The 122,621-nt window shown below is 41.3% G+C and overlaps 7 protein-coding genes across 19 annotated transcripts in view; 4 read left to right on the top strand and 3 right to left on the bottom strand.

The window, feature by feature from the left end:
- Positions 1–36,625: 36,625 nt before the first annotated feature.
- On the bottom strand, positions 36,626–62,865 carry LOC308391201 (alpha-1,6-mannosylglycoprotein 6-beta-N-acetylglucosaminyltransferase B-like). 5 transcript variants are annotated; one of them, XM_080873698.1, is made up of 19 exons: positions 62,716–62,865; positions 62,236–62,291; positions 58,514–58,629; positions 53,130–53,259; positions 52,891–53,039; positions 48,944–49,008; positions 47,345–47,518; positions 47,099–47,266; positions 46,830–46,999; positions 46,444–46,575; positions 45,871–46,004; positions 43,564–43,668; positions 42,843–42,976; positions 41,475–41,630; positions 41,251–41,397; positions 40,994–41,110; positions 40,803–40,877; positions 39,253–39,413; positions 36,630–38,940 (listed from the first exon to the last, which is right to left on the bottom strand). In XM_080873698.1, the coding sequence occupies exons 2-19, from the start codon at positions 62,259–62,261 to the stop codon at positions 38,769–38,771; spliced, it is 2,331 nt and encodes a 776-aa protein (XP_080729824.1). In that variant the 5' UTR covers positions 62,262–62,291; positions 62,716–62,865; the 3' UTR covers positions 36,630–38,768. The 5 variants fall into 5 exon arrangements, with proteins under 5 accessions (XP_080729827.1, XP_080729824.1, XP_080729825.1 ...); XM_080873699.1 differs by having other exon boundaries at positions 58,514–58,658; positions 62,716–62,863; XM_080873700.1 differs by lacking the exon at positions 43,564–43,668 and having other exon boundaries at positions 36,636–38,940.
- A 3,691-nt stretch (positions 62,866–66,556) lies between these two features.
- Positions 66,557–80,660, top strand: tbc1d24 (TBC1 domain family, member 24). 2 transcript variants are annotated; one of them, XM_080872971.1, is made up of 8 exons: positions 66,564–66,618; positions 68,735–68,824; positions 71,237–72,346; positions 73,298–73,456; positions 73,756–73,819; positions 74,946–75,041; positions 78,056–78,302; positions 79,635–80,660. In XM_080872971.1, the coding sequence occupies exons 3-8, from the start codon at positions 71,358–71,360 to the stop codon at positions 79,787–79,789; spliced, it is 1,710 nt and encodes a 569-aa protein (XP_080729097.1). In that variant the 5' UTR covers positions 66,564–66,618; positions 68,735–68,824; positions 71,237–71,357; the 3' UTR covers positions 79,790–80,660. The 2 variants fall into 2 exon arrangements, with proteins under 2 accessions (XP_080729098.1, XP_080729097.1); XM_080872972.1 differs by lacking the exon at positions 68,735–68,824 and having other exon boundaries at positions 66,557–66,618.
- A 2,797-nt stretch (positions 80,661–83,457) lies between these two features.
- atp6v0cb (ATPase H+ transporting V0 subunit cb) lies at positions 83,458–91,008 on the top strand. Its single transcript, XM_080872528.1, has 3 exons — positions 83,458–83,745; positions 88,326–88,509; positions 90,016–91,008. The coding sequence occupies exons 1-3, from the start codon at positions 83,670–83,672 to the stop codon at positions 90,221–90,223; spliced, it is 468 nt and encodes a 155-aa protein (XP_080728654.1). The 5' UTR covers positions 83,458–83,669; the 3' UTR covers positions 90,224–91,008.
- Positions 91,009–91,107: 99 nt separating this feature from the next.
- Positions 91,108–95,222, bottom strand: nubp2 (nucleotide binding protein 2 (MinD homolog, E. coli)). Its single transcript, XM_080872527.1, has 7 exons — positions 95,092–95,222; positions 94,546–94,661; positions 93,462–93,660; positions 93,033–93,187; positions 92,680–92,790; positions 92,404–92,473; positions 91,108–91,973 (listed from the first exon to the last, which is right to left on the bottom strand). The coding sequence occupies exons 1-7, from the start codon at positions 95,105–95,107 to the stop codon at positions 91,834–91,836; spliced, it is 807 nt and encodes a 268-aa protein (XP_080728653.1). The 5' UTR covers positions 95,108–95,222; the 3' UTR covers positions 91,108–91,833.
- A 1,364-nt stretch (positions 95,223–96,586) lies between these two features.
- On the top strand, positions 96,587–102,499 carry spsb3b (splA/ryanodine receptor domain and SOCS box containing 3b). 4 transcript variants are annotated; one of them, XM_080872362.1, is made up of 7 exons: positions 96,587–96,694; positions 98,742–98,877; positions 99,281–99,548; positions 100,082–100,269; positions 100,368–100,470; positions 100,549–100,674; positions 101,495–102,496. In XM_080872362.1, exons 1-7 carry the CDS (start codon positions 96,654–96,656, stop codon positions 101,995–101,997), a joined length of 1,365 nt encoding a protein of 454 aa, XP_080728488.1. In that variant the 5' UTR covers positions 96,587–96,653; the 3' UTR covers positions 101,998–102,496. The 4 variants fall into 4 exon arrangements, with proteins under 4 accessions (XP_080728488.1, XP_080728487.1, XP_080728490.1 ...); XM_080872361.1 differs by having other exon boundaries at positions 96,630–96,694; positions 98,709–98,877; positions 101,495–102,499; XM_080872364.1 differs by having other exon boundaries at positions 96,630–96,694; positions 98,709–98,877; positions 99,368–99,548; positions 101,495–102,493.
- A 76-nt stretch (positions 102,500–102,575) lies between these two features.
- On the bottom strand, positions 102,576–105,802 carry eme2 (essential meiotic structure-specific endonuclease subunit 2). Of its 2 annotated transcripts, none has more exons than XM_080872368.1 (8): positions 105,253–105,802; positions 104,539–104,660; positions 104,356–104,454; positions 104,138–104,262; positions 103,955–104,018; positions 103,378–103,493; positions 103,105–103,294; positions 102,576–103,028 (listed from the first exon to the last, which is right to left on the bottom strand). In XM_080872368.1, the coding sequence occupies exons 1-8, from the start codon at positions 105,671–105,673 to the stop codon at positions 102,873–102,875; spliced, it is 1,293 nt and encodes a 430-aa protein (XP_080728494.1). In that variant the 5' UTR covers positions 105,674–105,802; the 3' UTR covers positions 102,576–102,872. The 2 variants fall into 2 exon arrangements, with proteins under 2 accessions (XP_080728494.1, XP_080728493.1); XM_080872367.1 differs by having other exon boundaries at positions 102,579–103,028; positions 104,356–104,457.
- A 5,921-nt stretch (positions 105,803–111,723) lies between these two features.
- Positions 111,724–122,621, top strand: part of mfsd1l (major facilitator superfamily domain containing 1-like) — a 13,897-nt gene continuing 2,999 nt past the window's right edge. For 2 of the 4 annotated variants that reach the window (XR_013970558.1, XM_080873473.1), the window contains exons 1-14: positions 111,728–112,042; positions 117,739–117,876; positions 118,194–118,294; positions 118,390–118,499; positions 118,583–118,638; positions 118,741–118,884; positions 119,313–119,471; positions 119,553–119,668; positions 119,805–119,905; positions 120,088–120,199; positions 120,430–120,567; positions 120,706–120,845; positions 121,664–121,775; positions 121,872–122,621. The exon at positions 121,872–122,621 is cut by the window's right edge. Coding sequence is in view for 3 of the 4 variants with exons in the window: in XM_080873473.1 (XP_080729599.1) it covers positions 117,822–117,876; positions 118,194–118,294; positions 118,390–118,499; positions 118,583–118,638; positions 118,741–118,884; positions 119,313–119,471; positions 119,553–119,668; positions 119,805–119,905; positions 120,088–120,199; positions 120,430–120,567; positions 120,706–120,845; positions 121,664–121,775; positions 121,872–122,027 (1,500 nt within the window). In the remaining variant the exon portion in view is untranslated. Of the gene's footprint in view, positions 112,043–117,738; positions 117,877–118,193; positions 118,295–118,389; positions 118,500–118,582; positions 118,639–118,740; positions 118,885–119,312; positions 119,472–119,552; positions 119,669–119,804; positions 119,906–120,087; positions 120,200–120,429; positions 120,568–120,705; positions 120,846–121,663; positions 121,776–121,871 lie in introns of all 4 variants that reach the window. The other 2 variants (XM_080873474.1, XM_080873475.1) reach the window with 2 other exon arrangements.

Here is a 122,621-nt window from a genome sequence, read left to right as displayed (position 1 = left end):
GTCTGCAGGTCTCTTTCCTAAGACTTTTCTTTTCCCCTCATGCTCTTCTTTTATTTTCACCCCAACTTACCATCCTAATGGTCTAATGGGACTTATTTCTCTTTTTCACGCCGCCCTCCCCCAGCCCCTATCTCTTTTCCATCATCTGTATATCTGTGAACACTCGTGTGTGTGTGTGTGTGTGTGTGTGTGTGTGTGTGTGTGTGTGTGTGTGTGTGTGTGTGTGTGTGTGTGGGTCAGCAAGTACTAACCCCCCGAAAACCGCAACAAAAATGTGGCAAGAAATCTGTGTGGACCGAGATCATAAATATTCAGTGGTGAAGGTCTGATCTCTTTCTCTCTCCTCTCTGCTGTGTGTCTGTTTTTTTTCCTTTTCTGAGTGAAACCAGCTGTCGTCTGAAGAGACGCCACTCCCTCTGGATCTGACAACATGCGTGACAATGACCACACCTCTGCTCGCACATCTGTCATCCTTCGGTCTCTTCGTATTTCCAACTTTCCGTTTTTCCATTTTGCCTTCATCTTTCCAAGGGAAACATCGTCTTCTCGCTTTCAAAACGTTAAACCTTTCTAGGCTGCAAATGGGCTAATCACATCTCTTTTGCTGGCCAGCGATTTTCCAGACACAAACAGAGAGCGTCGGGAATTGTAGGGGACTGCCGCCGCACAAAACTGGAATTCAGTGCTCTCTTTTTTCCCATTTTATTGCAGAAACAAACTTTATTGGGCTAGTGAGTGATTGAAAATGAGTGAGGAATAGGGGGGTAATTTAAAACCAGTGTGGTCCCTGATAGGAGCATTGTGGACCACAAGCCTGTTCCTAATCCGCCCCTCAGCTTTGTGTTTGATTGGGTACTGTTGAAAATGGGGATGAGTCTGCCTCTTCAAAGCCTGTAACATAAGAGGAATGTGTGTGTGAGTCAAAGTGTGTGTGTGTCTGTATTAAGGTGATCACAAAAAGCGGATTGTGTGCAGATGGACAAATAGAAATTACACTGGTAAATTTTGCATAAGCCCTTTATGAGCTGTTTCACTTATTACTGAGCATTTTGAAGCCATTGCTTAAGCAATTACAGTCCTGGCTTCAGCATTTCAGTAATTATTAAACTTTCATGCCCGTGCCAAATTATTCATGTATTTAAAAAAGAAAAACAACAATAACCAGACACTCAATATTGTGCTTGGCTAAGAATGCCGTGTCTGATTGCGATGGGATACTTCAGCATCGAGATCAGGCCTTGGGTGAACATTTAGGTTTGGGAAAAGGGCTGAATACAAAAATTAGGGCGCGCCTGGGAATCTGAGGAAATACCAAAAAGAAAATATAGCTTTTTTATTAGTGTTTCTGAAGTTATGGTGACTGTAACGATAAGTCTTGGCATTAATATGAGCTGGCCACACTAGAATCTCAATTATTACTTGCCCTGTGGGCTAAATCGGGGGTTTCCAAAGTGGACACACACTTAACTCCCAAATATGTGAGAATATGAGGAAAAAATATGTGTGTAGCGGCACCCACTTTTTAGAGGGATAATCTATTCGGGATAAATCAAATTCAGAGAGCGTTGTCCATTCATAATTTAGAAGTGATGACAGAAAATGTGCCATTTGAGGAGTATCCTTATGCATTATTGGCTTTGCGATGCATGCAAACGTCACGGCCAAAGATTTGATGAAATATGCAAAAATTCAGGGGTGAACTGGAAGAGAAGTTGCTTTTTAGATGAATATGACTCATTTTTTTGGAGTTCATACAGTATAAACAGTTCCTGGGTGGTGGTGGAGGAATGATCATGACAATAAGTTTTTTAATCACAAAGAAACAAAACAAAACAAAAAAATCTGATTTGAGACACCACCATGGATCACAGGTAGGTCCCAGGTTCAATAGTTTTTCCAAAGTTGCCAATCTTTCTCTCTACATTCCTCGCTTCCAAGTCTTCTATTACTCACTTATAAATTTAGGAAGAACGCTCCTCTTTCCTCCAGGCTCAAGCCCTTTTAAGCTCTACACCTCAGGCTATACTGTAACAGACTGTGTCAGGCTGGGCCGATCCACTTCAGGCCCCATCTGTTGGCATTTAGCACCAGCTTCCCCGCCTCTGCACAGATCTCCGGTCGACATTAACTGCCCTAATTTGTCTGCCAAAGCCCACTCTGATTGCTACCATGTGACGTTATGCGAAAGGTGAGGGATTCCTACTTATCTGTGAGGACAGGCAGAGAGCAGAGCAGGGGGGGATGGGTGAAAACAAGAAGGGGGTAAGCAGGGTTAGGAGGAAAAAAGTTAAGTAAAGAAAGTGATCAGGGAAGGCATACTATGTGAAAAAAGTGGGAATAAGATTGATTGTCAACCAGTGTTGATTAAATAGTTGTGAGATGTCCCAGATGGGACATGCTGTCATTCTCTACAGTCTGCAACCCAACATGATCAAAAATGTAAAAGACAAGTTTTGAAGTCTATTTTGTAAAGTTTTTCCATGTGGGATTTGTGTTGTAACAGTTGGACAAGCAGGGATATGTGGGAAGAACATGAAGGCATGCCATGCCTTGTATAGCTTAACCCCTTCATTCAAATGATGATTTTATGTATAGAATCATTTTCTTAAAACTGCCCTAAATATAAATTCCACATGTACTTCCAGAGACTGTAAAGCACATCCAGAAAGCATTCACAGTGCTTCACTTGTTCCACATTTTGTCATACAACAACAACAACAACAACAACAACAACAACAACAGCAAAGCTTGATATTCTAGTATAGCCTGCTTAGCTTTTGCGCAATACTTTGTTAAAGCATCTTTGGCAGCAATTACAGCCTCAAGTCATAAGCATGGTGGCAGCTGCATCATGTTGTTGGTTTGAGGGACAGATATATCCAAGACAACAACAACAACCTTGAGCACGCAGCCAAAATAACAAAGGAGTGAATTCAGTACCACTCTGTAAATGTCCTTGAGTGGCCCAGCCAGAGCCCAGAGTTTAACCCAATTGAACAGATGTGAAAATGGCTGCGCACTGACCCTCCCCATCCAACCTGATGAGAGGTTCTGTAAAGAAGAATGGGAGAAATTGATGTGCCAAGCTTGTAGCATCAAACTCAAAAAGACTTGAGGCTGCAATTGCTGCCGAGGTGCTTCAATATTAAGCAAAGGCTGTGAATATTTATTTACATGTCATAATTTACAATTTATTTTTCATGAATTTGCACAAATTTCAAGCATACTTTTAATCATTTTGTCAGTTTTGTCATTAATTGTAATAATTTTTAGTTGAAAAATGAATTTAATCCATTTTGTAACAAGAAGCTAATTTATTAGCTATTGCTTGGTTAGCGAGGCATATCTATGGACTCAATGAGTGTGTCACACATGGGATAACTGCTACCACAAATGTTGTACTAGGTCCAGCTGACTGTTCAGAATTAGATGAGGATGGCAGCCCTCATTCAGAACGGCCACACTCCTAATAATCCACACACTTCTAATACAATTCAAGTACATTAATAACAAGTCGCCCCCTACTGGCCATTAGAAGGAATGCCAGTCTTAATGAATATCCACATGCATGTGTACTCCTTAGAACAGGATTTTTGGTGATTTTCATTTTCAGAAATTTCTCAGTCCACATGAAATCAATTAATTAATATTCTGCCAATAAAAAATAAAGTACAACTTAGTTACAGGAATATTTCAGGAAACTGTCTGAATCTTTCTCATTCCTCGTGCAAAGTACTTCCAGCTTTTAAGCAGGGTCCTGACCTGCACTATTTCCTCTTTTAGAGGGTAAGTAGATGAAGTGGATGTTCATTCAGCCACAGATTAGCATCACTGGTAGAATCACTTTTCTCTAGTTCACTGGACATTATGTAAGCTGTAGTCAAATATTTCAGGGAGGAAGGTTGCCCTGGTTGGTCTGCATGTCAAAGATTGATATATAACTCTTCAAACCTGTTCATATGTTGTTGTCTGAAAAAGCTGACTAAACAGGAATCAGCTAAATAATTTAAGTGCAGGTAAGCTTTTTACATCCATTGCCCCAGCTGCGTTGCCTGTTGCAGTTAATTCTTCTCTTTCTGCTACAGTAAACATGCAGGTGTGTAACTCTGTGGGGTTATTTGGCAAAAGCTTTTGCACTGTTATACTGTCCAATGGGCCAGCGATCCTTTTTTGTCATATTTTTACTGCATGCTTTATGGCCTGTGTATCTGTGCATATGGTTTTACTTTAATTCTTTTGCAGTCATGCCTGCTGTGTGCGGTAGGGTTTGAGCACCATGACAGTTATCAGGCAGCGCAAGGCTGTTAATGTGCCCACCATCAGGTGTGATTATTTAATTTTCCATTTGTCGCAGGTGTCTGTATCGTTGACTTACTGGGAAATAATATTATGGTTAGAGTTTCAAGTTGCACAGAAAAAAAGAAAAGAAAAAAATTGAGGAGCTTCAAGGTAAACCCACATAAACTATCCTTTAAGAAAAAAAGCTGCTTTCAGCTGCTCCCTTATTCACAAGGGGCCACCACAGCGGGTAGCTTCGCAAGTATGATTTCTCAGACTTTCTATCCCGGATGCCTTTCCTGATGCAACCCCGAAGAAATAAACGGTAAACTAAGGCAGACACACGGCTTTTCCTCCTTTCTTTATGCCTCCTTTCACCTCAGACCTACTGCCTTTAACCTGAAAATTTATCTCAGCAAGCCATGTTGAAGGCAGCCCATCTAACACTCCTTTTAGGTGGGTCATTTTGTGTTCATGGTTCACCTCTCTGTCCCTTATTCTGTATAAACGCTGCTATGTGTTTAGAGACTAAATACAGCAAAAGGCTGGAAAAAAAACAATGACCCGATCACGCTTTTGTCTTCATGTCTCTTCCACAGTGTCTCCCTCCCTTTTCCTTTCTCCCTCCCCTCACCCCCAACCTGTCGTGGTAGATGGCTGCTCCTCCCTGAGCCTGGTTCTACCTAAGGTTTCTTCCTGTTTAGAGGGAGTTTTTCCTTTCCACTGTCACCAAGTACCTGCTCGTACATGGTGCCCCAACTGTTGGGATTTTCTTTCTATTATTGCAGGCTCTTTACCTTACAATATAGAACATCCCGAGTCAACTGTAATTGTGATTTGGTGCTATACTGAGTCTATTTTCAATGTATTTTTTATTTTTTTGGATCTCAGTGTTTCACTATCTTTGTATTATCTTCCTGGCTTCTACTTCCTGTTATTTTGGTCTTTTCTTTTACCTCTGTGTACTTCTATACTGTCTGTCTTTTTCTCCCCTTTTTTGTGGTACTTTATCCTTCTCCCCTCGAATCAAGTGTATTGTAAATACTTGATTCCTCTGCTCACGTCATGGTCCCTCCCAACAAAGAGGGCACCACATGAGACAAGGAGGAGACACGACATGATCTCAGATGTGTTTTATTTTTAGGGCCAATTTCAATTAAATTCACACCATGGCACAGTGGGAGTAGAGATATACCTGTTTGTAATCACACAATCAAGGGCTGAAGATTTGATCATTTCTCTATACAAAATGACATGAATAAAGAGGACTAGTTGTTTAAAGAGTACACCTGTGTCTATCTCCACTGTTGTCCAGGTACATTTTTGAACCTGAGACATCCTTGAACATGACATACACAGCCAGGAGGACGGACTAGAGAGCACAAATAAGAGAAATTAGGAAAAAGCCTTCTGGTTTGCCTGTTCCCATCAGCCCCCTCTCTGTATACAGTCTTCTCTTTCCCTTTGCCAGTTCATCTGTTGTCCTGTATGTGTGTCAGCCCCTTGTTCCTTAAGCTTCTACCTCTTCAGTTCTGGGTTTCTGCTTTGAAATGTTCCTCTATGTCCTGTGTTTGGGTCAAATCACAGAAATGATCAAAAACTATGAGCTAAAAAACTGAAATGCTTAACAAAAATCACCACTTATCACTAGTGACACTAAGCGGATGCTACAACATTAAAGCATCTGGTACTATAGAGCAAGTTCACCATATGCAGGCTGTCTTTCTGTTGGTCATCAACTGGCTAAGTTAACTCAGTGATTCATATGAGTCACTCTCATTAAAGGGTTGGTGCTTGCAGCATCTGACCAATATACCAAGATTACTATTTTAGACCTACTACATTAACAAGGTTTAGTCTATTTGAAACCAGTATTAATAAGACAAAAGAGAATCTGATGGATTATAACTGAGCATTTTCAAATTCATATTTAAAAGAGAGCTTTAATTTTTATTTTGAATCTTAATCTGGAGCTCTGAGCTCTACAGCATAAGTCACCATGGCAATATACCTGGTAAAATACGGTCTGCCTTCATAGCACTAATAACCCAAGGTTAAACCCAAAGCTAACTGGATAAGACAAAGTCCTGGCTCATAGTACTAGCCTCTGGCGGGATATGCCATCTGCTGTGTTAGCAGAATGAGAGTTCACCTGGAAGACTCTAGCCAGAGACCCATCCAAGCTAATGACAACTCTTGACCTATATCCAATCAAAATCTGCCATGCATATGTGCCTTTAAATGCGCTGATGTAATAAGAAATGTGAATTGATCCATGGTGCTTTTGCTATTGCTTTTCAACAGCCCTGCCAGTAAATCACTCACTTGCCCAATAAAGTAGTACCACTTACTGGTTTGGAAACAATAAAAAAGTGTCAAACTGCAGAGATCAGCATCAATCTGTCTTAAATTATCCTTCCAAATAATACTTAATATTTTTCATTTATAGATACACAAACTCTAATTATTAAGAAGTTCTCAGATCTGAAAGAGCAGAGGTGCACTCGTCCTCCCCCATCCACTAGAGGAGGAAGTTCTGGACAACCAGACGCTTGTGTTTGCCAGGCAAAGCAGGAATCGGGCTCTTGGTTCAACAGCACAGGCACCTGTGAAAATATGGGTAGCACATCACGTATCAAACCAAATAAAGTCACACCGGTGTAAAGTATGGGCATACTCTGATGAAAGATGCCATTCGGCAGGCACACTCATGGGCCAATAAAACACCCTGCTAGCACGATGCTGGAGCTCGGGGCTAGATCTGGTTTTCAAGGCATAGAGGGTTAAGTTGTGTGGTCGCTCTTGTATTCACATTCTGGTTAAAGCAACTGATCATAAAAAAAGTTGGCTGTTAAACTGTATGAAGTGTTCTGGACTGCAAAAATAAAAGTATACAGTGACATAAGGTGTTGTAAAACACAAACAGACATACAATGAAGGCTTGGCACTGCAGTCGTTTTTAATAAAAGTGAATTCCAGTGAGTGTATATGTAATAGTTCAGTGGCTAGCAGGGCCATGCAGGGTCCAAGGTCTGACATGGTGCTGTAAAACCAGAGGAAACCACGCTTCCTGTCCCCTACTCCTGTTTCTTGAGCGCTAATAGTTGAAGCTAAGCTACGGCCAGGAGAACACAAGCAGTGTGGTAGAACCAGGCCGCAGAATAAGGAAGCCATCGCCGTTTTTTTTGGCACAACAACCTCAGGCCAGCATTACCAACTCATTGAGACTGCCAGCTGCTCATAAGCTCATAACATGCTGGACGGGCATTCAGGCACAGGCAGGAACCATCCTGGCATTATGCACTCCCGTTTCCTTTTCCTCCTGTCAGGAAAGAGTCATGCTCGGCAAAATGTTTATGGGCTTTCGGAGGGGCGTTGCGTGTTGGTAAATCATTACTTAGAAGAAGAAAAGGTGCCTCATTTTGCTAAATCGAGGGAATGGAAAAACAATCCACGCAAGCACCATAGGCCAGAAACTCATAACCGCTGGCTGTGTTTTTCCTCTTTTGAGCATGGGAAACTTCAGCCTTGCATTTGGGAAGTTTAAAGCAATAAATTATCCAAAATACTTTCACCATAATGTTCCATTAACATGCTTACATCACTTTTTGTACTGAATTTGGTTGACAATCATGTTTACTTTATGATTTTCACAGTGAAAACAACTAATTTACTGTAATCTTATTAAGAGGTGTATTTTGGAACTTTAAAATTTGCAACATGCATTCCAAAATCTAATTGGTAGGTAAAATATCTAGTGCATGTTTGAAGTTACTGGACAAAAAATCACCACTTCACATTTGAATAAAGATAAAGTGCAGGTGTACAGGCCATCCAGCAAATGACAGGGGGAACGATATTTTGAGATAGTGGACTGTCAGTGAGGCGCAATACAGAGGATCTTTGGCCAGTGCACCTGTCTGAGGTATCCCTGAAACCAGAGATGAGGCGGGGGCAGGGAAAACCCCTCTGAAGTCATTGCGACAGATACTCCACTTGTTATTTTTCAAGAATGTTATGACTTAGTGTCCTGTAAGTATGCAGAAGGAGACCTGTTATAGATTAAATGATGTATTCTGCAAAATAAAGCAGCTTCTTTTGTTGCCCTTACATGGAGACGCTTTGCAAAGTCTAAGTTGATGTTCATATGTGAAGGTAAAATCAGACCATTTCCTCAGAGATGACGCAGCTTTGCATGTAATAAAAAACACTACATCATGGAGAAGCACTTAACTTCACAATCTAATGTTATCCCCTCTGCTAAAGGGAGAAAACAGCCTACAAATGACAGTTATCTTCAGGGTCCAACTTATCAGGGTGTAGCTGTACCACACAAAAAGCATACATAATAACAACCAGGTGGGGACACTTTGCAAGCTCACTGGAATGTAAAAACCCCTGAATCTCTGTCTTGCTATTAAAAGAAACCATTGAAGATCATAGTAGAAATGATAGAAATGGCAAAACAGGAAGAAGAAAGAAGGAATTTGTACATCTTCTTCTTTAGAAAACCCTGAATGTTCATAAACAAAACAAATAAAAGCAAAAAATAAACCAAATTTGATTTCATAATTTAAAATTCACCGTACATCTCTGGCAGCAAGTCTTTTTTCATCCTTATATTTCCAGCCTCTTAGTCAGTTAAGGCCAGCTTTCAGTGGAAATCAATTACAAAGCACCTTTTGAAAAGTCCCTCAAGACCTGTTTGGTTTGTGGTGTGAACAGCGGTATCACATTACACATCTAAAGTGGGCTTCAATAGGCTACCAGTCATTAGAAGGTGCTGAGCTACAACACGGCTAACACCAGCCCTACAATAACCGCTGTGGTTATGACTTTTCAGCGGTGGTTACCACAGCACTGCTGCAGAGTTAGACTAGCTCGAGCACTTTGGAGTGAATTAATGCCGACTTGTAACCATTAGTGCTTTCCCTCACAAATCTGTGGACCTGAATAGTTATTTGTGAGTGGTTAATTTGAAGCAGACTTGTGACACGTGTCATCTGAAAAATTGCCTGTAACGTGATGTAAGGTTTGAATTTGACAAAAGTCCCCTGAAAACATTCAACCTTAGAATGAAACATTTATTTGCTACTGACTACAATCTGCAATTTAATATTTGAATCTTCTCTGTTTCGTTTAAATGTGTTTTTGCGCTTGTGACTGAAGAGTTTTTGTATATTCCTGCTGTCACTCAGGTGACTGTCTATATATTTCTCTGTGTGATGCAGGCTTTCATTCCTCCTATTCATTTTTTTTTCTTTTTTTTAATCAGCCAACATCTGGTTTTAATTAAGGGGCCATATGGAAGCCCCCAACTCATGCACTCCTCCTCCACAGAAGATGGAAAGTTACGCATATGTGCAGTCACATTTATACCTGAGAGGTGAAAGACTGTGAGTGATGAACACTGTGACAGACAGATCCAGACAGCGAGAAGAGAGATGTTTTGGGGGAAGCGTTTCCTTAATTTGGATTAAGACTGCTCAGGCACAGGAATACGAATCGCTGAAGTTGAATTTTTGATGATACAGTAATCAATATGAATGAAAAAAGACTTCAGAACGTGATACTGTATGTAAATTGCTGTTGTCGACGCTCTTTAAAGTCTAGCTTTTGCGCGTCATGCCTTCATCCAGTGAAGCCATGCTGTTGGTTTGAATTGCTGGCAAGCAACAAAGTAACATATAAAGCTTCTCATTTGAAACCGTCGGTTATTAAGTTACTTTTCAAACAAGCAATCTGCAAAGAATACTTCACACAACAGCAACCGCAGGATTTTAGCCCTCCTACAGCTATCACTCTGAGTGAATCTGATGAGCTTGTTGCTGGGCAAATGGTGGAGGAGAAACCCTGAGTATTACTGTGCTGTGCGCTAAGGTGGAGTCAGTGGCAACAGCAATTTTATCTACAGTATATAGCACGTTTCATTACACATAAAAACAATGTGCTTAAGTCTATGTTGGCCAATGATGCCTTAAAGCAAAAACAACAAAAATAACCTTTACAAAAATAAAATAGAAGTTAACACACGCATTAAGTAAGTCTCAAACTATGGCTGCTGCATTGTGAATAAGATGAGGTCTCCTTACTAATAATGGTAAATGGTCTGCATTTGTATAGCGCTTTACACAACCAGTCATCCACCCATTCACACACACATTCACACACTAATAATCTGGATTATCCTGCATAATAGAGTGTTGCAAGAGTCTAACCTGCTTGATATGAATGCATGCACCACTTTCTCAGAGTCAGTATAAGATTACAATTTTCTGATATTTCATACATTTTTAGTGTTAGAAAAAGTTCTCGTACACTGTCATAGCTAAGAGTGATGTCATACTAGTCCTCTGGCAAGTTTTTGACTAATATAGTTTTATTTAATGGAGGTTGTGCTAATCGGTGTTATAATCTATATTGGCAGACCAATCACAGTTGTTACATTGTTACAGAACCTCTATAACATTAATATAAAACAAGCTAATCTGTCTACTTTTCTCAGTAGTTGTAGTGCTGTAACCTCACTAATTATTTGTTAATGTTACTGTTAAAATGTACCATTGCCCAGCTTTCATGTTGACCTGGACACACTATGCGCAGTGCTTTTAACCTTGCTGTGCACTGTGTGATTTAAAATGCTGTACTCTCCTCAGTACAGCATTTTGCCCAACTCTGGTTTGGACCCAGGAACTGCCAAACCAGTCTAAGTCCTGAGGAGACCAAGTGCCAAGTGAGGTGTGAAGGAAAGGGAACGTGTCTGATGTTTGAAGGATGTGCTGATTTTAAGCAGTTAGAGAGCAGTGACATTCTCCTAATATAACTACATCTGTTTTCCCAATGTAGATGTATTACAATTTTCTGAACACAGCTATGGGAGTGAGAGGAACTGCTGCCTCTACGAGCAGAGGTATTGTGTGTCAAGTCATGCCGGCGAGCTGGCCACTGCGAGGGGGCCTCTGCTGAAATTGGGTATATCCTGGTACAGAATTGTTTCCTCAGCTGTTATATTTAGCTTTGTTTAGCTTTATTTTTCTTTCTGTTTTATCTATTTTAATTCTTTTTCTTGGCCCGACCTTTTTTTCGGTTTGGGCAACAGTGGATATGGCACACCGATCCACTACTTTGAGGAAAAGGGTGAATAAAAGCAGATGGGACTGTTTAACTGTTTGCCCATCCCTCACAGCTCTTAATAGAGATTCATTATGTTTGTTTGTTTTGTTTGGTTGAGTTCTTCACCACCCAATTTAAGTGAATATGTGACTTTTCCTCAGTTTGAAATGTTGCATGTGTTACGTTACAGTCATTACCAAAAGTCGTTAAAATTCTATTGAATCTCAGTCAACCCTTAAAGCTAGCCTAAATTCCTAACAGCTGCCTCCTCGCCTCTGCGTCTTCAGCCCTGTTCTAGCACAAGGGTTTTACTCACTGTCTATTTATCTTGATGTCTTTCTTTGCTCTAGCTGCTGTCTGTCCTTCAGCTTTTTTCCCACGGTGGAGCGTACAGACAGGCTGCAGATGGCACAGACCTCCACCCTTTCTGAGTATTACACCTCACAGCCCCGTGCATAACTGTGGCAAAGCCGAGCTGCAGCAGTACAAACATACAGAAAGCCTGCATTCCTATACACCCTGTCGGACTGCTTAGCATCAACCCCTGACTGTTGAATTTTTTAGTATAATGTTGTGGATATGTTAGCATAATGTTAGCTGAGGTTAAATGTGAAGACAGCACAGCTGGTGCAGTCCAAGGATGAGAGAATCAGATCAACCACAATAACATTTTTTACTTTGAACTTAGATAGATCATCAGTTCCCAATAATATGGCAACCTGCCAACGAACAATTTAAACGATTTTATACGTTGGTGTTTTTCATACATGCGGTGCAACATATTTTAAAGCTGCAAAGTAAATGTTCTACACAGTCAAGAAAATGCCTCTTTCTGAGGAAGAACAGAGAAACTGAAATTGTGGCTTTTGTAACTTGTGTTTCCAGGGCTAAAAATGCTCATTATTAGTCTTTTAAAGTTGATCTTAAAGTTTTATTTATGGGCGGCTAAACTCATTTCAGTCATCTGGTTTTGGTGATGGTTCTATTTTCTATGCCTGATTAAAATTTCCTGCATGTGTAGACATCATCAGCTGCAGCGGTGTTGAGATTTTGGAGTATTACCAACAACACTGTCATCACTGTAGCAGTTCCCATTTTAATGACCTTGCCTTTCATTGCCTTAGTCAGACAAAAACAAAAAGCTTTTAAGATGTATATCCAACTTTGTTCCACTTTTACACTGGTGTTTTAATTCTGCAGATTTGGGAGGGTTATAATGTATCTTATAACCCTGCAAATAAAAACAAATAGTAATTGTTGCCTGAGTTATCTTACGTAATCTACATATTCTGATGTTATGGGCACCAAATGTCAAATATTAGCTGTGTGGCAGGCAGGTCGTGGGCCCAAATGCACGACCTGGGAAATGGGTATAAATCAAAGATATCATTGAGTCACACTTAATCATGGCACATGTTACTGGATGGGATTTATTAGGAAGCAGGTGAACACTTTGAATTTAGAAGCAGGATAAATAGGCAAAGGTAGGGATTTGAGCCAGTTTGATGAGGTCTGTATTGTGATGGCTAGATGACTGGGTCAGCATCTCCAAAACTGCAGCTCTTGTGGGGTGTTTCCAGTCTGCAGTGGTCAGCATCTATCAAAAATGGTCCAAGGAAGGAACAGTGGTGGACCAGTGACAGGGTCAAGGGCAGTCAAGGCTCACTGATGCTCATGGACAGTGAAGCCTGGCATGTGTGGATCGATCCAACAGATGAGTTAAACCTGGTTAGAAAGGTATCAGAATACACCGTACACAGAGTGCACGACAGTTTCTTTCATATTGGTCTGCATAGACTAAAAACATAAGGGAAGCATGAATACACAGGAACACAAGGAGTTAAATATAAACCCAACTATAACTATGAACAGAGCTAGATGAGAAACTAAAACCTGCTATTATAAATATAAAGAAACCAACCAGGAAATAGCATTATAAGAAAAATACAAAACTCAAAACAAATGATTCTCAAAACCAAAAGCAATAATAACTTACTGAAAACACAGGACCCTGGATCAAAAACGCAGGGATTGTTACAACCAAAACTATTTCTCCTTCAAATGTAATTCATCATAACTGTTACAAACTTGGAAAATATGTTTTGTTTTCTTGTTCTTGTTTTGTTTCTATCTTGAGAAAGGAGCCACAGCCTTCATGCCCGAATATGTCTGTACATGTGAATACAAGTTCGTAGCCAGAAACTAAATATGAGCTAAAGAAGTCCAACAATTCAAAATCACGCGATCCTTTCACTGGACTTAAATTCTCCTTTTTCGGAATAAAGAATAAATAAATTAGTTAAACTGTAATGCTGCAGGTTTTCAATACGTTTGTCAAGAATTTCATCCTTGGCAACAGATTCATCACTGAAATACAGGATTAACTGCAGACAGAAGTAACAAAGTACAAATCCCTTACTACTGTATTGTAGTAGAATGTACTACTTTACTTAAATATTTGTTTTGCTGACAGCTTTTTAATGTTACTCCCTGCATTCTAATACAAAAACACTTTCTACTTTCTTACATTTTAAGACATCCAAGGGCAGCTATCATTCCTCGTCATTCTTTAAAATCAACCTGATGCAACCCTAAATGGAAACAATGGAACAATAACACATAAAAGGTGTATCCATTACAAGTGCTTTTTGCACACAGCGAGATAAAAAAGGCAGAAAAATTCTACTTTAGGCATCATTCATAGCACCATACACTACACTATACTCAGGGATCACAGTGAGCTGGAATGATCCTGAATGGCATTTTTAGTGCAGATGTTCAAAGCAAAAATGTGTCAGGGCTCTGTGTGCGGGCAGGCAGAGATGAGGATCCAAATGCAGGACTCGAACACAGAATTGAAACTCAAAAAACCTCAGCTTTATTGCTGGCAGAAAAACAAACATGGAGTGAGGATGGAACACTGAGACCAAGGACACACAGGCATAATTCTGAGGGTACGACGCGACACTGAGCATGGGAAAACACAGGGCTTATATACACAGGGTAGTAACGGGGGAATCGGCAACAGGAGGGAGACACAGCTGGGAGAGATCAGGGCTAACGAGACGGGGGAGCTAAGCTGCACACACTAACATAAGACAAAGACTTTCACAATAAAACAGGAAACATGAATTACTAAACAAGCATGCAGACTTTACACTGAGAGACAGACAGAATGACACATGGAATCTGAACTAAACTAAACGTGAGATATAACTGAGAACAAATCCTTAAGCACGGATAAACAGAAACAAGAAATAATAATCATCATCATCACTACGAGAAGAAAACAATCCATGAAGCAGAAATAAACCAAAACATAATAAACTCAAAATACTGGGTCCAACGGACCCAGAACCGTGACAAAATGTTTTCTTAAATGGCACGTCATTTTGAATTTAACATGCAAACATTGAAACAAATATCAGCTGTTTATGTGCAGTTTGTCACACAGTGTGATTGCACAATGCTAATGCTAAAGGTACCTAAAGATTAAGGTACAGCTGGGATAACGTCACTCAGAAAGAAAGACAGGACAGTTTGACACCGGTTAGTGTCCAGCACTGTGGTAAAGTTTGCAGTAATACTCGCTATGTTGGACTGGTGCAGAGTTGCTGTTGTGCTCATGGTCAGTGTAGATCGAATTACATTTACGTTGATCCTGATTAGAGTCATTCACTGAATTCCACCTTTATACTAACTGTTTACTGTCTAGGGGTCAGAGATCAGCTCCAATAGCTCATTCTCACACACTTCCAACACTGCAGTGTGGTTCCCCCACTTATTGAATCTCACTGATCCCACCAAATCTATACTTTTATTCATTTATTTTAGGTATGGAGACAAAGTCAGTCATCTATAATGTAGGCAACAGTAGATAGAGCTAATTTTTTTAATTCCCTTTGATTTTTCAGCTTGTGTTCTACCAAACAGATGTTAGGTAATATTATTTTATCGTTGGCAAAAATAAAATAAAAAAATAGCTGGGAGAAATGTCCTCTAAGAACTGCTTTTTTACTTTTTGAATTTGCGCACAGGTACTTTTTCACTTTTACTTGGCTAATTTTTGACTCTATTTGAGCAACCACTGTGCGTACTTTTGCCACCTCTGATTAACTTTGAGTTAAATATTATTGTTTCTTTTAAGCAGACCCAGACAGCAGCCACAAACTTGTAAAGATTCCTTTAGAGATGCACACCTGAGCCGGTGTGACCTGTGCAGCTGTTTGCTTGTCTTGCTCGTTTCTTTTATAAGGGACAACAGTGAGTCAGTACTCACTGGGCTTTCACTTCAGTAATTCCTATCGGTGACTCCGACCCCGTCACCTTTTATCGCCTCACACACCTGCACATTCACTTAAATACCTGTTACGGCTGCAAACCCCTCATTTACTTTCCCTTAATGGCTTTTTCTCTAAATAACACTGGATAAGAGGATGTTTGTGAGCAGCTTAACATTCTGAGCAACTTAAACCTTACATAAATGTGCATTCGAGAACACACAGCCCGTTACCACATTAGGTTACACACACACGCTCACTTCCCCTGCATCCATCTGAATATCAGTGGAAGGTGAGCTCTTCCCATTGGGACCCATGCCAGTTTTCTTTTCATTACTCTACCTGGGAGCTGAACCCCCACTATCACAATAAGCTTTATTTTTATCGACGTGTCCAGACGGAAGCAGCATTCCAGGGAATTAGGCTCAGTTTCACTTGGCCTCCAGTGTTTTTAGGGAGTACTGTGCTCCAACAACTGCTGACCTCCCACCCCCCCTCACCTCAAATTGGAACACGGTGCTCACTAAATATCATATCTCCCCTGATATTGTATACTGTTGTTCCAGGACTGAGTAGAATGACTCCACTTGTCTGGCTTTCTGAAAGGCTTCACTGCAGCAGTTATTGGGCAATTAATTAAATTACTAAATGAGCGCTCACTATGTTTACACTCATCACACTGATAGCCATCTGAACTTGTCAAAAGCTACATGTCGCAGGCTTCTTTATCAGATGATAAGCAAAACCTCCTTGAATAGATGTATCAGGTGTTGCGTTTTAGCGCAGTGAGATGTGCCACCAGGCAGGGAAAACGCCAACTGCTATATGAACTGTAGCAAGCTATCATAGCGAGCATACTTCGGGGAGCTGTGTCACATATTTGTCTAGTATTATGTGTTGGTGTACTAGAGCATTTATCTTCTGAGGAATGGTTACAGTTGTCACAAAGTACTGCTGTTGTCTGTAAATCACAATTTAGCTGCTGCAGTTATAATACTATCACTTTGTGATACAAACTTTTTTTGTTCCTGGAGGTTTAACCATAGATGTTCCAATGTTTCCCATCAGCTATTCAAACTAATGCTTAAGTATGCACTTTGTGGAGAAGTAAGAAAGTCCATAGTCCATGTTAACTTGACTGGGAATCCCTAATTAGTTGTTGGTGTAAACATGTTAGCCCTGTGATAGATTTCCAACCTGTGCAAGGTGAACTTTGCCTTTTGCCCCAGGGTACATGGGTAAAAACTAAATTTTCCACCAATAACTGGAAATTTAGAGTTCGATATCTAAAGATTTTGAATTAATAAGTCAGAATTTAAAGAGATTATCTTGAAATTTTAAGTTAGCTCTGCTAATCAGGAAGCTGATTATCAGGAAGGACATCATTTCCTTGCTACCCAGAAGCAGAAGGTGGAAGGTTCCTAAAGGAGAGACACTCTAATTTAATTGTACGTACAATGACAAGAAACACATTCAATCATTCATACCAGTCACTACCTGAATTCAACTTACTAACTCAAAATTTCGAGAACATAAGTGGACATTCTGAGTTATTTTCTCAGTATTTTGACGTCTTAATTCAAAATCTCGAGTTATAGGATGACAATTTTTCAGTGGTGGAAACAATCTTTCATACTTCAAACATATGAGCAATGTTTTATGTGGCGTTTGGGCTATGATGCAGTGGTCGTGGTCAATAGTGAAATATATCTCAGGTCCAGTTGTATACATCTGTATACAGCCATTAAGTACTCTTAAACATTTTTTTACCTTTACTCTGCAGGGTTAGTGCTGCAAAGGGCTGCAATCATTTCTCAAACCTACCCAAGCAGTGTTTGAGTCTGAAATGATGAACTACCATGTGAAAGCAAAAGTTAAAAGTGAGTAAGCAGGACACAGATGTTGGGATCGCCTTCTTGATTGCAGACTTTCTTTCACTTCTTTTGTTTCTCATTGAATGAGGCCCATTTTGTTGCATCAAGGCACTGGCATCAAGGGACTTTTTGAACCTTCTAAACAAAACAGCACCATCTGAAGCCATGAAATGGGAACGATTGGGTGACTTTATTGTGTAATACTAAAAAAAAGCCCATAATCCTGATATGAGCTTAGCATCAAAATAATCCTTACTGTTCTTTGAAGCTCTCAGTCCAAAGGAAAAACTTCAAAATGCAAACAAAATCAAAACTTGATTCTTTGTAGGGCAGCTATAGAAGGTCAGTGCAGAGTACAGTCATGTACACAGGGGGCTTTTACCACATTGCTCACTGAAAAAATCCCTCTTTTGCCAACTGAGCACAACTCTAAAGGGAAAACCCAGTGTGGCAGGTATTTCCCAGGAACTCGGTTCTGCCAGGCTGTGGTGTTTTCATTAGAAAACGGAGCGTTTTTTCAGAATAAAGAGAAGAACTCAGTACTCAGCTTATGATAGGTCATTTACACAGAAAAACAACACAGTGTAGCAAACTCGGTATTTGAAAGTCTCACAATATTTCCAGGGAAGGCTGATTCTGGAGAAGCTTTTCATTATTAATAAAGAAACAGAGAGAGTTTTTATTTAAACCTGCTAACCACTGTGGACGTGTCACTTAAACTGACTTTTCCAAGTAAGAATGTGTGTAATTAATTATTTTTTCCACTAATTGCAAAGTAAATGTGTTGATTCATAAAAAAAGTTTGAATCATTTATTTAATTTAAATCCACACCATGATCCTTTCCCATCCTTGTAAAGCGTAAGTCAAAGAAGCAATACCATTAGTGGAAGGGTTAAACCGCCGCCATTGGTAACCACCTAATATCTACAACTTCTGGGTAAAACCACAATTTGCTTCTTAATGTCTTTGAAAAAGAAAATTAAAAAAAAACAGGTTTTTCTAAAGTGTCTCAAGATAATGTTAGTAAAAACATTGTCGGCCCACCTGTTAAGGCTCAGTTATTGCCACTTTTAAGGAAATAAACTTGTGGTAACAGCGTGCGCTAGCTAGAGCCTATTAGTGTTTTATCATCTAAGGCAGGCCTGGTTATGGAGGTTGAGGGGTTGACCTTGGGTACTGGGGCCTCCCCTCAGTGTGTATACAGATCCCCCCACTTTTAATTATGTGGGGATTACCCCTTTATATGAACAGGCTTTGTAGCATTAAAGAACCTCTTCCTCAAAAATCCTCCAATAAAAAAAACACTTCTGTAGCATCACAGCAGGGCACAAGCCAATCACTGTCTATCCCCAGAGTCACATGTTCATCAAGTGGACGTCTATGTTCAGATGGAGCCGTTCATTATGGAAAATACATCACAAAAAGTATAGTTTTACTCACTATGACTGCTATTGTGATAAGAATGTTTTCACAAGAGGTGTTCCCACACTTTAAGACTTTCCTGTGTTTGGATTGTGTAGCTCGTTTGCCACATGGACTGAATAAATTAATGGACTAACATGGCAACTCTTCAACCCCCCTTTAGTACTTTAAAAGTGGCACTCACGGTGGTTTTTACCTCCAATCTTTTACGTTAAGCCATGCCTCCTTGGCAAATGGAAGAAAGGAAAGGAAAGAACTGTAAAATCATACAGGAATTCTGTTTATGAGGCACCGCAACACAGTTTGTTGGAGCTGGCGATGGAAGTCCATGTCAAAGGACAAGCAGCTGGACCTATAGTGGCATTTACCAGATGTTTTACCAGAAGTCTTTTAATATACATAGACTGACATATTTAACAAGACTCCGACTTACTACAGGTGTATCCACTGTTTCGGTAACACAGTGCATGCACAGCTATCCACCTCGACGTCGTGCCAGCTGTGGTGTTGCTCCTGGACTTTGTTCCCCACAGCCTGTAGCAAAACCCTTGCACGCAACGTGCCAACTGAAAGCACCCCAAATCACACAAAGAGAGGAGAAGCCAAAGTGGGAGGGAAAGCCGGAGGAAGCCTGCAGAGGGTTTAGACACGGGGCAAAAAGGAAAAGCCCATTAAGTGACTTCTCTAGCTTAGCCAGAGAAAGTCATACGCAGCTTAAAAGGAACGACTAAATTTCGCCACTTCTCTGCTGCCAGCTGTGAAAAATTATGTTTGTGGATCATAATTGCAATCTTCATTAAAGTGGAGGAAATCCAAGAAATGGCTTTGTTGAAACTCTGTTAAGTTTGGAGAAACATTTGTTCAACTGTAAAGGTTACATTTACCAAAACTGAAACATTACAATAAAGCCAGTGTATACAGGTGGCTTGAGGAAAGAAAATGTAATGAACCCCCAGTTTTTTACAAGCCTCAAAACCCCTGTGTACACCTCATTCTGGGTTGTGCTTGGACTCTTTTCCTGGCACGTCAAGATGAAAAATAATAATAAAGACAAATATGTAAGCACTGAGAATTTTAAGCCACTGGGATGCTTTTGTAGATGAAACTCCCACTTATGAACGATGACCTTCAACAAAGGTGAGAAAAGGTGGTCCTGCTTGTTCTTTTTACAGGGAGTATTGCTGAGCTCTTGGATTGTGAAGAATAACACACAGTTTTCGCCAACAGAAATGAGTTGTAAGCACTGTTAGACATGTTCACCGACAGGAAGCCGAAAGCGTCTGTTAATTCAGTGGGTACGGACAGTCGCTTGGCTGATCACTGGTGACTCTGAGCTTTGCTTTGTTTTTCCAGCAGCTTTTCAACTGTTAAATGTGCTCACTAACCAGTTGTTTGCCATTTGGCACAGGCACACATTTGGAGTTTTTCACTTAGAGCAACTTCCTATTGTACTGTTAGTGAAAAGAGTGAGAAAGCATCCAGCATTTTAGTATAAGGAGGATTTTTGTGAAGTGACAAAAAACATACGAATTTAGATTTAAGACTTATAGTTTTTAAACACAAGTTTTAATTATCAAAGGAGCGAGATGACATGAGCATTTAAACCGGTTGCTTTACAGTGGACCCTCATTCTAAAAATAACCCGCGATAGGTGAAATCCACGAAGTAGCCAACTTTATATTTTAGAATTATTATAGATATTTTAAGGCTCTAACAACCCTCACTACACACTTTATACACTTTTCTCAGACAGGCATGAACATTTTCACACTTTTCTCTCTTGTTTAAACACTCTCAAAGTTCAAACCTTCGTAGAAAATAAGTCCAGTTTTATAGACGGAAACCAAAAATTAAACCCTGTTTTCAGGTCCAGAACATGGGACTAGAGCAGCTGCTAGAGAATTCAACATTATGAATCAATGGTACGGAAGTAGAAAAAGCAAGAAGAATGAGTTGAGTAAAGTTTGACGTATCTGACTGTTTTATTTCGCTTAATGCGCCTTATAATCCAGTGTGCCTTATGGTCCGAAAAATATGTTAACTTCTACCTTCCTTTAGCTTTAACTTTTTGTGCGATGGTTAGCGTCTTCCTTTGCCTTTTGGGTGCTACCGCAGATGCCTTTGACGGTGCAAAACGTTTCGTCGACATTGTTGTGTTTGTTGGGGAGAAAACTTACAACCATACAGTACAGCACTTCAGAGTTATACTGCTAGCGATCGAAGATTTATGTAAATTTGACAAGCTGAACGCATTCTGTACTGGACAGGAGACAGGTCTACAACCAATCAGGACGCAGAACACAATGCGCTGTAAAAAAAAAAAAAGAAAAAAAAAACATGCAAAATTGCACACAAAAAAATCCGCGAAACAACAGGGCCAGGAAAGGTGAACGAGGGGCCACTGTTTTGTGATGAGAAACATGTGGAAGAGTGACACCAAGAAAATTGCAAACTGAATTATTGTAGGGAATAATATAAATAATTTAGGATTGTTTTAGTTTCTTTTTTATATTTTAAAAATGAACAAAAAGCCTTTTAAGTTAGAAACTATGATTTTACAAGTGTAGTGTGTATTTGTCAACATATAGAAAGTACCGTGTACGAATTTAACATTTACCATAGTTCCTTCAGGGTCGATAAATTGATCTGAAGTTCAAAAGTGATAATAACGCTATATACGTATTGTTTGTATTGACAACATAGGGAATGCTACGTGATGATATATGGGGATTCTAAATATTACATTGGACCTCTGACCTTTTCTTCAAGATCAAATAAGGGCAAGATTTCATGAAATGTCTTTTGTCTTAAAGTTCTACTCTCTTTGTTTTATTGCGACTTTGTTACATACACTACAGTAACACGTTATAACCATTCAAATACAATACGTTCCTCTAAAAAAAATCAATCAAAAACTATTACGTGATATTTATGACAAATATTTTAAGAACTATTACTGCAAAATGACAACCAGATGCAAACGGGGTCTTGAGGTGTCATTCCTTTTTATTAAAGGATCTATTTAAAATAATACAGGGGGGTAACATTTTAAATAAATCCTTCATTCTTCGGCAGTTTTTTTCTTTTGTGGTAGAACCACCTCAACTTCCCTCCCAACTCATCTTATGCCAGTATTTGGTTACAAATCCTTCCTGTCACGTTTTTTTGTTTTTTTCAGTCATCACACAGTGTAAACACTTCATATGGGGTCTAAAATCTGTATAACAACCAAAACCACTTACATAAGCCTGGCCTGCTTTCTTATTAACATTTTCACAGACTCTGTATATCTTTACCGTTATTTTCCCATTTGTAAGGAACACTTAAATCAACAAGCTTCCTACTAACATTTGCTTTTCTGACACTGTTTAGGCTAGGCACCAAAGTTACATATATCCACAGCATTAACCACAGGCAAATATCTCCTATCTGATATTAGCTTTGCCACCATTTCCTTGGACATCATGGTTATCACAGTCAGCAATAAAACAATTTCCTGGTGGTCTCTCGGTATCTTTTTCAGTGCTGGCATACAGTGCTGTAACTGTATGCCAGGCGTTCTTTATTAGCAGCCAACATGAACCATTGTACACTCGTAACCGGAAGTACCCCCAAAAAAACTCTTTTTAGAGAGCCACAGCAACACCTGCTGGAACCCTCCGTAACAGCAGCAACGGCAGGCAGTATGGACAAACATAAAATTACTGTTATCTACATTTACTAAAAGGAAAAACTAACTAAGGAGAGATGAATAACTGTAAAGAAATTAAATAAGCAAAAGACAGGGTAGCTTGTGTGGTTGACACACTAAAATGCACAATCAAGCTAAAATGTGATAAAGCAGGCATAAACAAGAGACTGGCACATGAGACTGCCATTAAGCATTGGGCAACCAAACACGGTCACCAAGGCAAATAATCTGGGTTCTTCCACTAGCTAAAAACCAAGTAGAGTCGAGATGGTCAAGTCAAGTAGGTGCTAGTAGAAAAAAGTAGGACAAGAAAACACTAGGACAAAAAACAAGGGACTACAGGTCACCCCTCTAATCATGCTCTGATTGGAGCACTGGAGTCCAGGTTATGTTGCATTCACAGGCACAACTCAGGTAAGGAATGTTTTTCACTAGGAATTCCCCACATTGATACAAGTATCAAGCATTAGTATATGACCGGTTGGGAGTGAGAACAGGTTCATGGCACATGCAGTAACACCAGGTGCTGACTCACCTTCTTCTTCCCTCTATTTCATTCCTCTCGCTCCCTTTTGAATCTTTTTTCCCTCTTATTATTCTCTCTTTTTAATTGCAGATATTAAAAAAATTTCCAAATATTTCCCTTTGATGGGGAGGGATTCCTGACATCTCTTAGATGTCTGTGCTGCTTTGTGGTAACCCAACTCTGGTTGAAAGCATTTTCCTGGGAAAAAGAGGCGGCTCGCAATCGAAGGGGCACAGGGACACCTGTGGCTCTGGCGCGGCGGCGACTACAGATCATTCCTGGACGCGACTCAACACCGACCCAAGCACACAAATGCACGCACACACACGTACACAGACTTCCACTCACACAGAAGAAAGTCCTCTGGCCTTCAACCTGGCTCTCCCCACATTTCCAGTGGCCTCTCCAGTTCATTCAGTGATGTGCACGCTAATGAGAGTAATATGTGAAAATGAGGACAGCTGCGTCTATAAACCCTGTCATCAATTTGTCCCAGTCATTAAAACTGGCTTTGATTGGCCTAATTGTGGTCAGTCATGCTTGCCAATGGTGCGGAAAAGTACATGGTATCCCTTTACAAGGAGAGTGGATGATGAAGTCGGAGCGCGTTGCTCTGCTATGGAACAGTGATGGTGAAGTATATTCTTTATATATATATATATTCAACCCGAGGCCAGAAGTGACCCATCTGATGAAGAGGAGAACACATAATGCACAAATGGCTGACAAGTTTAGACAGTAAGGTTGTCTTTCTGAATGTTAACTGCAACTCCTGTGATCCCCCCTGAACAATGTTTTATTTTTCCCTCCATAAACCAACTCAAACCTGCAGACCGCTACTCAAAACCAGTATATTATCTGATCAGGCTCAGCACCGAGCCGCCGCAGGATTGCATTCTTCAGACCTACATCGTGAGGTCTGCTGAGACAAAAACTTTCAGGTACTGTGAAACAAGACTCCTCCCGCGGGGCCATCGACTGTCACTCTTCAGAGCGAGGTGATTGACTCCCCGAATACTTTGCTCTTCAAACATCACATTTCTTATGCACACAAACACGTGCGCATGAGGAGAATGTGTGGCGGGCGGCCATGAGTGACAGCTACGCATGCCGGAAAAGGTGGGTGAAGAGGTGGGGGGGCTCAGTTTCTAGGAAGGTGTGATGGGGCAGCATAGGTCCACCAGGGCAGATGGCTGTGCCGGTAGGAATTCGTATTAACCCCCCCAAATTGTTTCCATGCCGTGGCCATCAAAACGCTGTCAGGTCACCATCTCTTCTCTCGTTTTCATTCTGCTTCATCCCTCCTATTACAGACGCTCACAGGCTTTGTTCTCTTACTTACTGGGTGTTTAGGGGGGGCTGTGATGTGTGTGCAAGTAGGTGTGTGGCTTGCCTGTGTTATATGTGCAGACTTGTTTCTGAGCCATCAGCAAAGGTCTAACCTCTTAAAAAGCAGTACTTGGAATAATTTAGGTGTAACTGAAAATACGTCTCAGGATTTCATACATGCTCGGCAGCTGTAATCAATCTCTTTGAAGAAGTGGCCTGACTCATTTGGAAACCAAATAAATGGCCACTTTCGCTGAGCTGTTTGACATTAGTTTAACTGATTGTGGAAAATAGGACACTGATTTTAAGTACTTATGTCACTTCGGGTCTCTTTGTTATTTTTCAGCAGTTATCCAAACTAATATTCGCTGCACAAAAAAAAAAAATCCTACAAATTAGTATGGAAAAGGAAGTCCTTCAGCACATTTTATGAATGTCCAGTAAAGTATCTCAACCACCTCTGATGTTGCTGTAAAGGAAGCAAATCTGAGGAAGTTTACTCCAAGTTCTAGTCCAAGGTCATGGTTCTGGGTCCCAGCTGTGAGCTGTTTGATGGTCGGTTGAGCTCAGACAGAAAAAAACAACCTCTCCCCTGCCTGTCAGACTAAAGGTACAAGGCTATGTGTGTCTGCGAAAGGTGGGAGAGTGAGAGAGCTCCTATTCGCTATTTTGGGGATCTGAGGATGCTGCGCGGGGTTACTCGGGGCAACAGGCCACGCCTGAGCGGAGGGCTCTGTGAGGAGGGTGGGAGTTGATTACAAGCAAATGTCCTCCATCATGATCATTCCATTGCAGTACATCTCTTTCATGTTTTGTTGGACTTGACCTGACCTTGGACATATCACTCTCACTTCATATCACTCTCAACAACTGTCACCCATATAAAAAAAACAAACAAAGGGCCATAAAATTGGCTAAACCTTTTGGAAGAGCTTCTTACATCCCAGCACTTTGAGAATGCACTCTAGTCTCAATAATGCATTCCCGTGGTTGTTTCTGTGATATGGGGAGCCCAGTCCTGCTGCCGTGTGATTTATGAGAAGCATCCAGGAGACGAGGCAGGAACAGAAACTTTGGGATCTGATTTTTCATTGTTTTCCTTCAGAGGTGTGGAAACATTCAGCAAAAAAATCCCCTGACTTCTCCTGGTCTCCTGTCACTGGTCTACTTTTATCATGCTATAACGCTCAGTACCAGGAACCCATGTGTCCTTTTCTTTTTATGCACACACATGTTTTTAAAACTGTCTCGTGGAAAGGATACACCAACACGCACTACACACACACATACACACACACACACACACACACACACACACAGGAATACATTTACACCTCAAAGACTTAGGGCTTATGAAGCAAATCCATCCACTGATACACACATCGCATTTCTCTAGAGAGGAGGAAGATGTTTTTTTGACGTAAGCCTCTCAAAGCAGTGGGATGTGAGAGGTAAATCAAACATCCTGCAGTGACACAGATGCAGCCTCCCTGTAGGAATACCGTTCAAAGATTTCCAAGTAGACTGGATGACAAGTACACAGACCGCTGATGTCTTCAGGAGAGAGAAAGCGGCAGGGAAAGGGGACGGCTAGAAAGAAGAAGATGGGGAAAAAAAGGTGAAACGATGCAGAAAAGATGTTGGCAAAGGATATGAGAAATGTAAAAGGAAACGATGTATTGTGAAAGAAAGGAAGGTGGCTGTCAGAGCAGCAGGAACAACAGCACAGACGAGACTGATGGGATGAACGAAGAGACACAAGCGGGGCTTTGGGGGGGAGGAAAAGATGCAGACGCAGAGTGAAGGAGTGGGTCCATATACAGCTGATTAAAACCACATGTGTCTGCCTGAGGTGAGGACACCGCAGCGCTGCGCACACATGCGAGGAACGAATGCCGTCACTCGCACCCATCAGGGGTACCGCACGCTTGTTTTCACAATTTATTTTCTCCTGCCAACTTTCTGTGCTCGCAAAAACTTTTAACATGTCATCTCCGCTGCGTCTGTCTCCCCAAACGGATAAATAAATACACACAATTGTTCTTGGGCCATCTTTCCTCTTACTTACTCTGCTAATGGAACAATACTTTGGTAAGCGTTGCCATGACAAGAAGCTCCCTAGAGAAACCTATGCGGTCAGAGGAGTCATGGGAAGAGGGCAGTGGGGGAAACCGGATGCCCAGGACACGTCGGAGGGCCCGGTACTATGAAATGTATCACGAGTCAGAATTTCAGGTGTCTGTTTTTAAAATCAGTTACATTATATATTCATCATCTCGCTATCCTCCTTTGCATTTATCCAAATTTGTCTTTCTATGAGCTTCTTTTTCCTTTTTTTGGATTCAATAAATATACATTTCCGTGCAATTTGGATAGCTTACATCCTGACAACCTTCACATGTATTAGTGTGCGTGCTTTAAAAAAAGCACAAAAACAGTCAAATTACAAAAAAAGTATCCATGACTTATATATATCATCTTTGGTAAAATGTATTTAGGACAGCTGGAAGAGCCTCGAGAAAGGAGGGAGTGAAAGGCGAGGGGTAGCTGAGAGAAAAGGGGGCGAGACAGCCATGCTATGGGAAAGTGTTTTGGGGAAACCAAATTAAGGGAAAGAAAGGCTGGACACAAAGGCCTTTGAAAGTGGCAGACAGTTCCCTTGACATGTGCCTTAAAAGAGATGCTGCCGCTGATGCCAAGAAGGGGGGAAATGATAGGGGAGAGAGAATGGAAAGAGAAGGAGGAAAGGAAGGAAAAAAAGAGATCAAGGCAAAAGATATAGCAAAACTAAGGGCAGACATAAGTGTGCACACACAACGAAACTCATGAAGGAAGACAAAGGTGAAAAGTGGAGGGAGGGAGCAGGTGAAGTCACAATAGATGAAATGAGCACAACGGATAAGGACATCAGTGCAGGCCTGTGGTCTGTGGAGCAGACCAATTCAAAACAGCCTTCCAAGGTATACGCTTTCTGAGCATGCCTGTGCACGTGCACTTATGCATGTGTGAGAACACTTAAGGGAGATGGATGGTTGGCTGGCAATTGCGCACTTAAATGTTCGTGTGGGAGAGGCATCAGAAAGCGGAAGCTGAATTTAAACAGACTGTAAAACAATGAGCATCTGCAATTGTCTGATCCAGTTTTCAAATCTGAATGTACGGTATGGCACAGTGTACCGCCCTGTTTGGTTTAACGCAGTGGTTGTAATGTTTGAAGAATAGGAGGAAAAGTTGTTTTTTAAAAGAGACTGATAACGAGAATATATTTCAGAATCTTAAAAAAATAACAAGTAAAATCCTCCCAGGTTTATTATGTTGCAAACATGTAGATAGAGTGAAAATGTAATCTGCTCCTGCCTTAATTTTGGCACTTTGACATCATCGAAACAAACCAAAACGTGTGAGCATGCGAGACTGTACCACTGCACCATTCCTATTTCTGTGTAAGCAGTGCCTATAAGCAGAAGAGACCCAAGATCTTCTGCGTCAGATCTAAACAGCAAAACGAATGTACGTTAAATCGCTGCGAGGTAATTTATGGAACTGAAGGAATAAATGACATAAAACGCCCACTTTGTGTGGCGCTGCTTGCTGATGATGTCAACAACAAAACTGCAACATGCTTTTTCTCATGCAGATCCAGCCTCTTTGATGCAGGTCGGCCCCTCTCTTTTTCCGTGTCTCCCCTCTCTCTCTCCTTCTGCCATTGTGTGTCCCTCAGAATTCACACTGGACTCTCTCCCTCTCGTCCTCACACACACACATTTTATTCCTTCCTCGGGGCTGTGTCTGACTCCGGCATGAAATCAATTTCAGAGCCTGCACCCTCCCACCCCAGCTTTGGCGCCCATTCTCTCTCACCATGAAGCGAGACTGTTGCTGTGCCAGCCTGAGAATAACCCCCACCACCACCACCACCTTAATGCCCCTTTCCTGTCCCAGAATCCTTCAGTGCTCTACCCTCGTACCACCAGGCTCGCTTCCGTCCTCATCATCACCTGCTGTTCAAAGTAGCTGCGGAGCTCTCAGCTTTCTGTTATATGTAGCCTAGATTTTGATCAATACATGAAATAGGAATGCTTAGTTTAAATATAAAAGTGCAACTCATGGAGATAGTTGAGACCTGCGCTATAGTAAGATTCTTTGTTTTTTGCTTTTACTATCAGGAATACCTATGAAAATGATGTCTGAGAAATTCTTACTGGGTTTTTTCATAAATAGCTTGCCTTTGATCATCAAAATACACTCGCAAAAGCTAAATAGGATCCCATTAAAACTCCACGAGGAGAAAAAAATCAAAGGCGTAACAACAGTTTGGCAAAGTGACAACTGCATGAAAAGGCTCGGAATCCCAAAATTGGTATAAAGTGACAAACAGTGAGTAAGTTGAAAGAGGGGTGGACATATAGAGGTCCTGTGCCACAGCTTTTATCACTGTTATTCCCTCCACTGACACACACCGTTCTTTCCTAATCCACACTGACAGAGTTTTCATCATCTGAGGAGGTGGGGACGACGGAGGACTGAAGGGAATTGGTCGAGGTGGGGGGACTTTCCTCCGCTCTCTCTCCCCGGTGGCGTTGCGCGTTGAGCGGCTGCAGCCGTGGCCACCAAGGCCCCCTTTGTGCCGGTAATCACCAGGTGGTGAGTGACGGCACCGTGGCCTCCCGCTCTCAGAGAGGGAACGGGGCTGGGGAGGGGAGGAGAAGGTGAAGAGGAGAAGGTGCAGGAGCGGAGCAGCCTGGAATGTTCCCAGAAGAGACGGAGAGTGCGAAAGAGAGGGAAAGAAAGGAAACGAAAAGAAAGAGGCCGTTTGACGAGACGGGAGAGGAGGAGTTGGAGCATCTGTACCTGTCTCACAGGTGCACCGCAGGAGGAATGTGCTTCGCTGTGATGACTCAATAGGGCTTGAACCGTCAATGAAATAGCAAGGGAAAAAAATCTTCTAACAGTGTGGGAATTGTCGGTATTTCACTCATTATCTTTCAAGTTCATCTCATAACCTTGTTTTATTTGACGGCTCCACTTTAACGAGCTGATGTCATATAAGCTCCAACCAGGCTCGCCGCGTGATTACCGCTATGATTTCATGTCTTGACTCAATTATGCTCACCGAGAAACGGCCGTAAGCACTGAGTGATGTTGAAGCACATCCGAGTCTCTGAATCTTGGGAACCAAGCGAGGAGTCAAAGTTCAGTTTTCCTTCCTCTGCCACTACACTTCTCTCTCTTCCCTTTTTTTCACCTACACCCCCTCCATCGCTGACTCACCTGTGATATAACAGCACTGACGTCCCCTTTTCTCGTTCTCTGTCCTACAGAAGCACAGATAGCAGTGTCACAGTCGTCTCTCTTTCACACACAAACACACACACAAATTCCAAGCCTTCCCAGCTGCCTGTGCACCTGGTCTAGCAGCTGTCATCACTGTGGTAACTGGCATACAGCAGGCTGTGTCACTATCACCTGGTTCATCTGCCTCTGAAGGAGAGAAAGAAATGGGCACAAAAGCAAGACAGAGAGGTGGTTGGGAACAAGAGTAAAAATTTGAAAGTGTGTTTGCACTGAATATCGGTAAAAGGACTGGTTATTATCTAGCGCCTTTCTGCTCAAGCACTCAAAGCACTTTATGCAACATGTCTCGTGCACCCATTCACACAAGGACTTTTCTTTGTCTAAGTGCTTCTAGCTAACATTCACACTTGAGTGAACGCATCAGGGGCAACTTGGGGTTCCGAATCTTCCTCAAGGATACTTTGGCATGTGAACTGAGAAGCAAACCACCAACCACTCGATTAATAGATGCCCTGTTCTACCTCCTGATCAAAAGCCACCCTAATATTGGACAAACAACCTATCGCATGCCATAGCAACTTCATCTTATACAGCAATTTTAATTATACTCATCTCCCATGCCCACCATACATCACTGTTAATAACTTCCACCCAGCTGCTCTTCATGTATCCAAGCAGCTATTGCCAGAGCTGAAAAAGGAAGCACAGAAGTCAGTGGAGTGGTCTCCAACCTCGTCTTACCTCTTCTGGCTCCAACAGAAAAACAATATGGTAACAGCCATAAAGGTAAAGTTAAGGTTCACGGGCATCTTTTAACATTTATGATTGCTTTCTGCATGCACTGAGGGTGAATATGATCCTCTCTGTTAGACGAGGGTTTATTTTACAAAAGAATTTTGTTCAGTGCCAGTGAAGCATCTTTGCAGGCACAAAGGCAGTAAGCAAAACAGCTGGTATTGTGTAAATGGATCCCTTAAAGGTACAGTCAAACATTCTTCAAGGCTTTTTATTAGAAAACAAGAATGTTGTGCTCATAAATATGCATTCATTAGTGTGTAATTACATCTTCCAACAAAGTGATATAGTCTCATAAACTTTAAAAATACATAGGAGCGGGTGGCAGTTTGTAGAAGCCACAGTGTTGCCCCACCATCTAGAATGCAGTGTCCAAGATGGACATAGCCATTCCACCCAATCGTGTTTTACATATGTGGCCAGAGACTGGTCACATATGTAGTACATCAAAGACGGAGGAGGCAGATTTTTATTTAGGCTCAAGATAAGATCATACCTATGTTTTATGCTCTAAGAAGTTGTCCGCTTCACCATAGAAACAGAAACACAAAGTAAAGAAACAATGTGAACCTCACACTCTTCCTGATAAAGAGTTTGATTAAATTCTCACATTATATGAGATTTTTTTCACTAAGTGTCTAAGTCTCACAATGTTAAAGCCACTTCAAAGTTTTGCTAACGCTGGCTAACAGCAGCTAACTGCGGCTAACATCGGCTAACAGGGGCTAACAGCAGCTAACAGTGACCGAAACACACTCTTACCAAAAAAAAAGTTCAGGATATGTTCAACAACTCAATATCACCGTCTTCAGACAGAAGTGAGCTTTACTTACTCAACAACTCCTATCGAGCTCTTTTAACAAAGTTTTACAGCCTCTTTCAGAGTAAATAGGCGTGGACACCAGCCTAAACAGACAGCCTACACGCAATACAGATGAACAGTGGCCGGAGCTCTTTGTCCTACGCTGGCCACAGAACTAGGATGATGCACTTGAATTGAGAGGGGTAAGAAAACAGAATCAATTTGATTGCACTATTTTACCAATCTATTGATATCTAGTAGTAAGATTTTACACACTGTAACTTTGAAATTTTTCTTTACATTTAAAACACTGGAAAAAAGCAGGTTTGCAATGGGGTTGCGGTGGCCTTACATTTGCTCTTGTTTGACTTTTTGTTTGTGGTGGACAAAAGAATGAAAGCTATGACTTGCTTCTGAAACTGTTTTAATTTTCCTGCAACATTATTTGTTCAGGTTGACGTTTGGCGCCTGTCAAAACCAATGATTGATCACCACCCAGAAATACACAGAAACTTGTTCAACAGTTCAAAAAGCCTTGCCCTTGCCTTTAAAACGGGTGTAGCAAAACAAGACTTTTAGAGACCCCCTGCACGGGCAGCTTTAATTACAGCAGAGGAAGTGGCAGAGCTTAACGTGAACCACCCTGCTTGGCTGTTGCTTCTCATGACTCTGAATGAAAGCAGAAAAGCAGTTTAATATCTTTTAATGTGCCTGTGTGTGAGAGAGTCGCACGCTAGCAGTGTGTGGCAAAGGCACCGTGCAGCATATGGGTAGGCCCGTCTGCTCTGCCTGTTAAGCAAGGGGAGGGGGGGGGGGGGGGACATCAAAAGGTGGATTTTATACACCCCCACCCCCTCTGCACACTCGATTCCCACACCTCACTATAAATCCCACCCCAAAAGGAGCCATTTATGGGACAATAAGAGCCAATTTATGGGCCTCCAGAAAATGAAGGCAATTCAGAGGTGTGGGATGAAAGATGACAAGGGCATTCTTGAGGTTACAGCCGTTAGCTAGTTGCCCTGTGTTTTTTCACAACTCTACAACAACATTGAATTCTGAAGATGGAAAGAAGAGGTTGGGTATTAGAGGCCTGGAGAATTTTAGGCGCACCAGTTCAGCATAAAATAAGCGCACATACCAAACAAAATAAGCAACTGTTTTATTGAGTTTTTGGCTGCATGGTGTTCTGGATTTAGATATTAGTTCAGATTTCACATTTAGTCATGTGGCTGTGGATTTGTCTCAGCCTGAATGACCTTGCCTATCCCCTGGAGGTCACAAAACGCTTGCCGTTGAATACATACATAAAGACAATGGCATTAGCAGCTTTTTTGAACACACACACACATGCTAATAGACAGATGCACAGGAGAGGTGGACCAGATCACATCTGCCTCAGAGTTACTCAGGTGTGATGGGATTGCTAGAATCCGGTTGTTCAGTGATGACGCGACGAATCCTACTTCCGGGTCTAAAGTAGTCTGCGTTTAATATGGCTTTTGTGTTGTTAACATGTTTAATGTTATGTATTTTCTTCTATTTGATCTCAAAAAGCTCCTAAAACAGTCAGTGATCCCTGTTGACCTCCCTCGGCTTTTATTACCGCTAATCATTTATTTAAGCTCAGTTTTTAAAACCTTAGGATGTAACTACAGCCCAGCCCATGCAGCAGTATATGAATGACTAACTTTGTATTGTAGATGAATTATCTCAGTTGTTCTCCTGGCTGAAGTTTGGTCCTTTTACAGCATCCTGCCATGCGATTACATTTGTTTCTGACCACCGAGAAAACTCACGTTAACTTTTATCGAGTGGAAAAAAAGTTAGCTTGTTTATATTATGCTAACATAGCTATGTCGCTAGCGGTCACGTAGCACATCATTATATACCAGCTAGCCAAACTTCAGTAACCCTACAAACGTCACTGCTGTTTAGTTTTCTGTCTTCATTTATGCTGGAAGTGATAAGAAAGCTGTATGTTTTAATTTGTTTCCAAAACCCCGCAGTCAGGACATGCTATATTGTATTTAGATAGAAGCTAGCGAGCTAACTCCCTGCTAACTTCTAACTCCGTTAAATGTCATAAATTCCGTTTTCATGGATGCCTGGATGTTAAACTCAATTGTTACACCTGGTAGAGCAGAACGCTGATCATTTTATTAAAGATGAAAGACTTTAGACAGTTTTTCAACTCTCAGTAATGCCACAGTGATCGTTTGATATATGGACCTGCAGCGGAGTTTAGACCCAGACACGGCTAGTGACGTCAGACTGAACAACCGGATACTGACATGGGATGTTTGAGGGGGGGGAAAGAAATCACAGAAAGGCCTGTGCTATACCTCAACTATTCAAGCATATACAATAGATCCCAGGCTTGCAGTGAGTGCATTGCCTGATGGGCGTAACAGCAAATCAGGCAATGCACTGCTGCTTTATCTAGCTGCTTGCATGGTTAATCGGTGAGCTACACTCAAATGGTGCATCTCTTTGAGGTTGCCCAACAATGAGTCAGCTACCTACATTAGGTCTGGAAACAACTCCCGAACAAATCAATGATTGCCCCATTTCTTTTTTTTTCTTTCTCTACTTCTTTTCTTTTTTTAATTCATTTTGTTTAATAGTCTGTAATAGTTACCACATATCATTAAGGCCAACCTCTGTGGCTTCTAACAGTGCTGTAGGCAAGCCAAGTGTTTGTTGTCGGCATTTTATTGGCTTCCAGGGAGGAGGGTTGTTGTTGTTCAGTGTAATCTTGGCACGCCAATAACAGGTTTCAATAAAAGCAGCTGCTTTCTTATGGTAGTTGAGCCGCTCTCTCCCCTACTCCTTTTTGCAAGTGTGTTGAGTGGAATAAATGGAGCGCTTCCTGTAGAGAAGAGTTTGAGTGTCTCCATTTGTCCAAACACATCTGCAGATTTTCTTTTCTTCTTTCTTGCTGTAGCTCTCAAAAATGTTCAGAAATCACTTGGTGCGTTTGTTTGTCTTTCTTGTCGTCTCTGTCACTCATTTCTACAGCAGGTTGATGTGGTTTATAAGCTATGACATAGCACAACAAGTTTAACCACACTGCCCCCTTCAGGATACAGAAGGTTATTGCAAATCAACCAAGATGAAATAGCAGATATTTCAAAGATTTTCTTGCAGTATTACATCTGTCCTTCTGAAGTAGGTTTGCATACTTTTGAAACACAGGTGAACAACACTGTACGACTAAACTAGATGTGTTTCAGTGATATTAAGTACCTATCCTATAATAATTCCGGCACAATCAGCACTTTAAAAATACAAAATAAAAAAGAGGGCAGTTCTTGCCCAACTTGCTGCACAAAGTTCCCTTAAAAATCCTTGTAACCATAAAGTCTGTCTTATCTATTGTTATATTGGCTGTAGAATTTGTATGAAGATGAAATGAGGAGAAGCGGAGATGAAAATAAGAGCAGAAGGAATGTTAAGACAAGTGGGCAGAAGATTGAGTAAAATTAGAAATAAGTCTGTCTGAAGTGGTGTCTGACTGGACACCGCAAGAAGATTGTGAAACACAGTGTAAACACCATGATTGATTGCACACAGTCCTGCAAATGTAATAAAGCAACAAAAGTTTCAAAAGTTTCCAGGAACTCTTAGAAAGAAACAAACATTTATGAGTAATATGTATAAAATCTTCCCGAGATTCTGAGTATGAAGCTTGATACTAACTCCTGATGCAGTACAAGGAAATATAAAACGTGTTAGCTCAGTTTTGTCCAGAACCAAAAGTTTGATAAATAGGAGTGAAGTCCTCCAGATTTCTTCACCAAAATATCTCCTTTTCCTTGGCAATGAAATTGAAATTGCCACGACAGTCTACAGCTAAAAGATAAAGAAGTCCCTGTGTAACTAAAAGATATAATTTTTCTAGTGTAAAATTAAGAAGCACACTGATAAACATTATTGCATCTCTGCTGGAATATGAACCCTGACACAGCTTAAAGTTTCCTCTCTTGGTTTCCTTGAGGTTCCGTTGTTTTGGTTTTTTTCCTCCAAACAAACCATACAACATTAAAAATTAACAGGGTTTTTTCTGCTTCTTTGTTTTGTTGGGGGTTTAGCTATGCTGGTGGCATGGTAGTGTCAGTCTTTTGTTTGCTCTGTCACTTTGTTTTGGGAAATGTCAAGAAACAAAGCTTTATACTGATATTTATGGTTCCCAGGACACTAAAGTCAGTGGATTTTTGTAAACCTTATATACTTTGAGTCATATAATGACTCAAATACAAATAAACTTGGCATCACAATAGGGTGTACAAAAACTGTATATAAAAGATGGAGTTTTGAATCTGAAAAATAAAGCCAATGAAGAAGCATCTAGAACCTGCATTAACTTTTCATTTTTTAGGCTTCAGGCACATAGAAAGCTGCAACAAGTCAGATTATGAAGGCAACTATGAGAAAAAGACCCTACCGTAAACTTTTTCCTATTTGGTTTAAGGACAAGATGCTCATTTTGTAAATTAGAGCCATCCATATATTTTCAAAGTTAGATCTACTTCTGTCTTATGACATCAAAAACCCATGGCCAAAATGCTCAAGATAGGGCTTCATAATTGTTTTATGTCAATCTAAGCAGAGTTACTACTTGCCACCAAGCAAGGTAGACAAACTTTAAACAATGTCCAAAGTTTGCAGTGACAGTTGGCGAGACCTGACCTAAGAAGGGGATCCCACAGGACTTCACCAACATCATTAATAGTTGCTACAAAGGCCACTCGCTGACAATGAAGAGGAGTGGAAATGAAAAAGAAGAAAAAAGAAAGAAGAGGAAAAGGAGGATACAAAAGGAAGACAGTGCTCAATGGATAGATAATAAAGATTAAATATGCTAAATGCTAAACTAAATGCTGCTATCCTAAAGTATGGGGGAGAGACACTTGAAACTTACGTGTAGACATCTTTTTTTTTCTTCTGTTTACTTTTTAACACTCGTTAGCTTAGCTAGCCAAGCAGCCTAGTGTTTACCAACTCTGCTGGCTGTGATGTCACCGGCAGTCATTGGCTCAAGCTAGAAGCTAGTAGTTATAGTTTTAACACTTCGTAACCTGTCACCTTGGTCTTGGTCACCTTGGTCTGTGAATTTTTCCCTCACTACACCAACATAACCTTGAATTTGCACGGTCTCAAGCACTGACTGTACAGATATTGCACTGAACAAAAAAAAATCTTGCATAGACAGTATTGTTGCCCTCAGGATGCACTGCAATCAGTTTCCAATCAGTCAGTTAGTCTATAGCACCAACATTTTCAGCTGTTTAAAATATGCTTTAGTTGTCATCATATTTTGTGGTGCTGCTTATCAATACTATTGAACTGGAGGTACAAATTTGCAGTTTGCAGCAATAACCACAGACCTCAAATTATCATCCAAATCACACAATGTCTACAATCAAATTGGTTTCTGGCAAACATATGGACTGTTTAAGTTCTGCACGCGTATACCCAATCAGCATGAGGTCAGTAGGCAACCATGGGGAACACTACAACCTTTGTCCCGGCTTGCTCCATCCGTACTTGGGCTTGTTTTTGAAGCCTCGGTTTGAACCCTCTGCTATCAGCCACCTGGGAAGTGAGTGACAGCTTTTATATGCCATAACACATGTAACTGATATGAGTCAATGTGACTCATCCAGAAATTACACACGATTTTCCACAAATTAGTTTCAGAGAAGTCCCTCCGAGTCAAAAACAACTTTAATTTTCCTTTGTTTCAAATACCCTCCTGACTTAAAAAAAAGTCCATTTCCATCATCTTTGGACGGGTCCAGCTAATTTTGCAAAAGTCACATCTGACAGAGCCAGACAAATTCACAGAAATGCACAAAAGCTGTCACAAATATTGTTTTTGTGGACGATTTCACAGCCATTTACTAGTCTATCATGTTGTCAACTAGTCTTGTTGTCGCAGGCCTGAGCGGTCTGATCTCTGAGTGACAACATGTTCTGGTCACATAAAATGTACCGAAGCAAAAAAAAAGGTCTCTTTTTCCACCAGTTCATCAGCGTGTTGTTTCCAAGAAAAACCTCACATCAGTCAAGCTCAAAACAGCAGCTTGTTGCCATTGCTGGAGCCATCTTTGCTAACAGCTGTGCTTTGTAAGTGCAGCACCTCATCACTGACTGTGAGCTGTAGTTTCACCTTTACTTGTTATCATTTGTTTCTTTCACGTGTAGTTGTGCAACCGGTTGGTGGGGGTGATGAGAAAAGCCTGTGTGACTCTTTGAGCTTTCAGAATGGAAATGATTAAATGTACATATGTAAGATTTCCATTTTTGTTCATATCAGCTTGGACCGTAACGCACCCTTGGGCTCTCAACAAATCTGTAAGTCATGAAGCAATCGGGGAATAATCCTGGAACCCCAGTGCAAAATGAGACACTCGTTGTGATTAAAATCATTTTAAGCTTTAATTTCTATTTTTTTAAAAATCATGAAAATACAATTAATTCTGTCTTAACTGACTTTTTTCCCAGGTTTAAATGACATAAAGTTTGCATTTGAAAGCCAAACAATGAGTTCCTTCCTACAGCAATAGTGGGGAAGGGGGGGGGGGGGGGGGGGCATAGATTTAAAAAGAGCTGAGGGGGTTTCCTAAGTCAAAGATGGTTGGGAACCAATGGTTTAGATGACAGTATAATAATGGTCATACGGCTGTGACCTCCCAAATGGATTCAGAGGTTATCCATGATTCACTCCGATAATGAGCCTCATCACTTAGGCTGTCACCCTCTCTCCTTTAAGGCCCCAGGCTAATATCTGCAGCCAGCAAAGCATGAAGGAGCAACATGAGCAGCAATCCCATGCAGCACTGGCCACTGTGATACATTACTGTAAGCGAATGAATAATTAGATACTTATTTTGCATAACACTGAAGCCTACTGCACTGTGTATGACTAGAGTAGGCGAAGAACTGATGTAAACTGGTCTGCTTTTGTACTCGCCGGTGCCAGTTTCCACTTGATTTAAACACATGTAAACACATTTTCCCTGAGGTGCATATTGCCGGCATTCAAAGGCTTTTTTTTCTTAAGCTACAGTAACACTTGACGCCAAGGGAAATCAGGCCTTGGATTTACAGTTCTTCAGCTTGTCAAGTACTTTAAGGAAAGGACATTCAGTCATGGTTACTTCCTCAGAATTGTATGTTATTTGAATGTGTACACGTACACAAACATGACTGCAAGGCTTTCAATGGCTTTGGCGGGAGAGCTGTCTCCCTTTTGTTGGGAATCTTTACCTGTACAGCATGCATTGCAGATGGCTCTTTGGTGCTTTTCCTGAGTTCTTTCAGTGTTACTTAGAGGCAGTCAAGACAGATTGCAACCTATCCAGTTAGGTGAGATTTGCAGGGACACAGTCTGCGATAGGACGGATCAGAGCCAGCACAACTGAAAAGCAGGGGCTCCTGCTGGAGGCCACACTGACGACCCCAAGGACTGTAAGAAGGAAACAAGTGGTTGAGTTCCGGCAGCACGCTGGCGCAACTTAATCCAAGCCTGCAAATTAAAAAAAGGTAATTAATTTATTTGCATATACAGTAGTGTACATGTTGATACTATAGAACATTCTACTATATTGCATTGTATTTGTTTAATGGTGTCTTTGTGATCTTGTTCAGTTTTATGGGGAATCCTGGATGTTGTACAAGAAAAACGGCGGTGATTACTGATTTTTATCTGCTGAAAAGGTTACACAGCATTAACATTCGGATCTTATTACCACCAAGAGATCTCAAACATGATTTTATTCATGTTTTGTCCTCGGTCTTTTTCCAGATGTGCATGTGTCAGTGTTTGCTAATTTCTCACCTGGTAAACGCAGCAGGGGTGTTGAGGTGGTGAAACAGAGCCGGCTCACACATGAGGGAGGACCGCCGGCACACACTCACACAGGACTGACCCAGTGGAGCGAGGTGAACCCTCAGAGCACTTTTTGGTGGCCAAGTAGGGACAGATTTACTGCAGAAGTTCTTGATGATAACAAAGAGAAGGAAAAAACTGACAACGATTAGAGTTTGAACCAAGCAAGAACTGAAAAATCGCTCCTCTATCTAACGCTCATAAGGGAACAAAGGCCTGGGAAACAATCCTGACTTTAACTTAAAATCTGGATTTATCTATTATATAGATACACATATACACACATCTTTGATAATATTCTGTTTGATAGATCCCCAACTGGAGAAATCTTTTTCTGTCAATACTTTACTCATATGAACTGCAGTTGTGATCAGAAGTTTCCATGCACTCATCATGGGCATGAATGTTATGGTATTGCTCTATTGGAATATCCAATAGGACCCAATAGTAAAGTTTAAGAATTTGGAGGTAGACCTCCATGATGATACCACCACTATGCTGATACAGTGTTGTTAGGTTTGAAAGGCTGAGATTTACTCCTCCAAACATACCTCTTGTCACTGTGGCTAAATAGCTTAATCTTTGTCTCATATGATCATAAAACATTTCTCCAGATGACATCTGGCTTGTCCACGTGGGCAGCTGCAAATTTTTAGTCAAGCTTGAATACATCAATTTTGGAGCATTGTGATGTAAAAAAATCGCTTTACAGTGACGTTGGTGTTCCAGGAGTTTCAAGTTCAGGGCAGGCTTGAGCCTTCATGCTTCCTGCGTTGTTCCTGAACCCATATTCCCTTTTGAGGACCTTTGCAAAGAAGTGACACATCTGAATAACTTGTGCTTACGTGCAACTGTCTGAATTATGATCTTGGAATCTGCAGTTGTTTAGAAATGGCTCCAGCTAGTGTAAATCCACAGTTCTCCTTCTTAGCTCTTCACTGAGTTCCTTGGACTTTCCCAATGTTCTGAGGTCAATCCAGTGAGCACTGTCAAACAAATCCTTTTTGTGCCAGCAAAGAGAAAGAGTTGTAGGCTATCATGATCACTAATGAGATGTTAATAGGATTTGGCCTGGTCAAGTTAAAAGACCCTGTAGAACCTTAAACTTATTAAAAGATTGAAGTGAGTGTCTGTATACACCTGAGACTGTAAGTCTAATTTAAAACCTGTGAGGATTAGAGAAAATCCAAAATAATTACCAACTTGTGCACCCAATTTTTCATTTGTAAAGTCATTAACGATGTATGCTGTACAATCATTCCACTCTGGAAAGAACAGTTAAAAAAATAATTAAAAGCCCCAAATTATTGTGTAAAATTCTGACCACAAAAATTCCAACAAAGGCACCGAGGCGTCAACTGATAGGTTTACAAAGGCATGCACTCTTTTTTGAGATTTCCACACATTTCAGAACATACTTCATAAATCTGATTTATGACTGAAATTTGCTGGGGTACCACCTAATAATAATACTCCATCGCTTTTTTACATCTTTGTACCTGGTGAGTGATGTAACCAAGGACCCGCTTCAGCATTCCCACACAAGTGAACTCCTGAGGAGTGAAGGACTTCACCTGCAAGATCAGACATAAACACGCTACCTTAAATGGAATTTGGGGAAATAATATGTGTGCATGTTTGTACTGAGCATACAGTTTAACTGTGATTTAGTATATTTAGTCAAAACTACCTCACTTCTTAGAATCGCTTTGACGGCCTCGCGTATGTCACTCTTGTTGGTCACATCCACAGTCCATACGTAGGGTTTACCAACGAATTCCTCAGCATAAGGGTGCTGGGAGGAGATCTGCGATTGAAAATTATAAACTGTTATTATATCTTTGATAAAATATTGCCAGTATTTGGGATTCAACAATGAAATAACAATTTAGATAATATAAAATATTTATTTTCACGTTTTATCCCCATGATTTAAGAGTTGCTTGCCTGTCTTGTGGTGGGCTTGCCCTTGTAGAAGTCATTGCTGGCTGATGAGTGTGGAGGGTCAAATCTAGGCTGAATAAAGACACATCCCATTCCTATTGCCTCAATAGGTGCTGGACCTTCATAGGGGAAGCCAAGACCTACAAACAACTGAAAGGGAAGATTTATAATATTGCAGGTTATCCAAAATAATTCTCTTTCTACACTGTGATCGGCTTTAATTAGACCTTAGCTTTACGGAGAAGTTGTTGAAAGTGTTCCTGAGTCAGCAGTCCGTGGTTTCTGATGAAGCTGGGCAGATGCAATGTGTGTCCAGGAGGCTGATAGACTGTGGCGTGAGTCTCCAGTTCTTCACTGATCACTTTCACATACTCATATTTACCCTGGAGATTACACACAGAAAAACAACAACAATAAAAAAAAAAACAGATGGATCACTGAGTACATGAAATTCAAGCGTGTTCAAAACCAAAATATACATGATATAAATATTTTCTTCTGTCCTGTGGCGCTATTTATCCATCTGGTGTAAGCTTCCCAATTTTGGTGATACCGGCTGTAGAAATGTTTGCCTTCACATCAGCATAACGGAATAAACATTGCCAGTCTTGTGGTTCTCCAAAAAAGTTCCAAAAAATGCCTTTTAAAAACAGAAATAACGATCAAGTTTCTCAAATAAAGCCACAAACTTTCTGTGAGCAACAGAACCATTTCCGTTCTACCAAAGTGAACCCACCAACCTGGCAAGCATGCAAATAAATGGAGTGGTATTTATATAGTATGGTATTTAACTGTTCTGCTCTAAGTGAATGAAATCACACCACATAAGCCATATTCACCCATTTACTTGGAATTACTTCTGCTCTTTAAAGTGAGCTCAACCTAATAGTTGCATCGAGATCAGGGGTTCAGTGTTTCCAAAGTTTGCTCAACAATATTTGGTAACATGTAGACTGGAAGATGCCCTCTGCCCCCCTCCTAGCTATCTACCACTGATGAGACACTTGACATTAATGCTCCGTGTCTCATCTATAAGGTTTGCTAGTTGCATGTTTTCTTTGGCTGGCAGGCATAGTTTGGTATAAAGGCAAAAGCTTCACAACAATTGCCATGGAGCTTCAGATTTACTTATCTTTTAACTTTTCAACAATTCAAGTGGCTAGTACCCTTAGTAACGCAGTTATTAGCAGTACCATCTAGAACTATCGTACTCGAGAGAAGGCAGACATTTTTATACCCAATATCTCCAGTGCAGTTCACACCAAAACATGAATCCTTAAATAAGTAGTTCTACAGGTCTGTCTATTAACAAGTATTTTTGAGTTTTGGGTGACGTACAAACTAAGATCTAGTCAATATGGTGGCCACGAGGTTTCAAACGCATTGCAACTTAAGGAAATGTCAACGTGTTTTTTTTTCTATTGCCATTGTGTTTTATTCAAGCTCAGCTGTGTTGTGTGTTTTTTAATAGTTGGTGTTTTCCTAAGGTTGCAGTGCATTTAACCTCTCATAGCCATCAAGTAGAGGACTTCTTGGCATAATTTGTTGTGAATGTTTGTTTTCTGGTATATATGCACTTTTTTTGGTCCTCATACCTGCCACATGTAGTCCTGTTTTCCATAGACCACCGCTATCCTGTCTTTCTTGTAGCTCACTGGCTCAAGCTCGCTTCCCTTCCTAACGGTTCCTTCACTCACAAAGCCCAGGAAGGAATTATCAGGAGTGTGAGCTGGAGAGAACAGAGCAAAGAGGACTTAAAGGAGATCTAAAAATAATTACTCAAGGGTTTGAACTTCAGCTACGTTCAGAGAGAAAAAGGTAAAGCAGCAAGTCAGTCCAGTAAGTTTTTGGTAGAAATGCTGACAGACTTGAGCAGAAACTTCTCCCTAACTTGGTGATTATTTTAACTAAACTGTGATCAAAGATGGTGAACACTTATGAACCTATCTGCTCTGAAGATGACATAAAGAATAAGCTGATTGAGAGAAATGTGAAGGCTACTATTGCCGAGGACGCTTATTAGGACTATAGTTGAATAACAGTTTATATTAAAATTCTGCAAGAGAGGAAAAACATGCTGTGCAGCATAAATCATCCTCTGAAGGAAATGAGAACTCCACATATATAAGAAGGTTAGGTGTTTGGATAGGCAGCTGCCACCCTGCTGCCCTCTGACACACTGAGGTAGGTGTGAGAGATGAGTATTTACTTTAAAAGGAATGTGCCAGCAAAGGTGTGTGTTCAAACATCGATTTGTAACCTTTGCGTGTGTGTGTGTGTGCTGTCCTCTTGTCTCAAGATACTTGTTTAAAAGACCTTTGCCAAATCTCCCCTCATTCACCCAGCACAGAATTTCCTGCTGGCTCCTTTTCAGCTCCACTTGTCTCCAGCGTCTGTCTGGGTTCACCGCTTCACACACACCTATCAGATATAGTAGTGATATGCAATGAAACACTGCTATGGTCATGCAGCTTGTGGGGGTTTGGAGAAAAGCTGGGAGTGAATGAAGCGACCTTTGGTTTCTTCTGCCTGTTTACAGTTCTTGTTTCCTGTAATCCTTCAGTCAACTGTCTTCCTCTGGACTTTTGCAAAACAGAAGCATAAATGCTTAAACATTCTCAAACTTCATTCTTTTCTTTCGTCCTACCGTGTCCTTCTTCTGTTTTGTTTTCTTTCTGTCTTTTGGTCCTTCTCACATCCTCAACTAACACCCCCCTCCTCCTTTAGCAGGACAAATAAACAGTGTTCCAAGCTGAGGGATGAAGAGTGGCTCTCGGCCCAGGGCTTCCAGCTTTTCTCCATCTCCCGGCAGGGTGGGAAAGATGACAAGGAGAGGTGTTGGAATGAAAGCTCCGTCTGGGCACGAAGTTTATTTAACCTTAGCTGTTAATCCTCTCATTGTAAGGACACTTAGAGGGTTGCATTGGAGACATACAGTGGGGCAAAAAAGTATTTAGTCAGCCACCGATTGTGCAAGTTCCCCCACTTAAAATGATGACAGAGGTCAGTAATTTGCACCAGAGGTACACTTCAACTGTGAGAGACAGAATGTGAAAAAAAAATCCATGAATTCACATGGTAGGATTTGTAAAGAATTTATTCGTAAATCAGGGTGGAAAATAAGTATTTGGTCACCTCAAACAAGGAAAGTCTCTGGCTCTCACAGACCTGTAACGTCTTCTCTAAGAAGCTTTTCTGTCCCCCACTCGTTACCTGTATGAATGGCACCTGTTTGAACTCATCATCTGTATAAAAAACACCTGTCCACAGCCTCAAACAGTCAGACTCCAAACTCCGCCATGGCCAAGACCAAAGAGCTTTCGAAGGACACCAGGAAAAGTATTGTAGACCTGCACCAGACTGGGAAGAGTGAATCTACAATAGGCAAGCAGCTTGGTGTGAAAAAATCAACTGTGGGAGCAATCATCAGAAAATGGAAGACATACACGACCACTGATAATCTCCCTCGATCTGGGGCTCCACGCAAGATCTCATCCCGTGGGGTCAAAATGATCATGAGAACGGTGAGCAAAGATCCCAGAACCACACGGGGGGACCTGGTGAATGACCTGCAGAGAGCTGGGACCAAAGTAACAAAGGTCACCATCAGTAACACACTACAACGGCAGGGAATCAAATCCCGCAGTGCCAGACGTGTTCCGCTGCTGAAGCCAGTGCATGTCCAGGCCCGTCTGAAGTTTGCCAGAGAGCACATGGATGATACAGCAGAGGATTGGGAGAATGTCATGTGGTCAGATGAAACCAAAGTAGAACTTTTTGGTATAAACTCAACTCGTGGTGTTTGGAGGAAGAAGAATACTGAGTTGCATCCCAAGAACACCATACCTACTGTGAAGCATGGGGGTGGAAACATCATGCTATGGGGCTGTTTTTCTGCCAAGGGGACAGGACGACTGATCCGTGTTAAGGACAGAATGAATGGGGCCATGTATCGTGAGATTTTGAGCCAAAACCTCCTTCCATCAGTGAGAACTTTGAAGATGAAACGAGGCTGGGTCTTCCAACATGACAATGATCCAAAACACACCGCCCGGGCAACAAAGGAGTGGCTCCGTAAGAAGCATTTGAAAGTCCTGGAGTGGCCTAGCCAGTCTCCAGACCTCAACCCCATAGAAAATCTGTGGCGGGAGTTGAAAGTCCGTGTTGCTCGGCGACAGCCCCAAAACATCACTGCTCTCGAGAAGATCTGCATGGAGGAATGGGCCAAAATACCAGCTACTGTGTGTGCAAACCTGGTAAAGACCTATAGTAAACATTTGACCTCTGTTATTGCCAACAAAGGTTATGTTACAAAGTATTGAGTTGTATTTTTGTTATTGACCAAATACTTATTTTCCACCCTGATTTACGAATAAATTCTTTACAAATCCTACCATGTGGATTCATGGATTTTTTTTTCACATTCTGTCTCTCACAGTTGAAGTGTACCTCTGGTGCAAATTACTGACCTCTGTCATCATTTTAAGTGGGGGAACTTGCACAATCGGTGGCTGACTAAATACTTTTTTGCCCCACTGTATATTTAGAGTGCATTTTAAGATAATTGTATCCATGCGTAGGAAAGACATAGGTACAAATCAACATGCGTACAAAATAACTTACGGAACATGGTCATGTACTGTAGAGGTTGGAGATCCCAGCTGCCCCACAGCGTTTTATATCCATGGCTACGTGCGTAGCTCGCAAAGTTAAAGGCTGGTTCAGTGCCAAATGAGTCCAAGATTCTGAAGCGACACCTAGAAAGATTGTTGTTTTTGTCATTCATTGATATACTTATTACTACATGTTTTGGCGCATAAAGCTGCAATCATCATGTGACATACTTATATTTAAAATCTCACAAAGCCCTGAATGTGTCGGGCAAATATCAGGGCCAATAAAAACTGGACAAAACAACATGTAAATGTTTAATTGCTTTGACTAAAGGATCTCACAGTTTTCCTACTTCACACTGAAACAATAATCGACTAAAGCAAGCTGTATAAACGTGTCATATAAGTTCAACTTTATGGAAAACAGAAGTAATTTTTTTATTATTGTTGTTATTATCACTGGTGGGTTTTTTATTAATGACAATAATGGTAGTTTCTAAATCATTTATGACTACATCAAAAGTCTTCATAAGAAAGGACTTGAAATGTACTTCCTATATGATCCAGAAAATTGTTTATGTACTGGTAATGCTTGAAAGCCAGTCCCATGGCTCCTTGGAGGTGAGCGAGGCCATGATAGTCGGTATAAATGAGGTCAAAGGTGAGGGGCCTTTGGATCGGACAGCTGCCTCTGCCTGGAGCAGCACCTATCAAGCTGAATTAATCACAACAAACACAAGTCAGGTTCTAGAAAGGACAACAATAATATTGTTTCCCTCTTTTCATCACTACAGTGTAAAGTAATCACAGATTAGCTGGACTGACAAACACAAGGTTGTGTAAAACATGTATAAACTGGCTTTAAGGTCTATAATTACATCATATATCAGTGATGCCAGAGTATAAATCCTATTCAGTCCAATTAACTAATGAAATTATGTCAAAATAAATAAAATTAGTAGTAGTAACCTGTGAAGTTGGTGCTGTGAGGTGCTGAAGATCAGGTTGTGGCCAAGGATTGTTAGGCAAGCGCTGAGGTCTGCCCACTGAACCAGTTCTCCTAAAGGACCACCTCTTTCCACCATTGCTTCAAAACGCTGGCCAACACTTCCAGATAGGGCACCAGGATAAAGCAGCACCTAAAGTATATAAAGTCCCAAATTATTATTTCATTGATTATCGACTATATAAAATGAAATACCTCAATAAACTTTAATCACTTATACATATACATATACCCTCATCTGTGTGGAGACTGTGTTATTGCTGCTCTCTTTCATCCTCAGACCAGCCTGTATCCACCGTTCAGACATTTTTTCCACTCTGGAGCGGATAAACTTCATTGCTGGGCTGCTGTTGTTGCTGATCGCCTCATACAGTGGGAGTAGAGATTTACGTATCTCAGCCTGCAAATGATTATAACATGAAAGCAGTGAAAATGTCATCATTCCACATCGACATACACAGGCGCATCAAGAAGCTACCTTCTTTGTGTGAGCTTGAGGTTTCTGATGCCATGGCAGACTAGAGTGGTTTCTTCCATCTCGAGGGGGACAAAAGTCCTCTGTCTGGCTGAGGTAAGTCAGTACGGAGCAAGTGGTACCATCCACTCCATAAAAAGCATAACAGGGGTCTGACTGCCACTGAGCCTGCAGGAACTGCCACAGAGAAACTTGTTATGTTATTAAACATGTTTTTTACCTGATCAAAATTGGTCTTTGTACACTGCAAAAACTGAACCATAAATGACACATTCATTTCACTGCCATTCATTTCAATACAACTGAACTCATTTCACTTTTATTTATATAGCACCAAATCGCAACAGCAGCATATTATAAGGTAAAGACTCTATAATAATAGAGGGAAAACCCCAACAGTGGCTCCCTATGAGCAGGTACTTCGCAACAGTGGGAAGAAAAAACTTCAGTTTAACAAGAAGAAACTTCTGGCAGATCCAGATTCATGCTAAGGCAGGGCATCTCCCATGATTGGTTGGGGGTGAGGGGAGAACGATAAGACACACTGAAAAAGAGCTGGAGATTAATAAAACTAATGATTAAATGCAAAATGGTGCATAAGCACAAATAGTGAAAACAGAGGAGTGAAGAATAAAGGCTCAGTGCATCATGGGAAGCCCCCAGCAGACTAGGCCTATTGCAGTGTAACTAAGGGAGGATTCAGGGTCACCTGACCTAGCCCTAACTATATGCTATATTAAAAATGAAAGAGAGAGCGTCTTTAGGTAGAGAGTGAGTAGGTACCTTTTTAGATACTGTTTCTAAGATTTTTAGAACAGAGTACAATAACCTTACTTTTATCTTAATTTAGAAACAGTAAGTTAGAGGTCTTTATGTTTTTAAGACATTCCTGCAGATAAACTAATTGCTGTGTGTCATTTTGCTTCATGGGTAGAAAGAGCTGGTGTCATCTGTATAACAATAAAAATATACGGTGTACCTTCTAAGGGAAGCATTTATAATGTAAATAGAATTGGTCCCAGTACAGAACCCTGTGGAACTCCACAATTAACCTTAGTGTGTAAAGAAGATTCCACATTTAGATGAACAAATTTTTGACATTGCTTCCACATACAGTAGAATAGAGCTTTAGTCACACCCTCTCACAAAGAGAGAAGAGAGAGAAAAGTATAGATCAGGTGATTACAATGAAGGAACTAAATGCATTTGTCAGCAACAACTAATTTGCTTAGAACTTGATTGTGTATGGACAGCCACAGAGCGTCTTTTCCATTTACAAGGACTAGTATTATCGGGTTTTTAAGAAAATGCACAACACTTGTGTTACATAATGAATTTAACATATTGGCCAGTTACAGATATTGCGTCATAAAGCCATGGATGGAGCTGATACAATAACAAATCTATTAGCTAAGTAGGATTAGAAATGGAAGTCTTGTCTCTTGACCAGAAATAGATATTGACAAAGGTCATTCAAGGTTGAAATGTTTGCTAGGATGTCTTCATAGTAAAAATATATATTTTTTAAAGCATTTTAATATGGGCATAAGCATTCCAATACACCAATTAAATTTGCACTCCAAAACATTTCCACTTTCTCACCTCCACCTTCTCTGCACATACTGGATATGCAGGATCCACTGGCACTTGACACTTCTCGTTGGACCCTGTGGGGTAACATATTAACCGTCAAACTTTTTTTTCCTTTTTATGGCACTTTTGAATGCACCATTATTCTTTAATTCCTGCATCAGTAACAAAACGTATACTGTTGAGTCACCTCAACTCGGCTAATGAAGAACAGCGGACAATAACTTTGATATACAACCTCTTGACTGAAATGTGCACAGTGAGTAGCAGCCATCAGCACAATGTATAGTGCTGCCATGCCTGTATGAGGTATTAGACTAGTGCTCCCAGAGACCCTTTCCCGTAAACCCCCCACCATCTCTAGCCCATGTCAATCAACTGGAATGAATGCACTCACGCACACCTGACACACCTGCCTCCTACCAAACATTCCCATTTACCATGCTGGCCTTGCCAAAGTACACAGTCCTTAACTGTGTAAAACAACCTAGTAAAAAGGGAAAGAGAAGAAAACTTGTAGGCTGAGCTGAAGCATGAGCACCTAAAAACAGTGTTATGCTATACGAGCACAGCAGAAAGAAAGAAAAAACCTTCTGCAAAAACAGGAGTATGGGCAGACAAGTTGGTGAAAGGACTCCTGGGTAATTCAGACATATTTTATGAGTGTGAGGTAATGTAGGAGGGAGAGGGTGAGGGGCGAATAGGCTGGTATTGGTGGGAAGTGTGTGCCTCTGAATATGCGGGTGGCACATGTGGACATGCATGTCCACAGAAGTGTGTCTACAAGCATATCCATGTGATGGTGTCTGTGTGGCCTAAACTATATGAATTCCACTTTTTGAATCATACTTACCCATCCCCGGCACTCACATACCCATACAATCCTTCGCGTGCTAACTGGCGTGCGTAACCCGACTCTCACCTGACACCTCACAGGAGGGTCGTAACGTAAACTTTTTTCCCTCCCCATGCCCAGTGGATTGGTGCTGGCTATGTGGGACTTGTTAAACTTCTATTCAAGGACTTCATCCCCCATAACCACCTGCACACACACTGACCTGTAGACCCACCATTCACACCTTCTATTATCACAGCTTGTTAATTTCACTGTGTGGTTAACCTTTTCTAAGGCTGTGAACCATACATTTGGCTCAGAGGATCACTGTACCAATACAGGCACCCACAGAGAGGTAAGTAACCAGCCAATTATTGGGATTTTTTTTATTATTTAGTATAGCCAAAGCACAGTTTAATTTAAAAAAGTATAATTCTTATTGGATCTTGAACAATGGAGTGCTTCTAATGAAGGGAACTCTAAAATTAAGTTAAACTAGGAAAGATTTATATGCCCGACCTCTCAGTGAGACCCAGTCAGCCAAATTTAATCTCCTCAAATTTGGTTTTGGAAAACTTGAACTAACTAATAATTTGATTATATGTAAATTTTCCATGTCATTTTGTTTCATAGGTAAATTGTTAAATTTAATGGAATCTGATAAAATTTAATATACTTGATTGTTATACTGAAAATATTATACTGAATATATTTTTAATAATTAATTATTTGAAAAAAATACACCTTTGATTTTACATATTTCAGTTGCAAAGAATCTTTATATATACAGGATATACAGTTGTATACTGACAATTTACAAATTCTGAATGGAAAAAATGGTAATATAAAAAATGGCAATTCACTTTTTGCAAATTTAAAATTGAAGTTAAGTAACTATAACTTCGGGTTGTGCAAAAGTTTCGGCATCCCATTAAGTCATCTGTTTTGTATCAAGCTAAAAGTCTGTCTTTATTTTGTCTGCAATGTCCTGCGGATAACTATAACTCCTGAAATAGTTTTAGGTGGTCTTGTATATGTTTAAAATTCCCCTGCAGATTTTCAATAATGTTGAAGTCAGAGAACAGTGGGAGTCATTCGAAAAGCTTGAGCTCGCACTCCTTTGAGATTTGCAAGGTGTTATTTTATCAAATTCCTATGGCTTTTTTGGCCAAATGGCACAATTTAGCATTTATTTGTCCCTCAAAGAAGTCTTTTATATCCAGACATTGCTTTACGTTGTTCACACGAGGACTTTTATGATGAGGCTACATGTAGAAGCTGTTAGTGCAGCAGATAAGAGAAGTTCTTTCAAAAGAGGACACACGAGCCACCGTCTGTGTTTGTTTCTATTCAGTCACTGATTTGAAAAAACCCAGTAGTAACTTGAATTTTTTTGAATTCTAAAATTGTTCGATTTGGCCATCGTAAGTGTTCTTTCCTTTCCCTGTTTAGTGCATAGTCAATTGACAGTAACACTTTATAATACAGCCCATAACTAAGGGCACAATTTTCCTGTAATTAAATAGGATTTCAATGTGTTTAATTGAAATTACAGTGTAAATATATTTATCTACAAATAATCAAAGGGAGGCAAAGTTAAGCCACTCTATATTTACCGAATACTTATGTTGAAAGAAGGAGAAATATTGTTTATTTTTCCGCTATGTTACCAATGAATAACGTAATACTTAAGGTTACTGACAGTATCATTATTTCTTTGTTTCCTGTAAAAACCTGACTTTTTACCTCCTTCTAGTGAAACTGCCTTTAAGTAGTTTTAGGCAAATATAATTGCAATTCCAAATAAAATACATTATAAAGCCATTTAATTACAGCGGAATTACCCCCTTAGTTGTGGGCTGCATTGTAAAGTGTTACCCACTTTTTTACTCTCAACTAGCATGCAAAGAACTCTATGAGCTGCATCCATAGATAGGTTTTTAGCACTCATGGACATATGCAAACCCGATGGATCCATTACAGGGTGCTTGGAGTTTAGTACCTTACCCAAGGATACTCTGATGTACAGATGCGGGAGCTGGGGATCAAATTACTGACCTCCTAAATTGGCAGACAGCTTTTGAAGTGTGTAGGTGATGATTGGCTAATGAGGAGATGTGTCTGAAACAAAAAGCATTATCTGCTCTACAAAAATAAAATAAAAAATAAAATGTGTGAGTAACTTCAGACTTGTACAACTGACTTCTAATTCTTGACACGTATGATTTGACACTAGGACGATTCAAAAACACTGACAACTGCCAGCACAACCCCTCAGCCTCCTAGTAGACACATCTGTGCTGTGAATATTTGAATGAAATTTAAAATATTCACAAGATTTTCAGAAAACTTCTTCTGACCTTGAGGTCAAGGTCACTGAGATTCGAACTCATCCAAGATTTTTAGTAGATACCCCTATGGTATAAATTTGAAACTCATACGTTGTCTCATTCTGAAGTTATGACATTCACATAGTTAGGTGTCCACGCCAGCTAAACCTTCTCACAGCCCCTATGCATATGACTGAATATGACAGGGTTTACTTTGTCTTTTGGTTCAGCAGATAGAGTTTCTTCCAGAAGTTTTTTCCCAGATCTCATCTTGACTACCACAACTCCCTCATTTTAATTCCTACAGAAACTGCAAGCTGGAATTGTTTTTTAGCTGCTTAGAGCGACTTTTGGTCAGAACAAGGTTTAGAGTCAGCAAATTTGCTCATTGTAGCTTTGAAGCTGTAGTGAGCAGAAAATTCCTAATCACAATTTTTGATGTGTTTACATTTGAAGAAAGATTTATTTTTAATGTCTGTTTGTTATTGTAGGGGTTGTATTCCCTTTATTTTTACTTCAATAATTACCACTAAAGCAAATATTATTTGCTCATGGGTGCCCAAACCATTGCGTACAAGTTTACAATTTCCACCCACAGGAAATAACAAATCCAAACTGAACAATGAAATACAAAACTGTCTCTTGAAGTCAAGAAAAAAGTGAGCACATACGGTAAGTCTATTCCTGTATCATCGTTTTAGTTTAAGAGAATCGAGGTTGATCATTGTAAACACAATGTAAACCATGTTAAGTCATTTAAGAAATATTGGAAGTGATAAAAGCCTGGACTTCACCTGTGTGTGATCTACGGCTAACAAGTGGTGTTGGAGCTTCAGCCTGATGGTGGTGTTGGGGGTGACGGCTGAGCTGATCAAGCCTCTGCGATACTCTTTTCAGCTCTCTTTCTACTAAATGAGCCAAACCTTGCTGGTCCTGTCTGAAGCTGGGAAAAAGCAGAAACCCATGTGTGACCACAAAAATGCACTATAAGTCATATCTATATTTAAAAATACTGAGCTCCACAAATCAATACCTTTGCAGCAGCAAAGTGAGATCATTTCTGATCAGCTTGGAGCCATCTTTCTCTCTGCTCAGCCTCTGTACCTGAGTATTCAAAGCCTCCAAGCGAAGAGCCAGGTTACGAAAGCTAAGCCCACGCTGACCTGTAATTTAAAGTATACGCATAGAGTATGTCACATGTTGTAATCTAGAAGTGGTATTATTAAGTCTAAAATGAATATTATTAGTCTATTAAATAAAGGTATTCATAAAAACACACTCTTTCACTACAAAGAGCACTATTGCATTTTATTTGACTAAACTTATTTGCTCAAACCTTGTCCCATAAACCCCAAGAAATAGCAAACTCAGTGGGTTAAAATGTGACTTTAAGGTTTCCTGACTGAGCAACAATGAATGATGAACCAGGAGGGAGACCAGTCTATTTAGCGAATGCTTGCACATTCTTTATTAGAGGTCACGCTAGTTCAAAATACTGACCTCACGTGCTTTAGAAAAGGCTCTTTAGCGTTCCAGTTTGCTGGTTGGACTTGAAGCAGACTGGGTTTGAGTCCCGCCCACAGCCCTTTGCTGCATGTTTTCAAACTCTCTTACTCTGCTGTCCTGTCTTTCTTCACTATCGCTATCTAATAAATCAAAAATTTAAATAAACAACAATAATAATAATAATCAAGCAAAAAGAAAAGTCTCTGAGGTGATATACAGTCATGGTTAGGAGTTTACATCCCCACCTCATGGGCATGAATTTTGGACTTTTAATGATTTCTTTGAACTTTTCTTTTTCAAGGGTAGATATGATTGAGTAGCACAAACTGTTACTGACTTAAATGTTGAATTTTCTTTGATCGTCAAAGGGTCAAAGTATACATAAAGACCCACATACAACCCCACTAATAGTTGGTTAAATTTCCCATAGCAAGTTCCACCTCGAGCAGATATTTATGGCATAATTAGTTCACTCTGCAAGGCAGAATTAGTATAGTTGATTTGAATTGTTTGGTTTCCTGAAATGGATCCAGCTTTTAAGTGTTGTCCACAAATTTTTAACAGGGGTGAATTCGGCGCTTTGGAAACACCATTCCAGCAGCTTAATGTTATCCTTCTTTAGCCGTTCCAGAACCAGTTTTGTTGTGTGTCTGGCATCATTGTCCTGTTGGAACACCCACTTGTGTTTCTATGTGCTCCAATCTTCTAACTGTTGATGTGAGGTGTAGTTGAAGAATCTGGAAGTAGTCCTCTTTTTTTAACTGCTCCATCCACTTCGTGCAATGCACCAGTACCACTGGCAGCAAAACAGCCCCGAAGCACCGCGCTACCACCATCATGCTGGACAGTTGCTGTAGTGTTCTTAAATTTGAAAACCTCACCTTTATACCTTCAAACATACCTCATGTCATTGTGACCACTAGCTCAATTTTTTGACTTGTTTGACCATCAAACTTTTCTACAGGAGGCTTGTCCCCGTAGGCAGACGCAAACTTCAGTCGAGGTCAATGGTGTTGATTTTTTGGTCTGCACCTTCTCAGTAAGATTCATTTCAGTGTTGACGGTGACGCTGGTGTTCCAGCAGTTTCCCATTCATGGCAGACTTGAACCTTCCTGGTTCATGGGGTTTTCCTAACTATCTTAACCGATTTCCTCTCATCTAAGGGTGACAGTTTGAGTCTTCCTCCAGACCTTTGCAAAGTGGTGACACATCTGAATAACTTGTGCTTACGTATAACTGTCTGAATTATGACCTTGGAATCCGCAGTTGTTTAGAAATGGCTCCAACTTGTATAAATCTACAATTCTGTTTCTTAGCTCTTCACCAAGCTCTTCACCAAGTTTCTTTGGACTTTCCCAAAGTTCTGAGTCAATCCAGTGAGGGCTGGTGAATAAATCCTTTTTATGCTTGCAAAGAAACACTACCAGTTGTAGTCCACCATGATCGCTAATGAGAAGTTAATAGGCCTTGGTCCAGTGAAGTTAAAAGACACTGTAGAACCGTAAACCTATTAAAAGATTTGTGTAAATTTATAATAGTCCTTCTGACAGTTGTAGACTTCTCACCACAACTGTACACATACATGAAAAAAGAGGTCAGTTGCCCTACGTCACCATACATACATCTTGCTAGTTGACCAAAGGAGGTAGGTTACAGTGATATTTTTAACACTGACTATTATGACAAGTTAAACAAGAACCCTCTACTTCTTGAGTTTGGGCATGTGGACTGAGTATATAGTAACTGCGTGACCTAAAGCAGCATTTTTCATTGTCAGAACCTCAGTTAGACAGCCCTCTAACTGTGAAAATAGCGACTGTATGTTGCCATAAATACTGATGATGATGCTTAAAGAGTTCAGAGTGAAACAGCGTAATATATTGAGGATGTCTTGACCAAACAAAAATTCTATTCACAAAGAGCATTTTAAAATAGTTTTGCTGGCATTGAGCATCAAATATTGAGTGCTACACTGGCTTTAACTTGTGATGCACAGAGAAAATCATAATGTCATTTCATCTTTGTTTGCTCAGCTGATTGTCAACATGTTATTACTGGCCTGCCAGGGCTCCTTTGGGTGCAGAGACAATGAGAGAGGACATGGGACCCTGCAATAACTTACAAGCTAACTGCATGACTGTAATAGTTCAAAGCTTGTAAAGATTGTGCAGCTAGTAAAATCATGTGTTTCTGTATGTTTACATGTCTGCAACCTTTACTTTGAAGTCGCAGACGTAGAAAATAGAAAATGTTTCAAATCAAATTCAAATCATTCCTCATTTGTGTTTTCTTTTTCTTTTTTTTCATATATTTGTCACAGTTACATGTTACAAATCCTTAAACAAATTCTTATAATAGACAAAGATAACCGGAATAAATACAAAATGCAGTTTCTAAATGATGATTTCATTTATTATGAGAAAAAAGTTATCCAAACCGACCTGCCGTATGTGAAAAAGTAGCTGGCAGCTAAACCTAATAATTGGTTGTGTCAACCTTGGCAGCAAGAAGTACAATCAAGCCTTTGTGATAACAGACAAATACTCTTTTACTACACTGAAAAAGAATTTTGGCCCATTCTTTTGTGCAGAATTGTTTTAATTTAGCCACAGTGGAGGGTTTTTAGGCCTGTTGTCATCATACTAACGTATCTTACTGGGGTTGAAGTACAGAATTGACTGGGTCTCTCCATTAGCCAATCAGAGGTGCACTTGCATATGATCATTGTCCTGCTGCTTAACCCAAGTGCCACTGAGCTCAAAGGCAAAAACTGCTCCCCAGACGTTGTCTTTCAGGATTTCCTGGTAGATCGCAGAATTGATGGTTCAATCAATTATGTGCATCAAAAATAAGCCTCTGCGAGATAAGCAGTTCAGAAGGTTGGATCTAAGAGTTCACACTTGGAAATTGGAGCAGAGATGCCAAAGGGATCAAACGCTGGGTCAGGGGCTCACTGGATTTTATTCCTTGTTGCCAAAAAAAATCCCCAAAAAGCAAAACTAATGCTAGAAAACAAACGCGTTCATAAATACTTTGTGAACCAAACATCTACGCTTTTATAGGCCCCCTGTCAGTCAAGCCCCCTTAGAATCATCACTTTTCTCCCTGCCTGCTGTTCTTCAGATGTTTTTCTGGGTCCTTTTGTGTCCTCCTGGATGAGTTGTCAGTGCACTGTTGGAGTCATTTTGGTTGGTATTCCTGGAAAGATTTGCCGCTATTCCAAGTTTTCTCCATTTCTGGATAATGGTTCTCGCTGTCGTTCACAGGAGTCCCAAAACCTTAGAAAGCCTTTGTAAGCTCTTGCAGCCTATTGGATGTCAATGTCTTTGCCTCTCTGTTCGTTCTTTAAATCGTACCATGATGTGTTGATTTTCAAGCTCTTTTAGCCTGCTTCACTTTGTCAGACATGTTCTGTTTAAGTGATTTCTTGAATCAGCAGGTCTGGCAGTAATCAGGTCACGGTGTGGAAAGTGAAACTGAACTCAGCTTTCCAAAACAATGTGGTTAATTACCGTTATTTCATAATTTAATAGGAGGGGCAATTACTTTTTCCACAAAGGGCAGGTAGGAAATGAATGAATGAAATCATCCTTCAAAAACTGCATTTTGTATTTACTCGGGTCATCTTTGTCTAATATTAAATGTGTTTGATGATCAGAAAACTGTAAGTGTGACAAATGTGCAAAAAATAAGAAATCCTGAATTTTCATAATACGATATCAGTGCAATCGGGCATCATTTTAAGATTTAATATATCAAATAACTTTGCAAAACTGCAGATTTTCCACAGAGATGAATGTTTGGTGATAAATGGGAGCTGGATTAATTGTGTACAGCTATCGTGGGGCGATCGTGGCTCAAGAGTTGGGAGTTCGCCTTGTAATCGGAAGGTTGCCGGTTCGAGGCCCAGCTCAGACAGTCTCGGTCGTTGTGTCCTTGGGCAAGACACTTCACCCGTTGCCTACTGGTGGTGGTCAGAGGGCACGGTGGCAACAGTGTCCGGCAGCCTCGCCTCTGTCAGTGCGCCCCAGGGTGGCTGTGGCTACAATGTAGCTTGCCATCACCAGTGTGTGAATGGGTGGATGACTGGATATGTAAAGCGCTTTGGGGTCCTTAGGGACTAGTAAAGCGCTATATAAATACAGGCCATATTCCCATGTGGTATTTTTTCCAGTACAACTACTGCTGGGTGGCTCTTTGTACACAACTTCTGGTGGGTCCCACAGAGCACAAAGCAATTGTGGCTGTGTGTGTCAGTGGCTTAAATGCAGGAGTGGGTTATACTGTCTGCTAAAAACAATTTTCCTAGAATTTGAGAAGAAAAGCATCGGAATGTTTAGACAAGTATCATCTTTTGTGGTTGCATTTTGAAACCGATTCACTGGTAGGCACATTGTTCAAGTCTTTCACAAAAGAGCTGGCTCTTTCTTATGTTAAGTGTATATATTTGGTTACTAATCCTCACAAGACAGCTATTTTTATTCACTGTAGAAGCATATTATGTATAAATGTATTCCTATGTGTGGCATTACCACACTTCATATAAGTCAAGTGAAGTGAATTAAGAAACCTTCCCAAACAACCTTGTCTACACCATCTTAAATGCCTTCCTTTAGAGAAACAGTTTAGCCAGACAAATGATTTTGGGATTGGCCACAAACCCACAACTGTCAGACGCCTGGGAGGGCCCACCGGGAACTGTGTACAAATCTTCATATAACACTGGCAAATCAGTCAGGTCAGATCTTAATCTCTGCACACAAAGAGCTTCTTTCATAATCACTGTTGCCCAAAACTATGGTAATGTGGGTGCGCGCTAATGTATTACCATTTTTGCATTTTCAGAAAAGTTTTAATAGGAAACTAAATCCACTTGTAAACTAAACTGTGTGTTCGTGTGTATGAGTTACCCAGATCCTCGGGTGAGCTCCCTGCAGGATCATCTCTGGTCATCTCCAGTGGCACCCACAGGCTCTGTAACAGCAGGGTGACCACAGACAGGCACAGACACAGCACCAGGCAGCCACTAGAGGGCACAATACACAGAGAAACACTCTACAGAACAATCAGTGGTCACTAGTGATGGGATTTCCGGCTCTTTTTAGAGATCCGGCTCTTTCGGTTCGGCTCACTAAAAAGAGCCGGCTCTTTCGGCTCCGAACCGGCTCTTCAGGTTGTTTTGTTGCTTTAATTAATTTATTATTAACAATAATATAAAATTATGCACAAAAGGAATTACTAACGTAAAAACAAGTGGTTTTATTTATATATGTTTATATATAAATATATGCGGTGGCCCCTAGAGACAAAACACGTACAAACTCCAAAACACATTTCTAGCATGAACTGAACTTCCAAAGCAGAGCTACTAGATCACTTAAATTACACAATTGAAAGCATGTGTGTATTGTTTGTGTATTTATACACAGGCACTCATATATATATTCAAATAATTTAAAAAAAAGTTCATTTACCTGTTATTACCACACACCAAATCCGGTCGTTGGTACTTGCTGGCTTGTGTAGCCACAAGATAACAAAGGCTCAACACTGTGCCCAGCATCCTGGAGCACTTCTGTTGTCTTTTGTACGTGTTTTGAGTTTTTATGTGCTTCTGAGTTTTTATATGCTTCTGAGTTTTTACGTGCTTCGGAGTTTGTACGTGTTTTTACATGTTTTGGAGTTTTTACGTGTTTTGGAGTTTGTACATGCTTCAGAGTTCGTACGTGATTTGAAGTTTGTATGTGCTTTGTCTCTAGGGGCCACCGTAAATATACTTTTATTTATTCACTCCACATAAAATGTAATAAATAAATCATATAATACAAAAATCAACTATTCACATTTCAAGTTTTAACTATTTAAATTTTCAGCTTTTTCCTTTCACAAATTTAAAGTGAAAAGAACACAAAACACTGCAAACCACAACACAATTAAATATAAATTATAATATGAAAACTAAAAGAACATGCATATTCTCTGTCATATGGACCTGCATGAATAAACTTTCTCAATCCTTTATCATCTGCAACCGAAAATAGTTGTGGATGATTACTATACCTTTCTAATGTTGTTGTCCCTGCCTCTCTTTCTCTCTCTCTGGCTCTGTTCCTGTGCTACTGAGTGTAACTACCGCCCCTCCCCCCTCTGCCCAGCGTAAAGCACAAGGCCCGCGTGCAGAGTGAAGCGGGAAAAAAGTGCGAGAGAGAGGCTGAGAGAAAGAAAAAAAAAAAAAACCCCACGTGACGGCTCGCGATAAGGAGCCGGCTCGCGTCGTTCACGTCAAAGAACCGGCTCTAAGAGCCATTTCGTTCGCGAACGACCCATCACTAGTGGTCACCAAGCCTTTTTTGGTGTGATGTACCTCCACAGCCCAGCAAAATAGGCTCATGTATCCTTATTTGAAACTGGATGTTATTCAGTGTTGTGTTTTATGTTGACACACTGTAGAAGCCATTGTAGACTTTGTCCTACCTGTGAGTGGGTTTACTTTGACTCTAACTCTTCCACTAGTTTTAACTTTAAACTATATGCTAACACAATTTTAACATTATTGCTAGCTTTACCTATTAGCTACTCGTTTTAGATAATTATTTAAGCCGTTTTTATTACTTTAATATCCCGTTTCTTTTAGGTTAAGCCTACTTACCTGTTACTTTTGTTAGCAGTTGTTGTTGCTTGATGATAAGTCTACCTTTGGCAGACAGTTTAAGCTAACTATTTCAGCTACCCCATAGCCTGCGTTTTTAAACTGACAAAGGCTATGTCCACACGTACCCGGGTATTTTTGAAAACGCAGATTTTTCTATGTGTTTGCACCTTTCGTCCACACGAAAACGGAGATTTTTAAAAACTCCGGCCAGGGTGGATATTTTCTAAAACTCCGTTTTTGCATTTACGTGTGGACGAGAAAAACGGAGAAAACGCAGCGTCAAAGATGTGCGCCTTTTTTGACGTCACAGTGTGCGCCACGTTATTGTTTCGGTGAAATGAATTTCTACAATACTGTTAATTGTACTCTCTGCAGTGTTTAAATGCTTACATATATACACACATTTACTCTCCAGCTTTGTTTACTTTTTCCCACCGAGGCTTCTAGACTTCTGATTGGCCAACATTTCTACACGGTTAGGAATATAGCGCCACCTGCTGCTTTGGCATGTTCCTAGCAGCGTTTTCCTTCATTTCTGCCTTTACGTGTGGACGGGATTATTTTTTAAAACGAAAACGGAAAATCTCCGTGTACGTGTGGACGTAGCCAAAGAATGTAATTGAATACAATACAGCGTTAAAGTCAGAAGCTATCCCTCATTTTTATACATTGCTTGGATAATGGGACATAGGTGATGCAGTTTACATGGAAATACAGTATATCAGGCAAATGCATGGTCATTTTGTATGAACACATTTATTCTTCACACAGTTTGAACTCTCTTAGGCATCTTTCATGTAATTTTATTAAGTAGTTTTCATTCATCGTTATCCAGGCTTTTTCTTTTCTTTTTTTCTGTCTTGAGATGATCCCACTCTGGGCTTTGGCAGGCCAGTTCATGAGTTTCGTTGTGATTTTCTATCTAGATATACTTTTACTACATTGTTGAAAAATTAAGCTGTTGATAATTAGACTTTTTCCAGATGGTGGATCAAATCTGATGGTAAAGTCTGGCTCCTTGAAAGCAATATATAAAGAAGTGAGAGGTAGTTAAATACTTTTGCATAGTATTGAACTACCTCTAAAATATTAATTTTATATATAGGTGTATTTTGTTATCAAATCATAATTCACGTCTTTTCAAATGGTTGAGGGTGTAGTTTTGCCTTTAATCTCTAAAAATGCCCCCAAAGAGAACCTGTCTGACAAGACACCATTTGCTGCAGTAAAATCAACACCATCTTGTTGTTATTATTTCCTTTGATTGTTTATTTTTATTATTTATTGGCCATGCATCTTGCAGGAAATAAAACATCACTTTTTAAAATTAGTTTTCACCATGCCCAACCAGTTAAATGTCCTTTAAACTTTATAAATTTAGTTTTAGTAGTAACCTTGATGCGATTAAAAAAACACACACAGGCGGACTTTGCCTTTCACTAAATTCATTTAGTGAATGTGGAGAGCTAAATTGTTCCATGACTTCAAGTGAGGGGACTCTGGCGTGTAAAAACAAGTATTTGAAGATTTAATTGGGGCTTAGAGAGCCATCACTCTCTCTCACTTTCATCAGGCCAGTAAAAGTATTCACCCTAACCCGAAAACATACTGCATAGCCAGGCTCAAATGCCCACACAATAACTTTGAGGGCTCTCCTAGTGCCTATAAAGCTCCAGATTCAGATCCAGATCAAATTATTTTCCACTCAGTTGCATTTCATCAAAATTGTCAGTGCACTCATCACAAACTTTGAGCTGAACGGCTCAAAAGCCTCACAGGAGAAATCATGTTAAAACAAGTTACTGAGTAATGGTTGGCCTACTGCTGGTGATATCACATGCTGGGGAGATCCAGTTATGCACTAAAACCAGCTAAACAATTAGCTGTCAAAATGAAAATGACAATTTCAGGCAGCCAAAGGAAGAAAAGCAATATGTGACCTGTTTTTCTACTGTGAGCTATAACGAGACTGGGGCTTACCTACGAGGCCGCAGTGTGACGCGCATGGCCCTCAGTTTACAGGGAGTAGGATGTCACTGTCGAAGTAATAACATTAGAAATTCCAATAAATTAAACATGCTCTACACTGCAAAAGTGGTACGGTTACATTTCTTATTAACTAATTTGGATTGAAGTGACAGAAAACCATTGTACTTTTTCTTTTTAAAATTGCAAATTAATGGGCACACTTTCCAGCTAAACTCCATCAACAAATTTTACAGGCATAAATAGATGTCAGAGTAATGCTGCTGCCTGCAGGAAAAACCGCCAGCTTGTTTGGCCAGTGGTCTTTCGGCATTTCTGTTATGTTCATTAGACTGATAGAGATGCTAAAAACAAAAAAACGCCTGTCACCAGCCTGTTGTAGGTCAGTGTGAGTCATACACAGAGATGTCTCAACAGTTTGCCTCACAAAACCAGTCAGCACACAGACAACCACACATTCAGAAACATCCTCACCTCTGTAGGCCTTCAACCCAACCCAGTGGCAGCCATCTGGCCTGCTTTGAAAACACAAACTTGAAAAAGCAAATAAAGTTAAGGACGGGACGTGGCTTGCCTCCTTTTTTACTTCTTTCCGCTCTCTTTTCCCTCCGTCTCTGGCCCTGGCTTTTCTCTCTCTCCCAGGGCCTATGGGTAGGCATCCTGCGGTAGTCAAGGGAACCAGACTCCCCTTTAAAGAAGACAATACCCAGAGTGCTGCTTCGGCCTTTCAGAGGTACAATGGAGCCCACGCTACTGGGTGTCACTTTCTTTCAGGCTCACATTAAGTCCTAGTAGTGAATTAATACACAAGCTGGGAACTTATTTAGGTAGCTCAGTGGGTGCAAAGCTTTGGTGCTAAATGAAATGTTATAGACACAAGATGGAAGGAACTTAATGACAGTGAAAATCATAATGATGGTGATAGAACAAAGAAAATGCCCACTCGAAAGTGTGTAAGTAACAATGCAGGGAAAAGATTGTAAGTTTGACATGTTATGTTGTAACTATGTCAGGGTTAGATAGAATTTCATGCGTTTGAGGCGCAGATTTTGGTGTATGTAAAAGTATGTTTCACCAAATCTGATTATGAATTACTTCTGAGATGGCCTTATAGTCCAAGTCCTGCAGTGGAAAGTGAGAAAGTGAAAATGAAAAAGGTCTTTCTAAAGCACTCCAGTGTTAACTTGGGCTTAAACGTTATAGCAGAGCATTTTTTTTAGGGACCTATATTTTCTTTGTCCTATTTGGCAGAAAAAGCTCTAATGTGTGTCACATGTAAGTTAACATGATTCAGGGCAGCAAACATTCTAAGCTGGTTCCTTTAGGAGTAATTTAAGAACACAAACTCTACTGTTTTTGTGAGCATGTAGGCTACGAGTACATGTATGCTGTAAATACACTGCATCCGGCTTCTGAGAAAGTTCTTCCATTGAAACGCTCCAAGTGACCACCATGACTGGCAGTCATCAGGAAATTCACAGAAGCATAGTTGCCTTCTTAACCTGTTCCTAACTCTGCTTCATTCTTTCTCTAGTGCCAGTGGCAGTAAACAAAGTGGATCATGCTAACGTGGTCCCAGAGGACGCATTACGATGCATTTTGGTACAACTAGGATGTCGCAGTACAGTTTTCCCCCAAAGAGACATATCGGTGTCTATGATGTGGCCACACCTCTGGTAGAATGAAAAATAAAATATGTGGGCATAGACACACCTGTCACTTCATATACCTGCTTTATTGTGGCAACAGTCCTGCTGTTTAAACAGAGCTTTTCCTTTATTCTTCCCATTATAACACACAAAGAGCTTTTCTAAGAACTTGAAGCTCGGTTAGATAAGATAAGATAAGATAAGATAAGATAAGATACCTTTATTAGTCCCACAAGTGGGAAATTTCATGTTAAGCCAGAATGAAAGGACAAGTCAAACTGGCCCTCTCTTCTTGCTCAGATCATAAGTATACAGGGTAGTATACCTGAAGTTCTGTGTCCTCAGTAATATGTCTGGGTGAAACAATGTTGGCCACAGTGTGACTCCAGAGCCACGTGGCTTCCAATGCCAACATGTACAGCTGACAGAGACTGCGTGGAGGTCTCTTGGCTGTACTAACTGCTGAAAGAAAACAGTATTCACTGACTGATTGAGTTCTCTCTCAGGGACATTCCTGATTTGGCTTCAAAGGGTGACTTGTCCAAAACCTGTCAGACCAATGGAAGGTCCAGTGCTGCTGCACGACTCGCTCAGAGGGTCCATTGCCTCCTGACAGAGAGGATCTTCTTGGCTATTTGTGCCCTATGACGAGAATGTAGTTCAAAAGTATTGACCCACCATCCTTGCTAAAGAACCCCTTACATTCAGAGTGGTATCCACAAACTGAAGCCCTAAATCAGTCAGGGATGATTTAATCCCTTCAATTGCCTTATCTTCCCATCGAGCTAGACGGGGAGGTCAGTTCTCCTCATGTGATGCTACAGGTCTTTGTGTGGTACATGGAGGAGCTTTGAAAATCAGGTCCCTAATGGTCATTTGGACACCAGTAAGTGGACCCTGTGATTTGACGGTCTCACCATGTGAAGCAGGGTTATTATTAAAGGGATTGGGGGGAAGGTGCAAAGAAGACCGGGTGTTTGTGAGACAAGGTACTGGCCAAAAGGCTTGGATGGTGAGAGCATCCACCCCCAGTTGGGGTATTTGTCTGTCTATTAAAATTGGCTCGGTTAGTATAGTGTGGTGACAGTGGATGACTGAAATAAACTGTCGACATGAGAGGACACATATACTGAATCAAAAACAGGGGTATTTAAATGGGGTTGCATAGCGGTGATCAAGTACAAGAGATGTGGGAATTAAATCAGAAATCAGAAATGAACCCAGTGTAGACTGTGTAAACGGGGCGATCGTGGCTCAAGAGTTGGCGGTTTGTCTTGTAACCGGAAGGTTGCCGGTTCGAGCCCCGGCTCGGACAGTCTCGGTTGTCGTGTCCTTGGGCAAGACACCTACCGCCTACTGGTGATGGCCAGAGGGGTCGATGGCGCAATATGGCAGCCTCGCTTCTCGCCCCAGGGCAGCTGTGGCTACAACTTTAGCTTGCCTCCACCAGTGTGTGAGAGTGAATGAATAGTGGAATTGTAAAGTGCTTTGAGTACCCGAAAAGCGCTATATAAATGCAATCCATTATTATTATTAAACTGTTGTTTTCATTTTTGTGAGGTTCATGTGCATCCCTGTGTTCTAATACGGATTGACTAAAGTAATTAAAGTACTGGAGCAAATGTATTAAGTTGCATTGATCCTATCTATGCTTTAACGGTGCCCTAGCCCCAACATATGCCTGCACATATGCTTCATGTAAGAGAGTGTGCTGATATTTGTGTGCATGATAATACATCCATTCTGGCTGGAGTGGGAGGTAAATGGCGTCTTGGGTGGTGCAAAGTGTGAAATAGAAAAGACTTGATGAGTTATGAGTTATCCAGAGAACCATGTACATGGATGACAGATTAGATCTGCCTCACTGTGACATAGCTGCTCTCTTCTTTTGTCATTTCTGTGTGCTGTGCAACGTAATCAGTTTTGTGGTGGCTTTTTACTTATATTATATAGGGAAAAACAAATGCTGATATGTTTGTTTATTACTAGTAGTAGTATTTGCCCCTTTTTCTTTATTACTGAAGTACAAAATGACGGTATAAAAAGACATAGGCAGTGCGTGAGAGGAAGAGAGACAGAGCCAAATAACATTTTACCCAGAGTCGCTCTGTGATGGCCCCACAATTTAATCATCAGTAATAACTGTCATGTGTTGGGCGGTTGTATTTTGATGGTTGCTTTGAGTCCTGGACAAAGGCAGGGCTTGTTGTGCTTGCCAGGGTACTTCCTGTCCTGTTCCAGTGCCATCACATATTTGACACAGAAGGTCTGGAAGTAAACAGGACATAGCAGATAATGGGATCTACCACGCAACAGTACTTTTCTTCAGAAACTAAGCCATGGATAAATATTTGAGTTACTCTTTGTTGCACTCAGCAGAGTTTATGGAATTTCATAGCTTTTTGTGTAACATAAATGTTTGATACTGGCATGCCCATGTCATAAACCCCAAATTTGGCATGTCTGCTACTAATATTATATAGTTTGTATTCTAGATTTATGTTTGTATTAACGTTGGTTTTTTTTCACAAAAATAATCTAACAACCTAGTGAGTGTACAGATAAGTAACTGAGAACAGTTTATATTTAACCACTCCATCTGAGCCCCTGTCTGCAGCTTCAGCAGCTGCACGCTCAAAAACGCTGCGTCCGGGATTGGAGGCAGTGCGCATGCTCGAGGGTACTTAATATGAACGCTGTCTCCCGTCTCAAGACATCTCAGACTCAGGTAGGGATATTCATTTAATTTTCTTCTGACAGCTATTTATATATCGTCTTCCTTGTTGTGGAGTAAAGGTCATACTCTGGCGTGTTTCTAGCTTTGTGGATATGACACGCTTTTCTAAAAAATAAATAAATAAGCGGAAACATCTTGTTATAAACAAACTCCAAGACAGCCTTTGGACCAAATTAATTTGTGGTTGACAACGTCCATGCTGGCTAATGAAGCAACGTTAGCCAAGAGCTTGCTCAAATGTTTTAGCGTTTGTCCGTATCTGCACGCTTGTTGTGGAGGTTATGTGTTTAGCGAGTAGGTTTTGTGCGGCTAGTTAAGGTTCCGGTTGCTCCTGAATTGCACTGACAGATGCGGCTAGCTAAGGCTAACAGTGCTAACTTGGCAAGTGTGAATGGAAAAGGGTATATCAGATTTACTCCGGCGGTAATGTTAAATACCCTGTGACCCGTGGCCGCTTGTTTCGTGCTAGCTTATTTTGCCTCAGCTGGTTAGCTGACGTTAATCGTTTATAGGATTGAAAATGCAGCTAATTTGGAGCTGTCACCTCAGTATGTGATGACACAATTGTACCTGCAGCCTTACCTTAGCCGTTTGTGTGCTTTTACTGAGCGTCCAGAATGAAACTAAAAGCAGTAATTGGTTTTATAGTACAGCTAGCTAACAGTACAGTACGCTCTCCGTTAAGGCTAGCAAGAAGCTTCCTCCTCCTCCCCTCGGTACGTTTTACATTAATATCTGAGGCAGGTTTTGTTTTATTTCAAATGGACATGGAGCATCAAAAGAAGTACGGAAATGTGTGTGTGTGTGTGTGTGTGGGGGGGGGGGGGGGGGGGGTCTTTTCTTTCTGTAAATTTTCAGACACATAGTAATACAGCTGCCATCCCAGTGTCATTCTCATCTACATCTATTATCTGTGAATGTAAAGTGTATATAGTGATTAAATCAAACATTCTTTAGCTGGAAACCCTTAAACTATTACAATATTCTTTCTTTTTTGTTTTTTAAATGCCTACAGGAAAATTCTGTTATCTTGATGAAAGGTTAAAAATCTTTGCTTTGGTTTGCAATTAAAATGCAGTTTGGTTAGGATAAATCCAACCATTTGAGCCCTGAGATTTGGGAACTCGTAATTGGTCAAAATAATGGCTAGGCTGTATCAGTCTGACATCTTTATTGAGCAGCATTTGTGTAATTATTTTAAACAGGATTGCATTTAGATTTTACAGGTCACAAACAAAACAAAACCACAAAAAAAGGAAATGGCCGTAAAGCAAAAGTTTAGCAATTCTGTGGGACGAATAAGACTGTTTCACTTCTTGTTTTGGGGGTTCTTCAGTCATTCATAGTGATTGCACGCCTCGAGTGAGTTTTCCTTACTTTTCAGAGCCATGGTAAAAACTTCAGCTCGTACCTTTTGTTGTCATTAATTCCTTGTGGATTTTACGGTGTAATTCTCCTGTAATAGAAGCTGCCCTCTTTTCATCTTTGCCTTCTTTCTTTATTTTTAAATACAGATTTATTCTGTTCTTTAGTCACCCAGTGAAATATTCATCCTGCAAAACAAGACCAAAACTGCTCATTCCAGTATGTGGTTCATGAAATTCCAAACCTTTTTTCTCAGAACATTCCTGTGTTTAATGCGGACAGAAATTTCTATTTTTAATTCAAGCAAACAACAAGACCTGTGTGATAGAGCACAGTTTTTCCGATGAAGCCCAGACTACAGGTGTGACCGCACTATAAAACAGTGTGCGACTGTGCTACAGACTGCCAAACTATTCTTAGACCTAATCTTAGCCACTATATTATCGAGTCTGACTTTGATCAGTTGCACCCAGTGTCACGTGTATAATGGCAACATTTAGGTGAAACATGCCCTTATTTATTATAAGTAGGACAGTTATATCGCGAGTGCTCCCAGCTTCTCATGCAAGGATATGTTGATATCGTCCTCTATGTGACAGTTATATAAACAGATTTTTAATGACTGTCTCTTTTAGTGTATTGCAAGTGATCTTTGGACTGCCATCTTCATGTGACGTCTTGAGAAAGGGGAAATAAAAGCACCCAAAAAGATTGTGCTTCAGCTATTCTCCGTATGTTTCAGGGCGCAACTGATTTGTAGACGTACCATCTGCCTGTATCATGTGGGATGTGAAACAGTTAGTTAACAGCTTGTGACCTTCAACAATTACAGGTTTGTTTTTTTTTCTAGTAGCCAATTAAATCAGCCAAAGGTGTTTGCACACAAGTCATTTCAAGCTTTCACAGGTGTATGAGGTGTATGATGCACATGCATTTTTGTATTTGTCAGAACATGATTAGGGAAATTGATCAGTAGTGTGTCTTCATTACAGATTTCCTGTGGTCATTATGCATTCCATCTCTCAAATCGCTTCTTATGGAAACAGAACTTTCTGAGTCTTTATTTTTGTGCATTTTTCTAATTTAACATTGCTACATATTGGGCAGTATTTTATGTATTCTGGTGTAAATACCAATGCTACATTTGTTATCCATTTATTAGTTTTTCTTTTTATAGCACTCGTTTTTTTTGTATTTTGTACAGTACCATGCTATAAAGTCTAATTTTCCACTTTCAGATATTCATATTTCTTCCTAATTGTATGCTTATCCTCAGCTAGCTCATATACACTAAATTGCCAAAAGTATTCACTCGTTTGTCATATAAACTTGAGTGACATCCCAAAAGACCCTAAGGCTACGTTCACACTGCAGGTCTTAATGCTCAATTCCGATTTTTTTTTAATCAAATCCGATATTTTTGTCTGCTTGTTCACACTACAAATAAAATGTGACAGCAAACGCGCTCTAGTGTGAACCCTCAAAGCGGCCCGCATGCACAAAAGAAGACGTCACACACAACGCGCTCTGTTTAGGCCCAGAACAAACAGTATTGTTTGACTGATGGCCGTTAATATAAAGACTTGTTTCATACTCTACATTTCCCAATTTTGCTTTAAGTTATAAAGTTATTTTGTTATTTACATATGGCCTAATAATTATCCTTATTGCTGTTTTAGAGCGGAGCGGTGCTTCAAAGGATAGTTGCAGATTTCTGTCAGAATCTGCAGATTATACAGTACAAATAAAATGTTCACGTTTCTCCAACGTTGTCTTCCCAACAGTTTCACTGACATCTACACTGGATGGCCAGGAAGCGTTCACAATGTCTTCTCGGGCGCTTCTCCGGCGCTGATAATTGGCGTGTGTCTTGTGTCAGTGACGTAAAAGACGGATTTAATGCGACATGACCGTTCAAACAGCAGTCGCTTTCTAAAACATCGGATATGTATCGCATTCAGTACCACATACGAAAGTGACCCAGATCAGATTTGAAAATATCTGATTTGTGCCGTTCACACTGTCATACCATGATCGGATATGGGTCGCATAGCGTCAAATAAGTCGGGTTTGATGCGCTTTCACCTGCAGTGTGAACGTAGCCTAATTTATCCCAAAGGTGTCGTATCAGGTTGATGTCAGGACTCTGCACAGGCCAGTCAAGTTCTTCCACACACTGACCCAGATATCCATGTCTTTATGGACCTTGCTTTGTGCACTGGTGCGCCGTCATGTTGGAACAGTAAGGGGTAATCCCCAAACTGTTCCCAAAATGTCTTGATATACTGAAGCATTAAGAGTTACTTTTTACTGGAATTAAGGGGCTGAACTTAACTCCTGAAAAAGAACCCTCACACATAATCCCCCCCTCCACAAATTTTACGGTTGGCACAATACACAAGTACTGTTCCCCTGGCAACTACCAAACCAGACCCATCCATCGGTTAGCCAGATGGAGAAGTGTGATTCATCACTTGTGAGAACACGTCTCCACTGCTCTAAAGTCCAATGGTAGCATGCTTTACAGCACTGCACCTGACGCTTTGAATTGTGCTTAATGATGTTAGGTTTGGGTGCAGCTGCTTGGCCATAGAAAGTCATTCAATGAAGCTCTCTACGCGCTGTTCTTGAGCTAATCTGAAGGTCACATGAAGTTTGAAAGTCTATAGCTACTGACTCTGCAGAAAGTAATCAACCTCTGGGTACTATGTGCCTCAGCATCTGCTGAGCCAGCAGAGCCACTTTGTGGCTAAGTATCTGTCATTCCCAGTCACTTCCACTTTGTTATAATACCACTAGCAGTTGACTTTGGAATATTTAGTAGCACGACTGGGCATGTTGCACAGCTGACATCCTATCATGATGCCACGCTGGAATTCACAGAGCTCCTGAGAGCGACCCATTTTTTCACAAATGTTTGTAGAAACAGTCTGAATGCCTAGGTACTCAATTTCTATACGCCTGTGGCCATGGAAGTGATTGGAACACCTTAATTCAATGACGGCGATGGGTGAGTGAATACTTCTGGTAATATATTGTACTTAGTGTAGATCAGGACTAATTAGATAAGTTCACTAAGGGCTCAGAAGGTGGAAGCCATTTTCGAACAAATCTTTCAAGTGATAAATATGAAATTTACATCGGTGGGAACTGAATAATTCTATGATGCTACTGACAGTTACTAATAATGCATGTGCATAACTATAAGCTTTTTTTGATTCTTGTCACCCTTGTTTTTTTCCAGTGACCACAATGGGCAGATAAGAAAGACAAAATATCTGCTGTGTGGAGGCTAGAAGGTTAGTAAGACCTCGGCAGATACCTCCTCTTTTCCTGCACGAGCAGTCCAGCAAGTTTACAGCACAATGGCTGAAGAAGACTATGGCAGCTTTGTGGACTGGAACCAGATGGGCGATTTGGCCAAGAGCAGCGGGCCCACCAAGGTGGACACTAAAGATCTGAAAGAGTTCAAACGGATGGCTCGACAAGGTTATTGGGCCAAGAACCACAAGCTGCGGGCACAAGTCTACCAGCAACTCATCAAAGCCATTCCTTGCCGTACAGTGACCCCAGATGCAGCAGTGTATCGTGACATTATGGGAAATGCAGCCACAAAGAAAACCTCCACCAACGTCCCACTACCAGAGTTTGTGGATGGAAATCCCATACCGCGGTACTGTCTGAAGCCGGAGGCAGTAGCCTCAGCCCATCAGATCATCAACTGCCTCGCTGGACACTTTCCAGATATCTCTCATTGCCCAGCTCTTCCTGCAGTTACTTCATTGCTCCTGCACTTCAGTGTAGACGAAGCTCAGTGTTTTGAGCATGTCAGCCGCATACTGGCATGCAACGAGCCAGGGAAGCGACTTATAGACCAGACCTTCCTGGCTTATGAGTCTAGCTGCATGACCTTCGGTGACCTAGCCAATAAGTACTGCACAGCTGCTCACAAACTGATCGTTGCCACGGCTCAGGATGTGATGGATGTCTACTCAGACTGGCAGCGCTGGGTCCTCGGTGACCTGCCTTTTAGCCATGTGGTTAGGGTCCTAGATGTCTACCTAGTAGAGGGCTATAAGGTTCTTTACCGCGTGGCAGTAGCCTTGCTCAAGTTCTATCGCAAGCATAAAATGGGAGCAGAGGGGGGGCAGGGCAACCAGCAGCAGGAGGATTCAAACAAAATCAAGGCAGATATTCAGGTATTTGTTAAGGGCATTGCTTCCACCGTCACACCTGACAAGCTGCTCGAGAAGGCATTCTCCATCCGCCTGTTCAGCCGCAAGGAGATCACCCTGCTGCAGCTTACAAATGAGAAGTCCCTGCAGCAAAAAGGAATCACTGTGAAGCAGAAGCGGTAAAGTTTAAAAAAGAAAAAAAAGAAAAAAGTAAATGTTTTATTTTTTGTTTTGTTTGTTTTTTTAAGTGGGTAAATGTACTTTCTAAACTTCAAAACTGGGCTATTTCCTGTGCGGACACTTTGCTACACGCTGTGTTTATGTCTAAAAATGTGGCTTTATGTCATTACTCTGCTTTTTTTAAGTTAATGTTACCACATGTTGTATAATTTTTATAATAAACTTAACCAAATGGCTTCTCACAGTCCCATACTAGGAGTTGAGCTCTTTTAATAAAATTAATCAGTCCACTTTGTTAATCTAGCAATATGTGAACTCTAATGTTTCATAATTTACCATTACCTTCAGTCTGGAAATCTACTGCCATTAGAATGAAAATACTTGAACATGACTAAACTTCCTTCACGGTTTGTGGACTTCACCCTGGTATGCATGGCATGCAGACGACCAATATAAACCATTTGAAATATAATTTAGCACAAGTGTAGAGTAGATATGTTTACAGTCTTAACTGTTTTAGCATTTTTTTTATTTTTTTTATTTTTTTGTTGGTAGCAATGCCCTCTGTCTTTTAAGCTTTATATTCTGGCATGCTGTAGGAAACTGTTTGAGTTGCTTTGCATCCTTTTCTCACCGTCTGTTCTTTTTTCTTTTCTGCTTGGTTTGTGCCACGATTTTTCCATGCACCATGTTCTGTCTCATCTGCACACCACTCCTGTGTTTGCCACATTGGTTCTTTTACAGCTCTAGGTGGGTGCTCTTTCATGGTTACACTTATTTCTGATACCCGTTTTAAATAACCTGTGACCAAGTTGCTGTTTTGTGGTTTGTTTTTTTTTTGTTTTTTTCCCCCGGGGGGGGGGGATTTTATACATATCTCTTCACTGTATGGGATGCTCTTTCCGAACCTCTCTCTCTTTCCTGTGTCTAAATTGCTTTGGCATCTGCAGGCGGAACGTGCAGCTGGCACTTAACCCTGACACATTTTCCTCGGAGATAGTCAGTGCCAAGGAGATGCATGACATCTGGTCATGGATCCCAGAGCGCTTTGCCCTGTGCCAACCACAGCTTCTCTTCACAACCTCCACTCACGGTTGCAGCCTGAACAGGTGCATTTTACAATTTAATTAAGTGTTAGCTGCTGCTCATAATTTACATTTTATAACTTTGAATGAAATTAATAACTAAAAGTTTGGGTAAATCTGAATTTAAGGTTACATTTTTCTTTTAATGGAGTCAAATCAATTTCTTTCATGGCTTAAAGCAACGGCTTCTTGTTTTAATAAAGTACAAAATACAAAAGTGTGTTACTGTTGCTGCATTACGATCCACTGGATATGTGTTAGTTTCAGTATTAGGTGTTTAATAAGACTGTTGCAGTGAATTAAATGTTTTTCCTTTTTTACAGATTCTACTCGCATTGTGAGGGCCACGAACCCACTCTGCTCCTCATCAGGACCACAGATGGCGATGTAAGTAGCATTTTTTTTCTACTGACGTAAATATTGTTTATTTTGTCTGAAGGAAACAGTGGAATGTGCCATCAGATATTTTATTATGATCAACGAGCTAAGATAAAATACGAGTAAAATGCGACCTCATATTTGGAACCAACCTTTGGGCGATCTCGATCCAGTCTGTGATGTGTGAAAAGGAAAAATTAAGCAACCTCATGAGTATTACTCATACTTTGTACATTTTGTCACAATAAAGAGGAAGCAAAGATCAGTTTTCTCTGAACTGCAGAAAACTGAACTGCAGTTTGTGACTCTGCTCAGCGCTGCTGCCTCTATGAGCTCAGCGTGATGACGCTTGAACCAGCACTCCACCTGCTGCAGCCTCTGTGGTGGTGTGACCCTCCAGCTTGCAGAGGATCTTCAGAGCAGAAGCACTGCTGTCACCGGCTGCAGTCCAAGACAAAGTGGAGTTTAACAGTCTTATCAGTAAATGGATTGGATTGTTGTCAGAGACGGGCATGCATAAATGTTAGCTTAATTTTTCTCCATTTAGGGATGCAGGTCTGTACTGAGATTGCGTTAAAGTTTGAGTTTAATGCACAAGTAAAAACATTTGCACAAATGTCTTAACATATTTCTGCACTTTTTCTTTCTATGTTTCTGTTTTGGTTTCTTAGTTTAAGGGCTTTTGCCGACCCCCAAGTCATTCTTGCCCTCTGACCCTCCCTAATATATAACTATCATTAGTTTCTATCTTTGTCTGATACAGGGAGCATCAAAGGTAAAAATGTCATGTTTGACAAGTAAAGTCCTTCTTAGCACATGCAATAGGTGTGACCTACTCGTAGCATTAACTCAGTCATTGCTCTTTATTTAAGGAGCTAAAGAGGCTAAGATTAGGTTTCTGTTTTTCAAAGTAGACTCGGGTTATATTTTTGTCCTGGGTTCTGTGAACTGGGTTTAAAGTTCCTGATTATACATGTGTCGTATGATTGGATTATCCTGGCATTAGTGTTGGCATCTTACAGACACCACAGTCAGAGTCCTTCCACTTGCTTGACTTTTGTCACAACCGCTGAAGGTGAATAAATCCACAAATTATCTCACTCATGCAGTTTTTACTTAATTTTTTTTCCAACAGGTATGCGGAGCGTTTCTGTCCACTGATTGGGAGGAAAGGAAGAGAGGAGGCAACAAGTTGAGCTTCTTCGGCACAGGGGAATGTTTTGTCTTCAGGGTAAGATTATTTTCAGTTATCTAGTAGCAAAAAACCAATTTTTTTTCTTAAAGACATCATTTGAGTCATTTTTAGAGATAGTTGGAATTTTTTTGTAGTGCTATTGTATGACCAGCAGGGGGTACCATCTATCTTTTTTCAAATGTTACTGTTGTCAATATCAATGGCCCCAGTTGGTGTATCATTTGGAGAAGTTTTCATACTAGGGCACAGTTCCCTATTCATTGACATGCTGTCAAGTGCAAAAAAAACAGCCACTCTTGTTGCTATTCTGGTGGCAGCAGTGCAACATTGCCTAGAAATAGAAATAAAGACTGGCTGTCTGTTCCCTTCTCTATGAATTATTTACTTGGCTAACTGTGTAAAGCTCAGCTGTGTGCTGTCTGAGCCTAGACACCAGAAAACACAGTCATCTCAAACACCAATACTTAAGCACACACATATCGGAAACTCCTGTAACCCGAAGCCCTCAGTATCGTAGCAGGCTCGTACCTGATACCACACCTGACACACACGAGAGACAGACTCCAGGACCAATGTCTATTGGATGGGCAGTAGAGGTTTGAACAGGACCAGGAGAAAATTAGTAGGATACAAGATAATGTATGCCATGCAAACATTAGAATAACCCTACCAAAAAAAAAAAGTTATCAGTCTCCAGAAGACGTAAACTTAAAGGTCTTACCTTCTCTTATGGGATTTTTCTTTTCTTTTTTCTATCGTTTACATTTTCAAATTCAAGAAAAGGACCTCAAACATCAGTTTGAGGTCCTTTTCTTACATGATCAGTAATGCCCCTTTGACAAGTCTCACAGCTTTCTAATGCTTTGCTAAAAGCTGTGAAGGTGATCCTCCATTCTTCCTTCATAAGGCTTCTAGTTCTGTAACTTTGGGACTTGTATCCACTTCTGTTTTGAGCTCTGTCCACGGTTTTTAGGTAGAGATTGTAAAGAGGAAAACTTCTGCTTTGTTTGTTTGTCTCTTTTTTTTTTTTTTTTTTTTCTATGTGGTTGTATTTTTTTAACATGTTCAAAATAAAGATTACATTCAGTTCAGTTCTGTTTGCACCTCTTCAAGGAGCCTATTCTAGATTTTCAAGTGTTAGGGAGAGAGAGATTTTTTTTCAAAAACCTAGAGAAGAGAAGATGCCTGAAGAATGAAGAAGTGTACTAGTACAGATTTTCTAAAACAAAGGCAACGTGCAGAGCTGTAGTACCTACAGAAGAACAAAAATGATGAGCCATATCATGAAGCTATGGGAAAAGAAATGACAATCGGTGTGTTGCAGTACAAATTCATGATGAGTTAGCACTACAGATGCGATGTTTGCTTCAAGTGTGTTAATGGAGAAGTACGGAGAACGTCAGAAGGTCTTTGTAGATCTAGAGAAAGCATATGATGGGGTGCCAAGAGAGCAACTGTTACTGCATGAGAAGTCTGAAATGGCAGAGAGGTAAGCAAGGATAGCTTAGACAGAGGTGAGGTGGGCTGTAGGTGTGACAGATGGATTCAAGGTGAGCCTGGTATTACTCCAGGGAATGAGCCCCTTCTTGTTTTCAATGGTGATGAACAGGCTGACAAATGAGACCAAGCAGGAATTTCCATGGACTGATCTTTGCAGATGACACTGTGATCTTTAGTGATGGTAGGGAGCAGGTAGGAGAGGGGGAGGTTTGCTCTGGAGAGAAGAGGAAGGCAAATTCATAGAAGCAGGACAGAATGTAAGTGTGTGACTAAGAGGAACATGGATGTAACAGAGAAGCTGGAAGGAGAAGTAATTCAAATGAGTACATGAGTTTAAATACTTGGGGTCAGCCATCCAAAACAACTGACCGTGTAGAAGAGAGTGCGGGCAGGATGTTGTTAGTGGAGACGAGTATCACAGGTGATCTGTGACTGAAGGATGGCAGCAAGAATGAAAGGAAGGGTTAAGAGATGTTAGTGAGACATGCTGTGATGTATGGTTTGAGCACATTGCACTGACAAAAAGACTGTGGATGAGCTGGAGATGTTAAGATTTTCAATGGGAGTGACCAGGATGGACAAGATTAGAAATGAGTACATATCAAAGAAAGCTCGTGTTAGAGCTTGTATTGTTTCTCTGCTTGACTTAATTTACCCCATTTTCTCCAAACATTTCTTTATTCATTGTGGCCATAAAGCTTTGTTTCAACTTCATCAACACACTGGATTAGTTTTCTAATGTATGTGCCATGTTTAGATGTTCATTTGAAATCTTCTGATTGTAGACTCGTGAGGCATAAGAGAGGTTTTCTTCTGATGAGCCACGTTTTTGCAGGTGTTACGGCACAGTAAAGGTGCCACACCAGAGTCTACTAAATCATCATGAAGCTGCTCTGCAGTAAAAAGCTGAGTTTTCTTGTTTGTAGTTCTTAATGGTAAATTTCATGACTAGAAATCCAAGAAAATCTTCTGAGAAAACTGCTCCAACTTCTTAATTACATCTCAAACTGAGGACCCCTGAGGCTGAGTGTCTCCTCTGGGAAAATTTCAGAGTACCAGATGGCTGCTTAGAGGAGAATTTTTAAAGCAGCCATGACTCTAACAAGTAAAAGTTATGTTAAAGCTCCAAACTTCTAGAGTCCCCCATCTTCTGTGTTTGTGGTGTGACTTCTCCCCCCCCCCCAATGGAGCTCAAGAAACAGTAGATTGTACTGAAACAGTAGATTGTACAGTAGATTGGCAAAACTGTTGCCAAAAGCAACAGTTTTGTTAAAGAGATTAGACGGTGCTGCCTTAACTCAGCAGTGGAAGACAGAGCTGTTGAATTTGCTTGGTGAAGAAAATTCCAATGTCCACAGGAGACTGTTTTTCCTAAAGAATGCTAAATTTCATGATGCATCTGTTTGTTAAAATCAGGATTCATTTTGGGATATTAACTAATTTATGTGATTTTTAAGAAAATGGGTGTTTTGTTCTATTATTACTTCATTTAATGTGTAGTTTTCTGGTGTGTAGTTGTTAATTATAGACATTTCTGTTTCTCTTGTTAGCTGAAGCCGGAGATGGAGCGTTACGAGTGGATAGTAATCAGTCACCCTGAGCTGGCTTCGTCCATCAAGACCCAGGCTCAGAAAGAAACGGCAACATCTGAAGACCAGATCACAGACAGCAATAGCTTACAGCAGCCAGAAAAACCTCCTGGAGAGCTGTCACCATTTCTGTCTGCCCGCCACTTCAACCTGAACTCTAAGAATACTTCTATGTTCATGTCTGGAAATGTTGACTCCATCATAGTGGGTGAGTGGACTTTGACAGTATGTCTTTTATGTATATTTCCCATTTTAAAGCGTGTTTTTTAAATAGTAACTTGTATTCTGTCATAATTAGGAAAATTGGTAAAGAACTAGCGCCTAATTTCTTAAAGGGGGTGCCATCGGGCGTACCTAATTCTAATCAGGTGCTGTTTTAAGCACACTGCTCTCCCCCTACATGATTTGATGATGAGTCGTCATCAAATTGTCAAATTCTGAACACATTTTAATGACTTCTAAATCATTGTGATTTTTACTTTCCACAATAATGAGCTATTGGTGTAAAACACACTTTTCAGCTTTTAATAAATTTTGAAACTGTATTTTTAGAGACCTGGAATGTAAATGTTTTTGTGATTTGTAAAAGTGGTTTATGCTAACTCTGATCAGTAATGCTAAAGACCTTTACTGATATCCTTTGATTTTAAACAGGGTAGCACTTGATGGAAAGCTTTTACTGCACATGCAGTAAAGACTTTTTGCAATCTCAAACATTATAAATAACATTACTAAAATACTTAAACAGAATAATGAACCAAAGAATGAGTCTGGATAGTTTTATGGTCCAAGTTTGATGTTTTATTGTCTGGGAAAATCCTGTTTCACCAAATGAGCAAATGTACTCTATTGGCCTGAGATCTATTGACTCTGGAGGTGGTTTAGTACAGTGAACTCACTGTCATGTTCGGAAACTAGTTAAAGGTGATTTGAGCATTGTGACCTGGTGTTTTATCCTGCTGAAAACAGCCATCAGAAGATGGTGCTCATAAAGTGGGAAGGACACCATCAGCAGCAAAGCTAATGCAGACCATGGTGTTTGAACAATGGTCAAGAGACACAGTGTGCAAATATCCCCCACACCATTACACCACCAACAACCTGGTGTGGTCTTCTGCTGCTGTAGCCCTTTTGCTTCAAGGTTGCACGTGTTGTACGTTGACAGATGCTCTTCTGCATATTTAAGTTACTGTTTCCTTCCGTTAGCTCCTTTTTTTTTGTGGACCAGTCTCTGTAAACCCCAGAAATGGTTGTGTGGGTAAAATCACAGTATATCAGCAGTTTCTGAGTTTCATACCAACCCAATGACCACATTCAGTCACTTAAAACACCTTTCTTCCTTATTCCATTTCTCAGTTTTAACTTTACCAAGTAATCTTGACCATGTCTACATGCCTACTTGCACTGAGTTGCTGCCAAACTGATCAGATGTGTTGATCACTATATGTCGATGAAACAGTGTTAATATTAAAGAATCTGCTTGGAAGAAGTGCTGATCGTTGGTAACTCATGCAAACTCTGTCATCTTCTTTCCGATCAGGAGGAGGCAACGGCAACGCTCTGTATATCGACTCTGAGCTGAACCACGGGCGCACTGGCAGTTGCACTACCTTTGACAACCCGCCCCTGTGTGCAGAGAGCTTCCAGATTTCACTGCTAGAGGTGTGGGGCTTCCAGGACACCATGGCCTCATAATGCTGAGCACATACATGCAACACATACTTAGGTATTCATCCACAAACACTTAAACATGTGAAATAAGAAGTCAAGTGTTTTAGGTGGAAAACAGACATGCAAACAAAACCACATCCGTCCTGCAAATTCAACTCTGAATTACTTTTTTAAAAAAATGTATTAAAGCAGTTTGTTCAAATTTCTGCAAATGAACAAAAATGTTTCTTTTTTTTCCTGTTTATTTTTGTATTTATAGATTTGTGTACTCATTTTGTTGACGTGATAATGGAAATGTCCAGGATCAACCTGCTGAGCAAAAACATTTGATTTTCTGAATGTAAATTTAAGTCCTTTTTTTCTTCTGTAGTTTATCTCAATCTGCCAAACTCATTGTTAAGCTAACTCTGCAGTCCTTACATTACTATCAGGTCATGAGGTTTACAACAGCATGTGTGAAGTCGAGTCTCCATGTTTGTGATTATATGATGAACAAAAGAACCTAGATGTTAGAGAACCTGTCGTATCTTCCCACACTTCCTGATATATCGTGATGGGAGATCTGACAAATGAATTCATGGTGTAAATGTTTATGAAGATCTAGTGAATTTTTATGTTGCCATTTTGCACCAGCTTTCTCTTTGAGTCTGTGATGATTGTCTCCCTTTTGTGCAGTATATGAATATAATGTTGTTGTTGTTTTTTCTTCTCCTCTACATCATTTTCCTGTTATTTCCGTCCTTTCCAGTATAAAGATTGTAATGAGAAGTTGAAACGCTGTCCTGTTCCTAAAGTGTCGTTGGGGGGCCTCTGTGTGAGAGTGTGGATTTGAAAATGTGCTTCAGTAAAGTGTCAATTGAGTAATTGCAAATGTGAAAATACAGCATTAAGCTTTCATCAGAGTCATTGTGTTGTCATTGTTATTTTGTCTTGTTACTGAAGGTGTTTTCACCCACACACTGCAGTCCAAAAACAGCTTTAAACATCCATTTCCCTAAAACAACTCAGTGTGAGAGTAATACTAATGAATTCACAGTGAATAAATGGGTGTAAGTAAAAGTATTTCTACTAGTGAGAATGATTTTGAAGCGAGCCATCTGCTGCGGTGAGGAAAAGTGAACTCCAGACCCTGATTCTCCTGACATTATCCACAGTTCACATTTGAAGATTTAGCTTTCTAATCCTTTCAAATCTGTCACGTTTGTTCCTGCAAAGCAAGAGTTGCATTTTCTCAGATTTTCACAGAAGTGTGCCACATGCCTTTACGGTCAGCTGACCACACATTGTCTTGTGTTTGCTCTGTACTCCCAGCGGTTACTTTCAGTTAGCCTTTTCCCAAAGGGACTGCAAAGTTATACAAGTGTATACTGAAAGCCATATCACATAGGGATTGAGTTTTTTTGGGAGGGGGTTGTAAGCCTTCAAAGCACCTCAAACCCACAGAGAAATCTGTGATATTAAAACCACAACTGACACCCTAATTAGCAGAAATTAAATTCTTGCAAATTGCATATAAATCTGTAGTAAAGCTCCAGCTTTAAACTACTAAGAATGACAAGTAAATTGCTCAGACACACGCACCACGTCTATTTTCGTTTGGCTGTCTTGTGCATGTCTCTCTTTTGTGGAAGCTGACACTGACGCTGCATGACTGGAAAATATTCAGCAGATATGAGTCAGATATAGTTATGAATATATCTTGGTAGTGAGCTGCGCTGCAGAATTCAATTCATAGAAATCCATGCCACATTTCAATCAAACCTAACAGAGAAACCGAGCCTGCTGTATTTGAATCATGCATACCTACCAACTCACAGCTGTGGAAACTGATACACCTGGTTATTTATCAGACATTTTATTTGGCATGTCAATGTGCAAGCGATCAATGTCAGTGCAGTCATATAAATTAAAAAAGCGCAAACTGATTTGCAGTGTGTGTGTGTGCGCGCCTCGCTGTAATGTATCTGCAGAGATGCAGCAGCTTAAATGGCGAAGGAGTGGAGTAATTCCTTCTTTTACAGTAAGTGGAATTGACTCTGTCTCACCAAGGCTGTGCTCTCCATTCAGGATTCACACTCTCCTAATCGCACATGCACGGCTATATTTAGCTGCTCCTTTGGATGCTGGTCTGGCGCATCTCCTTGAAAAACCATGCTTCTTAGCCTCGAGGAATAAGATGCTTAAGTGTTTAACAGTACACTGAGACTGGTCTTTTCCTTGACCGCCACCCCTGCCACTTGGCTTAGTGAGTGGGTGGGTTAAAACACAGGCTGAGGAGGTCCCAACGAGTACTGATCTGATTCAATGACTGAATATTGCAGGAGCTGGTACTGGGGTGTGTGTGTGTGTTTAAAATGATGTCGAGGATTTCTGTTTCTTATGTAAATTTAGACACTGGGTATCTCAGTGTTGTTATGTAAAGGGAAAATTTTACATTATCTATGACATATAACATGTGTGGAACTGAGCAGAATCACTGAAAGCTAAAGGATGACAGTGTGCACTGACACTTTGTAGCAAACGTGCCTTTCATGATGCCCTTGTGAGAACTTCTCACAGTTCCCTCTTTCCCTTCCTTAAAAGTAATTCCAGAGATCAGCCAATAAATTATAGCGTATGCTCTCCTTACAACACAGTCATTACCATTTACTCAAAACAAACAGGAATCAATGAAGTAGGTATGTAGACTATCACATTACATGCTATTAAATAGGCTCTGAGTATGAACACTATAATCCAGTCTCAGCTGAAATGCTACACACCTCTCTCTTCACCCCCCCACCCGGATCAATGAGTGTTCAGTCAAGGACCAGAAAAAGAGAAAACAGAAATGAAAGTCATTTCATTCATAGTGACCGTTTTGCTACCAGCATCACCACACACACAAACACACACACCATCCCCATCTCCAAATGTTCTGTTCTTGTTTTATACCCCTGATTTACTAAGATACTGGCCAGTTAAAGTGATCGAAAGGAAGGAGGCCTGTGGTCCTTGTGGAGAAATGGCATCACGAATCATGAGGCTATTACAGTAGCACTGGGGGAGGGGGCCTGCATGTAGTGCTGACTTGACTAGGCAATGCAGAGTGAGCAGGGTAAGAGGAATAGATGGGAGAAGAGGAGGAGGCATGGGGACTGCACAAGCTTTCTCTGAGTCACACATGCAGACATTCTTCATCTCTAACTCGGGGTGCGAGCTCTCATGACCCCTTCCTCTTTCTTAATCTCAGTGAAATGGGGATTCTCCCACTGTTATGTGGTACATTGCTGCATATCACACCTGACTGCAAACCACCTTCCACTAAATGGCCCTAGCCCGGGTGCAAGGTGTAGAAAATAATAAATAAGATATCTATTGCTTTCACTCATCATTTCGTCCTCATTCTTCAGAAGGGTGAATTAAATGTAGATATCAAAGGGAAAGCCTGCAGCGGAGCATACCAAAGTGAAGCACAATAGGGGTGACCTTTAAAATAAAAGGTGAAAAGAAAGAACAAAAACGCTGTTTTTGCTCAGACTACGTCATTAAAACATCGCTTTAAACCCGTACATTTTCTTTCGTAAACAGTCTGTGTCGAACAGTAAATCATTAACCTTTTTTTTTTTTTACTGCGCCCCCCTCTCACCCTGTCAGTGATAGGTTTTGTCCGTACGACCAGTCAGGTGATATTTTCCGCTTCGCCATTTTGTACTGCTGCGCCGGGTATTTATCGCAGGAGTCGTGACTGTTTCGTTTACACTGTTAGGTTAGGCGACAAGAAGGTTCCTTAGTATAGTCGCTTCAGCATTTCAATTCCGTGGCCTTCGACAGGTTTCGTGAAGTGCGCTTTTTGACACACCAGATATAATTAATTTTGTATATTTAGTTTATTTTTTTTTTATACCGTAAAACGTGAGAAAGAATGTCGTCTTCCGAAGGCCCCGAGTACGCCCCGTTCTTCTCAGCGATGGGTGCCTCTGCGGCGATGGTGTTCAGCGGTAATTATAAAAGGATTATATTTCATATATCAATTATTATTTAACCAGTGGTGCAGTTTTCTTTTGCAGCTTAATCCTTTTTGTGTGTGTGTGTGCATGTGTCCCAACGCGGCGATCTCAGCCATAGTACTTCTTTCCGAGCTAAGTGTGAGGGCCGTCCGCTATCGTGGCAAAGCTAATCTCGAGCAGTCGTTTATTTAGACTTCGCTGGTGCAGCCAGTGATTGTTGGCGTGTTCCCAACTTGCTAATTTTTAGTTTGTATTTCTTTGTGAATACAATTGTCACAGCTAGCCTTCCCGCTTCATCATGAGACTGCGAGGACTAGTCAAAGCTAGTTGACTAGCTGATGACGACTACAAAAGTTAGCTCTGGCGTTAGCCTGTTTTGTCTAAAGCAAAAGGCACGAGAGAGGAAGGGATGCGAACATATACGATCGTGCCAATACTCTATTCAAATAAAGTAGTATTATGAGACTGAGTTGTAATATGGTTCACTCGTAACACAGCCTTTTGTTAGGGTGCTTCTTTTAGGCATGTTGGGTTGATTGCCACTTTCCTCTAAAATGCCACCCTGCTGCATTAAGGCTACAAGGGTGTTGAGTAATAAGTTGTAGGAGTTGTATTAAGAAAGGACGCAATTTTAGAAAGTGAAACTCGTAAAGCTCGAGTTTTTTCGCTCTACATAAACGGTTTGAGTTTTGTTTGTAGCGTGTTATCGAAATTACTGGTTGGTTGAAAACCTCTTTCTTACAACTGAGCACTGGAAACCAGGATCAGCTGGTTAACTTCCTTATTGGTGTAAGGAATGACACAAGATCACATGATTATCACATGATGAGCCTTCTGACTCGGAAATGCCATCTGGGTATTTATCTTCTTACACGTTAACTTCAGGATGTTAAAGTTAAGAAGTCAGCAGGGAATTGTTTTAAATATCAAGTCATTGTTAACTAGTTTCAACAGGACTGGTTTCAGGGCTTTAAGATGGAAAGTGGGAAGTAATATAAAAAGTGAACTTTGATACCTGCTTGTTTTTTTTATTACAGGTCACAGTTGTTTTATGGACTATTTCCTAATTTAATACTTCTCTTCCTTTAATTTGGTGTAATGGCAGTAATGTTTTTCCACACTTCAAAAATAATTTCACATTGACAAAGTTTACAATCATGCTGCAACAGTTAAACCACCAAGCCACTAATTGACCAATTTACAGAGTTGTAACTCCAGGCATGAGGGAGCTCTGTCATATTTATCTTGTTGATACCTTTTTTCAAGACATCACAAGATCTGTGAAAAATTGGCATTTTCAGACCTCATCATGAGATTTCATGAGCTGCAGCAATTCAGATTCAAATATGATATAGTGAGTGCAAGTAATAAGTAATAATGCCCAGCGATTAATCATGTGTTATATGTAATTGCCCCATGTTAGAATACTTATTATTATTTTTAAGTCTGTGATGGTGAAAGAGTAACAAGTGGGACACTGCAGAGAAGAAAGGGGGCTCGTGCTTGCATGAAAATGGGGACTTTTTATGAATCGAGCTTCAGCTTTGAGCAGTCTAATTGTTCTGTGGTTTCATTAACAGGAATTGTTGCCTGTGCTTCTGTGACATCAATCACTGCAGTGTACATGAGCTCTAAAATAGTGGCTGCCATTTAAGTTTATTCTCAACATGTCGTACTTTAAGGGGTTGGCTAAAGATTCTTACAATAGAATATTTTAAAATGTTTGAACGTATCTGCTGAAATAAGTGGATGCCTTGGTTTTTAATAGCGGCACTTGGCGTCCTGCTGTCACATGCTGTGAGTTGCAGCAGTGGTGTCAGGTGATAATGAATTGTTTTAGTGATCTTTAGCTAAGAACAGGTGATACACTCAGGGTGTTACAATCTGTGGGACAAGTAGCACTTCTCCTGTGGCAGCATTCTTTCTGTTTCTCCTCCTTCATGAATCACCACAGCACCTTTTCTCTCTGCAGAACCAATAAAAATAAAATGTAGATTTATATCCTGATTGACAAACCTACTGATTGTGGGGTTGATGCATGTTCATTGCTTGAAAAACTGCTTCTCTTGCGCTGCAGTAAATTTTCGATTTCCTGCAAAGCTTATTTTTCTTTTTTCTGCCTAATCATTTTTAGAAAGTGATTTTTAGTTACTTGACCTTTAATTAACATTTGCGTTATTTCTCTGTCTTCCGTGTTGAGAGATGATTGGTGATGGCACATATAGGTTCTAGACATCCCCCTCAAGCTTCTGATGCAATATATCGGTCAGGCCAAGTCTTAGTTTTCACAACCAGCATCTTTTCCTTTCCACGTTGCAGCTAGAAGTCCTGTTTTCTAAGACTGGTTAACGGTTTTCGAATGAAGAAATTGCAGTTTCATGTTGAATTTCTTTTCTTTCCTCAAAACCAGTGCTTCCTCATTTATCTGCATTCATGGCAGACGGATGGGCTGTCCGCTGCGTAGGCATTTCGCATGCAAGATCATCTCTAGCTGCAGGCACCTCCTGCTCTGACAGAATAAGACGTCATAAGGGCATCCCATACATAAAATATTCTGTGGGTGGAAAGGAGGAAAAGCTCTTTACCTACGCTGCGGGGATTAGGATTAAAATCCAGAGGTTTTTCTTCCACACCACTGTAGAAACCATTCTGCCACACATCAAACTTTTAATCATCAGGACAGAATAAGAATGTTTATCAGCGCTCACCTGTCACGCTTGAGTAAGGCCTAATAGACCAAGAAAGAATAGTCGAGGGATTATATTACTGACTGTAATGTATTACACTCACTGATGATGGACGGCTGAATTTTTCTAAACTTTTAAATAGACGAAGGCTGAAGTGTGTTAGCATATTGCCCTGTAGTCATTTGGTTTATCAATATAATAGTTTTCTTTTGGGGAAAATGCTTTAAACATCGCTGCTGTCTCAATCAGTTTTTATATTGAAGCACTTCGGTCAGTGTCACGTCTAATTTAAAGCATTTACACCCCCGGCTGAAAGTTTGGCACCTCCAAAGTCAAAATGAAAAGTAAAACTCTTTTTCTCACTTCTTTTGGTTCTTGCAATTCTCACAAAAAACAATGCCCAGTCATACAAAGACACATCTGAGTAGATGAGCAGGAGTGATTTAACCTCTAGTGATATCATCAGTCTGATGTTAAATCAATATAAGTAGTGAGGGGGGTGTGGGCTGGCTGCCATGTGCACATTTGTGGATTGGCCTGAATCTCCTTCCTGTCTGTCTCTAGATCTGTTTGCCAGATATCCTCGCAGCTAGTTTTATTTAAACTGACCAGAAAGCCATCTCTCCAGGCTCTACACAGTGCAGGACACCTCGGGCTGTGTTTACCAGGCTGTCTCCAAGGATGATCTCACAAGAGACTTTTCAGATTTAATCATCATCTGCGTGTTGGCTACAGAGAGCCAAGAAAATGACATTGTCAGGGCATTGGTTTTTACACCACTGATATGACAAGGTCAGCTTAAGATCATAGTGGCCTCATAAATGAGAGGTTACAGATTTACACTTTTTTTTTTTTTTTTTTTTTTTCCCCCGTATTCTCAAATATTTTGTTACATGGGATTTGCCAGCTTGGTAACAAAATTTGAGTGCAAAGGCTGTATTGAGCAATATTGTTGAATTTGTGAAAACTGAAAATTTCCCAATAAAAATGTGAATGTGTTTATAGCCAAAATGGTGGCCCATACAGAATGTAAGCAGTGTGTGGTCAGAGCTTTGAGCTGTTTGCTTTGAAGTGAATGAACAGGTTTGCATTAATGTGCACACACCTTTGACAGAGGAAACCTTGTCAAACCAGCCTCTCTGATTCTCGACCCTCTTTCAGCCTTTTGTTTGTATATTGAGAAATGAGCCACATTGACCTTTTTTGTCAGGCAGAATTATGACTTGTTGTTAATGGATGTCTTTTCTTCTATATTTGTTTATACTATGCTTTTCTAATTTCGAAACGGGCAACTATTGATTTTTCTTTTACTCTGCTCCTGCCGTCAGACTTGATTGTGTGTGACGCAGACGGTGCCGTTGTAAGTCACAGATCAGCAGAGCTAAATTTGCTGGTGAAGCTTTTTGTTCTCTACGTCCCCCATTACTTTACAGCCTGACAGGCTAAAGATGTTACACAGCAGATGTTGCAGGGTTGTGAATAAATATGTATTCACACTGCAGTTTTGTGTGTGTACTGAAGCCCAAAGTTCTTCAGAGTGTGATATATACAGCTCTGCAGCCTAATTCTGAAATAACATTGGTTGAATGAGAATACATATTTAATTGTCTAAATCTGTATTTGTAGAAAATGTTTTCATTGGTTTCAATTTGAAGGGGAAAATTTCCCAAGTAGAGCCATGTTGGATTTTTAAAGGGAACAGAAACTAACAGCTGTGTCGTTGCTCCATCTCCTGTTTCGCTTCTGCTTCATTATTCAGCTCTGCCTTCTGGGTTCAGTCATCTGTCTACCAGCCCATTGTGACCTGTGCATTGTAGTTTATGTGCTCTAGTTTGCTGTGTTTTTATTTATCTAACTCGTTATCATTTCTGTCATTCCTTACAGCCTTGGGAGCAGCCTATGGCACAGCCAAGAGCGGTACAGGTATTGCTGCCATGTCTGTGATGAGGCCAGAGCTCATCATGAAGTCAATCATCCCTGTGGTCATGGCGGGTATCATAGCAATTTACGGCCTGGTAGTAGCAGTGCTGATTGCCAACAACACTGCAGAGAAGCAGTCTCTTTACAAGTGAGTTCGCCTGACAAATTATTTTCTATAGATGCACAATTTGCAATTTTTCTTTTTCTTTCTGAAAGACTGACCGTCCAGTTCTGCTTTTAGACAATTTGAATTTCATTGTGTGTACTCTAATTTGGAATATTCAATCATTAAAGGACGTTCTTCCAATCTCGCTCAAAATAATGAGTTCTGGGATGGTGAACAGGGCAAAGAAAAAGTGTCAAGTCCCTCATTATCTAAGGCCAAGTCACACAAGTATAAAGACGAGATATATGTATAAAAATATATAAAATTTCAATCAGTTGGTAAGCAATTGCTGGCAGGCACTAGGTGAAAAAGGCCATTTGCACCAAAAACCACCTTATGATTGCTTTGGTTGCTGCATTTTCCAATAATTTCATGAACAACTCAGACTTCTCTGCAAACAGTTGCCAACCAGGAGCCAAGTGGTGGTAAAACTTGAACAAGTGCAGACGTTTTTGGTTTCTTTCACACTTTTCAGCCTTACTACCACTTGGAAAGTAGTTGGTTTGGAGAGAAGTCAGCCTCTTCCATCTGAACCTTGGGCAACCACGACAACCTGCTAGCAACCAAATCAATCACAAGCAAGTTTTCAGTCCAGCACTGTAAGCCTGTTTCACCTATCACCAGCCAGCAGTCATTCGCTGGCAGGTCGGATATCACATTTTTCCGTAGCAACCTGTTTCACGGTCGCCAATCTGTTGCGGGGATAACTGATCAAGACGGACAATTATTCACACTCCATATTTATTATAAATATTAAGAAATATTTGTTCCAAACATCCTTGATTTCTATCTTAATTCATTTATTCTGTGTAATGCCTGACAGTATGGGCAGTGTGCAGTATGGCCATATACAGGGAGCTTTACCAGAAAAAGTAATAAGCTATTGAAACTGCTTTTTTTTTTTTTTTTTTTTTTTTTTTTTTTTTTTTTTTTAAAGAAGTAAAAGTGTTGTGGGTTTTTTTTTTTTTTACGCACTTCACTGAGTAACGCACATGATTTGTTTGTTTTTTTTGTTTGTTTGTTTTTGTTACTACACAATGGAAAGGTATAATGATCTGGAGATGAACACCACATGATCTACTTTGGTTTTTTTTTTGTTTTTGTTTTTTTAAATTTCAGAATGACTTTTACTCAGTATCATCAGACTTTTAGCTGCTCTGAGTGTTTGCCTGGGCTATCGAGTCCCTTGCTATAAGGAAAGTCTGTTAATTGAAAAAATGGGGAATGAGTCATACTGTTGAACTGAGATTCAACAGTATGACTCAGTAACTGGGGGGAAGAATCAAATGAACATGTTGGTGATTGAATAAAATGTTGCATTGGTTACAGCTTGTAAAAGAAATATCAGCTTTTCGGGTCACTAGACTTGTATCGAAGGACAGGCTGTGATTAGTCACATTAGTCTTGAAGATGCTCTGATTTGTGTCAACTTCAAAGGTTAAAGCAACATCTTTGTGCTAACCACTGTCTGTGTCTCTCTCTGTGCAGGAGTTTCCTCCAACTCGGAGCTGGGCTGAGTGTGGGCCTCAGCGGACTGGCAGCAGGTTTTGCGATCGGCATTGTCGGCGACGCGGGCGTGAGGGGCACCGCTCAGCAGCCAAGGCTTTTCGTGGGCATGATCCTCATTTTGATTTTTGCTGAGGTCTTGGGTCTCTATGGGCTCATTGTTGCTCTAATCCTCTCAACAAAAGGTTAAAAAGAGAGAGGAACGGGTTTGGGCGGGGGATTTTGGCACGCAAGATGAAAGAAGTGATGCAGGAGGGGTAAAAATAAATTAAAATGGCTCCATAAATATGGTCTTATCTCAACAATGTGTACAGTCGTCCCAATTTGATAGTCAACTTGTAAATGCGCAATGTAGTGATTTGTCTGTCTTGTGTGTGGGTGTGTGGGTGTGTTTAAAAACAACTGTATGATGAAGATTCCTTTTCTCCCTCCACTTATTTCAGGCTTTGAGGCCAGCTTGGCCTCTGGTCTTAGAGAGCTGACCAAAGGGCCGTACAGCTTTTCTTTTTTTCCCTCTCCTCCCATATCAGCCTGGGAGTTGACACAGTTTCTGCATTAATCTTGAGGATCTATTTGTAAAAAGAAATGTGTATGGACTAAAAAAAATTTTTTTTTTTCTTTTTCCACTGATTTTATTTATAAGAAATTGTTCTTTGAACTGTTTAATGCAGCAAAAGTCTCTTAATTCCCCAGGATATATACATATATAAATATATAGACATATAAATATCTATATAGATAGATTTAATGCACTGTGGGTTAATCGTGATAAGTGGTTGGAATTCCTCTGGACGTAATTCTTGGTTTAATAATTAAGATTGCCTTTAGTATGTTGCTGGTGGAGTGGGAGTTTTATGTGTAGCTGTATTCTAATCATTGCGAACATTCTCAAACTTCAGTGTTTTTCCTGTAGTACTGCTGTTTGCATTAAAAGTGTGTGTGCCCTGTGTTGGGGTCTCACAAGTGTAATTTCCACATTTCATCTCCTCTCCATCTTATTCACCTGCCCCCTTCTCCTCCCCTCATCCGTGGATGTACTTCATCTCTTCCACATTCCAGCCGTAAGAATCCTGCATGGGTTTTAGTGTTTTGTTGCTGTTGGAATATGAACCTGAAGCACAGGCTGATTTCAGAAGATTATGATCCAGATCAAGAATCAAGACTTATGATATCAGATTTAAATAATATCATTGCAAAAAATGAGGGTTAAATGGTGTTTGGGAGATGTGTTGTAGGATGTAACAGGGAGATTAGTATGCAAAATTCGACCTAGTTTCCTACATGGACTTGACCAATTTGATCTGGAGTCTTGTTTTCTGAAAATGGTACTGCTGCTGACGCATTTTACCGAAGCACCAATCGACAAACCTGTATTGTCACTGGTATTGAATTTATCCTGATGTGTCGACGTGAATGTTTTCACAATTGAATTAAAGATTCCAACTTAGATTTGACTTGCGTCCAAACACACAGACTGTAGCGTTTTCAGTACTCCATATTTTATTGTCGTTTAAAGCCTCTCTTGGGCAGCACAGCTTACCATCGTATTACAGACCAACATACAAAGAAAGGTCAGCTGAGTTGTTAACAGTTATCTTTGTTTTGTTCCGCGCTCAGAGCCGACAATCTTCAAACCACAACAAGTGCAGCTTCAGCAGACATATGCACAAAGTCTGCTGTGCAGCAGAGATAACGGACACTACCAGCATGATCAGTAAATGGTTACATAAGGCTGGAACTAAACAAAGGAAGTCAACACTTCTCATGTAGTTTTCACAGCACAACTATGCAAAATCTGTCTCAGTCAGTTTGTAGGCTGTTGAGCAAAGTCTGAGAAATACTGCTAATGGCACTGAAGGTGGCACTGTCAGGAAATGACTGTGTGAAGTCTCTGCCCTCCTCTATACTGGCGCTGAGAAGAGGATCCAATGGCACACAACCTGAAATGAGTGAAAAGAGATGACTGATCCCACATGAGGTTAACTCTTAATACACATCCCAGCATCCTCTGTTAGTAGTGCAACTCAAATTAGTCATTGATGAAATGTGCTATAGTTTTGTGTGCTGGCTAAAGCTGGCGACTCAATGCCACTGGTGAGCTGATCGATCTGCATTATTGATTTTCACACAAAGTGGTTATGCAGTCAGGAGAAATTATTGAATTATCTATTCATCTGAGTGACACCTACTGATCAGTTATGCATCATTCTTTTGAACAAAGTGTCTGCATAGACTTTAAGCAGCATGGAAGTGATGGAAAACCCCCAGAATCATGACTGGTGGGTCAGGAGTGACACTTCCTGCTAGTGTACTGAGACACCTTGTGGCTGCATGCTAGCATTACAAGTAATTCACTGCTGTGACTCTCACCTAGAAACACAGACCCAGTCGTTTTGGCCAACTCTTCACCACCACCCTTTGAGAATACATTGCTGCACTCCTTAAAAAAAAACGAAAAAGGTAATGATTAAAATAAAATCAGGTTATTCTAAATGGAGAACCAAAGAACGGAGATAAGACTAGAAGAGTGCTAAATAAACATAGTTTGGTGAGTAAATAACTGGGGACATATTAAAAGGAGCACAGTGTCTGATAAGTTGTATATTTCAGTAGAACAAATAAACAGCAGCATAAAGGCTCACTCACAGAGCAGTGTGGACAAACAAATCCACTCATGTTCTCTACGATCCCCAGGATCCGTACACCTGTCTTCTTGCAGAAGGTGATCTCTCTTCTCACATCACCTGTAGATACTGCCTGTAAGAAAATACATGACCAACTTACTTTGAGTGTCATTCATAAAAGAGTGTTTTTATTAGCATGCATTAGGTGGTCCAGCAGTTCTGTCTGTAATAATGACCCCAATAAAAGGAATATATGACAACATATTTTGGTCTTTGCAGAAAATACTACACAAGAGAGGTGCAGTGATGGCCAGTGTTCTTATTTACCTTACTATACAAAACGTGTGTTTTTTCTTGCCTCATTCTGATATGTACCTGAGGGGTGGTGACCAAAATGGCTCCATCCACTCTGTGCTTCTTAAGGTTTTCCAGTACGGCCAAATGCTCATCTGATGTCCCGGGCGGTGTGTCCACCAGCAGCACATCCAGCTCTCCCCAAGCTACATCTGACACAAACTGACCAATCAAAGCTGTGGGTAAAGCACATGCAGACATGGATAGGATGAATGGTAGAACAAACTTGAGCTCAACAGCAAAGTCTTCAAACACTGGGCTGGTGATGCAAACAGTCACATTGCACAATTACTTAAACTTAGTACTGTGAATGCACACAGGGTTGGAGATTCTTGGGAAGCACAGGGTGCTTGTTTGTGGTGCTCTTCAAGACCTCAAAGGATGTCTTGAAGAGCACCTTCACAGGTCTTGTACAGTTCAAGCCTTTCAGATTAGTAGTCTAGCAGATACCGTTTTTCTTGGGACCCCTCCACACCACAGCTTCATCTGGGTCCTCCAATAGAAAGCCAATAGACATAAGGGCCAAGCTCTTCTGGGTGTCAGTGTATACCGGCACCCAACCCGAGTCACACTGGTGCACGTCGGGCCGGCCCATACTCAGCATACGAGGAATGCTTGGCCCACAGAGGTCAACGTCGAGGATGCCAACCTGATTAAACCAGAAGTTCCTGAATGAGCTTCCCATTTGTATGAACATAGTCAGGCATAGCAAAACAAAACAGTAACACTGATGGGTGATTTCTCCATTTAAAAAACATAATGAATCCAATTAAGCATTATAATGTGTTGTAATATAACAGCATGGTGGTAGGGCTGTTCGATGTAACGATATCGGATGACGATATAAAAACATATGTCGTTTCATTTTATGCTATCCTTTGTTTCGTGGTGTCGCAAAATAAACTGTTTACGGTAATATTTTTTCATGTTTTGATGGTCACTGTAGTGGCTTTATTAAAGTTCTCTCTTTCTCTTATATTTAATATAACCACACTATGGACGGACAAGCCCCTGTTTTTATGCGTTGTGGTTAGCAACAATGACGGTAACACCATCGCGTGTCCGCTTGTTTATCTTCCACATAAACCTTTCACAATAAAGCTCAAGATCCTGTTGAGACTTTTCAAAATAAACTGAATCACGTGAAAGAGCAGATTATTTACGGATGAGAAGTAAAAAAGAGCCGCCAGGTGCTAAAAAATAAACCTTAGACTCAAACGTTAGAACAGGCTTTTCCCCACAGCACTCCGTGTAATAAACACTCACAAAGAAAACGGTGGCTGTTACAACTTGTGTCTAAAAATGTATAGTTTCATGCATCGGTTAAAACACTGGACTCCAGCTACATGACGCGCAGCTGGAAACACTTCCCGCAAGATGGAGCTGCCCGAGATTCACAGAATTTACAGAAAATGTTACATTTTTGTGATTTATATCGTTATCGGGACGATAGATGTCTTATATCGGGATATGAGATTTTGGTCATATCGCACAGCCCTACATGGTGGCATATCTTGACATGAACTAAGCTCACCTTCTTCCCAGCATGCTTCAGGGCCAGCGCCAGCTCTGTGGTGATGGTGCTCTTTCCCACTCCTCCTTTCCCTGACAGAACCAACACAACGTGTCGGACCTGGCCCAAGTTTCCATCTGATTTAAAAAGCAGAAAAAAACTAATAAATTAAGGCTTTATTAGTTTAAATTTAAACAAGCTATGAGACACTCTACCTAATCTGGAAACAGGTTTTAGATAGTGCGGAGGGCACGAGCCCAGTTCACAAGTTCAGCATCAAGTTACTGTCGTTACAGTGCACAGTAACTATATAATTATACATGTTTATTACAAACTTCACTTTTCTAAGGCGATGAAGGCCTTTTACTGAGTATTGAACGACACGGTGGTTAATCCTTAGCAAACGACAGTCAAACATAATCTGAAACGGTCAGTTAGCTTCTGGTAGTTAATTGGCTAAATTAACCGTCAACTACCGTCTCCTAGCATGACAATACACAAAATATATGATAATTAAAAACTGCAGGTATCTGCGAATACTTTTGTTCGCCGGTAACTTCGACTTACCATTAATTTCTTCCATATTTTGGATATCAAATATGCGCACAGAACATGAGGGATCAACTTCCGATATAGTCACGCAGCACCTATCCAATCATACAATACATCCTACATCCAAGTCCCGCCTTTCTTTAAACACAACCAATAGGTTTCTGAAGGGTAGTGCGCTGCATTCAAGAGCGAAGCAAACGTTCAAAAACACAGAGTAAACACGCCCTTGACTGCATGATAATGGTGATCATTATTTTAATCTGGGTCGAAATCTAGAGTCCTACCACGCCAATTTTTTTTAATCTTTGGTTGAGACTGTTATCTGACCAGAAAGCAACAGTTTTAATTAAATGTCGTGTTTAAAATACTTTACTTCCTTTGACTACGATGACCTGGATGACTGAGAACCTTCACAGACACTTTACTTCTGTGTAAACGCTTTTTGGAGAAAAGCAGAAAAAAAAATGCTTTTATTAACGTTGCTGTTGACTGGGAACACAAAAACAAACCACAGAGCAACTTGTTGGGACGGATGAATATGGTTTATAGTTTTTGGGGTTATAAGACTTTATTACGAGAGGAGTGCCAAGCCCATTTTAGAGAAATTTCGGAGTGACGCACAACACCCATGCCCATGGATTTGATTTTCCTCTTTAGCGTTCTCTCTTTTTCTTAAATGGATCGTATTGAAGATGTGTTTTCACAATTCGTCTTTCCATTTAAAACACAAAACTTCGCCTGAATTGGACGTGCACACATTTTCAGCCTTTTTTTCTTTGTTTTTTGTAGACATACAGTGTGGGGAAAAATCTTAAATAGGAATGTGACGGGGGGCGGGGGGGGCAGATGGGATATTGCACAGTGGCAGGAATGAGCAGCAGTACAGACTGAACAGTACAGAAGGTTTTCTTTTGTGGCAGTTGTTACAGTATTGCACTTTTTAAAAAATATATAAATATCAATAAAGTGGAGTGACCAGTGCAGATTAAACAGAGTACTTGTAAAGCAAACAGACTCCTGTAACGTCTGCCAGATGGTAATAAGGAGAAGAGCTTATGTGCTGGGTGGCTGTGCTCCTTGATGATGCTGTGTGCTTTACGGTGAAGACAAATGTCCTGAATGACAGGAAGCCTCATGCCAGTGATGTGCTCTGCTGCCTTCACCACCCTCTGTAGTGATTTACGGCTGCTGGCAGAGCAGCTTCTGTACCAAACTGTAATGCAGCTTGTCAGCAAGCTCTCAATTGCACACCTGTAGAAATTTGAGGTGATTTTGGCGTTCATGCCAACTTATTCGTCTCCAGGTTTGTATTATCAGCAACCCACAGATCAGAATCTGTTCAGTAGCAACAATCCCACAGCATGAATATACCCTATATATAATTAATATATAGTTATTATGCTTTATAAATACCGCAACTAGGTGACTACACAAATCAACATGAACTCCTCCTCCACACAGGTCTTATCCAATAAGCTGTGAAGAGGGCGTGGAGAAGTAATGTTTACTTCTGTCTTGTAAGAAGTGGGACAGATGCACGCTGCACCCGTGACACACTTGGATATAGAGACACACCAATGAGCCACTGCAACACAGTGAGCAGGAAGAGTACAGCAAGGTAAGCACAGAATTCCTGCTGGGAATGACACAGTCCTGTTGCACTGCCTGTTATATATGTGCTAAGATAAAGGATCTGATCATATTTAACGGAACGATTCATCGCAAGCGTTATGAAGTAGACAGCATTCCTTCATGAGGAAATGGATCAGATTCAGGTACATGCGTACATTTTCAGTAGTTTTAAACGTGCCTTCATTATTGCTGTGGCAGTCCACTGGCACCATACCTGTCCTTACATAGACTGACAAAGGAGCTGCTCAAACTCGGTGCTCCGGATGATGATGCATTTAGAGTAATGTAGGGTAAGGCCCAATTAAAATGAGACTGGCTCCAGACTAACTAATCTAAATTAATGGCACTCTCCTGCACCTGTTTGCAAAGCGGTAACCAGCTGTTCCCTGCAGGCATTAACCATGAGAGTTAACAACTCAAGATGTGTAGTTTTTAGCAAATAACGGCTCTGGTTGTGGTTTGGGTCGTTAACTGTATGTTATTACAGGGTATAATAAGTCTGCTACTCATATTATTTTGTAAACAAGGGTACATTTCAGAGAGGCAAACGCTGCCATTGAGGCATGTGATTGTGCATTTGGTAAACAGTTTGAATAAGATTAGATTCGATGTTTGAAAAAGCACACACAGTCTGGTGATGTTCTGGTTATTGCATTTGTAATTACAGTGTTTTTAACGAGTAAAGCTGACTAAGAATGGAAACAGTGTTGTTGACAGCTTCATTTGTAATTGACTGCAGTCAGCTATTATTGTAGTCTCAATAGTGTGCGCGCATTTTATAGCTGTTTACTGGCTGCCACTCCTTGAGCCTGTTTCTGCCAGAGTTTCCAGCCTGTTTTCCTCCTCACTGTTGCCAAGTTCTTGCTCAAAGGTGGTCATATGCTTGTTGGAATCTTTACGTTACAGCTTGAGACGACTAGTGTTGTGATTTGGCGCCATATAAATAAAACTGAATTGAATTATTGCTCTGTTAACAGCCAAAATCACATGATACAAATGATATAGGTTTCTTATTTTAGCTGTAATTGCTGTTACACCTGACCCACTTATCAGTGGTCAGGTGACCCTGGGAGTCCTGTGAAGCATGGGGGTCCTGTGAAGCATGGGGGTCAGCTTTAAAAAGTCAAAGGCGTGCATGAAAACACATCCTGTTGCTAACTGTGGCATATGGGACAGATGGAAATAGAGAAGCTGACACACAAAGATCATTCGAGGTGACTAGAAAGGCTTCCTCACAGTAAATCGTGCAGCTTGTCTCTAACTGTAATATCATATATGGAAGTGAAAAATAAGGTCAGCAAACAAAACAGCTGAACTGACAGAGAGTAGTTTGGATTGACCTACTTTCAGTTGCCCTGCAGGTTTGTTAGAAACTGGTGAAATATGATAGCAGTGAGAGGTGGTTCAGACATGTTTTTGGGCCTGGGCCTTATTTTGTAGTTAAATTTAGATGAGTCAGTATGCTGCTTATTCCTAGACGACCCTCACCAGATTTTATACAAGGGGGGAGGGGGGGCTTTATATTAACTAAAGTGTCATATAATTATATAGTGTAGTATTAAGTGGACACGGCCCTGAAAAATAAAGGCATTAGACTACGTGTCCTTGGGGAGTGGAATGCTGTAGACTCTCGCTCATGCTTGCCTGGGAAAAAATAGATAACAGGGGACCATCTTCTAGTGAAAAGTTGCTGAAACGCTGTTGTTTAGACTTGAATGAGCGAGCTGGTAATAAAACTGTTAGGGGCACACCACCATTTTGAGATCCGCGGCAATGTGTCATGCAGGAAGCGTCTCTCTTCTAGAAGTATTGTGTAAGAGAATCAAAGTGTGAAATGATACTGAGCAGTGTGTTGTCTTCCATCGGATGCCTATGAGGAATCAAAAGAACTCGGTGAAGTGTTGATATTTAACAAGTACACGTACAGTGCTAAGCAGGAGTTTAGCAGTGACTGCACTTGACATAAATAAGAAATACGTGGCCTCCTGTACTTGTGCCAGCTGGTCATCAGGTGCTGGGTTGGCTTTCCACAGAACTGCAATGCTAAGAAGAGGCAGAAACAGACGGGCTCGGCACTTGGCCTGGAGTCAAACCTGGCAAGAGACAGATGCCATGGCTGTGATCCAGTCATCAGACAGAGAGGAACAGGAGGGTCGGACAGTCACACAGGTGAGACTTTCCTGTTTGTGTTTACTGGAATATAATTGAAACTGGGCTAAATGGAAAAGTGGTTTCACTGGAAATGAAGAACTGTATCCCTGCAATGTGAAACAGAATAGTTCTATTTAGAGTAAGTACAGCTAGTTCTTCCACTTGGACTGTTCACTTTCTGGAATAGCAGTGTGTGAAATGTGGTCATGACATGACAGCATGCCCAGTACTTTTAAAGAATCTTCTAAGTTTACTTGCTTGTATGCATGACCTCACATCACTAGTGATACACAGTGTTCAAAAACATAGCACACAAGTTCCCGTCTGGCTCTTTAGATTGCAAACTTTCCCCTTTTTTTTCCATTCAGCCTTGGCAACCTATGTTGCTCTTTGATAGCAATTTGTTGTGATCCTGATTCAGCTCTACTGCTGGAGCTCACTGCCCCCCTGGACTAGGGCCACGTCCGTGGACTTACAGGATCCTGTTTGTAATGTTTGCGTCAACCAGATCAGTGACTTGGAGCCTGAGGTGGATTACCGGGCCGGGTTCCAGACTGTCTCTGAGGTGGTGGCATTGCCAAGCACAGTACCAGTGAAACGGGAGTCTTTCTTCCACTGTGACCCAGAGGAAGAGCTCAGTCCGCTTCTTGGCGTCATCAGTGACTGTCTCTATGGGGAGGAGGACAAAGGTGAGCAGAAGCTGATGAAAGACAGCATAAAGATGCATGTAAACAATATTATAATTTGGGCATGTTGTAGAGTCTTTATATGCTTACGGCTGTCTGTCGGGGAATATTAACACTATATTCATTCATATTCCAACTTCTGTGCATTGTAAAGGTGTGATTAGTGCCACAACAAGCTTTCACTATCAGTGTCATGTTTAAGGTTCAGGATGGTCAGAAATCAACATCTTCATTTATTTCCTTTGCAAACTCATGAACAGAATAAGAAGGCTGAGAGTCACGTACACACCGATAGATCTAACACGCTCATGATAAGCAGCTGTAACATTTACCCATTAAGATGTTACCATCTGCAAATTATACTGAGCACAGCATATAGCGGTGCCATGAAGTTTAAAGCTATTTGATCACAGATCCCTCAAAACTGCATGATGAACAGCCTTAAAGTGGCGGTAGATGAAAAGCCAAGAAACGTCGGTGTGCTTCGTTTTTGGAAGAACATCTGGCATAACTGCTCGTGCATGGCGTGTGTCCAGGTTTTGACTGGGTGTGGGATGACCACTGTAAGTCCTCTGGAGCCTTTCTGAGCTGTGACAACAGGAAGGTGAGCTTTCACTCAGACTACAGCTGCGGCACCGCTGCAATCCGTGGCAACAAGGAGCTCGCAGACGGCCAACACTACTGGGAAATCAAGATGACCTCCCCTGTCTACGGTACAGATATGGTGCGTAAGAGAAGCTAAAAGAATACTAAAGTTGTAACAAAGTGACCTGAACATGAACATTTTTAAAATGTTTGTTTTGTTTTGCTTTTCTGGTGTAGATGGTGGGAGTTGGAACTTCAGAGGTGAACCTGGAGAAGTTCAAGTACAACTTTGGCAGTCTGCTGGGCCATGATGAAGACAGCTGGGGGCTCTCCTACACCGGTGAGTTATCAGATATAATGACTTTGATTGATAAGAAAACAGTAAATAAAACAAAAATGTTTCTCTGTGTGTTCAAAGGTCTGTTCCAGCACAAAGGGGACAAAATAAAATTCTCTTCTCGGTTCGGTCAAGGCTCGATCATCGGAGTGCACCTGGATACGTGGCACGGCACCCTCACCTTCTACAAGAACCGGCACTGCATAGGTTTGTGTTTTCCTGCGTTTTAAGGATAAGTAGAAGCTTTATTTGTCGGTTGCAGTTGCCTGCAGCTGAAATGACAGACCTACTCGACCATACATAAAATATACAAACACTGGGGAGACAGGTCGGGCTAGGCAGCAAAAAAAAGGGATGGACAGTGAGATGTGTAACACATAGGGGCAATTCAGGAGAAAAAAAATGGTTTCTGCCCATGATGACTTCCAACAAGTGAGTCATCATGAGGAGAAAAGAAAAACCTCCATAGCACATAAAGAAGCACAGATATCATCACACTGTAACACCATGAAACACAGATAAGCAACATAAGTGGGGAGGGTGGGTGCACCAATGTACACAGTGGTCATGGTCACTGCGATTATTCGCGCCTCCAGCTGAGCCGCTGTCTCCATCGGGTGGGAGGTAAGCATGGGAGGAGGCATTGGATCCGTGGAAGGGAGTGTGGTGAGTGCACGTCAGTATCAGTGTGCATGTGTGCGTGTCGGGGTGTGTGTCCTGAGTTCAGCTTGAGAAAGTGTCCTTTCGCCTGTTAGGCCAAGATCAACAGTCCGCAGCCTACGCAGGTGGCCTTGAGGAATAGGGCAGAGAGTCAGGTTGTTCTCGATATCATATCTCTTGGAAGCATGTTGTTGTTCTCCTCGGTGTCAACCTTCAAGTAGCTGGCGCCATCGGGGGGTGGGGGTATAGCCACATTAGAGATGTAGGTAACTGGTTTAGGGCGAACGGACTGCATCCATTTTTCAGTTAGTTACGTTTGTCTGCATATTCTAATAATCCCAATGGGCTCTGCCTGTCCTGCCAACAGGTGTGGCTGCAACAAGGTTACACAACAAGAAGTTGTACCCCATGGTGTGCTCCACAGCAGCCAAGAGCAGCATGAAGGTGATGCAGGCCTGCTATACACCCACCTCCCTGCAGTACCTTTGCTGTGCAAGGCTGCGCCAAATGTTGCCGTGTTGCCCAGACCTGTTTAATGCCCTGGATCTGCCCCCTGGCCTGCGTGTCCTCCTCCACATACAGCTGGGCTGGGTCTTCAGCCTCAGCAGCAGCCCCGAACCCTCAGAGGAGCAGGAGGATTTCGGCAAGACGAGCCTGCCTTCGAGCCCCTGCCCCAACCTGAGCCCGGTGTCCAGTGCCTGTGCTTCCCCCAGCCCCTGCACCAGTCCGATTCCCAACACGGACCCTTACCCGTCACCTCAAACTCATTCCAGCGCTTGCTGCTGTCCCCCATCTCCTCCCAGCAGCGACTACGAGAGCTGCTGCTCCGAGCCAGAAGATTATCAGTGCAAAAGGTGCCGTTGGACTTGACCACGTGGTCCAGCGGAGGAGATGTTTGACAAAAAAGAAAGAAAATTGGCACACAGCTTTTCTACCGTTGCCACAAATTTCTCCTTTTGTTGATCACAGAGAGATATTTTAGCCAACATTTGAGTGGATCGTTGCTTATTTGTTTGCTATGTAACAAGTATTTGTCTTCCACATAATGTTGAAATGAACAAGAACAAAGAGTGTGTGTGTGAGAGAGTGTGTGTGTGTGTGCGAGTGAGAGATGAGGCCTGCTGCCATTTAAAGAGGTTAGATTCAGAGAGAGAAGAGGCAAACAAAAGGTAAACTTCTAGAAAGCCGTAGACTCTGGAAGGAACAGAGGTGCTTTTTGATACTGTGAAATCGACTTTTTGTAAACGTGTTTTGTAATCGCCATTTTGCTTAAATGTCAAAGGTAGCTCTGCACTGCACTCTGCAGTTTTTTTTTTGTTTCATTTTCTATTTCCAGTTTTTGCTACTTTTCTTTATGGATTTTCTTACTCAGGTTCATTCTTTAAAATAAAACCAAAAAACTAGAAAGTGCCTGCTTCAGCTTATTTATTCTAGAAAGATTCATACATATACATACAATTTATGCAGCTTATATATCTCCTATTTATACACAAAAAGCTGTGCTGAAAAACAGTCATCACATTATTCCCGGTACTCCAGATTATATTCTGGTAATCTATACATTTAATCTGCAGGAGTTAAAATGAGAAGAAAAAGTGCTTTTCCTGGAAAGTAAATCTCAAATCCAAGGCATATTTTTAACTTGTAAACATCAACATTAACATATTAGCAGCCAAGTGGAGACAGAGCATTATCAGAAACCAGATTCGTCCTCGCTGATGTCTCCCGGTCTTCTTGCTCTCGGATTAGTCCAGGACCAGCTGGGGGTTGTGGGCTGTGAGGCAGCGATAGACTCGGGCTGAAATCTCCGGTCCCACGCGTCTCTCTTTGCCTCCGCTTTTCGCTGAGAGGCCCGCGAGCAGCCCTTTTCTGTCCTCCTCTGACCCCAAGCTGTTATAAGCCTAAAATGAACAGAACATATTACAGAAGAAGAGTTTTTCTTCACGCAAACCTTATCAGACCACAGCGTCTCCTCACCTGTAGCAGCAGCTGGGGAGATGGATAGGATGCGGTCACAGCAGAGGCCACAGCAGGGCTGACTCTGTTCAGCTGCTGGATCTGCCTGCTCCAGACCTGAATCAGGCCGGAGCCATCCTTCTCTACCCAAACCCCACTGGCCCATGAGCCATCCACGCAAAAGGGCAGTTCTGCTCCCTCTGTCAGGAGTCTGCAAGAGCACAAAGTGGAGGTTTCATTAATTCACAGTCAGCCGCTATACTGTCTATGTCAGGGCACAGAACTGTGGCATACTTGAAAGGGCGTTTGGACAAAGCTTTGGTGACAGCACAAACATGATCAGTGACCTCCTGCCAGCTATCCAGGAAAACCACGGAGATATTTTTGTAGAGCTGTAGATACACGAGAACCTGGAGATGAAAGCGTTTCAAAAAGAGAGAGAGAGAGAAAGCTATTTGTTATCCATCGAGCTTTTTTGAAGATGTATACGAGTTCAAGATTCAAAGTGTTTATTGTCATGTGTACAGAGAAATAGCATCTCTCTGTGCAATGAAATTCTTCCTTTGCTGTCCATACACAAATGCCAAGTTAGATAGGGTTGAAGGAACAAGACCAATAAGGATAAAAATAATGAAAGATAAATAAATAAGTACAACAATAAGTAAGTGAAGACAAGTGAGGTACGCAGATGTTGATGTAAATGGATGTACAAAGGAGCTTAATGTACAAAATGAACTTAGTGTGCAAAGTGTCCTGATGTGCAAATTGCAGTTGACGTAGGTCAGCTGTGAGTTGTGTGTACATGTGATAAAATTAGGAAGTAAGAATCGCAAATCCTTGAAAGAAAGACAGAGATTCAAAGCAAACTGACCTCCTCAATGTCCAGATGATCCATCCCCAATTTGTATTGTAGAGGCACACTGTGGGCGTTTGACCTGTTGGTAAACAATAGATCAGGTCATACAGTTTCCGCACTTTACTTATAATCAGAAAGTGGAGAAGTGAAGGAGCCACTGGGTAACAGAGGAAGTTAAGTATTCCCAGTTAAGCTGACCTGTAATCTGGCTCAGAGTCTGTCACTAACAGAGTGACCACCTTCTTGCCATCACGGTTGAGAAACTCCAAAATCGGACTCCAGAAAGACCCCACCCCCGTCTCCACCGCTTGGCTGTGGATAATCTGCGGAGTGGCAGAGCGCAGTTTGAGTTCGAGGAGCCACAGCTCCTTCATACAGTCAATGACACCATTACAACAGCTCAAAGGACTGCTTACTCTATTCACAGAGATCACTACATCCATGAAATCAGCCAGACTCAGGACCAGAAGCACCTGCTCTTCCTCCTCCACCACTGAGACCATGCCACCTTCTCCCTGCTAAAGCCAAAACAGTAATCCCTCACGGGAATCAACAAAAATGTAGCAAATTGCTAAATCTAGATTGAGTGAGCTGCCTACCTGAGGTAAATCTTGGGTCCAGGCGATGCTGCCAACGAGCTGCTCGCTCTCGATGCTGAACTTCCAGTCAAGGGAAACCAGAGTGTCCAGCAGGACGTCTGAGCCATCCTGCTGCAGAAGAACTGAAGAAAGATACAAAACAACACAGCAATTTGTGCGTTTTTGTGCATTATAAAGCCCACTGCCATCCCCGCAGGAGTCATAGTCAAGGAAAATGACATTTTTAAGGTGGTGCCTTTTAGGCTGGAAACAACAGCCATTACTTAAACAGTACTTAGGTAATGGTTCTTAAAGATTTAGACAGGCCCTTGCAAGGAGCATTGAGTCACTGATGTGGAACGTAGACCAGGATGGAAATGCAAGACTGCAGTTTGACTTTGCTGCACTTTTTCCCCCTTAAATTCAAACTGGACATCTTGTTTTTGGTAATGACTGTGGAGTGGGGGCGTGAACGCTTTTGAGCTTATGCAGGGTGTTGAAGAAGTAAAGATGCCGTGGAAAACTGTATCGTAAACTAGAAATACAGAAAATACTCTTTAAGAGACAGGGATGGGATCATACATGGCACAAATACAGTCAACACAAAAGAGATCCTACCTGTGTCATTTTACATCTGCACATATTTATTTATTTATTTTTTAAAGTTGGCCCCAAATTGTAGTTGTAAAGTTAATTTCCGGCGACACCTGAAGGCATCCCTGTGTCCGTGTGTACCTGGGTGTATGCAGACAGTGATGCATTTGAGGCAGTTTTCTGGCCGGAGACTCTTGAGGGTCTTGGCTGCCTCTCTCCTCCTCTGCTGCTCCCGTCTCCTCTCCTCCTGCTCCTGGGCTCTGGCCGCTCTCTGTTTCTCTCTCGCCTCCTTCCTCTCCTTCACTTTCAGCCTGTCCTCTTCTATTTCCTCCTTACTGCGACGTTTCCTGGCAGGACTCGGTGTACCGGACCCACCTGCTGCTGGAGGAGCCAGAGCAGCAGACCCCCCCCTATTTGCTGCTGAATTGTGTGAACCCTGCTCCTGCTTTTCTGTGCTGGCTGTCTGGATGCTGTTATCGCTGCCCAAACCGGGTTTTGTTTCAGCGTCGCTGTCCTCAGACTCAGAGATTTCCCACGTTTTAGCTCTCCGTAACAAAGACATCTCACATGTTAGAGTCACAGCCGAAGTCCTTATTTGTAAAACCCTGAAAAAAACTTGGGAATATCTGAGTGGTACGGCATTGTTTGTATAAGCCCACGATGGTGTTCGATGAGGGACAAATCACCCAAAACTCGCGATACTTAGTACTGATGGGATTTCCAGCTCTTTTTAGAGAACCGTCTCTTTCGGCTCGACTCACTAAAAAGATTCGACTCTTTCGGTTCCCAGCCGACTCTTCAGGTTGTTTTGTTGCTTTAATTAATTTATTATTAACAACAATATAAAATTGTGCTCAAAAGGAATTACTATTGTAAAAAAAAGTGGTTTTATTTATATATGTTTATATATAAATATATACGGTGGTCCCTAGAGACAAAGCACTACAAACTCCAAAGCATGTACAAACTCCAAAACACATTTCTAGCATTAACTGAACTTCCAAAACAGAGCTACCTAGATCACTTAAATTACACAATTGAAAGCATATGTGTATTGTTTGTGTATTTATACACAAGCACTCATATAGATTCAAATAATTAAAAAAAAAAGTTCATTTACCTGTTACTACCACACACCAAATCCGGTCGTTGGTACTTTCTGACTTGTGTAGCCACTAGGATCCTAGCATCCTAGAGCACTTCTGTTGTGGTTTGTACCTGTTTTGGAGTTTTTATGTGTTTTGGTGTTTGTACATACTTCGGAATTTTTACGTATTTTGGAGTTTTGACGTGTTTTGGAGTTTTTACGTACTTCGGGGTTTGTACATGCTTTGTCTCTAGCGCCCACCGTAAATATACTTTAATTTATTCACTCCACATAAAAGGTAATAAATAAATCTTATAATACTAAAAACAACTATTTACATTTCTACTTTTAACCATTTAAATTTTCAGCTTTTTCCTGTGAAACAAATTAAAAGTGAAACAACACAAAACACTGCAAACCACAACACAATTAAATATAAATTAAAATATGAAAACAAAAAGAGCATGCACATTCTGTAAAGGTCCAGTTTTGTTTATTGATCTAAGCCTGAACAGCTACGCGTAGTGTCCAGTAGAGGGCTCTGTTGTTTAGTTAGCGGCAAGCTGCACTTCCAGCTCAGACCGGTTTTGTGGCGCACATTTCCCAGTAGGCAGCTCTCAATGAAGCGTGAAGCAGCGTGATACCGGACTCTAGCGAAACGAACAATTTGCAGCCCTTGGAATGCGGAGCGAGGTACATGTTTTAAGTTGTATTTCTTTGCTTAATTGATATTTTGTTGTATTTTCTGCTTTATTTGAGTTCATATTTGTAATAAGCGTCTAAGAAAATGTATTTTGTGTTTCTGTTTAGTTTTCACGGTGCATTGGTGCACCTGGCGCACTGTTAGATTCTGAATGAATCTCAAAGTAAAAATTACTGCACCCGTCGAGGCTCTCTCTGTAGTATCAGGTAAATGTTAAGTGGTAGGAACGTTTCTGCTGGGTTGTTGTTGTAGGGGGGGATGGAAAATAATAAAGGACACTCATGGAGTAATGGCGCGTCTCGTGTGTCTGTGAGTTATGCCTCCAGTCAAATAACATCCATAACCTCAAATAACGGAACATGGTGTCAGAAGACAATTGGAAACGTTAGTTGGGCATAAGTGAAAGGTTTCGGCGTCGGTGCCAGGTTAAAGGTCGGCCATAGAGGAGCTGCGCGAAAAGAGACGTGACGTCATGAGTCAGTTTCAAGTCACCCCGCCGGAGAAGTTCACTTTTAGGTCCGACGACTGGACCAAATGGATAAAGCGTTTTGACAGATTTCGCATCGCGTCTGGATTGGAGACGCAAGCGGACGAAAATCAAGTGAACGCCCTTATCTACACTATGGGCGAGGAGGCAGAGGACATATTGGTATCCCTGCACCTGACTCCCGAAGAGGCGAGCGATTATGAGACCGTTAAAAGGAGGTTGGATGCTCACTTCGTAGCCCGAAGAAACATCATATTTGAGCGAGCGAAGTTTAACCAGCGCCAACAAGAGACGGGTGAGTCAGTTGACAACTTCCATACTGCACTGCATTGTCTGGCAGAACATTGTGGATACGGGACTTTGCATGACGAAATGGTGCGAGACAGATTTGTCGTGGGTCTGAAAGACAAACGATTGTCAGAACAGCTACAAATGGATCCAGAACTAACGCTAGAGAAAGCGCTTAACAGAGCCCGACAAAGTGAGCTTGTAAAGAAGCAACAAGAGATGCTAAGCACTAACTTTAAAATGGATATTACCAACTCACAACTGAACCGCGTCCATGCTAAACGGCAAGAAGGGGCACGTCCCAAGCAGCTGACACCGCTACATAAACAACCCGCCAAAACACAGAAAGAAAAAAAGACACAATGCAGAAGATGTGGAGACATAAAAGGTCACAATCTTCAACAATGCCCTGCGAGGGAAGCCGCATGTAATTACTGTAAGAAAAAAGGACATTTTGCCAGGATGTGCAGAAACAAAAAACTGTGTGAAGTCAATGCTGCAACAGTTTCAGAGAACAGCGATACAGATGATGAGGTCGCTTTCTTGGGTTCCCTCTCTGCGGACACCAAAGAGAGTCCATGGGTAACAGAGATACATGTGGACAAATGCAACACATTCTTTAAAATCGACACCGGAGCGGATGTCACAGCAGTCCCAGAGACTTTCTACACACAGCATCAGTTGGGGAGATTGGATAAGCCCAAAAGGGTTCTGCAGGGCCCAGGAGGAACACGTCTGAAGGTAAAAGGCATGTTCACAGCCACTCTCAGCAAGAACAACCACAAAACCAAAGAAGACATTTATGTCGTAAAGGGTTTATGCACACCGCTGCTGAGCGGGCATGCTGCAGTGGCACTACAGCTGGTTGCTAGAGTTAATCATATTAGCTTAGACTCTATTGACGCTGTCAAACAAGAATTCCCCAAGCTTTTCAACGGCTTAGGCAAAATGGAGGGGGAATACAATATTGTTCTGAAACCAGAGGCACAGCCGTTTTCCCTCTCGACCCCTAGGCGAATCTCTCTTCCACTCTTACCAAAGGTTAAAGAAGAGCTGAACAGGATGGAGCAGCAGGGTGTCATTTCCAAGGTGGAGGAGCCCACTGATTGGTGCGCGCCTATGGTGGTGGTTCCTAAGCGCACAGGCAAAGTGAGAATATGCAGCGATCTCACTGAACTAAACAAATATGTCATGAGAGAGAAGCATCCACTCCCTTCAGTAGAACACACACTAGGACAGCTTGCAGGAGCAAAAGTGTTTTCAAAGCTGGATGCCAATGCAGGATTTTGGCAGATTCCCTTATCCAGGGACTCTTCTTTGCTCACGACCTTTATTACACCTTTTGGTTGGTATTGTTACAATCGTCTGTGCTTTGGAATCTCATCAGCCCCAGAACACTTCCAGAAACGGATGGCACGCATTCTTGAGGGTTTAGAAGGAGTCCTCTGCCAGATGGATGATGTGCTCATCTGGGGGACGTCACAAGCAGAGCATGATGAGAGACTTCGAAAAGCACTGGTTCGACTGCAGGAGGCTGGAGTAACATTGAACGACAAGTGTGAGTTCTCCAAGAACAGGATAAAGTTCCTGGGGCAGGTCATTGAGGCATCGGGGGTTAGCGCAGATCCTGACAAGACGCATGCCGTGAGTTCCATGGATGAGCCCAGCAACATAAGTGAGGTGAGACGCTTCCTGGGCATGGTGAATCACCTAGGAAAGTTTCTTCCTCACCTGGCGGAAAAAACGCGCCCCCTAAGAGATCTACTGAAGAAGTCCAACCTGTGGTCATGGGGGCCACAGCAGCAGCAGGCTTTCGACGGCATCAAAAAAGAACTGACAACACCCCCAGGGCTTGCTCTGTATGATCCAAATGCTGAAACGTGCGTATCAGCTGATTCATCTTCGTATGGCTTGGGAGCAGTGCTTCTCCAGCGGCACGCCGATCTAGGGTGGAAACCAGTAGCATACGCTTCAAAAGCTCTCAGCGCGACAGAGCAGCGATATGCTCAAATTGAGAAGGAGGCCCTCGCTTCAACATGGGCCTGTGAGAGGTTTGCAGAGTTCCTAATTGGGAAAACATTCCACATTGAAACAGACCACAAACCTCTGGTCTTGTTGCTTGGCTCCAAGGGCCTGGACGAGCTTCCACCTCGTATACAACGTCTACGCATGTGATTGATGAGGTTCTCTTATACCATATCTCATGTTCCTGGTAGAGACATTGCAACAGCAGATGTACTGTCCAGAGCTCCTGTATGTGACACAACTGAGGGTTTGCCGGAGGAAGAAATCAACTTGTATGTGGAGTCCGTCATAGCAAGCCTGCCAGCCACAGAGCCACAACTCAGAGAAATCCAGACACATCAGGACAATGACAGCATTCTAAGCCAGCTGAAGAAGTTCTGTGTGGAAGGATGGCCAGATAAGTACTCCATCGGAAGGGTTTTCCAGCCTTATCTGCCATTTTCAGGTGACCTCACAGTCCACAATGGTTTGCTTCTTTATGGGAGCAGAATAGTGATTCCCACATCGCTCAGAGCAGACATTCTGTCTAAACTACATGAGGGACACCTAGGAATAACGAAATGCAGAGAGAGAGCTAAACAATCTGTTTGGTGGCCAGGCCTGAGCAGTGAGCTGATAAAAGTGATTGGGACCTGTGACACTTGCTGCCGTGAGCGGACTAACCACAAAGAAACCATGCTACCTACCGAGTTCCCACAAAGACCGTGGGCCATGGTGGGAACTGATCTGTTCCAGATAGAGAATAAACAGTACCTGGTCATTGTGGATTACTTTTCCAGATTCTTCGAAGTTGCCAAACTGACATCTACAACATCAGAGGCAGTGATCGAGCACTGTAAATCAATCTTTGCACGTCATGGCATACCAGAGCGGGTTCGCTCTGATAATGGACCTCAGTTTTCGTTTGATTCCTTCAAAAGATTTGCACAAGAATGGGGTTTTAGCCATGAGACATCCAGTCCCCACTTCCCTCAGAGCAATGGGGAGGCCGAGAGGGCAGTCAGGACCATCAAAAGTCTTCTTAAAAAGTCTGGCGATCCCTATCTCGCCCTTATGGCATACCGGGCCACTCCATTGGCAAATGGCTACAGCCCAACGGAGCTTCTCATGGGTAGACGGATAAGGACAACTATTCCTGTCATCCCATCACAGCTACATCCAAGAGGTACGGACACAGACAAGCTCAAAGCTATAGAACAATCGTACAGACAAAAGCAAAGACAAAACTACAACCGCAGACACAGAGCACATGATATGCTACAGCTCAATCCTGGAGACAAAGTGTGGGTCTCAGACATGGATACTAGAGGGACAGTCGTGTCCATGGCAGGCTCACCGAGGTCCTACATCATCGAGACAGCAAAGGGCACGCTGAGAAGAAACCGTTACCATCTTACATGGACACCTGGGGCACCAGAGATTTCTGGCGATCCACCAGAGGCTTCACCTGAGAACTCTGTTCCAGCTGCACAGATTGTGTCGGTTCCAGACACTATCTCACAGGAGGCCAGCCAGCAGACTCCTGAAGCTGGGAGCCAAATCCAACCCAGGTCTAGGAGGCCTCCAGCATACCTAAAAGACTATGTTTGCTCATAGGGCTTGGAACTGAGTGAGCACTGGGGCAGAATAATCCCCACACTCAGGCTGAGGGCTGGGTAGTCTACCCCATCCCTCATAGAGACAATGAGAAATAAAGCAAATGGTTGCACTGTTTAAACATGTTGTTTGTAGCTGCACTGAATAGTTCAGAAATGTGCACTTATGCTTAGTGTTCAGAGTTGTATACTTTGAGAGTTTATTTTTGGACATTCTGAGTAGTCTGGTTTGAAACCAAGCGAGTTCAGTAAACAAGCTGTTACCAGATAAAGCACAAGGACATAGTAATAGTATACTTTAAAGCGTGCGGGTCTAATCTGTTTTCTTGGTTATATTCCAGCATCACATCCTATTTAGTAGGGGGGATGTAGTATCAGGTAAATGTTAAGTGGTAGGAACGTTTCTGCTGGGTTGTTGTTGTAGGGGGGGATGGAAAATAATAAAGGACACTCATGGAGTAATGGCGCGTCTCGTGTGTCTGTGAGTTATGCCTCCAGTCAAATAACATCCATAACCTCAAATAACGGAACACTCTCTATTTCTTCCTTGGCCGGGGGACTGCTACAGTGAAAACTCGATCGCTGAGTGAAGGCTACTTGCTAGCTCCCATGCCAGATGAGTGCAGCCCGTGCCACGAGCTGGGTCCGTGTGTCAGCTGTGAGAGATTTCTACACCAGTCAAGATCATCTTTGCTTCGTTGCCTACCTCCCCTTTGAACTCTGATGGTCACTTTACGAAGGTGCAGGTATTATGCCCATTAAGGACTTTGCTGATAACAGGACTCTGCACTCTAATTCAGAATTACTTGCCTTAAATATTTTTGTGGTTACAGCCTTAAAGGTATACTGCATTGCACTGAGTAATTACAATCTTTAAATTGTATGGGTTTATTCTTCTTGAAAGTAACGTATATCAGCGGTATTTACAGTTACATTTTGTCTAATATGTGGGTGCTAATCTGTTTATTTATGTGATGTAAACGTCTGATGTGAGCATTGTTTCCAAAAGTAACACTCACGTAAGTTTAAGTCCAGACGTTATCGCATAGAGCAACATACACATTACAGTAACAAAATGTTGAACGCTGCTGAAGAAGCCGACGACTCAGAGCAACAAGGAGTAAGATCCAGCAATCGTGAAAGGCATTTAACTGAAAAGGGTAAAGAAATGCAGGAATATGAGGCAAAGAAAAATGAGAAGGCATTTAACAAAGCTTATGACACTTGGAAGAAGGCAGCTAAAGAAATCAGAACAAAGCTGAAAACTTTCTGCTCACCTGAAGAGCTAAACAATGCCAGTCATGACATAAGAGACAAGCCCGCTGTAGTACAACAGCATTATGAACCCGTTCGCCGCAGCCAATCCATGACGCCCGACATTGTTAAGCGAATGGATGCTTGTGCAGTGCTTACAACTGACATTTGTGAAGTTGTTGCTAAACGACAGGAAAATATCGATCAGCTCTTTAACGATCGCCTTGAAAAGGAAAGAGTATGAGTGATGTTAAACAAAAGGGACTATGGTTCTGTGTTTGGTGATACAAAAACTGAAACGTCGTTCCCAGAGGGTTCAGTTGCACGCTCAAAGGCAGATTCTACTGGCAGTCGTGAGGTGGAAGCAGAAGCTGAACTTGCAGCCAAAGTGGAACAAGCAAAGGCCACACAAGAAATATTGGCACAGGAAACCAAGATCAGCCAAATGGAAAATGAGTGGAAAATAAAGGAAGTGGAAACAAAGGCAAAGTTGGAGGAGGAAAAGACTAAACTTCAACAGTTAAAGGCAGACAGTGAAGTGAAAGTAGCAGCTGCACGAGTAAGAGCCCTTAGCGCTCAAAATGACATTGAAAGCCATGATCAAGTGTCCTGCTACAACTTAGAAAATTCCGCAAATCTCCCCAACAGCGCACCACGGCTCTCTTTAAATCCACAAGCACCAACATTTAGACTAGGGCTGCCACAAACGATTATTTTGATAGTCGACTAGTCACCGATTATTTATGCGATTAGTCGACTAATCAGATCATCATCCACTGGACGTAAAACTACAGCTTATTGCACCAGCAGCATCTGCTCTTATATAACTATCATTAGCTTACAGCTTTAAGCTTTTAAGGTGCTAACTAAAAATAAAGACAAGATGATAGTTTATTCAATTTTAATGAAATTTGCAGATTGTTTCGGTGAAGTTTAATAAACTCCTTGCTATCTAAAATATAACAGGACAACGGAGTATATTCTCCAGCATCTCACACTTCTGATAATCAGCTGTCTGCTTGACGTTTATTCAGCTGTGTAAAAACTATAACTTTAATCTCAGACAAACCGATTTACTCAGGAACAAATAAAATACAAAAAAAAAAAAAGCCAAACAACAACATTTTTAATTTATCTAAGTGACTCATATATATTTAATCTGAGTAGCGAAAGACGGCGGTGGGTTTGAAAACAATTTGCCGGGAGTCCGGTGTTCTCACCGCGCTAGTGACCTAGCCCCCGGCTAGCTATCGAGCTAGTGGGTAACAGACGTCTCCGAAAACGTCGGAGCGCTTTTGAAAATATGTGGTGTCCTGATAAACTGAGCCGATATTTGAGGTTTACACAGCTACATTCTCGGCTGAAAATATGTTAAACGTTTATTTTGTGACCCAGAAAGAATAATAAGAGTAATATTAAAACTAACTAGCTGCCGCCATTGTTGGAAACTGAGCTGGGCCGCGCTATGAATTCTGGGACACAGCTGCTTCTTCTTCTTCTTCTTCGGGGTTTAACGGCAGCTGGCATCCTTGTACATGCAGTGCTGCCATCTTCTGTTTCAGTCCGTTATTACACTCTTAAATCCTGCTACTTATTCCTGCGTCTTTTGGGATCTTACAAAGCTTCAAACGACGCGTCGACTATTAAATCAGTCGTCGACGATTTTGATAGTCGACGTAATCGTGACTAGTCGACAAATCGTGGCAGCCCTAATTTAGACCTCACAATACTACTCCAGAACGTGAAGAACTTAGCTTAGTTCAAGCCCTCGCTAGCTCTCTTACCCTAAACAGGCTTCCTGTACCTGAGCCCACCATCTTTAGTGGCGACCCCCTAAAGTTTATGGATTGGAAGGTATCCTTTATGGCACTAATTGGTGACAAACCTTTACCTGTGTGTGAGAAAATGTTGTATCTAAAGAGCTATCTTGCAGGTGAAGCACGAAAGGCAGTAGAGGGATATTTCTTCCGCAACAGTGAGCAGGCATACGCAGGCATTTGGAGCGTTTTAGAGGAAAGGTATGGCAGCCCATTTGTTATCCAAAGAGCCTTTAGGGCTAAACTCACAAAATGGCCTAAAATAGCTGCCAATGATCCTAAAGCACTGAGGGAGTTGGCAGATTTTCTCCAAAGCTGTGCAGAGGCTATCCCTCAAGTCAAAGGCCTAGAGATCCTTAATGATTGTGAGGAAAATCACAAGCTTCTAAGAAAACTGCCTGAGTGGATAGTGCAGAGATGGAGCCGCATTGTGGTGGAGGAGCTAGACAAAAGCCAAGACTACCCCAACTTCGCTCGCTTTACAAAGTTCATACAAAATGAAGCTAAAGTAGTTTGCAATCCTGTTGCCTCACCATTCCTAATAAACGAAAGGGCATCAGAAGAGCGGCATGTTAAAAGAGCGAAGGCACTCAGTACTACCATCCAACCAAAGTCTCCACCAATCCCAGTATCTACTTCTAGACCTAAACCCCCATGTTTGTTTTGCAAAGAAGAATCACACGGCATAGCTAAGTGTCCTGCTTTTGCAGCGAAAACTAGTGATGACAAGAAAGTTTTCATTCAAGAAAATCGTCTCTGCTTTGGGTGTTTGAGGAGGAGTCATGTAACCAAAGAATGCAGAGGACGTCACTCCTGTAGTAAGTGTGGTCGGCGTCACCCCACCTGTCTACACACAGAAAGAGTGAATGAACCTAAAGAAAAGAAAACTGAGGATTCTAAATCCCCAGATGAAGGTGCAAACAAGGAAGTGCATAATGTTATGACTCATGTACTAACAAGGAAACTATCTTCCACATCCAGCATAGTACCAGTATTTGTGTCAGTTGCATCTGAGCCTGAGAAAGAAATACTTACATATGCCCTGCTTGACACCCAGAGTGACTCATCCTTTATTTTAGAGGATTTGGCCTCAGAACTAAATGTAGATGCCCAACCAGTGCAGTTAAAGCTTAGCACCATGACTTCCGTCGACACAGTCGTTGCAAGTAAACTTGCCAACAACTTACAGGTGCGTGGGTTTGATTCTGAGACTCGTGTCCGAATAGAACACGTCTACTCTCGTGACTTTATCCCAGTTGACAAGTCTCATATCCCTACCAAGGAAACTGCACTTCAGTGGCCACACCTTGAAGGCTTAGCTAACAAGTTACAGCCATTACAGAACTGTGAAGTAGGTCTATTGATTGGTTATGACTGCCCATCAGCACTAGCCCCCCTAGAGATCGTCACAGGCAAAATAAACGAACCTTTCGCACAAAGAACCCTACTAGGATGGAGTATTATTGGTTCTGGTAATCCTCACCTAGACAGAGAAGGTAACCAGAGTTATGTGCACAGGATCACAGTCAAAGAAATGCCCATACCATCAGCCACAGAAGTACTCAAAGTCCTAGAGACTGACTTTAATGAGAGAAACTATGAGGATAAGTATGTATCACAGGATGATGTTCGCTTCATACAAATCCTCAGTGATACAATAAAACAAAGATCAGATGGGCACTATGAGATGCCGCTTCCCTTCAAGGGCAATGATCCACCAGCGCTTCCCAACAATAAGAAGTTAGCCACAGTCCGACTGCAACACCTGAAGAAAAGGCTAAAGGCTGATAAACAGTATCATGAACATTACTGTTCCTTTATGAGAGACATTATCAGCAGTGGTGATGCAGAATTAGCACCTCCTTTGTCTGAAGGCAAGACTGCATGGTACATCCCACACCATGGGGTATATCACCCGAAAAAACCAGCCAAGCTAAGAGTTGTCTTCGACTGTTCAGCAAAATTTCTCAGTGTCTCATTAAACGACACTCTTCTCACAGGTCCAGATATGATCAACTCATTGGTGGGGGTACTCTGTCGTTTCAGAAAGGAAAATGTAGCCATAATCTGTGATATCGAGAGAATGTTCCACCAGTTCTCTGTTTGTCCAGACATGCGCAACTATCTGTGATTTCTGTGGTGGCAGGATGGACAATTAGACAAAGAACCCAGAGAATACAGAATGGCTGTACATCTATTCGGTGCCAGTTCATCCCCTGGATGTGCTAATTTTGGCCTGAAATATTTGGCACAACAGTACACAGCAGACTATCCTAAGGCCTCAGAGTTTGTTGAACAGAACTTTTATGTAGACGATGGTCTAACTAGTGTCCCATCAGTTAAAGAGGCACAAGAACTCATCACCGAAACACAAGCACTTTGTAGACTTGGCGGTCTACATTTGCACAAGTTCAAAAGTGATGCGCTTTCCCAGCTGGAACCCTCAGACAGAGCAGACACCACAGAACCGCTTGATCTCAAACCTGACACAACAGCTGAAGGCCATGTGCTCGGCATCCAGTGGTCAATCAAAAATGACACTTTCAGTTTCAAAATAAACACTAAGGACCAACCTCCTACTCGCCGGAGCATACTGTCAGTGATCTCATCCCTGTACGACCCACTAGGGTTCGTAGCTCCCTTCACCTTAAGAGGCAAAGGTATCCTACAGGAACTGTGTCGCAGAGGCATTGAATGGGATGACCCCCTTCCTGACAACTTACGCTCACGGTGGGAGGACTGGAAAGATGGGTTGGAAAGACTAAAATCAAAGGTTGCACTGCCTCCACCAGGAAAGTTTGTGAAAGAGGACTTATATGCAAGGAAACGTTGGCGCAGAGTCCAGTATCTCACTGAGCAGTTTTGGAGTAGATGGAAAAGAGAGTACCTTCTGAACATATCTATGAGACAGAAATGGCACCTACCACGTCGAAATCTTAAAGTCAATGACATAGTCATTATCAAAGAAGACATGCTTCCCAGAAATCAGTGGCAACTGGCTCGAGTGGTTGAAGCTCCAGAAGAAGATGACGGTTTGGTCCGCAGAGTCAAGCTTCAAGTTGGCGATCGAGGCTTAATAAAGAAGCAGGGAACAGCACACAAACCTCACGTAGTTGAGCGACCTGTTCAAAAGCTTGTAGTTCTATTAGAAAATAACTAATTGATGTTTCAATCAATACTGTCACATACTGTACTGTACTGCAAATTTGGGTATTAAATTGTTTAAATGTACTTACAAAAATAAATGGCCAACATCAAACTATAATCAGTCCAATGAGCAGTACAGAACCCTGATTGTAATTTATATAATGTTTTATTTCTCTAGGACACCTGTAAGTTACTTAGCAACAAACACATACGTTTCTGTCCAGGTGGTTTTAAGATATGAGTTTCCCAGTATCAGCCACAGAAGAAGCGGCCGCTCACTCTGTTCATGTAAACGACAGTGAAGCATATGATTTTTGACGCTGTTTCTACAACGAAAACGATGGCGCAGCCGGCGGAAAAAGGTACGTCTCACTGCAAAGTTAATTATTAAAAACACAGCAAGTCAGCACAGATTACTGATACGAACCAGACCTCTGCTTGTGACCCTGAACACGCTTCCCTAAAATCTCAGCATTTTATACTTCCACTGGGATTACAGAATTACATACTTTTTTCTCCTTAAAAACAAGCTAAAAACCAAAACGCACAATAGCGCTTTGTTGAAAGCCAAAAATGTCCTCAGACATAAAGACAAGTATTTGTTATATTGATCTGAGGCTGTTGCCTTTTTAAATCACCTGATGTTGCCCTTTCTTTATTGTGCTTCACTGTCTTGCAGCATACTATCGCTTTGTGGTGCTCTTCTTTAACTGTCTGCTGACCTTTGGGTCCTACTTTTGCTTCGACATTCCCAGTGTGTTACAGGATCAGTTCCAAGGGGTGAGCAAGAGGCAGCGCTGCTTACAGATCGCATCAATATTGCATGACTTGATTATCAGGAGGGAAAGACTGATGTTGTTTTTAATGTTTGACAGAACCTGACGTGTCCCAATGCGACGGTGATCAATGGGACAGTGGACTGTGTGGAGGGACTGGGGATGACCCCTCAGCAGTACAATCTTCTCTATGCCATCTATGCTTGGACGTAAGCACGTTAATGCATTGATTTCACTGTGAAAATGCAGAAAAGTGGCTTATCAATGAGAAGCTTCTCTCTGTTATCAACAGGAATGCAGTAGTGGTGATCCTGGCTGGATTCCTGATTGACAAATTAGGAAATCGCTGTAAGTTTTGTTTTATGTTTTCTCTCTGCATGGTCTGCAGTTATTTTTAATCTACTGACAGTAAAATGATGGTACAACCATTTCTTTTGCTCCTCTTTGCAGTCGGTGTGTTTCTCTTCTCTTTTCTCTGTGTTTTGGGCTCATCGCTGTTTGCTCTCGGCTCCCACTTCAAGGGATCTCCCTACTTGCTGCCGCTAATGCTCACAGGCCGTCTGCTGTTTGGATCAGGCACTGGATCTCTGACTAGTAAGTTCCCCTCATGTATATGGGCGATCGTGGCTCAAGAGTTGGGAGTTCGCCTTGTAATCGGAAGGTTGCCGGTTCGAGCCCCGGCTTGGACAGTCTCGGTCGTTGTGTCCTTGGGCAAGACACTTCACCCGTTGCCTACTGGTGGTGGTCAGAGGGCCCGGTGGCGCCAGTGTCCGGCAGCCTCGCCTCTGTCAGTGCGCCCCAGGGTGGCTGTGGCTACAATGTAGCTTGCCATCACCAGTGTGTGAATGTGTGTGTGAATGGGTGGATGACTGGATATGTAAAGCGCTTTGGGGTCCTTAGGGACTAGTAAAGCGCTATATAAATACAGGCCATTTACCATGTATATGAACAAATATTCTCTGCAGCGTTGCCTTTGAGGAGCATTTCTTAACCACTCAGTTACCTTTCTCCTTCTTCATTAGTTGTTCAGAAACGCATCACAGCCTTCTGGTTCAAAGGGAAGGAGTTGGCTTTGGCTTTCAGCCTGACCGTGGCCCTCTCGCGGCTGGGCTCGGTGTTGAACTTCTTCCTCACGCAGAAGTTTGAAGAAAAATATGGCATGCAGTGGACACTCTGGGGTGGTAGGTGACGAATGCGAAGAAATCTCAAGGATTATGGTGTAGTGCCATGTGACCTGGGTTTCTTATGTTATTGTTTCTTAGGCGCACTGTTGTGTGTGCTGGGCTTCACTTCCGCTGTCATTGTCAGCACCTTGGACAAGATTGGAATGAGACAGCTGGGTCTCGATGGAGCCATCCAAGAAGAGTCTCGCAAAGTGGTACGATCAATATCCTTTAATAATAACAACATGCATACATAACACTGAAGATTAAAACCTTAATTTTTCAGTATTATGGACACACTAGTGATCTGTGTGTGGAGCATCATTTATTGTTGTGTGTTTTTATGTGTAGAGGATTCAGGATGTGAAGCTCCTGTCAGTAAGATACTGGCTGCTGGTTCTCACCATCATGTTCTTCTACAACGGCGTCTTCCCCTTCATTGCTGATGCAAGGTAGAGTTCTCAACATAAAGTGTGAGCATAAAGACTTGTACATGCAGAGCTGCTTTCAGAGTCATCCGTGAAACTTAAACCTGCATTCCTCTAAATACAACAGCACGTATTGCAAGTGATACTAGTGTCACAAACATTTACATCTGTCTTCTTCTTTTTTCTTTTTTTTTTCCATATCCCAGCAAGTTCATCCAGGATAAGTACAGCTACTACAGCCAGGAGGAGGCAGCTTATATTGTGGGAGCAGTCTATGACAGCTTAGTGGTCCTCTCAGCCATCGTGGGCATTCTCATTGTACGTATCTTTAATTTAAACCCAAATCTTATTCCTGTCTTCAATTCAATTTTATTCATACTGCACCAGATCAAAACAACTGTCCCTGTAGGGTGCTTTATATGGTATGCTAAGACCCCCCATGAGCAAGGACTTTGTGACAGTGGGAAGAAAAACTCCCTTTTAATAGGAATAAACCTTCATCAGGTACAGGAGGAATCTTGAAACACTCTCGCTGTCATGCGTTCCAGGATTATGTGGGTCTGCGGGGAGTTTTTGCATTGGCGAGCGCCGTCTTCACGCTGCCCGTGTTTGGACTCCTGGCTTTCACTTTTGTCCCTCCTCTGGTTTCAACCATATGGCTGGGAGTCACCTACTCCTTTGCTGCTGTGAGTGCGGATTTTTTTTTTTAAATTCATTTTTGATAAATAAAATCTTAGACGTCAGAGTTAAAATGGTAAATTATTACAATGAATTAATGTATTTTCTAGTATGTTAAACTTGTTGCTGCCTGTGTGGCATTCCAGGCCAGCATGTGGCCGTCTATTCCCCTTGTCATACCTCAGGCAACTCTGGGAACTGCCACCGGCCTGGCCACCTCCGTACAGATGTTTGGGGTCGGGATCTCCAATCTCATTGTTGGACAGATACTAGGCACCAAGTCCAGGTGGGGAGAACCTGACATTAGAATCTCATTGCAGTGCACTTGTTTAGAAGGTACCATGAAAGCTGCAGCAATCGCTTCAGAGTGTCGGGTCAGAACATTTGTTAATGTTCACATGAGTGTGGAACAAAACAGCAGAGTCCAAGTTGTCGTTCTTCATATTTAAAATTGAGAAGTGTGTGTGTGTGTGTGTGTGTGTGTGTGTGTGTGTGTGTGTGTGTGTGTGTGTGTGTGTGTACAAAGCATAATAATGCAAACCAGTTACACTTCAAATTACATCATACACATAAAGATACAGCTGAGCTGTACTCAAATGCAGTATATAAATAAATAAGCTGGCATATTACTTCAGACTGGTTATGTAAACCTAAAGTCAGATAATATGAATTAACACACATACAGCTATGCAATGAAAGCAACTTCACACTATTTAACATCCAGTACACAGAGCACAGAAACAACAAATCTCTCTGCTAGAAGCTAGTCAGTAATAAAATCTGTTATGTTAGCGAACTGCCACTTATGCAGAACCTCATTTAAACAGAAGCACAAAGAACTGCTCATATGTCATCAAACACGCTAAACATGGCTAAACAAAAACATGACTAAGTGAAGTACATCTTTAAACATACGGTCTCATGAGCACACGCACTGTCAGTTGTTTAGCTGCTGTTTGTCTCTGAGATGAAGCTGCCCACATGCACACCTATGGTGCATTCAAGGGTACATGGGAAATCCCACACACAACTCTACCTTTTTGTACAGCACTAATTGTCCTTCCAGTCTTGTTTAGCTCTGCAGTTTCTCCATTTGTGTTGCAGTGAAACTAAGATCCCGCTGTGGCGTTGGCAGAGGATGATGATCTTCATGTTGGCCAACACCATCATCTGCATTGTGACCTCAGTGCTGCTTAACGTTGTTGATCACAGACAGGTCAGACATCTGAGGTTACCTCATTTGGTTACCTCATGACTTTATTTTCTCGAAACACTATCAGCAGAAAGTTAATGATGCCCCCCACCCTTACAGGACGGGATCCTCAACAAGACAACCAAGAAGTCAGGGCAGGCACAAGAAGGCTCCAAGAACTCGGGCGCAGAGAAACTTGAAGTGAAAGCCGCTCACCCAGGCAGAGGAGAGGAAGAGCCAAATGAACAGAAAGGAAAAAGTGCACACTTTCTTTAGTAAAGTAGAAGTACAGATACCTGGGTTAAAATAAAATACTCAATTAAAAGTTGAACTACTGAAGCAAATTTTTTACCTAAGCAAGAGAGAAAAAGTACAGGCTCTGAAATGTACTCAAAGTAGGCAAGTAAAAAGTTCTTGAAGGACAATTCTACTGAATTGTCCTTCAAGAACTGTTAAAATGACAATCAATCTAATTGAAACAGCTGCATGTTACAGATGTGGCCTCAAAGATTTGTAGTTTAGATTTAAAAGCACTTAATGTAATGAACTCAGTCATTTTCCATTCGTTCTGCAGTTTGTTCCAAGCTAAGGGTGCTAAATGAACAAAAGCTCTCTTACCAAATTCAGTTTGGGCAAATATACCATTTATACTGTCTTTACACTAGACAGTATAATGTTGGAATTCAGTGAATGAATCTAAGCATCACTACTATAAAGGGACTGAGTAAGGTGCTGCTGAAATGGTGGTCAGCAGTATTTCTCATGTCAGAGATAACAGAACTACCATTAAAGTCAACCTCAGGTCCTTGGTCGCCTCCCTGACTGAGATACTTCTTGCAAGAAAAGCATGTGAAGAGTCCTGCCAAATCA

Source organism: Rhamphochromis sp. 'chilingali' (assembly GCF_963969265.1).
Source record: "Rhamphochromis sp. 'chilingali' genome assembly, chromosome: 22".
NCBI classification, from domain to species: domain Eukaryota; kingdom Metazoa; phylum Chordata; class Actinopteri; order Cichliformes; family Cichlidae; genus Rhamphochromis; species Rhamphochromis sp. 'chilingali'.
Note: the sequence above shows the minus strand (reverse complement) of the source record. Positions and strands in the feature narration are given on the sequence as shown.

What these genes read in the sequence shown, in the direction of transcription:
- tbc1d24 (XM_080872972.1), top strand. Translation starts at nt 71,358, where the DNA reads ATGGCTGAAGAAGACTATGGCAGCTTTGTGGACTGGAACCAGATGGGC. An exon ending in CACGGTTGCAGCCTGAACAG is followed by an intron (nt 73,457 to 73,755) that starts GTGCATTTTACA and finishes CCTTTTTTACAG; the next exon opens with ATTCTACTCGCATTGTGAGG. An exon ending in TGTTGACTCCATCATAGTGG is followed by an intron (nt 78,303 to 79,634) that starts GTGAGTGGACTT and finishes CTTTCCGATCAG; the next exon opens with GAGGAGGCAACGGCAACGCT.
- nubp2 (XM_080872527.1), bottom strand. An exon ending in TGAAGCATGCTGGGAAGAAG is followed by an intron (nt 93,661 to 94,545) that starts GTGAGCTTAGTT and finishes TGGTTTAATCAG; the next exon opens with GTTGGCATCCTCGACGTTGA. An exon ending in TTTTGGTCACCACCCCTCAG is followed by an intron (nt 92,791 to 93,032) that starts GTACATATCAGA and finishes ATTTTCTTACAG; the next exon opens with GCAGTATCTACAGGTGATGT.
- eme2 (XM_080872367.1), bottom strand. Translation starts at nt 105,673, where the DNA reads ATGTCTTTGTTACGGAGAGCTAAAACGTGGGAAATCTCTGAGTCTGAG. An exon ending in CACTGTCTGCATACACCCAG is followed by an intron (nt 104,661 to 105,252) that starts GTACACACGGAC and finishes ATCTTTCTTCAG; the next exon opens with TTCTTCTGCAGCAGGATGGC. An exon ending in GACTCTGAGCCAGATTACAG is followed by an intron (nt 104,019 to 104,137) that starts GTCAGCTTAACT and finishes GTTTACCAACAG; the next exon opens with GTCAAACGCCCACAGTGTGC.
- atp6v0cb (XM_080872528.1), top strand. Translation starts at nt 83,670, where the DNA reads ATGTCGTCTTCCGAAGGCCCCGAGTACGCCCCGTTCTTCTCAGCGATG. An exon ending in TGCGGCGATGGTGTTCAGCG is followed by an intron (nt 83,746 to 88,325) that starts GTAATTATAAAA and finishes CATTCCTTACAG; the next exon opens with CCTTGGGAGCAGCCTATGGC. An exon ending in GAGAAGCAGTCTCTTTACAA is followed by an intron (nt 88,510 to 90,015) that starts GTGAGTTCGCCT and finishes CTCTCTGTGCAG; the next exon opens with GAGTTTCCTCCAACTCGGAG.
- spsb3b (XM_080872361.1), top strand. Translation starts at nt 96,654, where the DNA reads ATGAGCCACTGCAACACAGTGAGCAGGAAGAGTACAGCAAG. An exon ending in CTATGGGGAGGAGGACAAAG is followed by an intron (nt 99,549 to 100,081) that starts GTGAGCAGAAGC and finishes GCGTGTGTCCAG; the next exon opens with GTTTTGACTGGGTGTGGGAT. An exon ending in CTGTCTACGGTACAGATATG is followed by an intron (nt 100,270 to 100,367) that starts GTGCGTAAGAGA and finishes TTTCTGGTGTAG; the next exon opens with ATGGTGGGAGTTGGAACTTC.
- LOC308391201 (XM_080873698.1), bottom strand. Translation starts at nt 62,261, where the DNA reads ATGCGCGTCACACTGCGGCCTCGTAG. An exon ending in CAGTCTCCACACAGATGAGG is followed by an intron (nt 47,000 to 47,098) that starts GTATATGTATAT and finishes TATATACTTTAG; the next exon opens with GTGCTGCTTTATCCTGGTGC. An exon ending in AACTTCTCCGTAAAGCTAAG is followed by an intron (nt 41,398 to 41,474) that starts GTCTAATTAAAG and finishes CTTCCCTTTCAG; the next exon opens with TTGTTTGTAGGTCTTGGCTT.